The following is a 123,710-nucleotide window of genomic DNA, read 5'->3' on the forward strand; positions in this document are numbered from 1 at the left end:
AAAACACTCGAAAATCATTGCTTTTTCTACCTTAATTGCTAGGCGTTTAATACTTATGATGTGGAAGCAGGAGGCCTCTCCCACACATGTCCAATGGACCAGAGAGGTAATGGGGTTCCTGCACTTGGAAAAGATGAGATGCACCTTAGGAGGCTCTATGGATAGATTCTATAAGACATGGCAACCTTTCTTGACATATATGGAGAATGAAAGGATGTGTACACTTCCATAGTTGACTCTATGAGACTATGTTGAGACCTCGGGGCAAGTTGAAGATGTGAATGTGTTTTTGTTTTTGTTTTGTTACGTTTGCATTTGACTTATTTCTGTTAGTTTAGTGTTTGCCTAATGTGAGTCTGAGTTGAACCTGGGAGGGGGGGGGGGGGGTGAACTGGTGGGAGGGAACTGGTGAGAGGGAGTGGGGGTGAAAAAAAAAAAGAACCAAAGTGGATGTCTCTCTGTTTGACACTGACCATATCCTGTATGTATCCATGCTGGTTGAAATGAAAATAAAATTATAAAAAAAAAAAGGTATGGCAAGGAGGGAGGGTGGGCGGGTGAAGGGGGGGTTTCCCCCCTTGGTGGATATTTTTTGTCAAATCAGTTGTGCAATAGTCACTTTTGGTGAGTTGTTTCTATACAATTCACTTATATGACATTTAGGTATGACACAGGACTACAAAAGCATTTAGTATATAAATGTGTCAACAGACTAAAGCAGGGAACCACAACATTTTGCATACAAATTATGCTGAGCAGAATGTAATAGCATAGCTTGATAACTTGATAACTTTATTTTCTTGCAATTGAGCCAATTTTCCTTTGGTACGGTTATAGGTCATACTGGCCAATCGCGTCTCGCTCTGCCATTATGAGATGCCATCTCCACTCACCTATTGTGCGCGTGAAAAAGTTGCACATGCACGTCACTTGCACGTGATCACGCCTACTCCCGTGTGTGCCTACAAGACACAGGAAGTGGCCACGTCCACGCCCTTCCTTGTCTTTTTCCAGCGTGAGATTGTTCAAATGCATTTCAACCAGTGGAAACTATTGTGAAGCGAAAGGAGAAATTAAACAATGTTGGACTTTCGCCGGTGGTTCGCCAGCATGTTCACTACTGCTTGTTGTCCCGTGTGACGACCGGTCAGTGTGATGGCGCGGGGGGGGGGCTGTGTATTTGGATGAATGTGACACGTTGTTAAATGTTTTTCCATTTATCATGGCGCGCGCAGCTACTACTAATTCTGTTGCTTTTCGGGTCGCTGCTCCCATGTGTCCCGCCGGGGCTGTGTTCAGTTTCCCACCGTTTAACCATTACATTGCTGTAGGTCAAACGGTATCTAATGTTGCGGGTTTGGATGAGGCTTGTCTACCCTATGCATTTATGAATCTATGAATTGAAAATGGGGGACCCTGATGTAAACAAGACAAACGCCTTTCTCTGGTCTGCATCCCCTTAACAGTTGTGTGTATTGGGCCGTGGTAAGTGTGCCCATTCTGCAATCTGTTAATAAAGTTTTCATTCATTCATCCCTTACACGGGTGGATGGTCTGACGACGGGGCTCAGGACAGGTGTGCCGCAGTGGAGGTTATTGCATCACTACTAGTGAGGCAGTGCTTCACTAGTAATAGAATTTGGTCAGCAGCCGCCACTGGTGTGCCGTGCTTAGAGAAGCGGGTGGCATCGGTCCTTTGTCCTGACATGGTAGAGCGGTATCCCGACCGGTAGCCGACGCCAAGGGGCGAGTCGGCCCGGCAGGTGGCTGAGTGGGCTGTTGAAATTTATACCGCCGCAGTACAGAATTTAGCAGCAACTCAATTGGCTGTTTTTCTGCCTAAAATGGTGTCGGGTGATGGGGTCTTAGGGCTAGCCGACGTCAAAACCATCGCGCAAGGTTTTGAGGTTATTCAGCTTTTGACCCAGCCGCAGGCAATAACCGCAGGGAGGGCTAGGATGCTGTCGACTCTTGTTCACAGACATCTTTGGTTGGAGCAATCTCCCCTGGAGGAGGAGAGGAGAGTTCTCCTCAGGGCTCCCCTCTCCGTGGATGGACTTTTTGGTCTGTCCACGGAGGCGCGGGCAGTATTTGACCGGGGCCCCACGCGGCCCCACACGCACAGCCAGAGGTGAGAGCACGGTCTCGCCAGTGGCTGCGGCAAGACCCCAACCGGCGGCCATGTGTCCCCCGCCTGGGATAACCTGGACACAAGGAGAACAGGTTATCACGGCGCCGACAGCCTCGGCGGCCGAGGGATCGGCTGTATTAGATGGGCACGCCCTAAAAAACCATTGCCATCTAGCTGTGTCTAGCACGCTCTCCGTTCACTCCCCCCGCTACACTACGGGATTCAGGGCTCTGTTGTGTCCCCTCTGGCTGCGGGCCGCGTTCTTCCAGTGAAGCGCAAGCGGCCCCACATATCAATTCTCATGAAGACAGGGGCTGACACCCAGCTGCTGGCTAGGCCTGGGTCTGTCTATGAGAATGCTGTACTGTCAGGAGGCTCCCGCACCACACGTCCTGCGTGAACCCTAGGCCCAGGAGGTCGCAGCGCGGGTTCCCCCAGCCCCGCCCTCGCCAGGCCGGGTATTACGTTAGTGCCTCCCCCGTCCGGACTTCCGATCCTGCGGTGGTCAGTCAGGCACGCGTAATTTGGGTGGTAGTAATATCACTACAGGGCTACGGTGTCACACCATGCCTGTCCAGCCGCAGAGCAGGCTGTCCTCAGCAAGCTAAGCCGGGAAGATGCTCAGCGGGGGAACTACCTCATTCACCGGGGGTGATGAGCGCTCCCCCCATATCAGACTGCCCCTTTTTGTCAGGGTCCCCCTTGGGCGTGATTGCCTCGTTGGTAGAGTCAGGGTGCGATATCCCGACTCCGCGAGACACCTTGCTTGCGCGACTTTACTGTGACGCTTGCTGACATAGGCTATAGGTATGAGTAACGTTACAGAACCACACATAGTCCACAGTACACCACACAGGTCTGCATGCATGATGAAGACACACATATTGAAATACACATGCTCAGATTAACCCCTCTGATCCAACACTAAAATTCACACACAACAGTCCTATTTACACATAAACACACGGATGAACCAATACCGAACAACAAGTCCACGACCAAACACATCGAGTCTAACATTATTATAGTAGGCAAATGCTACATTATCACACCAGTCAGCAGTGGCACCCTGGTCAGTACTCAAAGAGTGACGCACCCACACACGAGACAAGCGCAGCTGCGCATGTAACCAACGCGTGCAATAATCATACCATAGACATTTTATAAATGAGCAATAATAATAATAATACAGTTACTGTAATTAGGAAAAGTAGGTCTTACCTTAACACAGAAGCGACCACAAAAGCCTGGGATCAGCTGCCTGCAAGATGCGTCCTCACTTGCTGTTTTAAAGTGGCGTGCTAAAGCAGGGTAGTTATTCCAGACTGCTTTTACAGTATTAAAATTACTCGCCACCCACCTGATGGTGAAGATCTGCCCAATTCTCAAAATCTGCATGTCACAGAAGTAGTCCCCACAGCAGGCTGCTTCGCCTTCTTTGTAAAACCAAAATTGGTTAGAAGGCTTACTGTGAGAACTGGGGTCTGGAGCACAGCCCAATTGCTGAACACACGAGAGGAGAAAGGAGCGGTTTCAAGGGTGTTTAATTGTAAAATGAGCAACACAGGAATTGGGGGGAATAGAACAGGGTTATGTTCTGTCTTGTGGCTGCCGCGGCGGCAGCGAGCGAGCAAGCGGTCCTTGTGCTTGTCTTGGAAGCTGCTGGGCTGCAGCGGGAGAACAAGTGTTCCTCTTCGGGGACAGGAGACGTCCAGGCAGGGACGGCGGTCCTTTGGGGCACAGGAGAGAACAGGTTAGAGTAGGCAAATACAAGGTTGGAATCCAGCAGAGCTTCAGGCAGAGACGTCGTACCTGGGTAGTGGTAATCAATACCACGACAGCTTCTGGTCAGCGTCGAGGGGTAGAAGTAGTCCCCCCATCAGGGTAGGATTGAGTGCAGCTATGGAGAGTGGGGTGCCTGACCGCGTGCGAATTAGGGGGATGGAGTACAGCTGGGCGTATGAGGGTAAAGGGAGGGGTGGATGGAGAAGGAGAGGATGAGGAGGAGTGTGCAGTGGATGGAGAGGGGGATGAAGAGGAGCGTGTGGAGGACGTGAGGGGAAAAGGAGGGGGAGTGAAATATGCCTGTGCTGTGATTATGACACTTACTTCTTTGATATTTCGTTTAACTTTCAACATTATCCTGTATTTTTTTTTCTTTTTATACAGCGGGTGAAGTTTGATTTGTGCCTGCAGGCTGCAGCGCCGCCACGCTCCGAATGGTAAACGCAAGAATAGCATGCATGTTGCCATCTATTACGAGTAGGGTATATCTGCAGTGCCGCAACCCCATAGATTTATGCTATTGTCTATTACGGTGAATTAGTGCGCAAAACATTAATCATACATCAAAATAGCCTAATTTTATTATTATACACGATGATGACGATACAGAAAATTACAGACATTTTTTAAATGCATGGCAAAAATAGCATTTATTGTCAGTATTTTAGAGACCCCCCAAAAATTCACAAATCATGTCTTCAGGGGAGCTGATGTCTCATATAGGGGAGCCATGGCTGCCCCAGCTCCCCATGGTTCGCACCCTGCCTGGCAACCCGGCAACCCGGCAACCCGGTCCCCAAGCGGGAATCGAAGCCAGGACCTTCTTGCTGTGAGGCAACAGTGTTTACCCTTTCACACTACCAAATGGTTAACCCTTTCACTGCGACAATATAGAAGGTTAACCCTTTCACTGCCACACGACAAAGTGTTAGCCCTTTCACTACCACACTACAGAAGGTTAACCCTTTCACTACCACACTACAGACGGTTAAAGGCCAACTTGCAGGTTGTATTTTTGTTCAATAAACAATGTGGACTAGGCCAACGGTGACTTTCATGAAGAGGGGGAAAAAAGTATCGAAATTGACCCAGTTTTAGCGTTTTTATCAAAAATGTTGTCCGCCCAACCACAACCACCACGCAAGTGCATATTTTAATCCATGTTTCATAGCGTGCGTGTGTCATCGTAATGATGATGTCACACCAGGTATCAGGGCAGCAGGGGGCGCTGAGAATCACACGCAGGTAGTAGCAGGAAGCAAAGAGCCTTCTTGTTACTACTAGCCGAGGAATCTGTGGCTAGTATCTGTTTCACCTAACACTAGTGATCCGTGATCATAGCCATTTATCTCTAAAGCTAACCACTATTTGTAAAAGCCACAACCACGTTACCATATTTGTAAATACTAATGTAAATCATTGTGTTGTTGTACATATTGTGTATATAACGTTAGTAGCTTGCTAGCCGGCATTCTCGAAACTCCTAACTCCTGTATACGTTTGTCCTCACAAACAAAGTATTCTGCCAGGGAACTTATGGACACGACAGTAGCAGTAGTTATAAGGTGTTTGAGCTTGTAACGTTAACGTTAGTTAGCTATCGTGGTAGCCCGTTTCGTGACTGTGATGCACCGAGTGCATCACAGTCACGAAAGGGGCTACTATCGTATCAACATGCCGTGACGTGTAGCTAGCTAGCTTGCTAGCCGGCATGATGCGTGCAGTGCTTTGCCCCACAGGTCTGAGAAGAGGACCTGCACATTTGACTCGTTCCCGAAACTCCTCTACATGCCCCGATTTAAAATGGTTCACGACAGTAGACATAATACTAACGTTAACGTTAGCTAGCTAGCTTGGTACTATGACCCGTGACGGGGATAAGGCAACAGTCAATAGTGCTGCGTATTGAACAACAGGCTGCCTATTGGTAAATGTAGTTCTTTTTTTACGACATTAAAACCCTTATAACTACCTTTGATTCAACCAAAAATGCAGTAGTAGCTGGTCCATCAAAGTCTCTCCGATGATTAAACCCATTTTCGTCTTGTAAGGCGTCCATTTGGATCAAGGAAATGGCTTTCCGCGCTCGTCAAACTCCATTGTAGTGTATGAGAGGTAGGGAAAAGTTACCTGCAGTGACGTCACGGCACTGATAGCGTCTGATAAGCTTTTTTCATTGGCTCCATACATGTTATTCGTGCATGGACATTTTTAACCCTTTCTGAGTGGAATTTCCGGCATCAATAATAATCAATAATAATAATCAAAATAAATAATGAAAATAGATACCAATGATGTAAACTACACATAATTGAAGACTATAGGGTTTAACCTGCAAGTGGCACTTTAACCCTTTCACTACCACACTACAGACGGTTAACCTTTCACTACCACACGGTTAACCTTCTGTAGTGTGGTAGTGAAAGGGCTAACCACTACACCACCGTGCCGCCTCTCTGTATATGAGAAATATATCAACAGCATAATCATTTGGTGTCTTATTACTGGATGGTGTAAACAAGTCAGCGAACAGTCCAGTGTTTACCTACTCTACCACAGAAACCTTTGTTACCATGGTTACAGGCAGCCATACTGGAAGGAAGAGAACTACACAACACAATAGGCCTCTGTTTGATAACAATGGTGCAAAGACATAAATGAGGAAGTTCCACAGTGCTATGGACATATATATATAATATATAATAACAAGAAGGAAACTATAAAAGAAGGAAGGGTCCTCACGTCACTGTGGAGCACATGAACACACATTGGTGCCAAGCTTTCAGTCTGGCATTGAGTTGAATGGGATCAGCCATCAGTCATTTAAACAGGTTATTACGAACGAATGATTGAATGTCAGGATTATTAGCAATCTGTTGCATTGTTAACTAACGTTTGATATATTGGTTGATGTATATTTCCTCAGATAGTTTGTATATTTTAATACAGGCTTCAATAGAACTAGCACCAAAGTCTGACACCAAGCAAAGCGTAGAACGCTGGCATTCTGACGTGACGACCCTTCCTTCTTTTATAGTTTCCTTGGTATTCTGACGTGATGATCCTTCCTTCTTTTATACAGTAGTTTCCTTCAACAACAGGAAGTTCGACTTCAAACTCACCTGACAACTTCACCTTTACACCTTGTTGTTTTTAGTTTTTTGTATTTGTCAACACCCCGTGACAAACACGCCCCCTACTTCCCACTAGGCTCACACCCCCACACACCCACACACCAACCGGTACGACAGGCTTATTCCTCACTAGCAGCAAGCAGGAGGACAGACGCTGAGACCAGCACTCACACAGAGAGAGAGAGATCTACCCTGAGGTGAGTGATGATGACTGTGGTGTGGACTGTTACGCGTTGTTCATACTGTTGCATTATGGAATCTTTTATAACATACTACAACAATAATAATAGCTTACAGTTAATTTATGATACATTTATTGGTATTGTTTTATTAAATATGGACTCTTAGTTGACACCTAGAGCTTGTGAGCCTGGTGGCAGCCATGTATTTATTTGAACCCTTTCACTACCACACTACATAAGGTTAACCCTTTCACTACCACACTACAGAAGGTAACCGCAGTGGAAGGGTTATTAACCTTCTGTATTGTCACAGTGAAAGGGTTAACCCCTTTGTCGTGTGGCAGTGAAAGGGTTAACCCCTTTTGTAGTGTGGTAGTGAAAGGGTTAAGGGTCCAGACGTTCGTTGCTCTTTAGGAATGAAGCTCTGAACCGGACGGCTACGTGGCGTAGTGGGCAAGGCGCTCGCCACGAAATCTGGAGACGCTGGGCTTGCCTGTTCGAGCCCAGCGCTCCACATTTGCTTTCAGTTTAGCTGGTCGTCCGTACTAATACACATTGGCCGTATTAGGGGGTGGGAAACTGATGGGTGGGGTTCGGGCGTTGTGGACAGCGACTCCTACAGGTCGGTTGGTGCGCCTGCGCAGTAGTTTCAAGTTTCAAGTTTCAAGTTTCTTTAATAGTTGTCATACAGAAGTACAGAATACTTTTATACAAAATGCTTCTTACTGTTGCGCTCCAGAGACTGTGCAATCAGGAAGTGTCGGGGGCAGCGTGAGCCTCCCACGCGTTACTCCTCGCCACTGAGAGATCGAGCTGCGCAGGTGAAAAGATGCGACTGCTGTTACCTCAAGTACCGGAGGGGACTTGTGCTATGTATGACTTAGTCCACATTGCAGCCGGCTTGTGGGAGGCAAGAAACAGCGTTCGTGACAGGGGAGGGTTGAATTGGATGATACGAAATTGGGATGGGAGAAAATATAGAAAATGGGAGAAAATGTGGATAAAAAAAAAAGGAATGAAGCTCTGAACGTTCACTCTCACAAAAACGTGGTCATAAATCGGGAATACTTTGGCAGCGTTCCATCATAATTTAACAACAACAGCAGCTCCACTCACTGCTTCTGTGTTAAAACTCACCATTTAACATGTATGATGACAGGAATTATTACGCTAATTCAACCGTGTTGATGGGAGATGTGTGTAACGTTATTCCAACAATAGTTACAATGTGTCAGTGTATCCTTCCGTATTAATAGTAATAATTATGATAACCCTTTCACTACCACACTACCAAATGGTTAACCCTTTCACTACCATACTACAGACGGTTAACCGGTTAAATGACTATTACCATAAATTACCATCCGCTGCACTGCAGCAGCTCTCTTCCACTAATGGAACAGCAGATTCCTTGGTACAGCCAGTTTGTCTGGAGTGTTTGTTTGGGTGCATGAGTCATGATCACCATGTAGCACTCGCTAGCTACGACTTGCGTGTCCGTCTGTATTAAAAGTCTATGAAGTAGGCGTGTGTTGTTGGCCCAATTGTCTGTTTTTACTTTTACTGCTGGATTGTGTATCACATGGAGTGTTTCTCTTTTTATTTGCCGTGCTGTGTGAGAACTGGAGTCTGGAGCACAGCCCAATTGCTGAATACACGAGAAGAGAAAGGAGCGGTTTCAAGGGTGTTTAATGGAAATTGAGCAACACAGGAATTGGGGGGGAAATAGAACGGGGTTAATGTTCTGTCCTGTGGCTGCCACGGCGGCAGTGAGCGAGCAAGCGGTCCTGGTGCTTGTCGGGGGAGCTGCTGGGTGGCAGCGGGAGAATAGGTGTTCCTCTAGTCGGAACAGGTGACGTCCAGACAGGGACGGCGGTCCTTTGGGGCACAGGAGAGAAACGGGTTAGAGTAAGCCAATACACGGAGGGTATCTAGCAGTAGAGCTTGTGGCAGAGACGTCGTACCTGGACAGTGGTAATTAATACCACGACAGCTTCTGGTCAGCGTCGAGGTGCAGATATAGTCCCCTCATCAGGGAAGGATTGAGTGCAGCTGGGGAGAGTGGGGTGCTCGCCCGTGTGTGAATCAGGGGGATGGAATACAGCTGGGCGAATGAGGGTGAAGGAAGGGGTGACTGAAGAAAGAGAGGATGATGAGGAGTGCGCAGTGGATAGAGAGGGGGATGAAGAGGAGCGTGTGGAGGACGTGAGGGGAAAAGGAGGGGGAGTGAAGTAGGCCCGTGCTGTGATTATGACATGCTGTCGTTGAGATGTTTTGTTGTTTGTTTGTCTTTGTTGCTTGTTGGTGAAGCTGCAAATATGAATTGCCCCACGCGGGATCAATAAAGTTGTCTGAATCTGAATCTGAAAAATTCTGAACCATTATTTGTATCTGATTAGGTGATTCCTACTTAACAAAGTTCAGTGGTTACATTTTGTTTGTTTTCCTGGCTCGTCACACACACACACACACACACACACACACACACACACACACACACACACACACACACACACACACACACACACACACACACACACACACACACACACACACACACACACACACACACACACACACACACACACACAGGTCAAGTTCAATGTCAAATATGAATTTATAATTAAAATGGATTATAATTTATTACTGTATCTACAAATCCTTCTGTTTAATCAGATTATTTGTACACTTGATCTCAAGAAGGTGCTGAATGAGCTCAGTGAGCGTAATCAAAAGAACCTCAATGTTTTCATCGTGTTATTCACCGGCACAGATGCAAAATAAAATCATAATGTATATTCTCCTTTTTTTATTACAATTCACACAAGCCTAGTAACAGACACAATATTACTGACACTGTGAATCCATACCCCCAGGTCCCTAGATGTTCCTAGATACCAAGAACATGCTAATTGACCTTGTAGAAGTGGAGCAATCTTCCATTTACTTAGGCATGTACCTTTAGGCAAAACTTCTGAAAATAGGTCTACAGCTTAACAGGAAAGGAATGGCGAGGATGTTAGATGCATTTGACCCGTTGTGGAAAAAAACAGCAGGCACTTATTTCTGGTCGCAAAATAGGCGGACTCTGGAGCTATGCTGTAACATCTACACACGCGGAGCTACTGTTGTTGTTGCAGATATGCTCCAGGGGATTTTCAAAATAAGAGTATCGCAATATGAACCGATCTTTTTACGTTGCATCGATCCTATTAGATCATTGACAATAGATCGATATATCGATCTGGATCGATGTATCGTCCCACCCCGTACCCAAGGCCGGCCATCACATTGAGCAGTGGTTGGTATTTTATATACTTGTCCCGGAAGGCCTGGTCCATGTACAGATCAAAGGCACAGCCTACTTCTATGATTAGCACCTCCTTGTTAGAAAAGATAATCGTTGGTAAGACCAAACCATTCTGGTAGCACTCTAGTATGTTTGTACATTGCTGCACTAGATGGTGAGATGTTTTGTATACCGCATCAGACACAATGTCCACAATACGGTCATGACGAGCTATGTAAAGGTGTTTGTAGTTTCAAGTTTCAAGTTTCTTTAATAGTTGTCATACAGAAGTACAGAATACTTTCATACAAAATGCTTCTTACTGTTACGCTCCAGAGACTGTGCTAGACAAGATAGTATCAAATAACATAGTATAGCATGTAATTTTAGAAGAAGAAAATGAGGTCACAGTGTTCGGTATAGACATATGTACAATGTTCTGAGTTACCATATAATATACAATACTATGCAGTGTACTAATGTACAGTACTATATAGTGCAAAGCAGAAATGGGATGAGGTACAATTTAGGTACAATTTACAGTAAGGTGTACGAGTTGTAGTGCAATCCTTCATCAATAAATATAAAGTGTGGGGAGTGGGTGCTACAGTGTGTTTGTTTAAAGTGGGTGTGTGCTATAAAGTGTGTGGAGTGGGTGCTACAGTGTGTTTGTTTAAAGTGAGTGTGTGCGTGTGGATGTGTGTGCTATGTGCGTTTGGTGGTTGTTGTTGTGTAGTGTTCATTCATTGTTCGTTTAGCAGCCTGATGGCCTGGGGATAGAAGCTTCTTCTGAGTCTTTCTGTGCTCGCCTTGAGACTCCGGTATCGCTTGCCTGACCGCAGCAGTTCAAAGAGGCAGTTGTTCGGGTGACTGGAGTCTTTAATGATTCTCTTCGCCTTGCCCTTGCAACGCTTGTTGTAAATGTTCTGGAGGGTGGGGAGCCCCCCTCCAATTGTGCGTTCGGCTGAACGTGTCACTCTTTGTAGTCTGCTTCGGTCTTGTGCAGTGCTATTCCCAAACCAGGAGGTGATGTTGCCGGTCAAGATGCTCTCTATTGTACATGAGTAGAAGTTCTTAAGGATCTTCTGACTGACTTGGAACTTCCTTAGGCGCCTGAGGAAGTAGAGGCGTTGTCGTGCCTTCTTCACAACACTGTCAATGTGTGTGGTCCATGTCAAATCCTCGGATATGTAGGCTCCGAGGTACTTAAAGCTGTTGACTCTCTCAACCGGTGCCCCGTCGATGCTGAGGGGGCTGTAGTCCTTGACCCTCGACCTCCTGAAGTCCACAATCATCTCCTTTGTTTTGCTGACGTTCAGGGAGAGGCTGTTTTCCTGGCACCATCCCGCCAGGACCTTGACCTCTTCCAGGTAGGCCCTCTCGTCGTTGGCAGAGATCAGGCCCACCACCACTGTGTCGTCAGCAAATTTGATGATTGTATTGCTACTCCGCTGAGCCACACAGTCGTGTGTGTACAGGGAGTAGAGGAGGGGACTCAGAACACAGCCCTGGGGGGCCCCTATGTTGAGGGTGATGGATGAGGAGGTGCAGTTGCCTGCTCTCACCACCTGGGGTCTGCCAGTCAGGAAGTCCAAGACCCACTGGCAGAGGTCATAGTTCAAGCCCAATGTATGCATTACATCCATTTGTTATGAGTGCAATGGATTCGACGTGTTGTTGTGAATCCTGATGGTTTACTTTAAACAGAATGGACTGTGAGGATACCAGGTGGACAGATTGTATTTATTGGGTAATACCTGCAGTCTTGCTTTGATGGTAAATTTAAAAAACATCCTCACCAACAGCGGCGTTCTTAACACACTGAGGGCTAGATCCACAAAGAATGGATTGCACGGAGCAAGTTGCACCCTTACTTAAAATTCATTATGAATTGAAAATGGGGGACCCTGATGTAAACAAGACGAAAGTCTTTCTCTGGTCTGCATCCCCTTAACACTTTGAGCGCCACGCCTGGTTTTCCTTTTTACCGGCTGAATGCCACCATCGGCGCCAATGTTAACGTTAATATCGCCTAATCTATGTTTTAAATTATGGCTATGTGTCTAATCTGCCCATCGCATTATCAAAGCCTATTTTCCAGTCAGTGCTGTCAAGGCAGATTGTTTTTTTATCGCGTCGTTTCCGTTTCAGAGCATTTAGAAAAGCACCCGTTTTCAGATAGAAAACAGCCCATTCTGGAGCATTCTATGAAAATCGTCTTTTAGTGGAATATTCCACAACGTTGATATTCGTCGGCCTTTTTATGAATCGTTTTCAAATAAACGCTAGATGATCAATATTATACGTGCACGCAAGCACATTACGGCCGCGCACGGATAATCGCCTCATTGATTTCCTCTCGGACTTTTACAGTGAAACCGAAAGAAGACATTTCACAAAACAGCCTATATCTTCATCAAACTTACTCTGATTATCCTACCACTGATAACATAGAGTCCTTACCTGACATCAGATGGTATCCAACTGGTATATTCCAATTCCTGATCACCATTCGAAAAAATCGATACGTGTATGGATCCAACGCGATACTGTAGAACTCCATGATCAGCGGGGATCTGAGGTTCCAGAATGAACTGTGGTAACCCCGGCTGGATCAGTGGACTGGAAAATGTGGAGTACCGGATTTTTTTCCCCATTCATTTTCATTGAGTCCATTCCAAAATCACTTATGTCATCTGGGAGACGACAGGGGGCGCTTTTTTCCACAATGATCGCCGGCGCCGCTCGGCTATACTCGGGTAGGCTCGGGTGATGCAATATGATTTCAGATCGCTAAAAAAAATAAATAATAATAATTCCGAGAAATCTCGTGAGTGGCTTTCAACCACCTATAAATAAACCCGAGATATCTCGTGAGTGGCACTGAAAGTGTTAACAATTGTGTGTATTGAGCCATACTGTATTGTACCCATTCTGCAATCTGTTAATAAAGTTTTCATTCAATGAATCAATCTGCACGGTGATTGATTGAATGAAAATTGTATTAACAGATTAACACACACACACACACACACACACACACACACACACACACACACACACACACACACACACACACATGGGTACAGTGGCTCACAATGAGCAAACTGTTCCCTTTCAAGCGTTTCTATCTTGCATCATTTATCCACACTGTGCACATAATATGCATTTCAATCCAGGGTGCGTTACCTTTGTCAACACAGGGCCCTGCTAGCAGGCCAGGCGGGGTGAAACGGGTGAAACGGGTGAAACGTAGCAAAGGCCGTCTATGCATGTACATTGGAGGTGGTTGGGTGGGTGGGGTGGGGTGGGGGGGATTGGGTAGGAGGGGTGGGTGGGGAACACTGTACAACTGTACAAGCAAAACTGTACATTGGAATATTGACAAAACCATAATTGGTCAATTACTGTACATTGGAGGGGGTTGGGTTAGGACATTTATATAGCCAATTGGATATCTGACATGGCTTAATCTAGAGATCAACGGGGCTTTAGTCATAATTTTTTACAACAACAACAATAACAACAACAGTTCTAACATTTGGGGTAATTTTACATTAACTCATTGACAGCCGGGAATTAGACGGGCCCCGCTCCAGCACTGCCACGCTTTAAAAGATAGGAGTGCATGTGCATCACCTTGTTTGTAGAGCTATAACTATATTCTATATTATAGCTATGGATACAATACTATGGCCCATTTAACATCACCTGTTTAATATGTGAACAAATACATTTTTCCATCCATATGTTCCCGTGTTATACCGTGGTGAATATAAGTATGGTTTTAGAGCGGTCTAGGGTCATTCCCGAAATGCTGAGTTATAGCCGTATACGTCAATTCCACTATAGACGTTGCCGTTACTTGCCTGTATACGCTATTATTCCGAAATCAAATCTATATCATAAGTATTATGTTCCATCATGAATGCATGAAAGGGTGGGGGGGGGGTCGTTTCTGATTATTTGATTGTCAGTAACGGCATTTGTATTGAACACTAAAACAAAAATCAGCCCGATCGGTATAAAAGCATTGCAGGATCAAGCAAAAATGTACGTCAAATCGTCCTTACCTGTGATCGGGAGTATTCCAAAAATAATATTCCAATTGTTTGATCGCCATCTGGTACATCCAATGTCCATTTGGTCCACGGCATAATCCACCACAACATATGGATCGGGGATATTTGACGCGCTTCAATGGAACCGGGAGAACCGTTCGCCTCGCCTGACAAATAAAAATGAAACCCGAGACATTTGGCCGTTCCACAGGCCACGATACAAGGTTACAAAGGCGGCTTGATACCGCCGTCTAGCTGGATGCGGCCAATATTGCACTTTGGAATTTTCAGGATGATTCCCCATGTTAACCCCGGGTCTGTGTGCCTGTAATGAATAGAAATATAGAATAAAAGAAATAACGATCAAATAACGTATATATACGTGGTTGGTGTTCAACGGTTGTCGGGCCAAACACGTATATAATCGTTGTTGGCGGCCATTGAGTTAACAACAATCAATTCCTCCATTCAGATGGTGCTTGTGTGGTTTAACAACTCAGTTTGATAGGCTCCTTTCGGTTGTTTGTGATTCTTGTAGGCAGCTCACATGTAAATGAACTTCATGCCGATGTTCCAGTTAACCCCTTCACTACCACACTACAGAAGGTTAAGCCCTTCACTACCACACTACAGAAGGTTAAGCCGTTCACTACCACACTACAGAAGGTTAACCCCTTCACTACCACACTACAGAAGGTTAACCCCTTCACTACCACCCTACAGAAGGTTAACCTTTCACTACCACACTACAGAAGGTTAAGCCCTTCACTACCACACTACAGAAGGTTAACCCTTCACTACCACGCTACAGAAGGTTAACCTTTCACTACCACACTACAGAAGGTTAACCTTTCACTACCACACTACAGAAGGTTAACCTTTCACTACCACACTACAGAAGGTCAACCCTTTCACTACCACACTACAGAAGGTTAACTGTCCCTCAGTGTTCTGTACCTCAGTGTTCTGTACCTCAGTGTTCTGTACCTCAGTGTTCTGTACCTCAGTGTTCTGTACCTCAGTGTTCTGTGCCTCAGTGTTCTGTAACTCAGTGATCTGTACCTAAGCAGTAGGAGGTGGTGATTGGTGTGTGTGTGTGTGTGTGTGACATCCTGTTCTGTTGTATTTCAATGCCTGCGACAGCCACATTGTTCAGCTCTCAGAGGTTGCGTGTGGGGAGACAGATTATCCCAGCGGTGGCGTCAGTTATGCGTGTGAGTTTGTTGTGAGAAGGTTGTAATAGTCTAAAAGTAAACTCAGAACAAGTGCTTTATCATTAGCAAATTAACCATGATTTTGTTTTTAATTGATTGTGATTGAAAATGGGTTGACCCCATATAGATATCAGATGATATTCATATCTATGTGGATGGGATTGTAGATTGACTGCAGTGTCATTGTTTCGTGGACCCTAGCAGGTGTAGGAAAGATGAACAGGGTGAACAGATGGAAAGTTCTGTCTGTAGAGGAGTCGAAAACATCCATGGCATCCTGTAATTTTTCAGGTGGACTTAAGTGTGTGTTTTGGAATGTTTTCTCAGAATTCTATTTTAGAATCCTAGAAGCTATAGCTTATCCCTTTCACTAACACACTACAGAAGGTTAACCCTTTCACTACCACACTACAGACGGTTAACCTTTCACTACCACACAGGTTAACTTTTCACTACCACACTACAGAAGGTTAACCCTTCCACTACCACACTACAGACGGTTAACCTTTCACTACCACACTACAGAAGGTTAACCCTTTCACTACCACACTACAGAAGGTTAACCTTTGATTGATTGATTGATTGATTGATTGAAAACATTATTAACAGATTGTAGAATGGATACAATACAGTACGACATCAGGGTCCCCCATTTTCAATTAATTCAATTCACTACAGAAAGTTAGCCCTTTCACTACCACACTACAGAAGGTTAACCTTTCACTACCACACTACAGAAGGTTAACCTTTCACTACCACACTACAGGAGGTTAACCTTTCACTACCACACTACAGAAGGTTAACCTTTCACTACCACACTACAGAAGGTTAACCTTTCACTACCACACTACAGACGGTTAACCTTTCACTACCACACTACAGAAGGTTAACCTTTCACTACCACACTACAGAAGGTTAACCTTTCACTACCACACTACAGAAGGTTAACCTTTCACTACCACACTACAGAAGGTTAACCTTTCACTACCCCACTACAGAAGGTTAACCTTTCACTACCACACTACAGACGGTTAACCTTTCACTACCACACTACAGAAGGTTAACCTTTCACTACCACACTATAGAAGGTTAACCTTTCACTACCCCACTACAGAAGGTTAACCTTTCACTACCACACTATAGAAGGTTAACCTTTCACTACCCCACTACAGAAGGTTAACCTTTCACTACCACACTACAGAAGGTTAACCTTTCACTACCACACTACAGAAGGTTAACCTTTCACTACCACACTACAGAAGGTTAACCTTTCACTACCACACTACATACGGTTAAGTGTGGTAGTGAAAGGGCTAACCTTCTGTAGTGTGGTAGTGAAAAGGCTAACCCTTTGTCGTGTGGCAATGAAAGGGTTAACTTTCTGTATTGTCGCAGTGAAAGGGTTAACCATTTGGTAGTGTGGTAGTGAAAGGGTGAGGTGCCGTCGGAGCAGCCTGGTGGGGGGGAGGGGCCGCTCCCAGGGTTGATATAAGATATGAGTTGGCATGAATCATGACATATCACTGGTAACATAAACATAAACAAACAAAGGAAGGAACGCTGAAGGGATGAGAACACAACCCTGTCAGCGTGGCTTCATGGTGCGGACAGATAGCAGCCTATTAGCAGAGCTGGTATCAACAAGGCATTGTATCCTATCATGATAATATTATTCTACCTCTTTATTTACAGTTATACAGCCCTGGCCTATATTTTATTTCATAATTATATTATATTCTATTGTGCTCAACTTAGTTCATTTTTTTTTTTTTTATCTTACTCCACCTCTTTATTGTATTATCTGTTAATGTCTGTCCGCTAACGTCGCACCGAAAATGACCAAAGCAAATTCCTTGTATGTGAAAACTACTTGGCAAATAAAGACCTTTCTGATTCAGATTCTGATTGTGATAATGTTGAGTGAGTGGTCCTCTCTGAGAGAGAGACGTGACATGCATTGGCATCTAAACAGACATTATTGATGATCTCCCACCCTACAGCACCCTACAGCACCCTACACCACCCTACACCATCCTACACCACCCTACACCACCCTACAGCACCCTACACCACCCTACACCATCCTACACCACCCTACACCACCCTACAACACCCTACACCACCCTACAGCACCCTACACCACCCTACACCACCCTACACCACCCTACATCACCCTACATCACCCTACACCACCCTACACCACCCTACACCACCCTACACCACCCTACATCACCCTACACCACCCTACACCACCCTACATCACCCTACACCACTCCTACACCACCCTACACCACCCTACATCACCCCTACACCACCCTACATCACCCTACACCACCCTACACCACCCTACACCACCCTACATCACCCTACACCATCCTACAACACCCGACACCACCCTACACCACCCTACACCACCCTACATCACCCTACATCACCCTACATCACCCTACACCACCTTACATCACCCTACATCACCCTACACCACCTTACATCACCCCTACACCACCCTACACCATCCTACAACACCCTACACCACCCTACACCATCCTACACCATCCTACAACACCCTACACCATCCTACAACACCCTACATCACCCTACACCATCCTACAACACCCTACACCACCCTACATCACCCTACACCACCCTACATCACCCTACATCACCCTACACCACCTTACATCACCCTACATCACCCTACACCACCTTACATCACCCTACATCACCCTACACCACCCTACAACACCCTACACCACCCTACACCACCCTACACCACCCTACATCACCCTACACCACCCTACACCACCCTACAACACCCTACAACACCCTACACCACCCTACACCACCCTACACCACCCTACAACACCCTACAACACCCTACATCAGCCTACATCACCCTACATCATCCTACACCACCCTACACCACCCTACAACACCCTACATCACCCTACATCATCCTACACCACCCTACACCACCCTACATCACCCTACACCACCCTACATCACCCTACAACACCCTACATCACCCTACACCACCCTACACCACCCTACACCACCCTACAACACCCTACACCACCCTACATCACCCTACATCATCCTACACCACCCTACTACACCCTACACCACCCTACAACACCCTACACCACGCTACACCACCCTACATCATCCTACACCACCCTACACCATCCTACACCACCCTACATCACCCTACAGCACCCTACACCACCCTACACCACCCTACATCATCCTACACCACCCTACACCACCCTACACCACCCTACACCACCCTACATCATCCTACACCACCCTACACCACCCTACACCACCCTACATCACGCTACACCACCCTACACCACCCTACACCACCCTACATCATCCTACACCACCCTACACCACCCTACACCACCCTACATCACGCTACACCACCCTACACCACCCTACATCACCCTACACCACCCTACACCACCCTACACCATCCTACACCACCCTACATCATCCTACACCACCCTACATCACCCTACATCACCCTACACCACCCTACACCACCCTACATCACCCTACACCACCCTACATCACCCTACATCACCCTACACCACCCTACACCATCCTACACCACCCTACACCACCCTACATCATCCTACACCACCCTACACCACCCTACACCATCCTACACCACCCTACATCACCCTACACCACCCTACACCACCCTACATCACCCTACATCACCCTACATCATCCTACACCACCCTACATCACCCTACACCACCCTACATCACCCTACACCACCCTACACCACCCTACACCATCCTACACCACCCTACATCACCCTACACCACCCTACACCACCCTACACCACCCTACATCACCCTACATCACCCTACACCACCCTACACCACCCTACACCACCCTACATCATCCTACACCACCCTACTACACCCTACACCACCCTACAACACCCTACACCACGCTACACCACCCTACATCATCCTACACCACCCTACACCATCCTACACCACCCTACATCACCCTACAGCACCCTACACCACCCTACACCACCCTACATCATCCTACACCACCCTACACCACCCTACACCACCCCTACACCACCCTACACCACCCTACACCACCCTACACCACCCTACATCATCCTACACCACCCTACACCACCCTACACCACCCTACATCACCCTACACCACCCTACACCACCCTACACCATCCTACACCACCCTACATCATCCTACACCACCCTACATCACCCTACATCACCCTACACCACCCTACACCACCCTACATCACCCTACACCACCCTACACCATCCTACACCACCCTACACCACCCTACATCATCCTACACCACCCTACACCACCCTACACCATCCTACACCACCCTACATCACCCTACACCACCCTACACCACCCTACATCACCCTACATCACCCTACATCACCCTACATCACCCTACACCACCCTACATCACCCTACATCACCCTACACCACCCTACACCACCCTACATCACCCTACACCACCCTACACCATCCTACACCACCCTACATCACCCTACACCACCCTACACCACCCTACATCACCCTACACCACCCTACATCACCCTACACCACCCTACACCACCCTACACCACCCTACACCATCCTACATCACCCTACATCACCCTACACCACCCTACACCACCCTACACCACCCTACATCACCCTACACCACCCTACACCACTCCTACACCATCCTACACCATCCTACACCACCCTACATCACCCTACATCACCCTACACCACCCTACACCACCCTACACCACCCTACACCACTCCTACACCACCCTACACCACCCTACACCACTCCTACACCATCCTACACCATCCTACACCACCCTACACCACCCTACACCACCCTACACCACCCTACAACACCCTACACCATCCTACATCACCCTACACCACCCTACACCACTCCTACACCATCCTACACCATCCTACAACACCCTACACCACCCTACACCACCCTACAACACCCTACACCATCCTACAACACCCTACACCACCCTACACCACTCCTACACCATCCTACACCATCCTACACCACCCTACACCACTCCTACACCATCCTACACCATCCTACGCCACCCTACACCACCCTACATCACCCTACACCACCCTACACCACCCCTACATCACCCTACACCATCCTACAACACCCCTACATCACCCTACACCATCCTACACCACTCCTACATCACCCTACATCACCCTACATCACTCTACATCACATTCATTACTGGACTGGAGCTCTGGATCTTATCATACTCCCTCTGGTGATTGGCTTTAACCCTTTCACTGCCACACGACAGAAGGTTAACCCTTACTGGTTACCGCCGGTAGTGTGATAGTAAAGGGTTAACCTTCTGTCGTGTGGCAGTGAAAGGGTTAACCTTCCGCATATTGTCGCAGTGAAAGGGTTAACCGTTTGGTAGTGCGGCAGTGAAAGGGTTAACACTTTAAGGTCCCCAGAGTTTGCACTGAATTAGAAAAATCTGCTTTTAGCTTCTGTGCCCCAGAAACATGGAACGTTTTGTACAGAAGCGTATTGCTGCCACACCAGAAACAGAACAAATAAATCCGTATCACGTTATAACGTGATAACTTCTTGTTTTAACATTAAAGTTTCACGTTATAACGTGATAACTTATTTTTTATTTTTTTTTATTATCTTTTTCCCCCTCCTTCTTTTTCCGATTTTTTCTCCCATCCCACTGTTAGTCGTTATGCCAATTCCCAACCCCCTTCCTGGTTGTTGCGCACTCCCCCCTACTGTTGGTCCGAGAGGCCGGAGACTGTCACATGCTTTTCTCCGACGCATGTGCAGCCAGCCGGCAGCCAGCCTGGCCGCGCAGATTCTCACTGGGAGAGTGTAACGTGTGGGAGGCCGCACTACCTCTCACCAGATCCTACCTTTGCTGAGCAGGCGCCCCGACCGAACTGTAGGGGTCGCTGTCCACAACGCCCAGGACCCACCCACGGCTCCCCTCCCCCTAACTCAGCCAAACGAGTTAGTATAGCAATCAGCCCGAGCCAAGGCAATGCTGACTCTCCGGGAGTCGAGACCGCAGCCTCTTGCATTGGTGACGAGCACAATCTCCGCTACGCCACCTGACCGCCAACTTCTTGTTTTAACATAAAACGTTTCACGTTATTCATTAGTATCTATTGGTCAGTTTAAATTATCGTTAATAGCAAACCACTTCATCACAGTCAGCAGTTGTTTTTAATTCTTTTAAATGTTTAATTGATTGACTTTCTGTTTCTATATTGTTTTCTTTTTTGTATTTATTATGTGTTGTATTTCTCAACGTCAGTGTAAATGAGAGCTTGCTCTCAATGATCCTTCAAGATTACATAAAGATTGAATGAATGAATGAATGAATGAATGAATGACTGAAAGGTGGATAGTACAACCTTTCATGCTAGACATTGCATAGAATTAACTAGAATTGAAAGTGAACTGATCCAATCCCAACCCTGCCTACTATCTGTCTATCTGTCTAGACTTCAGGTCTGTAGGTAGGGCCCATATGACTGAATACATCGTAATGCTAATTTATACAACCAAGGTATTTCAGTTGTTGTGATAATCATCTGCGTCACAGACAGTAGTGAGACTGGTCAGACCTGAACAGAGCAGAGCAGAGACCACAGGGGGGTAAAAGAAAGAGCTCACTGTGAGACAGCAGTAGGTATGGGAAGGCTACATTCACAATGTAATGTAATACAGAGTACACTTAGAAGGCTGGATGGCATCTAGCCTTGAGAGTAGAGCAACAAACATTTCTTTATATTATTATATTAGCTATCGACTGGGAAGCTTACCAACACACTTTTCTCTCTCACTCTAACACACACACTCTAACACACACACACACACACACACACACACACACACACACACACACACACACACACACACACACACACACACACACACACACACACACACACACACACACACACACGTCACACACACACACACACACACACACACACACACACACACACAATCTCTCCCTCTCTCTCTGTCTCTCTTACTATCCCACAGACACACACTACACACACGCACCCACACAATCTCTCCCTCTCTCTCTGTCTCTCTTACTATCCCACACACACACACACACACACACACACACACACACACACACACACACACACACACACACACACACACACACACACACACACACACACACACACACACACACACACACACAGCCTTCACTCACAGACATATTTATCAACACGCATGATATCTGCCCCCTCTCTCTCAGCGTGTACATATACACACACTCTCATAATGTACGTCATTATCCATCAAGAATCAAGAATCAAGAGGTTTATTTGTCACATACATACCAGGGCATACAGTGAAACGTGGGTGGTCATGCCCGCATTGATTGTGCAAAATACAATAATAAAAATAGGCATAGAAAAAATAAAATAGGTAAGACACAAGATATGCATGGTAAAAAAAGAAACTGGTTCCTATATACACTACTATACAATATACAATTTACAATTTTAACTCTTAATGTATCTAAAGTAAACTATACTATACAGTACCTCCTTCCTTTAAAGTGACTTTCTATTTTCTAAAGTGACATTTTGTTTAAAGTGATTGTTTTAGCGGTTGCCGCATGAGTGTTGTGTGTGTGTGTGTGTGTGTGTGTCTGTGTGTGCTCATGTGTATTTGTGAGTGGAGAGTTCAGTGTTCAGTGTTCTGATGGCCTGGGGGAAGAAGCTGAGCCGGAGTCTCTCTGTTCTTGCAGCGTGTGACCGTAGGTGCTTGCCTGACCACAGCAGCTTGAACAGGCTGTTGTTGGGGTGGTGGGGGTCTTTCATAATTCTGCAGGCTCGGGATTTGCACCTCCTGTTATATAAGTCCTGCAGGGGTGGTAGTGCAATACCCGTAGTACGCTCTGCTGAGCGCACCACTCTCTGGAGTGCCTTTCTGTCCTGTGCCGTGCTGTTTCCAAACCAGGCAGTGGTGTTTCCAGTCAGAATGCTCTCTACAGCCCCGGAATAGAAGGAGTGGAGTATCTTCCCCGATACTCGGAACTTCCTTAATTGTCTCAGGTGATAGAGGCGCTGTTTTGCCTTTTTCACCACAGAATCTATGTGTGTAGACCATGTCAGGTCCTCTGTGATGTGGACTCCCAGGTACTTGAAACTGCTCACCCTGTCCACGATAGCCCTGTTTATCCACAGGGGCATGTGTGTCCCCTCCTGTATTCTCCTAAAATCCACGATCAGCTCTTTGGTTTTACCAATGTTCAGGAGTAGGCTGTTATCCCGGCACCAGCGTTCCAGTACCTCAACCTCCTCCCGATAGGGCTTCTCGTCATTGTTAGAGATCAGCCCCACCACCACGTGTCGTCCGCAAACTTCACTATGGAGTTGGAGCTGAACCTGGCCACACAGTCATGTGTGTACAGTGAGTACAGCAGGGGGCTCAGAACGCAGCCCTGGGGGGACCCGATACTCAGGGTGATTTTGCTGGAGGTATGACCCCCCACCCCTTAGAAAGTCCAGGATCCAGGAGCTCATGGCGGAGCTCAGACCCAGATCGATCAGCTTGTCAACCAGTCTGGTGAGGACTATGGTGTTGAAAGCTGAACTATAGTCAATGAACAGCAATCTCACATAGCCCCCCTTCTGACTGTCAAGGTGAGATAGTGTGTTGTGTAGTACTTGGGAGACCGCATCGTCAGTGGACCTGTTTGTCCTGTATGCAAACTGCAATGGGTCCATGTTACTGGGGAGGGAGGCACAGATGTAATCCTTGACAAGCCTCTCAAAGCATTTCATGACCACAGAGGTGAGTGCCACCGGTCTGTAGTCATTAAGGAGGAGTTTTTTGGCACAGGTATTATAGTGGACATTTTGAAGCAGGCAGGGACCACGGACTCAGCCAGGGATAGATTGAATATGGATGTAAATCCTGGGGCCAGCTGATTTGCACAGCACTTAAGTATTCGTCCTGTTATCCCATCTGGGCCTGCTGCTTTCTGAGTATTTACACCCATGAACGCTAATCTCACGCTGTGTTCCGTCAATGAGTCATCCATCTGTATTCGGGTATTATGTCAGTAAACTCTATCCTTAATCAAAGACTGTGAATAATATCAAATTATCAGCTATATATGTAAAAAAAAAAAAAAAAAAATATATATATATATATATATATATATATATATATATATATATATATATATATATATATATATATAGTATATTAATAATAATAAAGTTGAATTCTGTTGCAACTCAAGTACCCTTTAGATTTCCATCAAGAATTATTATTACATGTGATTATTATTATTATATATATATTGGTTTTTTTTACAATTGAAAATGGATTGTTTCCTTGCAGAGCAGGCACATCCCTGTGGCTCAATGGATTATATCATGGCACTAATACAGCCAGGATTAGGGGTTCAATTCCCACAGGGGCCACCCATGTTGGCACTCATGGTTTCATTCAGGCTCTCACATCTTGAAGTGCAGGGTGCTGCATACTGCATACAGTACACACTATGACAGCCCTCTTGATGCCCAGTAAAACCACAGTCTTACACTGTTGACCATTAGGAGCTGCCCAGTACAACCACAGTCTGCCACTGTTGACCACTAGGAGCTGCTCAGTACAACCAGTCTGCCACTGTTGACCACTAGGAGCTGCCCAGTACAACCCCAGTCTGCCACTGTTGACCACTAGGAGCTGCCCAGTACAACCAGTCTGACACTGTTTACCACTAGGAACTGCCCAGTACAACCACAGTCTGCCACTGTTGACCACTAGGAGCTGCCCAGTACAACCACAGTCTGACACTGTTGACCACTAGGAGCTGCCCAGTACAACCACAGTCTGACACTGTTGACCACTAGGGGCTGCCCAGTACAACCACAGTCTGACACTGTTGACCACTAGGAGCTGCCCAGTACAACCACAGTCTGACACTGTTGACCACTAGGAGCTGCCCAGTACAACCAGTCTGACACTGTTGACCACTAGGAGCTGCCTGGGGTACATAAGAACTTTTTGAAAGATTGAAAATAGAATAGAGCTGATGATGGATCCATTTGAGGTATGGGGGGGGGGGGGGTGACGTAGAGAGGATCGTATCCTCTTGGCCATCATCACAGGACGTCCACCATTTTGGTCATCACCACGAGACATCCACTCACAGGGAGACAGGGAGACGGGGACAGGCGTTAGACAGTTTGCGTGTTTGTGATGGGCGGACATAGCAATAGATACATGTAGTAAGCATATATGTGAATTTAATAGATACATGTACAGTAGTAAGCATATATGTGAATAGAATCAGAGTATATAAGAGAATTGTGAAATTAAGTAATGAATAGAACTAAGAACAACTGCAAGCGTACACTGTAAAAAAGAAGACTGTAAAAAAACGGTAAATGTCTGCAGCAACGGTTGCCAAATACTTACTGTCAAAATTACAGTGAAATCAAATACATTTACATATTACAACCGTTATTTAATGGTTAATTTATTAGTAAGGTGAGACATGTACTCAATCCCAACTGATTGCACACTCTGTACTGTGCAATGATCTTGCCTTACCTGCATTACTGCACAGAGGTATGGGGTAACGCATACAAAACAACCATAAATACATTGACTATCCTACAAAAAAGAGCAATAAGAGTCATAAACAATGCAGGATATCGGGAACACATACACACACTGTTTCTACAATCACACATTTTGAAGTTCATTGATATGGTCAACTTTAAAACTCTGCAAGTTATGTACAAAGCAAGAAATAATCAATTACCGGTAAATGTAAGAAGCACATTTCTGGATAAACCTCAGAGGACCATTGAACTTCAAAAAACCTGTGATGAAAACCAACCTGAAAATAATGTGTATCTCCTCACTACCCACTGAGGTTCGACCCGTAGAGGAGGTGTTGTTGCTTTAACATCGCTACGCACCAGAGAGAGAGGGCAGGAAGCATCCCTGGCATCTCCAGAGACATTAACCCATGATCTTATCAAGAACATTACTGTCATATTTCACCCTTTACCTCCTATCCATCTCTTTGTTTATCTGGTGGGAGTGTGTGTGTGTGTGTGTGTGTGTGTGTGTGTGTGTGTGTGTGTGTGTGTGTGTGTGTGTGTTCTCTGATGACTGTGTAAACTGTAAAATATCACTGTGTGGACTGTGTAAACTGTAAAATGTCACCGTTGTCACAAACAGTACGGCTTTGTGATTTGTTTGAATGATTTTTGGACAACAATTTTGGTTCTATGACTTGTGGATATGAGCTATAATCTGGTATTGGTTGGATATGAGCTATAATCTGGCGTTGGCTAATAATCTTTATAAAATGGACCATTAGAGCCAATTAGATGGTTTCACCATTAGAGCCAATCAGATGGTTACACCATCAGAAGACCTTTGTCACAGTTTGACCACTGTTTGACCGTATATATATATATATAGAGAGAGAGAGAGAGAGAGAGAGAGAGAGAGAGAGAGAGAGAGAGAGAGCGAGAGAGAATATCTGATACACGATAGTTAGCTGCACACCTGAAACATTGGTTTTATACATACAAGTCTGTTACTATCTTATATATATATATATATATATATATATATATATATATATATATATATATATATATATATATATATATATATATATATATATATATATATATATAAACTAAAAGGAGAAAACCTTCAAAGGAAAGAAGGGACCGCACACTCCACAGGACTCGTTTTTGCTTATTTATTGTTTGCACAACGCGTTTCGCTGTCGCTTCCTCAGGTGCTATGCAGCAGGTGTCATCAATGATCATCATTATGTATAGCATGCTCCACCCCACATCGTAATACATCAAGCCCATTGGCTACTCAATTATCACATTTAATTTGATGATTTTGCAGGATGTAATGCATACAACTCTTAGTATAAAAATGATGCATAGAGACCACATATATACATACTCATTTTTGAAAATTATATAATACAAAATGAGAGAAGTGACAAATCTTAACATATCAAGCCCATTGGCTACTCAATTATCACATTAAATTTTATCATTTTGTAGGATACATATCACTTTTATGTATAGAAATGCCTAGATACCACATACATACACAGACTCATTTTTGAAAATTATATATAATAAAGCAATATGAGAGAAGTGACAAATACCTAGGTCATTAGACCTGATAAATAGTTTAAAACAGACTTAGAACCACACCCATATAGGTTACACAGAACGGATAGTGGTTACAAAAATGGATTCAGCTCGAGGGATTCATTTAGACCATGGGGTTCCACAGAATTCAAAGTAAAAATCCAGTACGCTTCCCTTTGTAAGAGAAGCTTTACTATATTACCGCCCCTCGGTGGTAGGGTGACTCTTTCGATTCCAATGAACCTTAGAGAGGCTGTGGAACCATGATCTCTCTCCTTATAGTGTCTCGCAATGGCATAATCCATATTGTTGTTCCTAATGGCTGCAATCAATCAAGCATCAAAATGTAACTGAGGTTGAAAGAAGAGCTCTAAACGAATTGAGAAAAAATGACAAAATTATTATCAAGCCGGCAGATAAGGGTGGCTCTATTGTAATACAAAATGTCAATGATTACATGTATGAAGCCACACGGCAACTTAGCAATACTGCATTTTATAAGTCTCTTCTTCACAACCCTGTTGAACAGTTAATGACAGACAGAGATAAAATACTAGATGATGCACTTAAAAGTAAGAACATCACAAAAAAACAATACGAGTTCCTAAAAGTTGAATTCCCTGTCACACCTGTTTTTTATCTATTACCTAAAATTCATAAAAAACTGACAAACCCGCCAGGACGCCCCATAGTCTCAGGAAACAATTCTTTATCAGAACCTCTAAGTCAATTTGTAGACTATTTTATCAAAGATATTGTAAAGACATTACCTTCATACCTTGCAGATACTAGGGATGTGTTGAAGTCGTTAAAGACTTCCATCCCACAGAATGCATATCTAGTATCCTTTGATGTAGAGAGTCTTTATACTAATATTCCACATGAGGACGGCCTGGCGGCTATGTCATTTTTTCTGGGTACAAATGATGAAGTCTCCTCTGATTTTTTACTCAGCTTGACGAATTTTATTTTGAAATCTAATTACTTCATGCTTGATGATAAATGGTACATTCAAATCCAGGGTACTGCCATGGGTTCTGCATTCGCACCTAATTACGCCAACCTATTTATGGGCCACTGGGAATCCCAGTTTATCCACAACCAAGATGCCTCGCCCCTCTTGAAAAATGTAATTTTTTGGAAAAGGTACATAGATGACATTCTCATGGTGTTTGTTGGCTCGGAAGATGAGTTATTCCAGTTCAGGGAGTATATCAATGGTACACATCACACTTTAAAATTCACGATGGTACACAGCAGAGAACATATTGATTTCCTAGACTTACGGATATCAGCTGACAATGAGGGAAACCTGAACACTACTATCTTCCGTAAACCAACAGACCGTAACACTATTTTACATGCACAGAGTCATCACCCGAGACGTATGGTAGAGAATATCCCATACGGACAATTCCTGCGCCTTAAACGTATCTGTAGTGATCCCACAGACCTAGAAAGGAAGGCAGATGAAATGAGTAACAGATTTGAACAGAGGGGATACAAGGCATCAGTGGTGCACACAGCCAGAAATAAGACAAAACATGTACAGAGGGAAACTATTTTGGAATCTGACAAAAGCGACACCCCTGGTAACAGAGTCACATTCGTTTCAGAATATAGTACTTCATCTCAAGTTGTTAAAAACATTATTGACAAACACTGGAACATACTCAAATGTGACCCTCTTTTAAAAAACATTTCTTCATTACCACCAAGATTTTGTTTTAAAAGGGGAAAAAACATAAGGGACGCTGTAGTCAATTCTATGTATAAATCCCCTGTAGTAAGTCACTCTAACTGGCTAACAGAGCTGTGTGGTAACCATCCATGTGGTCGATGTACCCATTGTTCAAACACTATGAAAACAAAAGTTTTCTACCACCCACAGTCTGGGCAGGAATATAAAATAAGGGACCTTATTAATTGCAACACCACTCATGTGATATACATGCTGAAATGCCCCTGTGGTAAGGTCTATGTTGGACAAACAAAACGAAATTTGAAGGTGCGAATAGCAGAACACAAGGCAGCCATTAGGAACAACAATATGGATTATGCCATTGCGAGACACTATAAGGAGAGAGATCATGGTTCCACAGCCTCTCTAAGGTTCATTGGAATCGAAAGAGTCACCCTACCACCGAGGGGCGGTAATATAGTAAAGCTTCTCTTACAAAGGGAAGCGTACTGGATTTTTACTTTGAATTCTGTAGAACCCCATGGTCTAAATGAATCCCTCGAGCTGAATCCATTTTTGTAACCACTATCCGTTCTGTGTAACCTATATGGGTGTGGTTCTAAGTCTGTTTTAAACTATTTATCAGGTCTAATGACCTAGGTATTTGTCACTTCTCTCATATTGCTTTATTATATATAATTTTCAAAAATGAGTCTGTGTATGTATGTGGTATCTAGGCATTTCTATACATAAAAGTGATATGTATCCTACAAAATGATAAAATTTAATGTGATAATTGAGTAGCCAATGGGCTTGATATGTTAAGATTTGTCACTTCTCTCATTTTGTATTATATAATTTTCAAAAATGAGTATGTATATATGTGGTCTCTATGCATCATTTTTATACTAAGAGTTGTATGCATTACATCCTGCAAAATCATCAAATTAAATGTGATAATTGAGTAGCCAATGGGCTTGATGTATTACGATGTGGGGTGGAGCATGCTATACATAATGATGATCATTGATGACACCTGCTGCATAGCACCTGAGGAAGCGACAGCGAAACGCGTTGTGCAAACAATAAATAAGCAAAAACGAGTCCTGTGGAGTGTGCGGTCCCTTCTTTCCTTTGAAGGTTTTCTCCTTTTAGTTTATTTATCTCTCTTGCGCTGACCTGCACCTCCAGTCGGGGTCCAACCAGATGTGCACGAGTCTTATCTAGTTTAATATATATATATATATATATATATATATATATATAAAATCCAGAAGTGTCCTTCTATGCATTCTATTTCTATGGGCCTGACTGATGAGCTTTGACGAGGGTCAGGTGTGTTAGCCACGCCCACTCCTTCACTCCAGAGTAGAACAGCTGTCAAACAAACTGCCAGTTTTTACCATCCATGAATTCCTCTTGTCAATTACTATTGAAAAACATCAACAACCCCCCCCCCCCCCCCCCCCCCCCCCCCCAAAAAGGCAACAGCTAAACTGGCTAAAATAGAGTTTGACCTCACTGGAGCAGAGGAGATTACAGACCCGGAGAGAATTCTCATCACTAACAACAACAAACGACAGCAAAGAGCGAAGTGGAGAAAGCTCTACCAGACTCCAGACAGGTAGAGCTAGCATCATCATCTGCTGAAATAAAACAGTATTAATAACTGCTAAACCCACAGTGGTGGGAAGTAACTAAGTATTTTAGTTAATTTTCAGGTACTTGCACTTTACTTTCAATTCAAATTTTAGGTTTAGAAAACAACGGTATACATTGATTGAAGATGGTGTACTTTTCCAATTTGAAGAGCTTCCAAGAGCATGTAATAAGAGCCAGCATAACCAGGCCATATGCCACATCAACATAACCTTTAGAGGCCAATGGGCCATGGATGAATGCTCCCCAGCAGGTATGCCCAACAGTAGTTAGCCCCTTTCGTGACTTTCGGTTTGCCCAGGCTTGCAAACCGAAAGTCACGAAAGGGGCTAAACAGTAGTATGAGGTTGGGAGAACATATCCTAGGCAAAAAAAAACATTGCTCGCCAACAATTTAATGTAAAAACGTGAAATAACTGTTGGTTTTGTCATTACAGTACCTTGGTCGCGCTGGAGGTGACACGATTAGTCTATTTGTAAAGTGCAATGTATATGATCCCAGCACTGTTTGCTTATGGCTTTTCCTCAAACGAAGCTATGCAGTCTTAACATGTGAATGAATGAATGAATGAATGAGAACTTTATTTAACAGATTGCAGAATGGGTACAATACAGTACGGCTCAATACACACAATTGTTAAGGGGATGCAGACCTGAGAAAGACGTTTGTCTTGTTTACATCAGGGTCCCCCATTTTCAATTCATATTGACATTTATGACATACACAACATACATGACATTTATGGCATAGGGACATACAGGTATTTAGTACTGATACATTTGTGACATAAACGGTATTCAAATATACAGTACTGTTACCCATAGATCCTGACAGAGTATATACATATGATGGGGAGGGGACTGTACATTAGGAGGGGGTGGGTGGGTGGGTGGGAGAGAAATATACATACGGTGGGGTGGATACTGTACATTTGGAGGGGGTGGGTGGGTGGGAGAGAAATATACATACGGCGGGGAGAGAATATATACATGTGGTGGGGAGGAGACTGTCTATTAGGAGGGGGTGGGGGGTTTGGACATTTACGGTGGCCAGTTTCTAATTGCAGCCTCCCGTAGGTGCTCTTTAAGAGCGGTTTTGAATGTGGGTAGGGATTCACATTCCTTTACAGCTGTGGGTAGGGTGTTCCACATTGATGTGGCATAATTGCGAAATGTGTTTAGTCCCTTGTTTGAGCCAAATCTGGGTTTAACATGATTTGTTGAGCTTCCTCTGGTGTTGTGGTCGTGGTATTCACTGACCTTTGGGAAGTATTTTGACATGTACATGGGTACCTTAGTCGTATAGTGTATCTTGTAGACCAGGCCCATTGCAAGTTGCTGTACTCTGTCGTCTACTCTAAGCCATCCTAGGTTGTCAAAGTGTGCAGGGGTGAGGTGGGTTCTAGGGGTAAGGTCAAGTAGTAGTCTGACCAGTGTTTTGTGATGTTTGTAATCTTGTTTTTAGTGCCTTTGAGGTGCTTTGGTACCATGAGGTGCAAGCATAGTCGTAGTACCCTTGAATGAGTGCTCCTGCCAGAGTCTTCAGGGTATTCTTGTTTACCAGAGAGGAGATCCGGTACAAGAATCTAGTTCGTTGGTTGACTTTTTTTTATTACATTGGATGCCATTTTGTCTGGATGGACCCCAGGTAGGCAATTTCATCTTTCCTTGTGACAATATTGCCACCCACTGTAACTGAGAAACCGTCGGTCTTGCTGAGTTTGTTATTTGAACCGAAAAGAATGGACTCTGTTTTGCCCATGTGTAATGATGGTTTGTTATCAGCGAGCCATATGCAGATTTTGCCTAGTTCCGAGCTGAGGATTTTTTCAACCTGCAACTTGTTCTCGTCAGAGACCAGCAGGGCTGAGTCGTCCGCAAACAGGAACAAGTTGCAGTCACAAGCAGACAACATGTCATTTGCATAAATTAGGAACAGTAGCGGTCCTAGTATGCTTCCTTGTGGAACACCATATAGTCATGTTTCCTCTCACACCATAATGCATGCTGGGTATATAGTCATGTTTCCCATAGATATCTATATATGATGTTTCCTCTCGCACCATAATGCATGCTGGGAACAGTCATGTTTCCCATAGATATCTATGATGTTTCCTCTCACACCATAATGTATGCTGGGTATATAGTCATGTTTCCTCTCACACCATAATGCATGCTGGGTATTAGTCCTGCCATTCCTCTTGACCAAGGCACTGGTATTAAAACTGAAGTTGGTCCCTGTGGGTGCTGGAATGTGGCTGCTCACTGTTCCTGAATAGTTTAGGAATGGTTCAATGCAGAGGAGACATTCCTGATATGTGTGAAAATTTACTCGGTAATGAAGAGTTTTTTTAATTTGTGGGACTGAATATTTCTGGCACAAGATCATGATGTGATGACACTGAAGTGAATGGTTATGTTGGAAATGTGACAAACACACACCTTCCGCTGTTTGTCTGTTTGCCAGTATGGTTGAGTGGTACTTAGCTGTTGTGCTGATTGTGTTCTGTTTGTCTGTTTGCCGGCAGGTTGAGTGGTACTCAGCTGTTGTGCTGATTGTGTTCTGTTTGTCTGTTTTCCAGTAGGTTGAGTGGTACTTAGCTGATTGTGTTCTGTTTGTCTGTTTTCCAGTAGGTTGAGTGGTACTTAGCTGATTGTGTTTGGTTTGTCTGTTTTCCAGTAGGCTGAGTGGTACTTAGCTGATTGTGTTCTGTTTGTCTGTTTTCCAGTAGGTTGAGTGGTACTTAGCTGTTTGTGTTCTGTTTGCCAGTAGGTTGAGTGGTACTTAGCTGTTCTGCTGATTGTGTGGGTGTTGGAATGTGCAGTAGCTAAACCTTTTCCGAGACAGTCAAAACAAACAGGATTCAAAGGTATGCATTGAGGAAATTAATGTTTAAAATGACTTATGAAAGCTTCCTGTGTTGATGTGATGCGTATAAAATAGATTACACAAACTACTTCTCTCAATTATCATAATTCTACAATAACAAGGCATGCCATTATGATATAATGCCAACAAATCACTGTGAAGTAGTGCTACATAATGATGATGGGAGAATTATTGTATTGAGACTGAATTAATTGATACCCAACTCATCTATTAACGGCCTAAGCTACTTGACAAACGTGGAACAAGTGACGCAAGAGAGGTTAGTTTAAAAAATCTCCAAGGAAAAATCAATTTTGTGTCCCTGTTTTATACAGAATGAGTTCTCAAGAAGGATCCTGTTTTTCCTCTATTTAAGTCGACACCATATGCAGGGGTGCGTTGGTGATTTCAAAGCTGGTTGCACTGTGTTTTAATGACGCTGCGCGCTCCCGCACATGCGCATAAATGTTCCCTTGCGTGCGCACAGACTAAAGACGATGCCTAATTGCCTCTAGGAATGGAATGTCCTCTCCGCGGACCTATATATTTTATGTATAGCGTGGGTGATGATGATGATGATAGAAACTGCTGTGGCACATAGAGTTGAATGCTGGTATTACACTCATTGAGGCACACGAAGAAGTCAAGTCCCATGGGATTTGGGAATCTCAAATACAAATCGGGATTGGAATAAAAAATGCATTTATATTAAACAATACAGAATATACAGCACTTCTTGGGGTCTGTAGGGTAAGCACTTATTCCCTCCCTCCTGAACATTTATGGAGATGTATGGGCCTTTTACGATGAGAAAAGTGTCTTTCAAGGATAAGTGAGCTCCTGCACTGATTATTATAGTTCAATATTCAATATTTGATCACCAAAACCCCCCCAAAAAGCATAAAAAGGGGCCCCCGCTCGAAAAGGGGCCTTAAAAACCGGGCACAGATAAAGTGCCCTTTTCAGCCTTTGAGCACCTGCCCCTCTAAAGTCCTGTGCACGTCCCTGACCTGAGCTATTGTTATGCAAAGTAGCCAGGTGGGTACTTGGTGAGTTGGCGCATCAGTAGAGTGCAGCACATTCTTCTGCTCACAGAGCCGGTTGCTCGGCGTGCAACCCCGTCCCATGAGCAACACACCCCTGACCATATGAGCGGATGTCCGCTGGACAAAGTGTCCTTTGACCTGAGGATCTACTCATTCCACCTCCACCTGGCCGTGACTCCCCCAATACTCGTATGGTCTTGTCCTTCTCCAGTGCTGATCTTAATATACTGGACTATGTTACTATATATAACAAGTAAAACGGCTATTATTTGACCATTTTAGAAGTGGAACCTTTAGATCTTAGTGCTGAGACCAGGGATTGACATTAACACACGCCGCCACCCACCAAATGTGGGTAGAATTCGGCAGTGGCGTGTAACTCTGTCACTCTTACCAGCCACTTTGGCGGGTAGACCGCGCACCGTCGCCGTTTTAGAGTCGTAGTGAAGAGTCTCTTTCTCTCTCTCAGAACGCAGTGCGCGCTTACTTGCGTCGCGCGTAATGAGTCTCTCTCTCTCTCTCTCGTGTAGCCAAAAAAGGTAATGTCAGACTAAGGGTAACATAACATAACTGTAATGTAACATAACTCGCCTGCTGTCTCCTATTAACCTAACATGAAGAGGTGAGAACACCCCAGGCCAGGTCAGAGGTCATCTAAGATGAACCGTCACTTAGGAATGTTTCAAGCTGACACTAGAGCAAGAGAGACATTTGACTCTAGTCATCTCTACAGGGAGGAAATTATCAGGCTACATTACTGATAGAAATATGGATAAAGATTCTCTAATTCTATGGCGATTCCGTTCGCCTCATGATGTAACACAGCCCACGCGCCACCAGCTCCTGGGATTGGAACAAATCAAGGCTATAATCTCACATGGATTGAATTTTTTTAGGTTAAAGTTAGTTTTTTGTTTTGTTGTTGTATTAATAGATTTTTGTTGTTGTGAATGTGAGTTAATGGGTGAATGTGAGGCATAAGTTGGATAAAGGCGGTATATAAATGCAGTCCATTTAGCATCTGTCCATCCATCCATCCATCTCTCCCTCTATTTATCATCATTATCATAAATTCCTCCATCCATGCTTAAGACGGATCACTGTCAGGTATACTGTACACGGTTCCTTCTCTGTTGTTTGGGTTCCCGTATCATTACATTCACATCACCGCGTCCCTTCTACCCCTCAGCACCATGATGGCGGAGGCATCGCCAGTCCCAGTCCCGGTCTCAGTCCCAGTCCCAGTCTTGGTCCCAGTCCCAGTCTCGGTCCCGGACGCGACGGAACAGGAGCTGACCTGCTCCATCTGCCTGGACCTGTTCAACGACCCTGTGTCTACGCCCTGTGGACATAACTTCTGTCAGGTATGGTTAAACATGTATAATTAATTATGTAAAACGCACGTAAAATAGTTTAACCTCCCCCCAAGCCAAATGGGTAGTTGTAGCCCGGTGAGAAGAATGCATTCTGCTGCTTTCACTCCTACAGTTCTCAAAATCCCCTTTTCCCATGTTTAAGTTGGGTTTTTGAACCTTTCTTAGTGATTTTCCCTATATAAAGCACCTATACATTGTAGCAATATCATTTGTCCTTTAAGAAGGGGGGTACTCCTTGTATAAAACTAAGCAACATCTAATATTCGTTAGGGATGTGGGTGTGTCTTATAAAGAACTATATCCAAAATTGCTTCCTTTTCTCGAATTATATATTTTCCCTTCCTCCCCCTATCTCAACTGTCCCCTACTCCCTATACCTATGTTGGGTCTTTGACCTCTCCCGTGGTTCGTCTGTATGTGTACAGCACTCCGCACATATACTGAACGGTAGAAATCGTCAGACCTTATAAATTACATATTTTCCCCTCTCTACTAGTTCCCCATAGCTAAACCAAAAATTGTAGTATCTTTATGAAATATATATTACCCTTCATCCACAATTCCCAGCTATCCACTCCTCCTTATGTCTATGTTGGGTCTTTGACCTCTCCATAATGTCCTTATATAACTACACAGCATACATATTGAAAAGTAGAAATTCTCAATTTCCATTGACCTCCCCGTGGTTCGTCTGTATGTGTACAGCACATATACTGAACGGTAGAAATCGCCAGACTTTATACCTTATATATTTTCCCCTCTCTACTCGTTCCCCATATCTAAACCAAAAATTGCATTACCTTTATGAAATATGTATTTTCCCTTCATCCACAATTCCCAGCTATCCACTCCTCCTTATGTCTATGTTGGGTCGTTGACCTCTCCAAAATGCCCCTACACAGCATACATAATGAAAAGTAGAAATGACCAATTTCCATAGAATATACCTTTCCCCTACTTCAACAGTTCTCAAAATCCCCCCCCTCCCACTTTTAAGTTGGGTCCTTGAACCTCTCTTAGTGATTCTTCCTATATAAAGCACATATTGTATCAATTATCCGTTAAGAAGGGGGGTATGCCCTACATATATCCAAGCCATGTCCATTACACTTTAAGAATGGGGGTATGTCTCCTAGAGAATTAAATCAAAAATTGCAATCCTTTTATGAATTATATATTTTCCCTTCTTTCATAGATCCCTATCCCCTTCTCCCCATGTCTATGTTGGGTCTTTGGCCTCCCCCTAGTGTCTCTGTACGTGTACAGCATATATATTTTTTCGGTTTCTTCTGACAAGAGCGAGCGCATGGCTTCCATTGTCTGTTGGCTTCTTCTTTCTGAATCTTCTTTCAAGAGCGAGCACATGTTTCCCATCGTCATAGCCGTCTCTCCTTCTCTCTCTGGTCACCGCACCCGCTGTTTCCTCCTCCTCGTGTATCTCTTGGCTAGTAGGGCTTAGCTCAGCCCTACTAGCCATCTGTAGCCTGGTGGTTACTACCGTTAGCTTCTTGCTTTCCGCTCCTAGGCCCAAAGCCTCCGGTATATGGCTCTGCCTCTGTGTAGTGGAGCGTCTGTTTATCTCCGACTCTCTATCGTCTTTTCCTTCTGATTCAGAGTTTTTCATTTCATGTTCTCATGTTCCCCTCATGTTCTCATGTTCCCCTCCCCATCATATGTATATACTCTGTCAGGATCTAGGGGTAACAGTACTGTATATTTGAATACCGCTTATGTCACAAATGTATCAGCACTAAATACCTATATGTCCCTATGCCATAAATGTCATGTATGTTGTGTATGTCATAAATGTCTATATGAAATGAAAATGGGGGACCCTGATGGAAACAAGACAAACGTCTTTCTCAGGTCTGCATCCCCTTAACAATTGTATGTATTGAGCCGTACTGTATTGTACCCATTCTGCAATCTGTTAAATAAAGTTTTCATTCATTCATTCACTCAATAGAGTAGTCTTAAAAATGTTTTCCCCTTTGCTTTTCTCGGGGGGTATTCGGATTTAAGCCGTGTTTTTAGATAGTTTAGTCATTTAGCACCGGGAGCATATGGTGCGAGTTGCCTACTGCACGGCCGCCATCTTGAAGTCCCATGAAACTGATGTTAATCTTATTGTCTGACTCTGGGAAAGATGACAATAAGTGAATTTCCAAAAGTGTTGCAAGAGTGTTCCTTTTCGATAACAAACATTTGTTATACAGTATATAGTGACCGCATGGCAATAAGACCCGTAATAAATTTTCACTGCATCTGTAGTACAGACAGTATTTGATGTAATGTGTAATAGTCCTTGCACGGAATATTTGTATAGTTCTTTCTTCCAACATGGCTGCCTGTAACCATTTTATAGGTAAACACTGGAAAGCCTTTTCACGACCTTTTCACGATCCAAGACATTACAAATTATAAAAATGTTGTGTTAATAATATATTTCTCAATGACATCAACGCACAGCAACACAGAGGGAAAAAACGGGGTGTTCTAAACATTCCACGAAAGTCCTCTATTGACAAGTGTCCTCCCTGTCCTCACCATTTCTACACTGTACTGTATATTGCTGTAACTCTATCTGCATTGTATATGTATGTATATATGTATATTGAATATTGAAAAATTGTTTTTACACTTGTTTTTTTTTTAAACTGTTTTTATTGTAAATTTTTTCTCTTACACAAACATACATATATACAAACAACAGTACATGACAAAAATAAAAAAGACACCCTTCAATCCCCTCCCTTCCCTAATTACAACACAATTGACCTTTCCGCAGACATATTACCATAGAAACAATTATTGTTAATGCTTAATTGTTAATCGTTAAAGTGGAACTATTTTATAAATGGCCTTCCTCAGTGTCCCGTACCGTCCCCCAGCTATGTGGATTCATATCTACAGGTTCCACGCCTCCGACTCTCAATGTCCAAGATTCCTCAACCACCTAATAATGTGGCTGTCGGTGTGGCATTTGGCCCCAGGCCACTCAGTGGTAGGAGCCCATCCTTAAAATGTCCCAAGATCCTGAGGTAGAACACTGCTGCTTTTCAGTACCTGATTAGAAATATAGAACTCTCAGAGGTGTTCCATAGACTCACAGGAACTGTGTAAAAGTTCCCACCCTGTGAAAGGAACAGCAAAATAGCTCTCCTTTAAATTACCTATAAGAAATCACGGAAATATCAGCACAAAAATAATAAAAAAAATAAACCAATATAAAATACAATACAAGATACACTAATAAAATAACATAAAATGAATAAAAAAAAAAAAAAATAATAATAATAATAAGATAAAAATAAACAACTGTCCTTCGGCTTCTCTACCTCCATCCACTTTTCTTCTCTATTCTTTTTCTTCCCCTAAACCTTTCTCCCATTTTCCCTTTCCTCTCCCTTACCTTTCATGTTTCCTATCCCTCTCCTTTAGATTCTTACATTTTCCAGGAAGTGTATAAACGATGTCCATGTCCTTTCAAACTGCTCTGTTTTTCCCTTCTGTATGTATGTTAGTTTCTCCATTGCTAAGTTTTCTGACACTTCCTTTAACCACTGTTTAGCTCCTGGTCTCTGTATCTCCTTCCAGTTCAAAGCTATCACTCTCTTGGCCTGTAACAAACAAAAATGTATCAATTTCCTCTTTCTAATATAAGCTGGGAACTTCTCCGGGTATAAGTGTAGTATACATAACTTAGGATCGGTCGGGATTTCTATCTCTGTCATCTCCGATATGAGTTCCAATATCTCCTTCCAATATTCCTGTATCTTCTCACATTCCCACATACAGTGGTATAGGGTCCCTATCTCTATCCCACACCTAGTACATTCATCCGGGATCACAGGATAAAACTTGTGTAATTTCTCTGGTGTCGTATATACTCTATGTATCCACTTATATTGTAGGAGTTTACATCTGGTATTGATTGAAAGTGTCTGTGACATCTCACATGCTTGTTCCCAGTCCTCTTCTGCTATTTCTACCCCCATGTCCCTCTCCCATGCCCGCAAACTGCTCAAAGAGCTCTCATCCGATCCTGATAACAACACATCATAAAACTTGGATAATTGTCCTCTTCCCACCATATTGTTCCTCGTAAGTCTTTCTATTATGGATGTGGGTGGTTCCTCTGTGCCCCTGTTCTTTGAGACTACGTAGCTCCTGATTTGAAAGTATTTAAATCTATGTGATCTTGGGATTTCAAATGTGCTCACTATCTGTTCGAAGGTCATCAATTCTCCCTCTATGTATACGTTTTTAATCTTACCCAAACCTCTTTCTGCCCAATTTTTGAATCCCCCATCATTCCTTCCCGGTTTAAATTCCTCATTCCCCCAGATTGGTGTATACCCCGACAACTTATCTCTTCTACCTAAGTGTAAGTGTGCCTTGTGCCAGATCCTTACTGTATTCTGGAGGAACGGGTTCTTTGTATTTTTTATCAACAAGTTACTCTGTCGTGAATATATATATGCGTCTAGTGTTATCTTTGTCTCTTCTTTTTCTATCTCCATCTAAGCCGGTATATCTGCATGTTGAAAGTAGAACATTGCTGTCCTGAGCTGTGCCGCCCAGTAATAAAGCCTCATATCTGGAAGTCTAAGCCCTCCTCTGTCATACGGGAGGTAAAGGAGTGTTTATTGTTCCATATGAAACGTGTGAACATCGTTTTCAATCTCCGAAAGAAAGTTTCCGGTAAGGGCATTGGGATTGACTGGAATAGGTAAAGGAATTTAGGCAATATAGTCATTTTAATAATATTCACTCTGCCTATCATTGATATTGGTAATTTGCTCCATCTTTCAAGGCTATTTTCTACATCTGTCATTATTGGATCGTAATTACTCTGTACTAAGTCTTTAATCTCCGGGGTTATCTTTATCCCCAAATATGTAAACCCCTTGGGGGAGCTCGCAAACTGCGTGTGCACCGGCGCTTTTCCCCTTTCTCTTTTATTAAGTAACATAAGTGCGCTTTTATTTTGATTTGTTTTATATCCTGAAAATACTCCAAATTTCTCTAGTATTTCGTTCGCATTTCTAATTGAGGTATCCAATTTTGTTAAGTATAGTATTATATCGTCCGCGAAAAGCGATAGGCGATGCTCCATTCCCCCTATTCTCATCCCTGTGATTGCCCGGGTGCGTTTTCCTTAATGATAAGCAAGCAGTGCAAAAATGCTTCCGCATTCGTCACCGCACGCCAGTGCGGTAAAGCGCCCTTCTTTTCAGGCCCCGCTTAGACAAATGCTACCGTGCGTGCACCGGCGGCGGCGTGCTCGCTCAGGTGCGTGCGTGCGCCGGCGTGCTCGCGCGAGGTGCCCGCGCATGCGCATGAGATCCACACGAGCGGAGCTCAATATATATAAGTCACCGCCCCTTATTCAGTATCTAGAAATAGCTCAATTGGCAAGGCCACATGGCTGTGGATCCTATGGCTCGTTTGCTGGCGAGTTCGAATCCCATCGAAAATATTTTTTAACGTGATTTTTTTTTAACGTGTATTCTTTCGCCGGTTAAGGTTAGGCATGGTTAAGGTTAAGGTTAAGGTTAGGCATTGTTTCGGAGTTGGTTAAGGTTAGAACGGTTAAGTTTAGGCGCTGTTAAGGAGCTGGTTAAGGTTAGAGTTTGTCAAAGAGAATGGCAATATAATTTCTATGGTTAAGGTTAGGCATGGTTAAGGTTAAGGTTAAGGTTAGGCATTGTTTCGGAGTTGGTTAAGGTTAGAACGGTTAAGTTTAGGCGCTGTTAAGGAGCTGGTTAAGGTTAGAGTTTGTCAAAGAGAATGGCAATAGACAGCCTATTTCCGCACGACCTGGGCGCTGGGCGGCGGAAAATGAAAGGCGCATTACTGCACGCCACTACGGTAAATTTTTGCACTGCTTGCTTGTCATAAAGCTACACGCTTCCCGGGTCCTGCCTAATCGTCATCGCTAATGGTTCGATTGCGAATAAAAATAGCAACGGTGTATAGAATCCTGATCCATTTTATATATCCTTCCCCAAACCCGAACCTTTTAAGTGTTTCAAACAGATATCCCCACTCAATCCTGTCAAATGCCTTTTCGGCGTCTATAATGACAGAACTGCGTGGTCTTTTTCGTTTTTCTTAGTGTGAAGAACATTTAGTAATCTCCTAATGTTATGAAATCCCTGTCTTCCCAATACAAATCCGTTCTGGTAATTTTTGATCAGATGTGGAATCGACTTCTCTATGCGTCTAGATAGCGCCTTACATAAAATCTTCGTATCACATCGCTTATGATGAATTGAAAATGGGGGACCCTGATGTAAACAAGACGAAAGTCTTTCTCTGGTCTGCATCCCCTTAACAATTGTATGTATTGAGCTGTACTGTACTGTACCCATTCTGCAATCTGTTAATAAACTTTTCAATCAATCAATCAAACAGAACGACACAGGACGATATGAAGTTGTGTCTGAGGGTGGCTTTCCCGGTTTCTTAAGTACCGAAATCATCACCGATCTTAAGGATGGAGGCAAAGTCCCCTCCTCATATGCTTCATTGAACATTTCCAGTAGGTGGGGTAGCAGTTTCCCTGAGAATCTCTTGTATATTTCTGTTGGTATCCCATCTGGGCCCGCCACCTTCCCGCTATTCATAACCGTAAGCGCCTCGTTTAATTCTTCTATTGTTAGCTCTTGGTCAAACTGTTTCTGTTCCTCCTCCGTTATTTTTGGGAATTCTAACTTGTCCAGGAATTCATTTTGTTGTTCTGTGTCCTTTGGGTATTCTGATTTATATAATTTTTCATAATATTCTTTAAAGGCGTTATTTATTTCTATTGGGTCATTAGTTTCCACCCCATTCCCCAATTTGATCGTATTTATCATCCTTTCCGTTTGTGCCTTTCTAATTATCCATGCCAGTATCTTGCCTGCTTTTTCCCCTTGGTCGTAGTACGATTGTTTTAGCCACTGTAAGTCCGATGTTATCTTTGTAGTGGATAGATGCTTGTACTGGGCCTTTAATACCCGTAGTTCTCTCTGTTTTGCTGGGTCTTCTCCCCTATATAGCTGTTCTTCCACTTCTTTTACCCGTCTTTCTATGTCCTCCATTTGCTTATAGTGTTCCTTAGATTTATGTTTAGTATAGCTTATCATCTCTCCCCTTATATACGCCTTAAATGCCTCCCATCTCATTGTTGCACTTGTCTGGTCTGTATTTATGGAGAAGTATATGTCTATTTTTTCATCTATAAAAGTCATACATTTCGGGTTGTTGAGCCACTTGGTTTGGAGTCTGAATCTAGGGGGTGCCTTCGCTATTCATAGTTAACGTCATTGGAGAATGCTCAGACAGTAATCTACTGTCATATTCACTTCCTGTAAATTTAGATACCAAGCTTGTCAATACTAAAAAATACTCTATTCTCGAGAACGATGGCCTACTTAGTAATTTTGAAGCGCACGAATATTCCCTCTTGTCTGGGTTTAGCTTTCTCCATACCTCAACCAAGTCGAGGTCTTTCATAAACGTATCTATCACTTTCCTTGTTCTTCCGTGGGAGGTATCTATTCCCCCTGACTTATCTATTTCCGGTCTCCTCACGCAGTTAAAGTCTCCCCCCATGATGAACTGGCCCGTGAGAGTTGCCATTTTCATAAACAGTTTTTGAAAAAACAGCCGGTCATCATTGTTTGGTCCATATATATTTACTAGGTTCACCTGCGTGGAGACTATAGTACCGCTTAATATTATAAATCTCCCTCCCGGGTCTACAATTTTATTTCTTAAAGTAAATGGTATCGACTTGTCTATTAGTATCATTACTCCTCTAGCTTGTGAGTTGAATGGCGCCGAGTATACCTGCCCCTTCCATCTATTCTCGACCCTCTTGAGATCTTCCCCAGTGCTGTGTGTTTCCTGTAAATAAACTATTTTTGCTCCTGATCGTTTTATCTTCCCTAGAATCTGTTTTAGCTTAATAATGTGGCTCATCCCCCTCACGTTCCAGCTCATATATTTTATTTCGTTCCTACTCATCCTTATGTCCTATGTTTCCCATTCTCTTCTTGCCCTCCTCCCCCCTCTCTCCTCTATGTTTTGTGATGTGGTGATCCAGCCGAAGTGTCCTGTAATAATAAATAAAAAAGAGAAAAAACACAAGTACCCCCAAACTCCACATATAAAGCTAACGTCCCCCCCTATTGGGCACGGACCTCTGACCCTCCTCTTTTCCGACTTCCTGCAGGTCCTTTCCTGCTTCCTTTTGACGGGATGCATCTTACCTGCCTTTCTCCCTTTCCTACCGCTCTTCCCTCCTAGTATGCTCTAACCACATGCTCCCTTTTTCTCATTTCTGCTATTTAAAGTCCAACTTGACTAAACTATCTTCAACTTGATCCTGTATCCCTACCCCCCCCCCTTCCTCCTCTCGTAACCATCTCGAGGAAACCCTCTATTTCAGCCTCTAAACTCCTGGATCTCTATCACCTTAAACATTGAAACATTGAAACAAAACCATTGAAACAAAACCAAATCCGCCACCAACCGGGCATCGACCATATCCAATACCTGTTAAGAAAGGGGATATGACCTACGAAAACCTCTAAGCTATACCCTTTACCCGTTAAGAAGGGGGGTATCTTTTGTAGAGTTAAATCAGAACTTGCTGTACCTTTATGTATTATACCCTTCCCCTTCCTCCCCAAATCCTAACCATCCACTCCTCCTCACGCCTATGTTGGGTCCTTGACCTCTCCGTAGTGTCCCTATATAACTATCCCGTTTACCTAGTACCTATACTGAACGGTAGAGGTCGCCAGACCTTATACCCTATACATTTTTCCCTCTCTATTAGTTTCCCCCATCTAAACCAAAAATTTTAGTGCCTTTATGAAATATACATTTTCCCTTCCTTCCCCATTCCTAGCTAACCACTCCTCCTTCTGTCTATGTTTGGCCCTCGGTCTCTCCATAGTTCCCTTAACTAACTATAACTACTTATGTAACTGAGGGGTACAATTCCCTGACTGTATTACTAGATATGATACTTACTACCACTACCTTTGTACTTAATATTCGGCCACCCAGTACTCGGCATAAATATATTATGATGAACACTGTCACGTAGATGAAACGGATCCAACACAAATGTACGAATTAGAAATAGGTCTTTATTTCTACACAGCGATGGTGTGTAGAGCAAGCACTTAATCAAATCAATCACATTTATGAATGGGAATTAGTATGCACTTTTATGGCAAGAGTATTCGTCGGTATATCAATAGAGAATGTCCAATCTCTGAAGGCGCAGGTGGTACATATACGACCTGGAATAGTTAAGGAATAACAGCAATGATACTTTAATGATTATAGACTGGATACACTAGGGGGGGTTAATCCGGTCGCTTGTAAGCCGACAGGAGTAGGAAAGGGGGGGGGGGGGGTAGAGTCCGGCCGCCTCATCCGGCCAAGGGTATCCCAGGTGAACCCACTGTAGTGCCGTTCAATGCGCCGGCGATCCTTGGACCACAGATGAAAGCAGGTGGACTCTTTGTGGGCCGGCGTCCTCCGGTCCACGGAGGAGAGACGTGAAGCGACCTCGTCTTGCAGAGCGTCTCCTCACCTTGCGTCCTCTCCAGGGGGGGGGGGTTCCAACACACGGCAGTGTCGGGGGTCTTTATCCATGGAATAATCAACGTATACAAAGCATAATCCGTGCCTGGGAAGGCGGGCTGTCGTCGGTAGAATAATCCGGTATACAGGTCCACTCGCTCGTCGGCTCTGGGGCTCCTCGGGTGCAATCTCACATGGGGTCGATCATCCTGGATAAGCAGCCAGTTTTCTGCCCGAAACGATGGGGTGCTGACTACGGTAGTATTCTCACCGCACGAAGCACTATATATTAACAGACTATTATTAGCTTAATAGACTACGTCCAACTCGACGATATAGTGCCAAATATGACTATTCAAATATTAATATACACGATGTCTCAATACCGATGGTAGGCCGAACTTGGCCTTACTCCCACACGTGGCGTCGCGGGGAGGCTTTACGTCTGTGACTCTATTGGAGGGTAAGAAACTGGACTGAAAAGGAAGTCCTACTTTAGTAGCGCAGTATATATACGCACTATGAACAAATAGTCCCATTAGTGGTGCGGTAGCCAGATTCCTACGCGGAACTAGGACTTGTTCGTACATGTTGAGCGGTACGTTTGAACTGGGTCTGGGGGGTATGGCAGCCTGGCACCAAGGTCTCGACCAATAGTAGAATGGAGACTATTATGGGATGTTCAGTAGGCTAGAATGGATATTCAATGCATATTGTACAAGGAATATACAAGGGATATCAAGGAATATTAGAGAATATACAAATACAATTAAATATATATATATAATAAATATATATATTCGGTTTAATCTGGCCCTTCACAACAGCCACCCCCTGATTGGTCCCAGACCTAATCAGTTAAGCAGAGACAGATTAATCGCGTTGTCTATTTACACCTAAGGGTTTGCTGTAGGGGTCAGTCAACTTCACAAAGTCATAGGGTTATAGGGTCATGGTCATCATCGATTGTGTCTGGGAGTCGAGGCAGTTCTATGAGCCTCGCCACGGGACGGGTGTAAGTGCGACCCTGGACAAGCACTTCAGCTGCTCGGACCTTGCCGTCGGCACCGGTGATCACTTTGCTTACGCGGCCGGCCGGCCACATAGCTCTGGGCAGTGATTGATCAATAATCATGACGACTGTTCCTTCTGTCAAATTGTCTCTCTCCTTTACCCACTTCTGGCGGGTCTGTAGAGACGGTAGGTAGTGCAGTAGGAAACTGCTCCAAAACTTGTCGGCTAATACTTGGCTGTACCTCCACATTCGTCGGCCGTTCGCTTCTTCAGGCCGGTACATTGTCTGGGGTAATGCAGGATCTAGCCGCCCCATCAGGAGTGTGTTGGGGGTAACTGGGTAGATAACAGTGCTCAATCCACAGAACACAGGCTTCTTATTCTCAGCCTCCTCCTGACTGGCTTCCCTCGGGATAGGCGTGGGCCACTGTCCTTCCGGGAGTCTTAGGAATGCGGGGCCGTCACTGTAAGCATTGCGACGGGTGAGGTCATCCAGGGGCATCCCCCGGGTGATGACGTCAGCTGGGTTCTGTTTTGTATCAACGTAGCGCCACTCTGTTTCTCCGGTTAACTCTTCGGTTAAGTCTTGAATCTCGGTGACTCTGACTCCCACGAAGACTTTGTACTTGCATGAGTCCGATTTGATCCAGGCGAGTACTGTCGTGGAATCTGACCACAGGATTGTTCTAGACACCGGTATGGTGAGCTCACGTTGGATGAGCGTGGCTAGGTGCGCTCCGGCTAGGGCTGCGCAGAGCTCTAGACGTGGGATAGATTGTTGCTTGCGTGGGGCTATTCTCGAGCGGGCGAGGACAAATGCTGTGTAGATCTCTCCCCCCTTTTCTTGGGCCCGCAAGTAGGCTACTGATCCGTATGCGACCTCTGAGGCGTCACTGAAGACGTGTAAGTCCATTTTACATGTCTCTGGCCTCACCGTGGGTGGGAAGTAGCTTCGGCGCATATTAACGCCTGGGAGTGAGTGGAGCTCCATCTCCCACTCTCTCCAGGTGGATGCAAGGTGTGCGGGAATGGGGTCGTCCCAGCCCTGGTCCCTGTCCCACAATGCTCGCACAATCACCCTTGCCCTGGTGGTGTACGGCAGAACACATCCCAGCGGGTCATATCGTCGGGCGAGTGCTGTGTACACACTCCGTCTGGTGGTCGGCGCCGCCGCCGGCCTTCCCTGCTCCGTAGTCAGGGGCCCGTGTCTGTAGTGAAGCGAATCCGCTTTGAATCGCCACACCAATCCCAGGGTCATCTCCTGGGCTTCTCCCGGGACTGTAGCCATCCAGGTCTCGCCGCTGGCTGCCCTGTCCTCGGAGGAGAGGCTGCGCAGTACCTGCGGATCGCTGCTGGCCCACTGCCTGAGATCAAAGCCGCCTTTGATCAATGAGGCGCGGAGTTTAATCAGGAGAGCCTCGGCTTCTTCCTGGGTTGAAAGGCTTTGTAGACAGTTGTCTACGTAGAAGCTGTTCTTTACGCTGTGTCGGACCTCTTCGTCCGCTGCTGGGTCCTCTGCTACATGTTTCTGTAGTGCAAATGTAGCACAGCAGGGGCTGCACGTCGTTCCGAAGGGGAGGACTTCCCATTGGTAGATGGCTGGGTGCTCATCTCCTGGCTTCTCTCTCCATAGGAACCGTAACAGGGGCTTGTCCTCCTCTACTAATCTCACCTGCAGGAACATTCCTTTAATGTCCCCGCTGATGGCCACCTTTTCCTGGCGGAAGCGGAGTAGAACGCCGAGTAGGGAGGGGCCGAGTGTGGGACCGGGCAGTAACTCTTTATTCAGATTTTGGGATCCGATCTGGTAGCTGCAGTTAAATACTATGCGGTCTTTACCGTTGTGATGGACCTTGTGGTGAGGCACGTACCACGCTTCAGTGGTCTGGTCAGCCTCTTTAATGTCCATCTTTGTGACGTGTCCCGCTGTGATGAGCTTCTCTATCTCAGCGCGGTATACACTCTCTTGGGCGGGGTTCTTGGCTAAGCGCCGCTCCGTGTTCAGCAGGTACCGTTCTGTGGCGTCTGTCTTGGCGTGGAAAGTAGGCATTCCTTCTCGCCGCAGGAGTGGCGTGGCGTATCTCAACACGCCGTTGACCGGGACTCTCTTGGTCCTGTCTCGAGGAGGTGAATGGCGTAAATGTCATCTTTAGAGCGAATGTCTTTCTTTCCGTTCTTAAAGGGCATTTGTTCCAAGGTCCATAACCGCTCTACGTGTTGCAGGAGTGCGGTTTCTCCCTCTGTGACTCGGGAGTGGAGACATCTAGTGGCTGTACTTCGGTTGAGAGATTTGGCGAGCGGGCCTTGGAGAGTCCATCCCAAACGGGTCTCGACTGCTGCAGGACGGCCTCGGGGTCCGGTATGAACCCGGTCTATCGGGACAATGAGGTCTGCATGGTCGGAGCCTATCAACAGGGTCGGCATAGCATTGTCTATGAGCGGGATCGGTAACTTGCGCAGATGTGCATATTTCTCCATCAGCTTGGCGACGGGGTATGTGTACCGCGACAGTCCTATTTCTTGGCTGGTGAAAGCGTCTGCAATCTGGTACCGTCGCTCAGGCTGGCCGCTTGCTGCGATAGAGAATGAGACATTCTCGCCCTTTATCGTCTTCAAATCTCGTCTTATTGTCCGAATTGTCATTTGGGTTTCGCTTCCCCGCAGCCCTAGCTGGGCCGCAGCGGAGGCGAGCAGAAGGGTCTTCTCTGACCCGTCATCGAGGACGGCGTAAGTGTCCAGGACTTTATTCTGGTAGCTTAGTGTCACACGCACTACTTTTAGGAGTACTCGGGCTCCACTGCTGCTGGCGGGATCGATGTACATGACGCTCGCTTTGCTGCTGGATGGTGCGGGTGAAGGGCGCCGTCTGTTACTGTCGTGAAGTATGTCCAGATGGGCTCCATCGCACTTGGTGCACCTTTTCTTTAAGCGGCATTCGGCTGCCATGTGTGAGCGCGCACAGCGAAAACAGCGCTTGTTGGACTTTATCCATTGACTTGCTTCCTCCGCGTTCAGCTTGGGGAAGGAGTCACATTGCGCTAGCCAGTGTTCTTTCTCACAGTAGGGGCACACTATCTTCCACTTCTCCGTTCTGGAGGGGGTACTGTGGCTCCTGCTGCTCGGTACTGACTCCGATTGGTGCATCACAGTCACCGATCTTCTTCCATCATTTAGTCGTCTGGTTCCTTCTCTGGAGCCAGGGGTGCTCCGTCCGAATGTATCTAGCCGTAGGCTGCTGACTTCTCTCGCCAGGAAGTCTGCTAGATCGAGGAGGTTCGGTTCGGGGCCATTCGGGTCTCGGTGGTCTCTCTGCCGCCTAAAACGCTCCTGTCGAGCGGGCGGCAGCTTCTCCAAGATCCTTTCCACATTTGAGTTGGCGTAAAGTTCATGCCTCCCCTTCTCTCTCTGCGCTCCCAACATCCCTACCAGGGACTGCACTCTGATGGACAGGTCGTCCAGTGCTCGATTGTCTATTGCCGGGGGTAAGCGGTCGATGTGTCGGATCTCCTGGATCACGTAATCCCATATGCGCCCATACCTCTGGTCCAATGCTACCAGCGCTGCTGTGTATGGGGTGGTGGAAGTCGCGTAGGCGAGCGCTATATTATGTGCGCGGGGTACCTTTAAGTGCTTCAGTAGGATGGCGTATTTATGGCGTTCATCCAATACATCCACCAACATGGTCTCCAGACACATGCGGAGTTCTGTATACTGGGCCCGGTTCTCTTGGGTGAAGTCGGGTACCATAGGCGTGCCAATGTATGACGCTGACTGTGGATACATCGGCGAGCGTTGGGGGAGAGGCCTCCTAGGCGAGTCTCCTCCCGCTCCTTGGTATGGGCTGGTACCGGCAGTGTACCATGGCCCGCTTGTCCAGGTGCTGTTCCTCGGTGCGGGTCGTGCGTCGTGCTCACCCGGGTATAGAGTCGGGGGTCTGTAGCGCAGCTCCGCGGGAGTATAGCCTGGGCTGTACCGGACCTCCTGGTCCGGTAGAGTACTGTGCTGTCGTCGGGCGTGGTTCTCCTCCTCTTCCTCTTCGTCTTCAGTTAGGTCATCCAGTGCTTGTAGTCTCTGGTTTAGCCTCTCCACAGGATATGCTGCTCCTTCCCGGTTGCTAGGTCTCGCTTGGACCGGTGGGGGGAGGTGGTCTGTGGGGGGTATAGACCTCGTCTGTTGGTCAAGTTCAGGGTTGTTTACTCGGCTAGGGGATGCCGCCCTGGAGGTGTGTCTAGACGAGTTCCTGGAGCCTCTGGCGGAGGGAGAGGGTGTTGTCCGTCTGATCAGCTGTTCTATTAGTTGCGCTTGCTGTCTGTCGCGCTCTGCGTCCCGTAGAGCACCAGCAGCTGCTCGCTGGCTGTCTGCTCGGTCTCGGGCCACATTCTCTTCCCTCTGAATGCGTCTTATTTCTAGACGTATATGCTCTTCTTCGCTCCGCTGCTGGATCTGCAGTCGGTCGCGTTCAGCAGCGGCGTTCAGGCTGATGAGGAAGGCCTGCTGTAGGGTCCTCTCTGCCTCGCTGGGAGAAGGCGGTTGTATAGGGGAGCCTTCCCTCGGGGTACTCCTTGCGGAGCCTTGGAGCTCTATCTCCACGGTGCTCTCCCCGTCTTCTTCCGTGCCGAGTTCTCTCTCGGTAGCGCTGTATTCCTCCCGGGACTCATCGGGGACTACTTCTTCAGTACTGGCGGGGTGTGAAGTCATGTCTGGTTCCCACTGGTCCCCACCGTGAACTTGGTCAGTTACATTAGAACCCGTAGGGGCCTCTATGGTCGGGGTAGTCTGGGCGTTGGGGTTAGACATACTTTTACTTTCTAGTTTTACCGCGTTTACTGTTAGTAGAAGACTAGGTTGTTGACTGACAGCGTAAGCCTCTAAGTACTGAGGGAGCCGTCGTTCGCGCTGCGGGCGTTGGTTAGGAGGATCGTTTCGTGGAGTGTTCATCATAGGCCATTTCAATATTAATAACACTATATTAATATTACACTGATTACCCTCCGGCTCGAAGGACCAATTGTAACTGAGGGGTACAATTCCCTGACTGTATTACTAGATATGATACTTACTACCACTACCTTTGTACTTAATATTCGGCCACCCAGTACTCGGCATAAATATATTATGATGAACACTGTCACGTAGATGAAACGGATCCAACACAAATGTACGAATTAGAAATAGGTCTTTATTTCTACACAGCGATGGTGTGTAGAGCAAGCACTTAATCAAATCAATCACATTTATGAATGGGAATTAGTATGCACTTTTATGGCAAGAGTATTCGTCGGTATATCAATAGAGAATGTCCAATCTCTGAAGGCGCAGGTGGTACATATACGACCTGGAATAGTTAAGGAATAACAGCAATGATACTTTAATGATTATAGACTGGATACACTAGGGGGGGTTAATCCGGTCGCTTGTAAGCCGACAGGAGTAGGAAAGGGGGGGGGGGTAGAGTCCGGCCGCCTCATCCGGCCAAGGGTATCCCAGGTGAACCCACTGTAGTGCCGTTCAATGCGCCGGCGATCCTTGGACCACAGATGAAAGCAGGTGGACTCTTTGTGGGCCGGCGTCCTCCGGTCCACGGAGGAGAGACGTGAAGCGACCTCGTCTTGCAGAGCGTCTCCTCACCTTGCGTCCTCTCCAGGGGGGGGGGGTTCCAACACACGGCAGTGTCGGGGGTCTTTATCCATGGAATAATCAACGTATACAAAGCATAATCTGTGCCTGGGAAGGCGGGCTGTCGTCGGTAGAATAATCCGGTATACAGGTCCACTCGCTCGTCGGCTCTGGGGCTCCTCGAGTGCAATCTCACATCGGGTCGATCATCCTGGATAAGCAGCCAGTTTTCTGCCCGAAACGATGGGGTGCTGACTACGGTAGTATTCTCACCGCACGAAGCACTATATATTAACAGACTATTATTAGCTTAATAGACTACGTCCAACTCGACGATATAGTGCCAAATATGACTATTCAAATATTAATATACACGATGTCTCAATACCGATGGTAGGCCGAACTTGGCCTTACTCCCACACGTGGCGTCGCGGGGAGGCTTTACGTCTGTGACTCTATTGGAGGGTAAGAAACTGGACTGAAAAGGAAGTCCTACTTTAGTAGCGCAGTATATATACGCACTATGAACAAATAGTCCCATTAGTGGTGCGGTAGCCAGATTCCTACGCGGAACTAGGACTTGTTCGTACATGTTGAGCGGTACGTTTGAACTGGGTCTGGGGGGTATGGCAGCCTGGCACCAAGGTCTCGACCAATAGTAGAATGGAGACTATTATGGGATGTTCAGTAGGCTAGAATGGATATTCAATGCATATTGTACAAGGAATATACAAGGGATATCAAGGAATATTAGAGAATATACAAATACAATTAAATATATATATATAATAAATATATATATTCGGTTTAATCTGGCCCTTCACAACAACTTAACTATAACTGCACATTCCACATATTGAAAAATAGAAATGTCCCCTTTTCCATAGTATATACCATTCTCCTCCCCCCCCCCCCCCCCCCCCCTTCCCACTTTTAAGTTGGGTCCTTGAACCTCTTAATCCTACGTAAAGCCCCTATATATATCTTATATTCATATCAATTATCCGGCAAGAAGGGGGGCCTGCCATATATATACAAGCCTTTTCCCTTGCATTTCAAGAATGGGGGTATTTCTCCTAGAGAATTCAATCAGAAATTACAATCCATAGTGTCTCCGTATCTGCACAGCCTATATATTGAACCATTGAAATTGCCCGATTTTATAGATTATTCCCCCCCCCCCCCCCTCCCCTCCCTTCTATATACCCTTCTTAGCTACCCGTGTCATCCACCTGTGGCGGTCTCTCCTGTTGCTCTTCTTCTGGTCCTTGCCCCGCAAGTGTCTGTCTCAGTCGCGTTGGGTCTGTCCCCACCGTCATACCACAGGCTTGTCGTGCTTGTTCCGGAGTATCACACAAAGTAGTTCTACCTTCCCACGTCACCTCCAGAATGGCTCCTCTCACAAAGCCTGTCTGTCCTTTCCCTTTTTACACCTGTTTTTACACCTGTTTTTACACCTGTTTTTTTTACACCTGTTTTTACACCTGTTTTTATACACTGTTTTTATACACCTGTTTTTATCTAATCACGCTCTTATTAATATTGATGGGTATGACTTAATTGAATTTTATCATGTACTTATTTTTAATTCATGATGCAGACATAACGTGTAATAACTGTATGGGAACGGTCAATGTCTGTATACTGTTGTGAGCTGCGAGATACCCTGAATTTCCCCAAGGGGATTAATAAAGTATCTATCTATCTATCTGAAAGCAGTAGTCTCTCACTTCCCTGTACTCCTCCCGTTTCTTGACCAGGGACGCGGCGAGGTCTTGGTATATCCTCACTTGTAATCCTTCGTGTGTCAAAAGTCGCTTCTTTTTTGCGATGTCTAGCATGGCTTCTTTGTCCCGTTGGTTGGTGAATACCACTATGAGTGGCCTCCTCCCGGTTCCGTTTTCGCCTCTCTTTTTCCTTCTCGCGGGAGCCCCTCTGTACGCCGCTTCCAGCCTGGGATTTTTAGTGAAGACTCCTGCCCCCGCTAGCCCCCAGAGTATCTTTGAATAGTATTCTGTCATTGTTCCTCTCGGTCCTTTCGGGTCTTGTTCCTCTGGTATGCCGATCACTCTCAGATTCTTCCGTTTAGCATAGTTGAACATATTTTCCATATTCTCTCCCATCTCCTTACTGTCAGATCGGAGCCTCTGGCACTCCCTCTCCCACCGATCCTGGTCCGTAGCTCTGCTATCCAACGAGGCCTCTCTTTCCGTGTATCGTCTCTCCTGTTCCTTCATCCTCGCTTCTAGGTTAGCCACGGTAGCTTCACATGCCTCCATCTTTCCATCCACCCCGTCTTTTATCTTTCTTTCCCAACTTGCCAATAAAGTTTTGTTTTGTTTCACCAGCTTTTCCTCCAACCGTGCAAATTCCCCCATTAACTGCTGGTCCCTCCTTTCCGCTTCTTCCTTCAACAGTGAGCACATGGCCTCCATTGTTTGTTGGTTTCTCTTCTCGGCTTCTTCTGACAAGAGCTCTCTCAATAGCGAGTGCATGTTTTCTATTGTCATAGCCGTCTTTCCTTCTCTCTCTCCAGTCTCCACACCCGCTGCTATCTCTTCCTTGCGTACCTCTTTGCCAGCGCTTATTTCAGCCCTACTAGCCATCTGTGTCCTGGTGTCTACCGCCGTTAGCTTCTTGCTAATCGCTCCTAGGCCCAAAGCCTCCGGTACATGGGTCTGTCTGTGCCTAGTGGAGCGTCTATTTATCTCCGACTCTCCATCGCCTTTTCCTTCCGAGTTTTCCATTTCATTTTCTCAATAGAGTAGTCTTGAAACTGTTTTCCCCTTCGCTTTTCTCGGGGGGTATTTGGATTTAAGCCGTGTTTTCAGATAGTTTAGTCAATTATCACCGGGAGCATGTGGTGCGAGTTGTCTACTGCACGGCCGCCATCTTGAAGTCCCTTGTTTACACTTGTTTACGTACTTTCAATTTTATACTTATATTATACTTATTTTATACTATCTTTTTTTTTTATCTAGCACACTCTCAGGAGCAAGACAGATAGAAGCGTTTCATGCAAAAGTGTTCTGTATTTCTGTATGATGACTAATAAAGAAACTTGAAACATGAACCTCGTCTCCGCCCCCAGGCCTGTATCGGAGGCTACTGGGCGTCTGCACCCGTCTGCACCTGTCCGCTGTGCAAAAGACAGTTTGCCGAGCGGCCGATGCTCAACATCAACAGAATCTTCGCTCACATCACGGAGCAGTACAAGATAAGCCTCTACGGCCCCGTGGCGGCCCCCAGGACGCTGCTGACGCCATCCATGTCGCCCATGAACCCCTTCTTGACGACGGCGGTGGCGCTGAGTGCGGAGCCGGGTGCGAAGCTGGTGATGTGCGACATCTGCTCGGGGATGAAGCAGCCCGCCGTTAGCTCCTGCCTCACGTGCACCGCCTCGTACTGCCAGGAGCACGTGAAGCCACACCACGCCACGGCCTTCTACGCCAGCCACCGCCTGCTGGACCCACAGGAGGCGCTGAAGGGACGCACCTGTACCATCCATCGCCGCCTGCTGGAGGTCAGTGGAGACGCAGCCACGCGAGAATGAACCGCAGTGTGTGTATATAGGGAGGTGTAGTCTGACGTCACTTAATTAGTTTCCCGCGCGGTCCACCCGTATTTAGGGATTTATCATTGGGAACATTTGTTATCGGCTATTGTAATAATTCTGCCTCATGAACATTGGCAAGCTTTCCATGTTTGCACAAAATGAGTTCCCTTCTATCACTAACATTATTGTTTAAGCATTTTTGGTTGAAATATACTTGGTTATAATAAGGTTGTTTAATTTGTCGTTAAAAAAAGAACTACACTTACCAGTAGAACGCCTGTCGATGAATACACACAGAAAGGTACACCATGGCCAATGTTCATGCTTTATATGTTTTAAACAAGACGATTTAGAAATGTTTCCATTGGAAATGCATTGCGATTTCAAGAGGGGTGGACCACGCGGGAAGCGGCAATGACGTAACCACTACACCTCCCTATAGGCCTCTGGTAGTGTGCTTCATCACAGGCACCAGTTACTGTATAAAGACTATAGTGAGTCACTATAGAAACAGCCATACTATAGTGATTCATCATACATTTCTATGATAATCCACTACAGAAATACCATGGTGAATCACTACAGTATTTCTATATGGTAAATTTATAGTGTATAGTAAAAAAAATACTACAAAAAACACAGGAATACTTCAGGTTTTTACTATATTTTCATACAGGGATACATAGTGTACACACACATCTGGTCACTTTTAACTAATCAGCTAATTTTATTCAACTAAAACGGTGTAAAATGCCATTAATAAATGGTTCAAATTAATTGAATTCAGCTCAATTCGATTTCAAATGGCACATAGTCTTTTTTATTATGTATAGGTTACTAATAATTATTTAATAAATATGAATTAACCCCAATCCCAGTTTTTACAGTGCAGATAGGTTTGGATATTTAAAACAGCGGATCAGTGGGATCAGTTCAGTTTTCTCTTGAGTCCTATGGAACATATTTATTAAGTATTTTCTAAGGGGAAAGTCTCAAGTCAAATGTAACCTGTATAGACTCTTGCTTAACATAATTTCCCCTTAAATATCTCCTTAGGCAGATTAAAAGTTGAGAACTATTTTCCTCTACATCCTAGGGCATTGCCGTGTACGGGTTATTTATCTGCCAGTTCCCAGCACATCTGTGATGAGCGACACTCGAAGCAGTCTGGATGCCTGAATACTTTTACCAACGGATTTCCAGTTCCGCGTTCGCGTTCTGCGCTCTGATTGGCCACTGACGTTTCTGGTTGCGCCAATCGTGTGACGGCAAGTTCTGCCACCGGTTAAGCTTAGGCACTCTTTCAAAGTTGGTTAAGGTTAGAGTTTGTCTTAGAGCAGGGCGATAGAACACCAGCCCTGATTCCAAACTCTAACCTTAACCAACTTCGAAAGAGTCGCCTAAGCTTAACCAGTGATAGAACTAGGCGTTAGGTAGTTTGCTGCTGTTCGAGGCGGAAATGGGCGCGTCGCGCGATTGGGCGCACATGTCACATGACCAGAAACGTCAGTGGCCAATCAGATCGCACCAGAAACGTCAGTGGCCAATCAGATCGCAGAACGCGGAACTGGAAATCCGTTGGCAAAAGAATAGACGCAGTCTGGATACCATGTGACCATGAACTAGGATGGCACACATCCCTTTACATCTCCCTGCTGTCTGGGATCAAATTTGATATAATAATAAACCTTTGCATCTCCTGAACAAACTAAATATCTTATAACATCCGTGTGTGTGTGTGTGTGTGTGTGTGTGTGTGTGTGTGTGTGTGTGTGTGTGTGTGTGTCCAGGTGTACTGTAGGACTTGCCAGCGGTGTATTTGTGCCATCTGTGTACTGGAGGAACATCGGAGACACACAACTGTCTCTGTCCAGACTGAGAGACTCTGCAAACAGGTGAGAGAGAGAGGGAGAGGGAAGGGAGGGAGAGATTCAGTGAGTGAGTTAGAACATGTGGATGAGTGATTGTGTTAATTCTAACTCACTGAAACACACTCACAATCACTCATCCACACATTCTAACTCACTGAAACACACTCACAATCACTCATCCACACATTCTAACTCACTGAAACACACTCACAATCACTCATCCACACATTCTAACTCACTGAAACACACTCTCAATCACTCATCCACACATTCTAACTCACTGAAACACGCTCTCAATCACTCATCCACACATTCTAACTCACTGAAACACACTCTCAATCACTCATCCACACATTCTAACTCACTGAAACACACTCTCAATCACTCATCCACACATTCTAACTCACTGAAACACACTCTCAATCACTCATCCACACGTTCTAACTCCACATCCCTCCCTCCCTCCCTCCCTCCCTCCCTCCCTCCCTCCCTCCCTCCCTCCCTCCCTCCTGCCATCCACCCTTCTCTCCAGAAACTGATAGGGAAGACTGAGCTTGAGATCCAGAATCGCATCGAGGGGAAGAACCGTCGTCTGACGGATCTGAAGGAGAGACTGGACGGCATCAGGGTAAACGCATGAATAATATAACGTCTATTGAATAATATAATGTCTATATAAAAATAATATACAATAATATAATGTCTATATAATAATATAATGTCTATAACACTGTGATGTATGTTTCAGGTGAGGCTAAATAACACTGATGTATGTTTCAGATGAGGCTGAATAACACTGTGATGTATGTTTCAGATAAGGTTGAATAACACTGTGATGTATGTTTCAGATAAGGTTGAATAACACTGTGATGTATGTTTCAGATAAGGTTGAATAACACTGTGATGTATGTTTCAGATAAGGTTGAATAACACTGTGATGTATGTTTCAGATAAGGTTGAATAACACTGTGATGTATGTTTCAGATAAGGTTGAATAACACTGTGATGTATGTTTCAGATAAGGTTGAATAACACTGTGATGTATGTTTCAGATAAGGTTGAATAACACTGTGATGTATGTTTCAGATAAGGTTGAATAACACTGTGATGTATGTTTCAGATAAGGTTGAATAACACTGTGATGTATGTTTCAGATAAGGTTGAATAACACTGTGATGTATGTTTCAGATAAGGTTGAATAACACTGTGATGTATGTTTCAGATAAGGTTGAATAACACTGTGATGTATGTTTCAGATAAGGTTGAATAACACTGTGATGTATGTTTCAGATAAGGCTGAATAACACTGTGATGTGTTTTTCCAGAACTATGCCAACGCCGAACAGGGTGAGCTGGAGAATCTGTTGGAGGAGGTGACCCGCGGGGTGGACAGGATACGCTCTGAGCTGATGGGCGGGATCCTGGACAAACGGACCAATGTGGAGTCAAAGGGGGAGGGGCTAGTGAGCCGCCTGGAGGCGGAGCTAAGCCAGATGTGGGAGAAGAGGAAAAAACTGGAGACCCAGGCCACCAGTCAGGATCACATATCATTTCTACAGGTGCGGGACTCAAACCCATGTTAGCTAGGATCACATAGACATTTAATCTACAGGGTGGAATGGAACGCCAGAAAATGACCACATTATGCTCTCTGTGAGTAAAACGCAGAGGCTAGGATCCCTGTCAGGTTTCTACAGGCTGAAACGAAACAACACAATTAGGCCACGTGGACTTTCTGCAGGTACAAAAAAAAAAAAAAAAAAAAACGGTACAATAACAAGACCACATAGGATTTCAGTAGATGAGATACAAACCAACCAAGAACACATGCAGACGAGTAGCAGGGTGAGCTTGAGAATCTGCTGGAGGAATCAGAATCAGAAAGGCCTTTATTGTAAGTAAACTTGCACATACAAGGAATTTGTCTTGGTCTTTTGGTGCATCAACATTAACAGACAATTAAAGTAAAATAAAATGGAATATATAAACTAAATTAGGATAAAAAATACAATAGAATATAATATAGGACAGGGCTGTATAATTGTGCAGGATTGTAGTGGAATATAGACACTAAATTAGAATAAAAATACAGTGCAATTGTGCAAAATAATACGTGGTCCAGGAAGGGTGAGTTAATGTAACACATTGTGACAGATGCTTGTGTTGGTATAAGATAAGATAAGATATTCCTTTATTGATCCCCTTGGGGAAATTCAGGCATCATAGCAGCATGGGGGAAGGGGGGGGGGGGGTACAGGTAGTAAAAACAACACAAGCGGTGTAAACAAATAGGTCAATATAGTGTGTAGTGTCTATGGGGAGAGGAGATGAGGTGTCAGTGGGTCCAGAGCCTTGTTGATGAGGTCGCTTTGTGGACAAGGAGCGTAAGTGGAGGAGATGTCACACTACCAACATCTTGCGTCATGTCCTGTATAATATAATGGTATAATAACACACGCTCAGTTACAATTTGTCTGCATTTCTCTTAAACCCTTTCACTACCACACTACCAAAATGGTTAACCCTTTTCACTGCGACAATCAATGTTAACCATTCCACTGTCACACGAAAAAAGGGTTGTAACACTTTCACAACCACACTACAGAAGGTTAACCCTTTCACTACCACGCGACAGACGGTTAACGGGTCTGTAGTGTGGTAGTGAAAGGGTTAACCTTCTGTAGTGTGGTAGTGAAAGGGTTAAATTTGGTCCCCAAAACACTCCACCAGTGCAATCTGAGCATGACGTCCCGAACCCCCATCTCCCATCGAGTGAGAATTCTCGTTTGCCTTCAAAGCCATTCTAAACAAAAAAGAAGTTCCTCTCACGGCGTTCTGAAAAAAATAAGTCTCAGAAAGGCAGCACCCCCTGCCGATTTAAAGTTCCAACGTGCCTGGTGCTACCAGTGTTGCGTTCCTCATATCAACACTGGTTGCACGCACGCTAATGACGCCACGTGCACGCGCGCTCCCGCGCATGCGCATAAATGTTCCCTCGCATAAGGACAGACTAAAGACGGTGCCTAATTGCCTCTACGAATGGAATGTAACACCTGACGACCGGCGCTATTGATATGCAAAGTAGCCAGGTGGGTACTGCGAGTTGGCGCATCAGTCGAGTGCAGCGCATTCCTGTGTGCACACGCGTGCACATCCGTGCGTGCACGCGCTTCTGCTCACAACTTTGGTTGCACGGCGTGCAACCCCGTCCCACGAGCAACGCATCACTGGGTGCTACCAGTGGTGGTGAAGGAGGCAATTTCCACCCTACGTTGCAAAGCACTTTGAGTCTGAGAAAAGCGCTATATAAATCTAATTTATTATAATGACGATACATTTTAATCTAATCGAAGACAATATAATGCAGCGCAATGCAATGTGACATGACTAGACCTGGTTAGAACCTGTCACTCAAGATTAAAAGCTGTGATTCACTTGTGTTCCTGTATAGACTGGAAGCTAACACATCCTTCCATCTTCTCTCCTTCTCTCTTCTCTCCTTGTCTCTTCTCTCCTTGTCTCCTCTCCTCTTCGTCTCTTCTCTCCTCTCTTCATCTCTTCTCTCCTTGTCTTTTCTCTCCTTGTCTCCTCTCCTCTTCGTCTCTTCTCTCCTCTCTTCGTCTCTCCCCTCTTCGTCTCTTCTCTCCTCTCTTCGTCTCTTCTCTCCTTGTCTCCTCTCCTCTTCGTCTCTTTTCTCCTTGTCTCTTCTCCTCTTCGTCTCTTTTCTCCTTGTCTCTTCTCCTCTTCGTCTCTTCTCTCCTTGTCTCTTCTCCTCTTCGTCTCTTCTCTCCTCTCCTCTTTGTCTCTTCTCTCCTTGTCTCCTCTCCTCTTCGTCTCTTCTCTCCTTGTCTCTTCTCCTCTCCTCTTCGTCTCTTCTCTCCTCTCTTCATCTCTTCTCTCCTTGTCTCTTCTCCTCTTCATCTCTTCTCTCCTCCTCTCTTCATATCTTCTCTCCTTGTCTCTTCTCCTCTTCGTCTCCTCTCTCCTCTCTTCATCTCTCATCTTTTGTCTCCTCTCTCCATCTCTCATCTTTTGTCTCCTCTCTTCATCTCTTCTCTCCTTGTCTCTTCTCCTCTTCTCGCCTTGTCTCTTCTCCTCTCATCTTCTCTCTTATCTCTTCTTGTCGCTTCTCTTCTCCTCTCTTCATCTCTCCTCTCTTCGTCTCTTCTGTCATCTCTTCTCTCCTTGTCTCTTCTCTCCTCTCTTTCAGGATTTCGCGGAGGCCAGTGCTCCTCTGGACGCGACCTCTGACCTTGGGGAGCTGGATGAGGAGGCAGGGCTCTCCCTCCACTTCCAGCTGGGGGAGGTGAAGAGCGCTCTGGTGGAGGCGAGGGAGAAGCTGGATGACATCAGGATGGGAGAGGTCCGGTCCAGAGGCTCCAGAGGCTCCAGTGAGTCCACTGTTGTTATTGTATACAGTATACACTATACGGTATACAGTATATAATCCACTCCAGTTAGTACATTGTTGTTATTGTACTACACTCCATTTAGTACACTGTTGTTATTGTACTACCTTATTGTATATAGTATACACTACAGTATACTATATACAGTATATAATCCACTCCAGTTAGTACACTGTTGTTATTGTACTACACTCCATTTAGTACACTGTTGTTATTGTACTACCTTATTGTATATAGTATACACTACAGTATACTATATACAGTATATAATCCACTCCAGTTAGTACACTGTTGTTATTGTACTACCTTATTATATATAGTATACACTATACAGTATACAGTATATAATCCTGGGCGGGGCGTAGAGGTAGAGCAGTCGTCTGGCAATCCGGAGGTTCCCGGTTCGATTCCTGCTCCTCCCGGGCAGCAAGTCGATGTGTCCTTGAGCAAGACACTTAACCCCTAATTGCTCCCAATGAGAAGGTTGGCACCTTGCATGGTTGCCTCCGCCGTCGGTGTGTGAGTGAATGGGTAAAATGTGAGTAACAAATTGTAAAGCGCTTTGGATAAAAGTGCTATATAAAAAAGCAGCCATTTACCATTTATATACAGTATATAATCCACTCCAGTTAGTACACTGTTGTTATTGTACTACCTTATTGGGTAACACTTTATAATAACACTCAGTTATAAGACCTTTATAAGGTATTTGTAGATAATGAACTAATCATGAACAAATCATTTATTTTTATATACATTCGTAAAATTATTATTAAATCATTTATAACTATATTTGTATAACATTTACAAATTAGTTCTACATTATTTATAACTCATTATCAACATTGTTTGTACTTGATTTGTTCATCATTAAATAATGTTGTTTAATGTGTAGTAACACATTTGTAGATGCTTTGAAAAATGGATATGAAAAAACGACTATACTGTACCTATTTGTTCATGTTCAACAAATGATTTGTTAAGACATTCATAAAACATCTATAAATCATTTGCAGATGCTATTGTGTGCCCTAATCTGAAGTGAAGCCTATTCATCATTAACAAATGTCTAATAGAGTTAATTATTTGTTTACTTTTTCATCACCTGTTACAAATGTTGTAGACAGCTTTCGGTTACACCCTTCTTTGTGTTACGAATGGAACGTTTGGTTGGCATGGTGGTGTGTGGAACCCAATTGCAGCAGATCCACATGGAGAGAATTGACAGGAGGCGGAATGCGTGGTTGGCTCTTTCAAAATAACGTGCACTTTAATTGTGAAACACGGAGCATAATATAAAAAGGAAACACTTAGAAACTAGAAAAGAAAAGAGAGACCGTGGTCTCAAAAATGAAATAAACACAACTACACAGAGTACTCACAACGGTGACAGCAAACAAAAGTAATGACCCAGCAAAGGACTGCTGGGCCAACCACACTTAAATACAGGGACTAATTAGAGACAAGAGGATGATTAGTGAATGACACACAGCTGGGGAGATGACTAAACAGAAAACAACACAAGGTACATATACAAAACATGACCAGACCAAACGCACATAGATACAACACAAGGGAGACGAAACTAAATTAGACAACGGTGCACAGCACCGACAACAGATGAACATGCAACAGATTAGCGATGACAGACAGGACATTAATAAGTAAAAGATAACAAAAATGAATACACTGAACTAGGCCACCTGGTGGTTGAGAGCCGTAGTTCAGGTGTGGGATATGTCCATGGACAAATGGGGGTTGTGGAGCAGGACCGGGGGGACCGTTACACTTTGTGACATCAAACAGTGACAGAATTAGGACTATAGATAAATGCAATGTTATTAACATATAAAACACATGTGCATTAGGACCCAGGAGTACGCTGGCCGCGTCTATATTAAAGCCAGCCCAAGAGTGCTTCCGCATTCGCCTGATTGGCCCCGGTAACGCAATGCAATGCGCATTTTCTCGCTCACTCATAACTCGCTCACTCATAACGCCATAACGTTATTTCGCAAGCCCAGCTGTCAGAAACTGTACATTGTAACGTTAACACAGCCCAGCTGTCAACTGTACTTTGTAATGTTATGTTATTTCGGGCGTTTTATTCATAACAAACATTGACGCGATTCCGCCAACACATATGTAATATTAATAGGTTTTGCTATGCATAGAATAACAGAACAGATTGACAGGGGGTGACAAAGCACTGGGCATTTATTTAAAAAGCTGTCAACTGTACTTTGTAACGTTATGTTATTTTGGGCATTCATAACGTTATTTCGCGTGACTGTACATTGTAATGTTAACACAGCCCAGCTGTCAACTGTACTTTGTAACGTTATGTTATTTCTGGGCTGTGTTAACGTTACAATGTACAATCGCGCGAAATAACGTTATGAATGCCCGAAATAACATAACGTTACAAAGTACAGTTGACAGCTTTTTAAATAAATGCCCAGTGCTTTGTCACCACCTGTCAATCTGTTCTGTTATTCTATGCATAGCAAAACCATTACATATGTGTTGGCGGAATCGCGTCAATGTTTGTTATGAATAAAATGCCCGAAATAACATAACATTACAAAGTACAGTTGACAGCTGGGCTGTGTTAACGTTACAATGTACAGTCGCGCGAAATAACGTTATGAATACCCGAAATAACATAACATAACGTTACAAAGTACAGTTGACAGCTGGGCTGTGTTAACGTTATGTAATGGGAATTATTAAAGGACAAACGATGAGCCGCTTACATTAATCATTCTGAGTCATTATTAATAATAATAGAAAGGTTTATTTAATAAAGAAAGTTCATGACAGCGTGGCCACGCTGCCAGGCCAGTCACCCGCCAGAGACAGACATGTTTACCCCCTAGCGTCTGACAGGGGACTGACCTAGAGGCCTGGTCAGACATACAATTGAATACATGAAATTACGTAGAAGAAAACAAAATGGCTGGTTAGAGAAATTAATAATACGACTATGTTATGGCTAAGCCTGGAAGGAAAAACAGCTCCATCTTACAGTTCCCATGACCTTGGGTTATGGCTCTATGGCTGGTAGAAACAGCAACTTCGTTACGACTGAGAGAATGATAGAGTAATCTTAAAGAGACATACACACATTAACCAGTAAATCTGGTTGGACTGAAACTCTAGCTGTATGACATGATAAAATAACAGAGACTCATAATGACATGATAATATATTCCACGACAGTTACAATGTACAGGCGCGCGAAATAACGTTATGAATAAAATGCCCGAAATAACATAACGTTACAATGTACAGTTGACAGCTGGGCTGTGTTAACGTTACAATGTACAGTTTCTGACAGCTGGGCTCGTGAAATAACGTTATGGCGTTATGAGTGAATCTGGTCCTCGTTTGGATAATATGTATTCCATTTCCGCGAGTGAGGGGCAAAAAAGAAAATGCGCATTGCATTGCGTTACCGGGGCCAATCAGGCGAATGCAAAAGCACCCTTGGGGCTGGCTTTAATATAGACGCACCCTGGCCAGGGTGTAGACGGAAGAAAGCTACAAATGAAAAAACACAAAGCTACAAATGTGTTACTACACATTAAACAACATTATTTAATGATGAACAAATCAAGTACAAACAATGTTGATAATGAGTTATAATGTAGAACTAATTTGTAAATGTTATACAAATATAGTTATAAATGATTTAATAATAATTTACGAATGTATATAAATGATTTGTTCATGATTAGTTCATTATCTACAAATACCTTTATAAAGGTCTTATAACTGAGTGTTATTATAAAGTGTTACCCCTTATTGTATATAGTATAAAATACAGTGTACTATATACAGTATACAATCCACTCTAGTAAGTACAGTTTTGTTATTGTACTACTTGTAAAACGCCTTGTACTTGTAAAACGCCTCTCCCGGAGTTTTAAGCTAGGCTAGTGGTACATAACCGCTTCCATTCATTTGTGCTAACCTAGGCTAGTTTACAGCTGGATAGCTTTCTACTGAACGCGCAGATTCGCTTTCTCCTTGTCTCGACGCTGGAGAAGACTGTTAGCGTATTTCCCATAATGTTGGCATTTTCCTTCTTAAAGTAGAGGCTCAGGCAGGCCAGGCAGGAGACTGTAGTGGAAGAATTGTCTCTGTAAGAAGACGTGTTAAGATAAGATCAGATAAGTTATTTCTTTATTGATCCCCTTGGGGGAAATCAGCACTTCAGACTTGCAGTGTGAACACAGCCCATGCAGCTTTGTCTGTTACTTGGTATTTGTGTGGGTAAAATAAATCTGCTGTTCTCTGTGTTCTAGTTACATCATATGATGGCATGATGAACAGTGAGAGCATGATGAGTATGAGAGGAAGTACTGCCAGCATCAAGAAGAGCCAGTGGTCTCTGAGAGGTGGGTCCAATCAAAGATACTCCAATACAAGCTGTGCCAATGGGGACGTCTTTGTGTAGCTCATGTGACATATTACAGGAAGTGAGAAGGCCTTGGTTAGTCTCCCTTTTAGCCTCCCTTTTATAAAGTATCTGGTACATTTAAAAGGTTCTTACCACTAAGTCATTATGTGGGAGGTTGCGACCCTCTCTGCGCCGCCCCCTGTCCCCCTGTCTCCGGCTGTCTCGGAGCGATGACCGGAGTGTTGAACGTCCCGTGATTAAGACGGGGAGGACGCGACCCTCTTTGTGCCGCCCCTGTGCCTCAAATAGATCCGCTATCAGCTCTATCTTTAATCTTTCAAAATGTTCAGTTGCTATCGCTATCAGCTCCATCTTAAATTTTTCAAAATGTTCAGTTGCTATTGCATGCACTCATCTGTGTTTCACTATACACATGAGTGCATGCTTACCAACTGTCCATCTGCAACACTACTATCACCGACATCTAAGAAGGGAGATCCCCCCTTGAATGGCCCTTCTAAGGTTTCGCTCCTCCACTCTGCCTGTGGTGCATTTTTTCCTATTGCTAGGTTTTAGTGAGTTTTTCCTTACCTTTGCGTGGGGTATGTCTGGGAGTGTTTGCATTCATTCATTTATTTTGCATTTATTTTAAATTTGTTGGACCTTATGGTGTTCTTGTTTTGTTCTAGACTTATTGTTATGTTTCTTCTTGACTTGTTTAAAGAAGACGTGTCCGGCCTTACAAATAAATTTGATTTGATTTATTATTATTATGAATAGGCTATCTTAATCTAAACATGTAGTGGATGTATTCATCTAAACATGTAGTGGATTTATTCATCTAAACATGTAGTGGATTTATTAATCTAAACATGTAGTGGATTTATTAATCTAAACATGTAGTGGATTTATTCATCTAAACATAATAATAATAATAATAATAATAATAATAATAATAATAATAATAATAATAATAATAATAATAATAATAATAATAATAATAATATCTTAAATTTATATAGCGCCTTTCAGGAGACCCAAGGCGCTTAACAGGGGGGGGGGCAGCTAAGGGAAGGGGACATGTAGTGGATTTATTCATCTAAATGTTTAGTGGATTTATTCATCTAAACATGCAGTGGATTTATTAATCCAAATATTTAGTGGATTTATTAAAGGTATCCAATGGAGGGGGAGCGCAAGGGCATGTTTACATCTATGTCACCCCTGTGCGTGATATAAAGTTTTCAGGAACCCCTTTCCTCCTCCCGTGCGCTATTGCAGCAGATTTCAACAACTATTGGTCAAGAACTCCATTGGATACATTTAATCTAAACGTGTAGTGGATTTATTCATCTTGTTCTGTAACATTTGCTCTGTTGTTCTCTTTGTGCTCCCTCAGATTCTGTAGCGCTGAAGAAGATCAAGCCTGGTTCAAGTACGAGTCAGTCTGTCCCTTTGTCTTGTGTGTCCCTCCCTCCCTCCCTCCCTCCCTCCCTCCCTCCCTCAGTGTGTCTGTCTCCAGCCCGATCTAGCTTAAAATAATGTAAATAAAGTACTTATCGACCACAGGAAAAAGGTACATATTGTACGTTATGTTATAGTACCTATAAGTAATATATTATTGACATATTTATGTATTTACAAATAAGGACATATATTACATATTCAGTCAATGTTAACTGTTTTCAGAAACCCCCAGGATGCTTGCTTGGGAGGCAAGTGCCTTTACCTCAAGACAACGGAGACACACTTTTCTGATGGCCTCGCCCAAACCCTAATCTTAACCCTAACCTTTGATATCTTAACCATGTTAAACATTAAAACAAATTGCCATCATAGTATTGCTGTGTTTGTAGGTTGGTGGTTTAGTCTAGTGGTCAGAGCTGTGTTTGTATCAGGGTGGGTGGTTTAGTTTGTCTGCGTTTAGTTGTCTGCGTTTAGTCTGCGTTTAGTCTGCGTTTAGTCTGGAGCGTAACAGTAAGAAGCATTTTGTATGAAAGTATTCTGTACTTCTGTATGACAACTATTAAAGAAACTTGAAACTTGTATAGTGGTCAGAGCTGTGTTTGTATCAGGGTGGGTGGGTGTCTTAGTCTAGTGGTGAGAGCTGTGTTTGTATCAGGGTGGGTGGGTGTCTTAGTCTAGTGGTGAGAGCTGTGTTTGTATCAGGGCGGGTGTCTTAGTCTAGTGGTGAGAGCTGTGTTTGTATCAGGGTGGGTGGTTTAGTCTAGTGGTGAGAGCTGTGTTTGTATCAGGGTGGGTGGGTGTCTTAGTCTAGTGGTGAGAGCTGTGTTTGTATCAGGGTGGGTGGTTTAGTCTAGTGGTGAGAGCTGTGTTTGTATCAGGGCGGGTGTCTTAGTCTAGTGGTGAGAGCTGTGTTTGTATCAGGGCGGGTGTCTTAGTCTAGTGGTGAGAGCTGTGTTTGTATCAGGGTGGGTGGTTTAGTCTAGAGGTGAGAGCTGTGTTTGTATCAGGATGGGTGGGTGTCTTAGTCTAGTGGTGAGAGCTGTGTTTGTATCAGGGTGGGTGGTTTAGTCTAGTGGTGAGAGCTGTGTTTGTATCAGGGTGGGTGGGTGTCTTAGTCTAGTGGTGAGAGCTGTGTTTGTATCAGGGTGGGTGTCTTAGTCTAGTGGTGAGAGCTGTGTTTGTATCAGGGTGGGTGGGTGTCTTAGTCTAGTGGTGAGACCTGTGTTTGTATCAGGGTGGGTGTCTTAGTCTAGTGGTGAGACCTGTGTTTGTATCAGGGTGGGTGTCTTAGTCTAGTGGTGAGAGCTGTGTTTGTATCAGGGTGGGTGGTTTAGTCTAGTGGTGAGAGCTGTGTTTGTATCAGGGTGGGTGGGTGTCTTAGTCTAGTGGTGGGAGCTGTGTTTGTATCAGGGTGGGTGGGTGTCTTAGTCTAGTGGTGAGAGCTGTGTTTGTATCAGGGTGGGTGGGTGTCTTAGTCTAGTGGTGAGAGCTGTGTTTGTATCAGGGTGGGTGTCTTAGTCTAGTGGTGAGAGCTGTGTTTGTATCAGGGTGGGTGGTTTAGTCTAGTGGTGAGAGCTGTGTTTGTATCAGGGTGGGTGTCTTAGTCTAGTGGTGAGAGCTGTGTTTGTATCAGGGTGGGTGGGTGGTTTAGTCTAGTGGTGAGAGCTGTGTTTGTATCAGGGTGGGTGGTTTAGTCTAGTGGTGAGAGCTGTGTTTGTATCAGGGTGGGTGTCTTAGTCTAGTGGTGAGAGCTGTGTTTGTATCAGGGTGGGTGTCTTAGTCTAGTGGTGAGAGCTGTGTTTGTATCAGGGTGGGTGGTTTAGTCTAGTGGTGGGAGCTGTGTTTGTATCAGGGTGGGTGGTTTAGTCTAGTGGTGAGAGCTGTGTTTGTATCAGGGTGGGTGGGTGTCTTAGTCTAGTGGTGAGAGCTGTGTTTGTATCAGGGTGGGTGGGTGTCTTAGTCTAGTGGTGAGAGCTGTGTTTGTATCAGGGTGGGTGACTTAGTCTAGAGGTGAGAGCTGTGTTTGTATCAGGGTGGGTGGGTGTCTTAGTCTAGTGGTGGGAGCTGTGTTTGTATCAGGGTAGGTGGGTAATTTAGTCTAGTGGTGAGCACTCGCCCACAATAATTTTCTGTTTGACAGTGAAGTTTTTCATCCCACATGCCATTGCTCTGATGAATTCCTATCTTTTCATTATTAACCTTGGTACTGGTTAGGTAGCTGAATCTCTGTCTGTGTTTGTGTTGTTGTTGTTTCTCTTTTGTCTATGTATTGGGCTGTTTTGGGCCAATGTCTTTGGTGCCTGTATGGTGTTTGTACTGTGTTGTCTTGTTGATTGCAACCATGGTGGAGCCAAAGATACATTTCCACGAAAGTGGACAAATAAAAATTATATATCCGTCTATCTATGAATATGCAAGTTGGCAACAAGCACCCTTTGATATTTACCAGGAATTCTGTGTATGCTGAAACTAAAGGTGTCGGGTTTCCACACATTGGTCCATGATAGGTTCAACACATGGTAATCGTATTTCAGGGAAGTACAGAGAAGCTCTCCCTCTCCAGGGGAAGAATGTGAATGTTCTACATAACATAGTCAAAGGCATTCTTCCAAGAGTTAACCACAAAAGACACGTATGTGAGTGGAGGGGATCTGTAATACAGGCAGATGAATGGTACAAAACTAAATCATATAGATTGGTGTGGACACTTGGCTCTGTGATGGGTTCAAGATTTATTTGTCACATGCATACACGAGACATGTAGTGAAATGAAGGTGGCCATGCCCGCCTTGATTGTGCAAAAAATACAATCAAATAGAATAATAAAATAGACATGCTAAAAGTAATAAGAATATAATACAATGCTAAGTGTTGTGAAGGATCAGATTAAACCGAATATGTATATTTATTTATATATATATATTTAATTGTATTTGTATATCGTTTGATATCCCCTGTATATTCCTTGTACAATATGCATTGAATATCCCCGTTTCTACTAAACAGCCCATAATAGTTTCATTCTACCATTGGACGAGAACCTGGCGCCAGGTTGCCATACCCCTAGGTCCAAGTTCAATCGTGCCGCCTAACATGTCGAGGCAACCCCCGGTTCCGCGCAGTAATATGCCGGGCGAAATACGAATGGTACTATTTGTTCATAGCGCATATATATATGGCGCTCGTAAAGTAGAACTTTCTTTTAGTCCAGTTCTTTACCCTCCAACAGAGTGACAGACGCAAAAGCCTCCCCACGACGCACGTGCGGTGTAGTAAGGCCTACTTGGCCCAGAATAGGCATTGAGATATCGTGTAGATTAATAGTTGAATGGTCATAGTTTGGCACCATACCGTCGAGTTGGACGTATTCTATTAAGCTAATAATAGTCTATTTATGTATGGTGCATCGTTCGGTTAGAGTTCTACAGTTATCAGTACCCCCATCGTTCCTGACGTTATCTGGACGCTTAACCAGGCTGGTCAGACCCCTAGTGGTGATTGCATCCGAGGAGCTCCGGGCCAAGAGCGACTGGACCTGTATATTGGATTACTCTACCCAGACGACGGCGAGCCTTCCACGGCTTGGATTATGCTTTGTGTGCTTTGATTATTCCATGGATAAAGGCCAACACTGCTGAGTGTTGGAATTACCCCCCGGAGAGGACTCCAGGTGAGACGGCGCTCTACACGTGAGGTCGCCTCACGTCTCTCCGTTGTGGACCGGCAGATACCGTTCCACAGAGGGTCCAGCTGTGTTCGTCTGCGGCCCGAGGTTCTGTGGGCACCGTGTCCAAGACTTTGGATTCTCCCAAGACACCGTCGGCCAGATGGGATACCGCCAGCGGCTTCTCTAACCCCCCCCCTCCTACTGTCTTACAACCAGCGGGACCCCCCCCCCCCCCCTTAGTGTATCCAGCTATAATCATTTAAGTACCTTCGCTATCGTTTCCTAAATATTCCAGGTTGTATACTTACTCCCTGCGCAACCAGAGATTGGACATTCAATGTTGATTTACCTACGAATACTCATTTGCCATAAAAGTGCATATTCCATATTTCAAATCATAAATGTAATTAAGTGATCGTTGTATACACCCTTTGCTGTATTAAACCTTCGATTTGGTACATTTGTGTTGGTTCGTTTCATCAGGTGGGAAAGTGTTCATCATACTTATATCTTGTACTGGGTGGCCAGAAGTTAAAGTACATGAGGTAGTGGTATTAAATATCATATCTAACAATACAGTCAGGGAATTGTACCCCTCAGTTACACTAAGCTTTAAGAATAAGGTAATGAGTACTATATACAATAATATACAGTTATGTTTTTTTAAAGTGACCTTTTTTGTAGTGCGTTTGTGTGTGAGAGAGTGCAAGTGAGGATGTGTGGTGTGTGCGCTTGTGTGTGGAGAGATCAGTGTTCTGATGGCCTGGGGGAAGAAGCTGAGTCCGAGTCTCTCTGGGTGGTTCTGCTGCCATGTCTTTCCACCCCAGGTCCTCTCAGTCATGTTCCAAAATGTACTGTTCATTTCCCTCATATTGGCAGCTTCCTAATCAGACCTTTTGTTTATCTGTTCCAGGCCTGAAGAAGGTTCGACCCTATCTAGGTGAGCTGACTCTATTAGAAGACAAGTCTCCTGGGAAGAACCTGGATAAGTTCCACGTGACATTTTTCAACAACACAATCACAGAATTAATCATAATTTTGCTTGAATGATGATTAATATGCCATTTGATGGGTGCTTTTATCCAAAATAATTATGACACTCATAATCTTCAGTGTGATTGCACTTCCTGAGTGTGATTGCACTTCCTGAGTGTGATTGTACTTCCTGTGTGTGATTGCACTTCCTGAGTGTGATTGTACTTCCTGAGTGTGATTGCACTTTCTGTGTGGTGTGATTTTTTTTTTTCCCCGAAGGGCTCTGGGATAGAAATGTCCGCCTTCGCCTTGTATATATATATTCTCTGCTTCGAAGTTGTTATGCTTTGGCCCGCTTTCGAAGTGGGTTATGCTTAGAGCTTGGAATCAGGGCTGGTGGTCCATCGCCCTGCTCTAAAGATAAACTCTAAGCATAACCCACTTCGAAAGAGGGCCAAAGCATAACCACTTCGAAGCGGAGAATATTATGTACAAGGCGGAAGAGCCCTTCGGAGCTAAACTAATCAGAGAGGGTCTTTGCTGTACGCGGGCTAGCCAATCGGAGAGCGTCTTCGCAAACTGCGGCTATGAAAAAAAATCACGCTTCTGTGTGTGATTGCACTTCCTGTGTAGAATTGCATTTCCTGTGTGTGATTGCACTCCCAAGTGTGATTGTACTTTCTGTATGTGATTGTACTTTCTCTATGTGATTACATTTCCTGTGTGTGATTGCACTTCCTAAATGTGATTGTACTTTCTGTATATGACAAGGAGGGTAAATGGAGGAGATGTCACTACCGTAATTTCTCATCATATCCTGTGAAAAACCAGGGTGTTGTAACGCATGCACAGTTACAATGTGTCCGCATTTGTAACCAGCGCAATCTGAGCATGTGCCAAACCCCCGTCTCCCATTGGGTGACTTACTGGCGTACTTAACCTTTAAGTGGTTGCACTCATATACATATAAAGGCTAGATGACTCACCGGTGCTGCTGGCCAATGGAAACAGATGTTGCCACATGGCGGCCATCTTGCCACAGGCAGCACGCCCACTCATAACATTAATGTCTATGATGCATGTACTATTGAAATAACCATAGTTTGATAAATTTTCAAACGATTTGGTTTATTATAAACGTCAGATGTAGTTATCATACTGCATACTTATAATGGACTTTCATATGAAAATAGTTTCAACATGTCCAAGCATCCTGAATCATAGCCACGTTAATAACGTTTGTAATAAACCAAACCGTTTGTAAATCGTTTGAAAATGTTGCAAGCTATGGTTATTTCAATAGTACCTGCACCATAGACATTCATGTTATGAGCATGCTGCCTGTGACAAGATGGCCGCCGGTGAACTACGCTGGAGACTCCGCCTTGCACCATCTAGAAAATATATATCTATGGTTGCACTCCCCAGTGTGTAATGTTACTTCCTGTGTGCAGAGGACGTCACACTGAACCCGGTGACCGCGTACCCCTTCCTGATCCTGTCTGAGGACAGGAAGCAGGTGAAGAGGGGAGAGAAGCTGCAGTTCTACAGGAACAGCCAACACCGCTACGATGTCTGGTCCTGTGTCGTCGCTAAGGAAGGGTACAACTCCGGACGACATTACTGGGAGGTGAGAGGGAAGAGAGAGTTAAAGGGGACATATTACTCTGTTGTTGACAACATTATGTAATATAGTGTTCATGTAAGACAATTCACCAAGGTAATAACATATTTAAAAAGGATTGATTGATTGAAAAGTTTATTAACAGATTGCAGAATGGGTACAGTACAGCTCAATACATACAATTGTTAAGGGGATGCAGACCAGAGAAAGACTTTCGTCTTGTTTACATCAGGGTCCCCCATTTTCAATTCATCATAACATATATGACACACATGACATACAGATAGACAGTACTGCTACATCTATACATTTATGACATATCAGATTTGCAAATACAGTACTGTTTGTGATACAAAAAGTGTCCAGAAAAGAGTGTATATACATTTGACGTAGAAACTGTACATTGGAGGAGGTTGGGTAGGTGGGGTGGGGTTGGGGGTGGGTGGGGGACACTGTACACTGTACATTGGAATACTGACAAAGCCATACTTGGTCATTTACTGTACAACTGGGTTAGGACATTTGTAGGGGCCAGTTTCGAATTGCAGTCTCCCGTAGGTGTTCTTTGAGAGTGTTTTTGAAAGTGGGTAGTGATTCACATTCCTTTACAGCTTTGGGTAAGGTGTTCCACATTGATGTGGCATAATTGCGAAATGTGTTTAGTCCCTTGTTTGAGCCGAATCTGGGTTTGTCATGATTTGTGGAGCTCCCTCTGGTGTTGTGATCGTGGTATTCACTGACCTTTGGGAAGTATTTTGACATGTACATGGGTTCCTTGGTCGTGTAGTGTATCTTGTAGACCAGGCCCATTGCAAGTTGCTGTACTCTGTCATCTACTCTAAGCCATCCTAGGTTGTCAAAGTGGGCAGGGGTGAGGTGGGTTCTAGGAGTCAGGTCAAGCAGTAGTCTGACTAGTTTGTTTTGAGATGTTTGTAATTTGGTTTTTAGTGCCTTTGAGGTGCTTTGGTACCATGAGGTGCAAGCATAGTCGTAGTACCCTTGAATGAGTGCTCCTGCCAGAGTCTTCAGGGTATTCTTGTTTACCAGAGAGCAGATCCGGTACAAGAATCGAGTTTGTTGGTTGACTTTTTTTTATTACATTGGATGCCATTTTGTCACAGGAAAGATTAGCCTCTAGACCCAGATTCGGCTCAAACAAGGGACTAAACACGTTTAGCAATTATGCAACATCAATGTGGAACGCCCTACCCAAAGCTGTAAAGGAATGTGAATCACTACCCACTTTCAAAACCACTCTCAAAGAACACCTACGGGAGACTGCAATTCGAAACTGGCCCCTGTAAATGTCCTAACCCAACCCCCTCCAATGTACAGTAATTTACCTAGTATGGTTTTGTCAATATTCCAATGTACAGTTTTGCTTGTTTGTACAGTGTTCCCCCCCCCCCCCAACCCCCTCCAATGTACAGTAAATTACCTAGTATGGTTGTCAATATTCCCTTGTACAGTTGTACAGTGTTTCCCCCCCAACCCCTCCTACCCACCCAACCTCCTCCAATGTACAGTTTTTATGTCAAATGTATATACTCCCTTTTCTGGACTCTTTTTGTATCACAAACAGTACTGTATTTGCAAATCTGGTATGTCATAAATGTATACGTTTATAAGTTTATTTGGATCCCCATTAGCCACAGCAGTGCTGGGGCTATTCTTCCTGGGGTCCATAACACATAAAATACAGTTACAGACTTATACACTCACAACATTTACATGTCATACAGACAATTAAAACAACAATAAAAACCCTAATCAAATTCATAATACAATACAACAATATATACGCCTTATGAATTCATAATACAATACAATAATACCTACTCATAATTAATTCATAATACAATACAGCATAATATACTATTTAGCTTTTACATACATTATCTATGTTCATATCAGCCAACAACATTTTAATAATATATCCCTATCAGACACATGCCTTTTCATCCATATATACCTATCTCTTTATCAGACACATACATTTTCATTTATGTACACACTATCTATTAGGGAATGTCAATTTCTTTGGTTGAAAATGTTGTTTTACCACGATTTTGAAACGACATTTACTATTCTCCTGCTTAACATGTCTGGGAAGAGAGTTCCATTCCTGCATACCACGGAACATGACAGTTCGCTTCATTGCATTCGACCTCACTTTTGGAAGTGTAAAACCTCGTGCAGAAGCATGTCTGGTGGAATGGTTGTCTGTCAAGACTTATAGATAAATTGTTATATAAAATTGAGGGGATCTTTGTAACAAGAATATTCCTAGTGAATACAAGGAGTGAGCAGAGTAATTTATGTTTGACAAGTAACCAAGTTAAACAACTGTGCATCGCTGCAACATTAGTTCTGTACTCACAGCGAAGCGCTATACATGCTGCTTTGTTTTGTACCATTTGTAATTTTTTCAGTTTATTCGTCGTTACATTCGACCATACTGCAGGACAATAGTCAAGATTTGACAAAACCAGAGCTTGAATTACCTGTTTGATAGAATTTAGTGGTAACAAATTAGCACATCTTTTAACAACAGAAATCCCTCTTCCCATTTTCACTACTATATTGTTTATATGGTGTGACCATGACAATTTACTGTCTAATGTTACCCCTAGGAGTTTAGTCTCCTGGACTTGATTAATTACCACATCACTTATCAAAAGTTTCAAGACTGGGTTCGTTCTTAGAGTATGGTTTGAACCGAAAATTATGCTACTCGTCTTTGATATGTTTAGAACTAGTTTGTTATTCTTTATCCATTCCATCACTGATTGCAACTCTGCCTTTAGGACCGTATTTAATTCATTGGCTGTTGAGGCTGATGTGTAAATCGTTGAATCATCCGCATACATAGAAATATATGACTTATTTAGGACAAGAGGCATGTCATTTGTAAATATGGTGTAGAGCAAAGGCCCAAGGCAACTTCCTTGGGGTACTCCACACCTTACCGTTTTAACTTCTGAGTAACTCCCATTAAAAAAAACTATTTGTTTCCGGTTTGCTAAATAAGTTTGCATCCAAGATAGTGCAGATGAGGAGAAACCGTAACATTCAAGTTTTTTAAGTAAGAATTTGTGATCTATGATGTCGAATGCTGCAGTAAAATCAAGCAAGACAGCTCCAACCATTTTCTTTTTATCTATCTCTTTCAGCCAATCATCCGTCATTTGGGTTAAAGCAGTCGCTGTTGAATGTCCTTCACGATATGCATGTTGAAAATCAGTGGTCAATGTGTTAAAAGAAAAGTAGCATTTAATCTGTTCACTTACTATTCTTTCCATCAGTTTACTTAAAACTGGCAGTAAACTTATGGGACGACTATTAGATCCTGAGAATGGCAATTTCAAATGTTTTGGCAGTGGTATTACTTTGGCAGTTTTCCACTGTTGCGGATACAGATGTAGCAGTACTGTCTTCTATCTGTATGTCATGTATGTCATATATGTCCTGATGAATTGAAAATGGGGGACCCTGATGTAAACAAGACGAAAGTCTTTCTCTGGTCTGCATCCCCTTAACAATTGTATGTATTGAGCTGTACTGTACCTATTCTGCAATCTGTTAATAAAGTTTTCAATCAATCAATCAATGGAACCCAGGTAGGTAATTTCATCTTTCCTTGTGACAATATTGTCACCCACTGTAACTGAGAAGCCGTCGGTCTTGCTGAGTTTGTTATTTGAACCGAAGAGAATGGACTCTGTTTTGCCCAGGAGTAATGATAGTTTGTTATCGGCGAGCCATATGCAGATTTTGCCTAGTTCCGAGCTGAGGGTTTTTTCAACCTGTAACTTGTTCTTGTCAGAGACCAGCAGGGCTGAGTCGTCCGCTAACAGGAACAAGTTGCAGTCACAAGCTGACGACATGTCATTTGCATAAATTAGGAACAGTAGCGGTCCTAGTATGCTTCCTTGTGGAACACCACAGCTCACTGGGAGGGGGGGGGGGGGGGGATAGGGTACCGTTTACCTCCACCATCTGTTCTCTCCTTCCAGGTAGGATTGTATCCAGCTCACTGATAGACTATCAATTAGGAGTGTAACTAGCCTTAACTGGGCACTAGCTAACATGTGCCTTGCTAGCATGAATTAAATTAAGAATTAAACTGTGTACTCCTTGCTATTCGGCCAGGGGCTTTGACGTCTTCAGATTAAATTAGTCTAAACAAGCTGTTTTTAGAATAGCTTCCCCTCACCGATATCATAACAAGCTATTATTTAGCTTTGATTAATCAAACACAAACACTGCCTACCTAATGTAAAGGTTTGTAAAAGTGTATGACATGGCGGCAGGTACACCTGGCCTGGAACATCTCCTTGACCTATTTAGGGATCAAAGACAGACTGTGCTTGTGACCTGATTGATAGATGGTTCATTTATAAACTTCATGAGTGTGTTTTATCCTACTCTTTAACTTGCTATAGTGTAAACCTATATGCACACTTTCTTGATTGAGAAAAAAAGGCTTATTAAATCTCTCTCTCTCTCTCTCTCTCTCCCACTTCTTTCCCGTCTCCCCTCTCTCTTTCTGTCTCCGTCTCTCTCTTTCTCTCTCTCTCTCTTCTCTGTCTCTTTGTCTCTCTGTCATTCTCTCTTTCTCTCTGTGTGTCGTTCTCTCTGTCTCTCTCTCTCTCTGTCTCTGTCTCGTTGTCTCTCAGGTGAGTGTGGCGGAGAACAAGGACTGGAAGGTGGGCATTGTTAGTGAGTCTGCCCAGAGGAAGGGTCTGTTTGACATGAGTCCTGCTAACGGCTACTATGCCATCTGGTTGAGCGGCTCCCACCTCCGCGCCCTCACCGCGCCTCCCCTCACCAAGGTTAATACACTTCAACTCTATTCAGTATAGAACGACTTTCTGACAGTATTTTTCACATTTTCAATACTTTTCATGACCACCTGCCACCAGAAGGGCTCATTAAAGTCATGGTGTCCTACTCAGTCAACCCTGTGCCACCAGCAGCCAGTGTGTTGTTATTCCATCGTGTATTTTCTTTTTCAAAACCTGCTTTAGCTCCATCTATTTTATAATCCCATTCCTTTAATAATTTCTTTAAGCAAATCTCTTAACACTTTGATCGCCATGGTTCAAATTCATAATTTACCATCCCTAGCCAGCTCTATTTGTCTATGGAGAAGTTCCCCTTCTTTGCAGGGCTATAACTTTTTTAATTCTATTGCTAAATTGCCATTATTATGGCCCATTCAATGTCCTATATCCATTGTTCAGGGTGTAGCAACGATATACTTTTTCATTCACATATTCATACTAAAATATGGTCTAAAGTATAAGTGTTTTTATCGTTTTCTGCAGCTTTCTTCAGAACGTTATTTATAGACCCAAATGCATATGCATGATGAAATACAGTTTGATAGCGATCTGTGCCAGATAATAAATTTCAACTGGAGGTACTTCTAGAAGTTACTACGTATCATCTGATGATGACCGGATGGGCGGGGGGTCGTTTATAATTCCGTGGGCAGCGTTAGATGATTCATCCAGTGTGGGTCATATGATCATCATAGCAGTTTATATGGAACACGTTAGAATATAACGCTGCAACTCACCGTGGCTTCCTCGCGCCGCTGGCAGATGAGCGTGGAACAGAATTTTTTCTATTATGGGATGGAGAAATGCCCAATCCATTTCCAGGTTGTATAATAGTATATACGTCCAAATCATGTTGTTTTTTCGAGTTATTTGCACCGATCGATGTTCACTGTGTCAAGACGGAGTCTCTCTAACGATAGCGAGTGCCCGGACGACATATGGATGAGCACTTCCGGTTCGACGAGTCATTTCCTGTTGGCGATCTGCCGATCGGCCACCAGATGGCGCTCTTGAACCGCTAGAGAGTTGAGTGGAGCTTTGCAGTATATCTCAGGGCCCCGGAGGGGAAATATGATTTCGATCACAGATTTTTGAAATATTGATATCAAAGACAAGTTACGGCGTCTTCGGCAGAATGAGCATGGGTCTAAACACGTCATCGGCGATTAAAGTGTTAATTACATAAATATTGTGCTGTCGGAACAGTATTGTGTTTTGTAGGTGAAGTATTTACCTTGTTTAACAACCAGGAAATACCCAAGAGAAAGTTGGATGTATTGTAGTTGAAATCTAGTAATCTGTAATACATCTATGCGATGTATTTACAACCATCACTTTGGCGAGACAAGATGAGGCTTTCGATTTTGGGAGAAGGAGAGAACATTGTTTATTTACAGTGGCTCATTGCCGCCCTCTTGTGGTCAGGAAATAATTATTGCAGCTTTAATGTTTTTAAAGTCGCAAGACGTTTATTAGAGGAGTTGAACCAACAATCATTGCAGTCGCGGGCGAGTGCTCTCACCACTATCTAATTATGATTATAGTTATAGTTGAGCTTAGTTCTAACATCTGCTTAACGGTTATTTAAGGTTAAAGTTATGGTTATGGTTTGATCCCCAGCAGGGTAACTTAAAAGTTTTCTGAACGCGTAAAAAGTAAAACATTTTGGAATATGTAATATATGTACTTATTTGTAATATGTACACATGTTACATGTATACAATATATGTAAATATATTACTATAACATAACGTACATTATGTACCTTTTTTCCTGTGGTCGATTAGTACTTTATTTACGTAAAATTTATATTATAAAAAATTCTATTGATCTCTTCATCGACAGATAAAGACGTCTGTGTCACACCTGCGGCGGTTGGGCGTGTTCCTGGACGTGGAGGAGGGTCAGTTGTCGTTCTACAACGCCAAGACGGGCGCCGACATCTACAGCTTCACAGGGTCAGAGTTCAGCGGAAGAATGTTCCCACTGCTGGGCACAGGAGACAAGGAGCAACCGCTGGTCCTGATGACCAGCCACCATTTTACCAGTCTGCCTGAGTGACCGGAGGGAGGGGGGGAGGGAGGGAGGGAGGGAGGGCCGCCCACCAGTTTACCAGTCTGCCTGAGTGACCGGGGGGAGGGGGGGAGGGAGGGAGGGAGGGCCACCCACCAGTTTACCAGTCTGCCTGAGTGACCGGAGGGAGGGGGGGAGGGAGGGAGGGCCGCCCACCAGTTTACCAGTCTGCCTGAGTGACCGGGGGGAGGGGGGGAGGGAGGGAGGGCCGCCCACCAGTTTACCAGTCTGCCTGAGTGACCGGAGGGAGGGGGGGAGGGAGGGAGGGCCGCCCACCAGTTTACCAGTCTGCCTGAGTGACCGGAGGGAGGGGGGGGAGGGAGGGCCGGACAGCGTGTCGAAGTGTCCTTGAGCAAGACACTTAACCCCTAATTGCTCCTGATGAGCAGGTTGGCACCTTGCATGGTCGCCTCTGCCGTCGGTGTGTGAATGTGTGAGTGAATGGTAAAATATGAGGAACAAATTGTAAAGAGCTTTGGATAAAAGCTCTATATAAATGTACCATTTACCATTTGAAGAGGATGAGATTCTGACGATGATGCAGTCTATCGATCTACCCGAGAGCAGGTCTACCGTTATCTTTCCTCATGACGACACAGGGTTTGCATGACTGAGGCTGTAGAGACGGGTTTTTTATTTGTATAGCACTGTACTGTTATGTGTTGGAGCTCATCCAACAGAAGCTTTTGACACAGATGAGATTGACCCTACAGCTACTGGGTGAGAACACGGACCCGTGGGTTTGAAACCAGCGAAGGTTCGTCATAGGGCCAGGGTGGTATGACATCACAATGTATCATTGCAATTACCTCGGTAATGATGTATATATATTTCTTTTTAAACGCCAGCGCACACATACCACGTACCAATATGCAGTTACCTACAGTATGGTAATGTACCAATATGCAGTTACCTACAGTATCGTAATAGATTCATAGTGTTGGTGTTTGTAAATGTTGTGAATATGAATATGATAAACAATGCACTCTCTCTCACACACGTGCACGCACACACACACTGGACTCTTTATCCATCATTCACAACATTTGGAGTTATGTATTATAATTAATGTTATGTTTCTGATATGGGGATACTGTATGTGCACTGAATCACCTAATGTTGGGGGGGGGGGGGGTGCAGTCTATATCCTAAATGTTCAAATGTTCATAATACTGTTGTTAAATAAGATAGATAAATCACGGTTACTTTTGTCTTCTCACTGGTGTATGCATAGTTGAGTCTGGTTTAGCTGGAAGTAAAATAAAATCCCATGATACAAATGAATAAGAATAATAAATGTGTACATTTGATTGCAAGTTAATTCCATTTCTAATCACTAGGTGGCAGGCAAGTATCTTGTCTCAAGTAGAGAAGCAAATTGGATGTAATGTTTATTTATATATTGTGTGCCTCTGTTCCGTAGCGTAATAAACCTTTTTAATAACATGCCGTTTGCACTGATTTTCAATATTGGAATAGAATTTTGAGACCAGAACATTCATTGAAAGCTACAGTCTTTGAATTCAAAGATGGAATTATTATGAGAGAACATTCCAAAAATGAATGACTAACTTGAAAGGGTTGAGAATGTATTCTTATTTATGACTATGGCCTCTAGCTGGCAAGAGGTAGGGGACCTCTTGAGGAATGTGTTTTATATGATTGACTGATCGCTTTTATTTAAAGGTAGAATCTGTAATGTTGTCGAACTGTGATGTCTAGGCAAAAGAGACACTTTGTTAAATTTTTTGTTTTGGTCTGATGTGTGGGATGTATTTCAGGGGGGATAGGGGGAGGGGTTGCTACTGCTGGCCACACATCAGGATCTGCCAAGAGAGGTCTGGAAATTCACACTATAATAAGTTACTAAACTCCAACCCACGTCAGACCAAAACAAACCGTAGTACCAAGTAAAGATAATTTTTTTGCATAGCAGTCACTGTTTGACGGCATTACAGACTACAGAAAATGGATCTACTGTTCAGACTACGACTAAGAATAGAATTAATGCATGTGTATCACCACTTTGCCTTAAAGGTGCTATAGATAACATTCAGCCACTAGAAGTCGCACTAGAGCACCAGCATGTCATTTGTGTTGTCCCAAAATAATTAAAAGCACTACCAATGGCAGTGAATAAATAAATAAGCACTAAACTCAATCGTGTGGATATAGCAGAGTGGACACATCCACATTCTGTAAATAAACATGTGAATATCCAACATTCCTTTCATTTTGTATTAATAGTCCATACTGTCTTGTTCTCTATTGTTTTTTATTGTTGGTTTTATTCTTTTTGGAGAAACCTTCCACTGCTCATCTTACTGGTATGATGTTGCATGTGACAAATAAAACCTTGGACTTGAACATCAATCATGTAAATTGAACCATGCCATCCAATAATCATTATCAATCGCGCTATTTTAAAGGGCCAAGTCTGCACCCTAGGCCTACACACACATTATGGCATATCTACTGCTGCTGGAAGATATTGCTGATCATGCACTGAGGAGGGTGGACCATGCGGACCAAATCGTAGAGAGCGATGAGACCTAGTGGGACGCTTCAGGCTACCACAAGACCTGTCCTAATGGAGCTGTGGAATACCATGGAGCCAACACTGAGGAGCCGGACCAACATGACTCCTACATCTTACAGAACAGCTCTGTGGGTGTGCACCTCGAGCAAGGAGACGCTGGAGAGACGCATGGCAAATTTTTAAGTATCTGCGTAATTAATTGTTCCAGCAACGGCAGGCTTCTATTCTTCTAATGACTTGTTTTATTAGAATATTGTGGATATGACCTGGCCCCCTGGTTGATTACCCCGCTCGTCGCCAACCCCCAGACGGCGCAGGAGGTGGCCCAGAACATTCCGCGTCGAGTGCAGCGTCGGACTGCTGAAAAGATGCTGGATGTGTTTGGAGCAGGCGCAGCTGACACACGTCAGACAACCCTGAGCCCGCTGTTCCTCCTCCAGTGGCCAGCATCTCTCTCCTGTGTTTTGAGATTCCTTTTTTCACATGAGCCCATTTCTGTGTGCTGCTCTCCTGACACCACCTCAACTGTTATCTCGTCTCACATGCTGCTTTTTTTTGGGTGGCCTTGTACCCCGTATTGACACTATTAACACTTTGATCGCCGGACCCGAGTATAGTCTGGTTAACTCGCCGAACGTTCGCCGCCAGACCCGAGTATAGTCGGGTTTTGGTCGTTATTTATTTTATTCGCTATTTCCATTGATTATCCATCCAGGGAGCCTGATGTTATCATTGGGAATGGGTCTGAGATCGCAAACGTCCAATACCGCCCCCCTGCCGCCTTGCGGCCAGTATTGCACATCCTTGGAAACTCTCTGGCTTGGGCTATGCGTCTATGTAAAAAGTCCTGTCCGGGTTTTCCTTGTCAGACAGGACAAGCGTTTATAATACATGGATTGAGGAGAATCAAGCACTCCCGGTTCATGTTCTTTGGTGGATTATGTTGGCAACACAATCGACATCAATACTTGGAATGGCATTCCCGGACCCGGCGCCATTTGCCGAATGTCTTCCCCCCCCACTCTGTCTACCGCTCTTCCTCTCTCTCTCTCTCTCTCTCTACTGGACTGCCCAGTAGAAAAAAGCGATAAACGCTAAAAAAGAAAATCTTTAAAAAAAATACTTGGAATGGCGATCAGATAATTGGAATATTCTTTTTGGAGTACATCGTCAAGGTAAGGGCTATATGGTATCAATCTTGCATTGATCCAAGAATCCATTCACAGCGATCCGACCATATGTGTGTAATGTGTGTGTGTAACGTATTCCGTTGGTGGCGATCAAAGCATGGAAAAACGACCCCCCCCCCCCACCCTTTCATGCATTCATGATGAAACATAATACCGAATATAGTGTTGATTTCAGATTGATTGTTGATACAGGCAAGAAACGGCACGGTTATGAGTGAAATGCACTAAACGCTGCATAGCGTCGTTTTCTGGGATTAGACAGGATTACTACGGTAGGATTCACCACGGTATAAAACGGGAATGTATGGATGAAAAAAATCATTCTTTTTCATAAATTGAACGATAGATACTCTATGTCAAATGGGCAATAGTATTATATCCATAGCTATGATATTTAATATAGTTTGAGCCCTGCAAACACCGCCATGTATCCGTATACTTTAAAGCGGTGGCCTTCTTACCACACGGTACACAGCGCCCTCTGGCGCTGAAAGTGTTAAATATTAAGTAAATAAATACATAAGATCTCACGCTTATGTTCTACTCCTTGCAACAGTAGGCGTAGCCTCTGCACAGGTGAATTAGGTCTGTGTTTACTGGCCGGTGCACCACCGGTGTTCTCTTTCCGCTTTTACAGGGTTTTCTGTATGGTAGCGTACAATAATGCTGTATATGTTACGGTTTCACCTCCACAACCCTCTGTACCACCATCGCACACCGCCGTGTCTGACCCACACAACACCCCCTGCACTTCGGCGCGCGCTCTACGGTGAAATGAATCACGCTGATGGATGGAGGCTCCGCACCTGTCCTCTAATCTAATCATTACTCTACACAAGATACCTGGGTCTCCGTTCATCAGTGTCAGATCTTCTTTAAGAATGGCCAGGCAAGTATCCTCTACATTATTTCCCATAATGATGTTTTTGCGTCTTTGTTGTGTGTATACTCTACCTGTTGTATTTCCATGTATACAACCCTCCCGTAATTATCGACGTTCTATTTATACCGTGTTTTTGTCGTGTTTTCCCCCGTGTGCTATTTTTTCCATGAAGACTTATCCTGTTTTTTTTCTTTCCGTCATCGACAGTTCTCTAATCCGAGTGCTCTCCACCGGCCATGGTCACCCGCCTGACAGGCTAAAAGACGCACACACACAGCACTTTTTTTCTCCTTTTCAACGTATTATTGTAGCCCTATGGGGTTGAACATTATCCTGTCTCCCATGTTGTGCATTTTAGCCCACCTGTTACCGAGTCCTAACAGAAGATCTGACCATGGAAACGGGCTCAGCCAACACAGGGGATCCGACGACGAGAGCTTTGCTTCAGGCCCAGGAGAGAGTCCTCGTTAACCACGAGCGCTTGCTTCGGGAAGCCTCCGCTGCAGTCCAAGCCCTGAACGATCGGCTCCAGGCCCAGGAGACTCTCCAGCAGGGGGGCACTAACCAGGTGGGGAATCTCCTGTCAGCGATCCAGGCTCTATCTGGACAGGTTGCCGCTCTCACGCTGTCACCCACTCTTCCTACAGCTCCAGCTCAGCCTCCAGTGTCACCACCCTCCACTACTTCATCTCCCGCTCCCCTAACTGGCCAGCTCCGGGAACCCAATCTGGCCAACTCCCGCCCCTTCGACGGTACATTCGCCCAGTTTTGTGACTTCCTCATTTTTGTTCACCAGCCCAATAAATTTTTTTCCCTGCGTCCCGTGTGGCCTTCATCACCAACCTCACTACTGGCTGCACTTTGAGCTGGGTCCAGGCCACTCTTACCTGTTGCGCTGTTTCTCACCGAATTCAAGCGGGTCTTCGACCACCTTACCGCCGGCCAGGATGTCGGTGGCGCGTTTCGCTGCGGAGTTCCGTACCCTTGCCGCTGGAAGTGGGTGGAACGATGCAGGGCTGAGGAGCGCTTTTCGTCAGGGTTTGAATGAGACCATCAAGGATGAGCTCGTCAGAGACAGACCGGCCATCCTGGATGACTTGATCGCTTTGACAATCGACGTCGATGAGCATATCCAGGAACATCGGAGGGAGAAGACCCGCCATCAGGCCAGCTCGCCACGTCTCCTGGACTCAACGCCTGCTCTCCCCGTGTCCAGAGCCAGTCTCCTCCCTGTATGGGAGTCAACCACCACCACAGTCAACTACCAACCCGGCCAGGTTCGATGTCACCCTTTCCTGGCCAGGACGAACCGTCTCTGTCATCATTGAATCGGGGAGCGGACGAGAGCTTCATGGACGCCCAGTTGGCCCGCTCTGCAGCCGTCCCTCTCACCAGTCTGGACTCTCCTCTCACTGTGTCAGCCCTAGATGGACATAGTCTGGGTCCCCTTACCCACCGCTCAAGACCCCTCGCCATGACCATCTCGGGGAAACTATGTGGAAGAGATCCGCTTCTACATGCTCAAGTCTCCCCAGGCCCCTCTCTTCCTGGGATGACCCTGGCTCAAGCTCCACATTCCCCATATCAGCTATGGTGTCTTCGCACGCCCCAGACCCCGCCCGTACCCCCACGACTGCCTCCAGCTCCTCCCAACCTCTCCTCTGTACCGGAGGTTTACCATGACCTGGGAGAGGCCTTCAGTAATGAGAGAGCCCGTACTCTCCCTCCCCACCCCACCTCACTCTACACTACAAGATACCTGGGTCTCCGTTCATCAGTGTCAGATCTTACCTCTTAGCATGCAACGGCCCACATGTGGGCCCTCTTGAGGACGATTTGCCCACCGGCACTTTGGCGACCTCTAGCGGCTCGGGTGTGCATATCTTTTGCCTGTCGATAGCCGTTTCAGGCGACAAAATCATTTCAGCAGTTCTCGAGTTACATGCCGATATGTGAGGCGTGTGCGCCGAAGTAGATGGCAGACTTTTAATTTTTTCAAATACCACTCCCGACTCTCGAGCCTCTACTTCCGTCAATCATTTGGCGATCTCGAAAATTATTGGACAGGGTTGTAACCAATGAGTAGGGCTTTCCAATATTATCCCAAGTGGGAATGAGCGAATCAGGCATCTAGGTGAAAAGTCACGAGCCAAAACAGGAAGAGAATTCTCTGTTGAATGCATTGAAGTCTGAGAAAATCGTTTTCTGAGCTCTCTCACCTTTTACCAAAACCGCTTCTAATCACTCATTTCTGAACGGATTTTTATGAAATTTGGACATGTACTACACAATTTATTTGGAAATACTACTTCTGGACTACTAACTACTACAGAAAAACGTGAGTAACAAGTTTTTATACAACTCAAGTTCAGACCTATGTTACTCTATTTCATTAGTACTAGAAGTGAATTTACTTTATTGTATCAGAAACTTCAGAATGTCATCTTTCAAAAGAAACCAGGCTCATGCATGTGCTATAAGTATAAAGTATAGTATTTTGGTTTGCAAAAAACATATGCAGTCCTCAAAAACGAAAACTAAAATGGCCACTTTTGGGGGTGATTGTTAACTGGTTTTAAGAATGCCTGGCAAGTATCCTTGGGGGTAAGGTCAAGTAGTAGTCTGACCAGTTTGTTTTGTGATGTTTGCAGTGGCGGCTCTACCACTAGGGGCGCTCGGGCGCCGCCCCCCCTCAGCTCCTACCCTGGTTATATGAGAGAACAAGACAAATACGTTTTTAGTTTTTTAGTTTTATAGCCCTATAAATAATATAAACATGTTTAAAATTAATAATATTTACTCATTTTAAGTATGTTTGTGTTTCCAATGCACAATATAACGTTATTATCGCAATTAAAAAACACTAGTTTTCCAAAGCAGGAAGTGACATCACGTTTTTTTTATTTTCTTTATTTTTTCGTATTTCTCGCCCGGGCTAGAAGCGATAGCGCTCTGAGTCCGCGTCACAGTTTGATCGCTGTCTCCGTCACAGCCAATCAGTGCATACGGCGTTGTGCGTTGAAATATGACTATTATGTTGGAATCCGAGCGCGATTTGAAGCGGTCTAGGCAGCCGCGTGAACTTCCGTGAAGTATTTTCCATAGCCGCATTTTCGTGGAGACGCTCTCTGATTGGCCGACGCGATGCCAGTTTTTTTCCATAGCCGCATTTCTCGGGTTGGCTTACAGAGAGAATGCAACACAGCAAGTTCAGCAACAGCAGTTCAGTCGACTCGTCAACAACAACAGCAACTACACTGAGCTTAGGCACTCTTTCAAAGTTGGTTAAGGTTAGAGTTTGTCTTAGAGCATGGCGATAGAACGCCAGGTAGTTTGCAGGCTGTTCGAGGCGGAAATGGACAAAGACACAGCTCTTCACTAGCTATATATGGATGCAGTGTGGAGGGACATGTATGGACAATGGATGGACATCAACACAGGCTGGATGGACAATGCCATGGAGTGGATATACTTTATCAACAAGCCAACAACAAGGTAGATTAGCGATCTTAACTCTAGTTTAATACATGATACGTTATCTACTGATGCCGCATAACGTTGTAACGTTACAGCTACTGCTAGCTGTTAGCTCCGTTAGCTTAGCTGGCCAATTTTATAATTACTGCATGGAAACGGAGTAACGTTAACGTTTAAACGTTATGTCGAGGTCATACAATACTACAGTCGACATAAGGTTAACGTTACCCCGTTTCCATGAAGTGTTTAAATAGCAGCAATCTTGTTGAAAATGTAACTTTACTAAAATGCTCTCTCTCTCTCGCTCTCTCTCTCTCTCTCTCTCGCTCTCGCTCTCTCTCTAATTTCGCGGCATGTGGGACATAACCACTCAGACAATGAATGGTAACTTGTTTAAAATAACGAGCTTTACAAATGTGTTTATTATTGAATGGATCTGACATCATCTGAGAGAGAGAGAGAGAGCGAGAGAGAGAGAGAGAGAGAGAGAGAGAGCTGTGCGTGTTTGTGTTGCTGCTGATGCATAATGAATGAATGATGAGTTGTTTAAAATGACAACATACATGTGTTAATTATTTGATTTGATTGATCCGAGAGACAGAGAGAGATTGCTCCAGAGCATCTCAGAGCATTACATTTTCAACTCGACCTATTAACGAGAACTGCGACCTACAAGGCACCAGCGGCAGCGGCCGCTACTGGATGTTTGTAATTTTGTTTTAAGCGCCTTTGAGGTGCTTTGGTACCATGAGGTGCACGCATAGTCGTAGTACCCTTGAATGAGTGCTCCTGCCAGAGTCTTCAGGGTATTCTTGTTTACCAGAGAGGAGATCCGGTACAAGAATCTAGTTTGTTGGTTTTACTTTTTTTATTACATTGGATGCCATTTTGTCACAGGAAAGATTTGCCTCTAGGATGGAACCCAGGTAGGTAATTTCGTCTTTCCTTGTGACAATATTGTCACCCACTGCAACTGAGAAGCCGTCGGTCTTGCTGAGTTTGTTATTTGAACCGAAGAGAATGGACTCTGTTTTGCCCATGTGTAATGATAGTTTGTTATCAGCGAGCCATATGCAGATTTTGCCTAGTTCCGAGCTGAGGGTTTTTTCAACCTGCAACTTGTTCTTGTCAGAGACCAGCAGGGCTGAGTCGTCCGCAAACAGGAACAAGTTGCAGTCACAGGCTGACGACATGTCATTTGCATAAATTAGGAAGAGTAGCGGTCCTAGTATGCTTCCTTGTGGAACACCACAGCTCACTGTGAGGGGGGGGGGGATAGAGTACCGTTTACCTCTACCATCTGTTCTCTCCCCTCCAGGTAGGATTGCATCCAGCTCACTGATAAGCTATCAAAAGTTTCAAAACCAATTGCTTTTAGCTTGTCAATCAGAATGGAGTGATTGACAGTGTCGAAGGCCTTTTGTAGGTCCAGCATGACCATGCCGCAGTATTTGCCCGCGTCCACCTCTTGTTTGATGTGGTCGTTCAAATAGAGGAGGCATGTGTCAGTGGAGTGGGACGTTCTGAAGCCAGATTGGAATTCGTAGATTAGATTTTTTCCCGCCAGGTACTTTTCGACCTGTTCGAAGACTATTTTCTCCATGACTTTCGAGATGGAGGTAAGAATAGAAACAGGGCGGTAGTTGCCTGGGTCTAATTTGCTGCCCTTTTTGTGCAGAGGGGTCACTCTCACAATTTTGAAGTCCTTGGGGACGTGTCCCTGTTTTATAGAGAGGTTTATTATGTGAGTGATGACTGGGGTGATGGCGGCTGCTGCGTCTCTGAGGAATTTGGAGGGGATGTTGTCATGGCCAGTGGCCTTGTTAGGTTGGAGGGCGCTCAATTTTTTGAGTACCTCATCGGTTGTTACCATTTCAAGTTTGAAGTCGTCTTTGTGGACCCCTAGGTTTTTGTAGTATGCTACTATGTGTTCTACCCCATAATGCCCTGAGTGGGAGGGTAGTTTGTTTACCAGTGTTGTGGCTATGTTTGTGAAGAAGATGTTTAAGTAATTGGCTACATCCAGCTTGTCTGTGATGAGCGTGTTGTCCGTCTTTATGTTTATGTTTGAGAATCTGGTTTTAAGTTTTTTACTGCAGCCTAGTTGGTTATTGAGTACTTTCCAAAGTTTGCGGGGTTTGTTTTTGTTTTCCTCAGTTTTGTCGTTGATGAAATTTCTCTTTGCGGTTTTGATCATGGTGTTTACGTCATTTCTTAGTCTGTTTCTTTGAATTTTTTGTTCAACCACGTGGGCTTGGAGTTCACTGTTTGAGCTTTTGGAAAGCTTTGTCTGACTTTTATGAAGTTCAGAGCATTTTTTGTCTCTGGTTTTCATAGCGGCCAGTATTTCAGTGTGCATCCATGGCTCAGCGCGATTTTTAACCCTGGTGGTTCTTATGGGTGCCATGTTGTTGAGTATTGCTGTGAATTTTGTTTTGAATCCAAGCCATGTTTCTTCAACCTGTGTACCACTGAGTTCATCTGACCAGTCCAAGCTCCCCAGTTCTATGTTAAAGGCCTCTCTAGAGTAAGTTTTGAGGTCTCTAGATGTGACTGTTTTGTGACAGCCGGCCTTCTGTTTTAGCTTTTTGCGGGTACAGAAAATCATATAATGATCACTTAACCCGCATGCTATCACCCCTTTATTGGAGATCATGGACTTGTCAGAGGTCAAAATGAGGTCAATGGTGGTTTGTGTCGAATCACATACCCTTGTGGGTTGGGTGATTAGCTGGCTGAAACCGTGCAGATCAGAAAATCTACTGAAGGCCTTGAAGACGGGTGCTGCTTTACGCAGCATATCCGTGTTCCAGTCCCCAATAAGAATTTTGTCTACCCCCTCCACCCCAGCTAAACACCCATCAACACACCTTTGACAACCTAGGATGGCTTAGAGTAGACGACAGAGTACAGCAACTTGCAATGGGCCTGGTCTACAAGATACACTATACGACTAAGGTACCCATGTACATGTCAAAATACTTCCCAAAGGTCAGTGAATACCACAACCACAACACCAGAGGAAGCTCAACAAATCATGTTAAACCCAGATTCGGCTCAAACAAGGGACTAAATACGTTTCGCAATTATGCCACATCAATGTGGAACGCCCTACCCAAAGCTGTAAAGGAATGTGAATCCCTACCCACATTCAAAACCGCTCTTAAAGAGCACCTACGGGAGGCTGCAATTTGAAACTGGCCACCGTAAATGCCCAAAACCCCCACCACCTCCTAATAGACAGTCTCCTCCCCACCGCATGTATATATTCCCTCCCCGCCGTATGTATATCTCTCTCCCACCCACCCCCTCCTAATGTACAGTCCCCTCCGCATCATATGTATATACTCTATCAGGATCTAGGGGTAACAGTACTGTATATTTGAATACCGTTTATGTCACAAATGTATCAGTACTAAATACCTATATGTCATATGTGTATGTCATAAATGTCTATATGAATTGAAAATGGGGGACCCTGATGGAAACAAGACAAACTGTGAGGTTCGCCTCTTCCCTGGACCTTTAATTCCTGTTCCCTGGACCTTTTATTCCCTGTCTCCTCAACTCACCAGCCCCCACCCTCGCGTTGTCGTTACTGTGAGGTTCGCCTCTTCCCTGGACCTTTAATGCCTGTTCCCTGGACCTTTAATTCCCTGTCTCCTCACCTCTCCAGCCCCCACCCTCGCGTTCGTTTACTCTCGTCTGCTCTTCAGCAGCCCACACCCTTGGACTACCTTTCATTATGCGTTTGATTGGTCCGTGCCGAACACACACTTCTAGTCAAGTATCAATTACCATCACGCACCTGATGTGTGTTCTAATTAGCGCCCCAGTGGGCTTTAAATACCTGGATCTCCCCCCCAGTCCTTGTCGGGTCGTTCTCTATCTGTAGGCTCCTACGGGAGATTCTCTATAACAGTATCTTATCTTATCTGTATGCTGGTTCATCTCCGGCGTGAGACGAGGTGCCAGCCTTCGCCACCTGTCGCCGTTTGCCTGGAGTGGGACACAGTACTGCGCTCTCTAATTCTCTACGGGAGGTATTCCAGTGTTCCACTCCAGACCCCGCGCCAGACGCGCTCCTACAGCCAGACGCGCTCCTACAGCAGACGCACCACTCCAGACTCTGCGCTGATGCGCTCCTACAGCAGACGCGCACCACTCCAGACTCCGCGCTGATGCGCTCCTACAGCAGACGCGCACCACTCCAGACTCCGCGCTGATGCGCTCCTACAGCAGATGCGCACCACTCCAGACTCCGCGCTGATGCGCTCCTACAGCAGACGCGCACCACTCCAGACTCCGCGCTGATGCGCTCCTACAGCAGACGCGCTCCTTCAGCAGACGCGCTCCACTCCAGACGCGCATCGCTCTCTAATTCTCTACGGGAGGATGTGTCTCTCCGAGCCGGCGCGCTCTCCGAACCGGCGCGTTCTCCAAGCCGACGCGCACCACTTCAGACGTTTAGCCGGCGCGCTACCACTCCAGACGCGCATCGCTCTCTAATCCTCTACGGGAGGATGCGTCTCTCCGAGCCGGCGCGCTCTCCGAACCGGCGCATTCTCCAAGCCGACGCGCACCACTTCAGACGTTTAGCCGGCGCGCTACTACTCCAGACGCGCATCGCTCTCTAATTCTCTACGGGAGGATGCGTCTCTCCGAGCCGGCGCGCTCTCCGAACCGGCGCGTTCTCCAAGCCGTCGCGCACCACTCCAGACTTCTAGCCGGCGCGCTACTTCTCCAGACGCGCATCGCTCTCTAATTCTCTACGGGAGGATGCGTCTCTCCGAGCCGGCGCGCTCTACAAGCCGACGCGCCCCACTCCAGACGTCTAGCCTGCACGCTCCTACTCCATCCCTGTAAGCAGCTCTGTCCCTCGCCCTGTCCAAGGCCTTAACCCTGTTCTCTCTGTCCCTGTCTCCAGCCCGCCTCCGCGGGCCTCTGTCCCTGTTCCCCTCTCCAGTGCCCCTGTCCCTCGCCCTGTCCAAGGCCTTAACCCTGTTTTCTCTGCCCCTGTCTCCAGCCCGCCTCCCCGGGCCTCTGTCCCTGTTCCCCTCTCCGTTGCCCCTGTTCCTGCCCTGTCCTTTGCCCTGGCCCTGTCCTTTAGCCTTAGCCCCTTAGCCTGCTCGCCTCTTAAAGGCACAGTGCCTATTTTCCCTAGTTCTTGTTTTCCAGTATTTTGTGTTCCCCCTTAAAGGCACAGTGCCTATTTTCCCTAGTTCTTGTTTTCCAGTATTTTGTGTTCCCCCTTAAAGGCACAGTGCCTATTTTCCCTAGTTCTTGTTTTCCAGTATTTTGTGTTCTCCCTTAAAGGGACAGTGCCGCTTTTCTGTTGTATTCAATAAATGCCCAGTTCTTGGCTTACTCTCATACCTGTCTTGTGTTGTGCGATTGGGGTCGGTTACAAACCATAACAGTACGACCCGACCAGTCGACGACCCCAGCCAGCACAGACAGTGTATGTTGAGTTTGTCCTTTGTAGCTTCCCTGTTAGCTCCCCTGTTAGCCTTTGTTAGTTCCCCTGTTGACTCTCCTGTTGGCTTCCCTGTTACATTTACATTTACATTTAGTCATTTAGCTGACGCTTTTATCCAAAGCGACTTACAAGTTCTGTGCGACAAGACAGCAAGAAGGGTATAACTCTATCAGCTGAGTAACAATGTTCATCAAAGTGTTGCGTGTTACAGTGTAGGTTAGTTTATTAGGACAAGTGCATAACATTAAGGTTAGTCGGGGTTAGATTTTTTTTTTTTTTTTTTTTTTTTTATCATTTCAGATAATGGTTGAAGAAGTGAGTCTTTAGTCGACGGCGAAAGATTGGATGGGATTCGGCTGTCCTAACTGGGATGGGTAGTTCATTCCACCATTGTGGGGCAAGGACTGAGAATAGGCGGCTTCTCTTTGATGACCCTCCGGGAGCTTGGATAGGAGTAGATCTGAGGCGGCCAGAAGATGCAGAGCGTAGGGGTCTTGAGGGTGAGTAGTTAGAGACCATTGACCGGAGGTAGGTGGGAGCGGTTCCCTTTGCCGCATGGTATGCTAGGTCGAGGGACTTGAAGCGGATACGTGCAGCAATGGGGAGCCAGTGCAGGTCCCTAAGAAGTGGGGTGACATGGGCCGACTTCGGTAGGTTTGAGATCAGGCGGGCCGCTGCGTTTTGAATGAGTTGAAGAGGCTTGGTGGCAGTGGCCGGGAGGCCAGCTAGCAGTGCGTTGCAGTAGTCGAGGCGGGAGATGACTGTTGATTGGACGAGGAGTTGGGTGGCTTCTTTTGTCAGGAAGGGGCGTATCCTTCTGACGTTGCTCAGGAGGAATCTGCAGGTTCTGGTTGTCGCTGCGATGTGAGCAGAGAAGTTCAGCTGGTCGTCGAGGACAACACCAAGGTTCTTGGCGGTCGGCGACGCGGTCACAGCTGCATTCTCGACTGTGATGGAGAGGTCGGTCAGGGGGGAGGATTTGGCCGGCAGGTGGAGCAATTCTGTTTTGCTTAGGTTCAGTTTGAGGTGGTTGGTCGTCATCCAGGCGGAGATGTCGGACAGACAGGCCGAGATCCGCTCAGAGACGTGGATATCTGAGGGAGGGAAGGAGAGGAAGAGTTGAGTATCATCGGCATAACAATGATATGAGAAGCCATGAGACGTGATAATGTTACCCAGTGATTTAGTGTAGAGGGAGAAGAGAAGGGGTCCTAGGACCGAGCCCTGGGGGACACCCGTCCGGAGGGGGCGGGTGGCCGACAGAGTCCCTCTCCATGACACTTGGTAGGAGCGGTCATTGAGGTATGATGTCAGCCATGTCAGCGCAGATCCAGCCACTCCCATTCCTGCGAGGGCCGCGAGGAGGATCTGATGGTTGACTGTGTCGAAGGCTGCAGATAGATCTAGGAGAATCAGGACAGAGGAGAGGCCTTTCGCTTTTGCTAAGTGAAGTGCCTCTGTGACCGCAATGAGGGCCGTTTCTGTGGAGTGGCCAGTCCGGAAGCCAGACTGATTGGGGTCTAGGAGGTCATTCTGTAAGAGATAAGCAGTAAGTTGGTTGGATACAGCACGTTCAAGTGTTTTAGAAAGGAAGGAGAGAAGAGAGACAGGACGATAGTTGGCTATGACGGTGGGGTTCAGGGTTGGTTTTTTTATGAGGGGCGTGACTCTGGCTTGTTTTAGGGAGGTGGGGACCACCCCCGAGTTGAGTGAGGAGTTGATGGTTGCAGTTAGGAATGGGAGGATGTCCGGTGCTATGGTCTGGAGGAGTGGGGAGGGTAGCTGGTCCAGCTGGCATGTAGTCGGACGGTTCGACGTTACCAGTGTCAGGGTCTCGGCTTCTGTAATGGGAGAGAAAGATGACAGAGTGAAGGATGAGGTTCTCGATTCAGCGTTTGGAATGGGTGGGGGTTGGGAGAAGGAGCTGCGGATGTTCTCCACTTTTTCCTCAAAGAAGATCGCAAAGTCTTCGGCAGAAAAAGATGAGGGAGGAGGAGGTGGGGGGGGAGTGAGGAGGGAGGACATGGTAGCATGCAGTTTGCGAAGATTCTTGGCAGAGGCCTCGATCCTATGGTGAAAGAAAGAAGCTTTGGCATTAGTAATGGTTTTGGAGAATGTTAACAAGATGTTGTGATATGTGTCGATGTCAGCAGTGAGGCGTGACTTTCTATACTTCCTCTCAGCCGCTCTCAGGACCTGTCTTTGTTCTCTCACTGCATCCGTCAGCCATGGACTGGGTGGGGAACGGCGGGCAGGTTTCTCAACGAGGGGACAGAGCTTGTCGAAGGAGGTTGCAAGGGCTGAGAGGAGGGTGGAGGTTGCCATCTCTGTGGGGAGAGCAGAGAAGGTGTCACTCAAAGGTAGAGCGGATATTATGTCAGAGGAGAGGGTGGAGGGGGATAGGGAGGGCAGGTTGCGTCTGAGTGAGACGGTTTGAGTTGGGGTGAAGACTTTTTGGTTAAGCATGAGAGTTAGTGAGAAGGATATGAAGGAATGGTCAGATACATGTAGGGGAGTTACCGTGGTGTTAATGATGCTGGAGTTACGGGAAAATATGAGATCCAAGGAGTTGCCTGCTTTGTGGGTGGGAGGCATGGCAGTGGGAGTCAGGTCAAATTGTTGTAGGAGGGAGACCACTGGGACCGACTGAGATGAGTCGGTCCCAGCTGTTAGCTCCCCTGTTAGCCTGTTAGCTTCCCCTGCAGCTTGCCAGGCCTCTACTACCGGCATGGCCCCAGTCTGCTAGCTTAGCCCCGGCTGCTAGCACAGCCTCTATGTTAATGCAGCCCTTGCAGCTAGCATAGGCCCTGTAGCTAGCCATGCCCAGGCAGCTAACCCGGTCCCTCTGCTTGGCCTCCACTTTTTGTGTAGTTTTCTCCCACTGCTAGGACTGCCCCTTCAGCTAGCAAGGTCAGTTTCCCCACTGCTAGGACTGCCCCTTCAGCTAGCAAGGTCAGTTTTCTCCCACTGCTAGGACTGCCCCTTCAGCTAGCAAGGTCAGTTTCCCCACTGCTAGGACTGCCCCTTCAGCTAGCAAGGTCAGTTTCCCCACTGCTAGGACTGCCCCTTCAGCTAGCAAGGTCAGTTTTCTCCCACTGCTAGGACTGCCCCTTCAGCTAGCAAGGTCAGTTTTCTCCCACTGCTAGGACTGCCCCTTCAGCTAGCAAGGTCAGTTTTCTCCCACTGCTAGGACTGCCCCTTCAGCTAGCAAGGTCAGTTTTCTCCCACTGCTAGGACTGCCCCTTCAGCTAGCAAGGTCAGTTCTCCCACTGCTAGGACTGCCCCTTCAGCTAGCAAGGTCAGTTTCCCCACAGCTAGGACTGTCCTTCCAGCTAGCTTGTTCTCTCATGCTGGTCCAGCCCTGTCTGCTAGCCTAGCTCCGGCAGCTAGCGCAGCCTCTATGTTAATGTAGCATCACAGCTAGCATAGGCCCTGTAGCTATCAGTGCCCTGGCAGTTACCCCTCAGCTACCCTAGTTACCCCTCAGCTCCTCTAGTTACCCCTCAGCTACCATAGTTACCCCTCAGCTACCCTAGTTACCCCTCAGCTACCATAGTTACCCCTCAGCTACCCTAGTTACCCCTCAGCTACCCTAGTTACCCCTCAGCTCCTCTTGTTACCCCTCAGCTACCCTAGTTACCCCTCAGCTACCATAGTTACCCCTCAGCTACCCTAGTTACCCCTCAGCTACCCTAGTTACCCCTCAGCTACCCTAGTTACCCTTCAGCTACCCTGTCCCTTTGCTAGCCCCACTTGGTGTAGCTTCCCCGCTAGCATGGCCCATTTTTTTTGGTTTGTTGCCTTGTTTATGTCCCCTGCCCCTCTGTCTGTATTTTTGGGTCGCCCGGTGGCTCCCGTGGAGGGGGGAGTACTGTGAGGTTCGCCTCTTCCCTGGACCTTTAATTCCTGTTCCCTGGACCTTTTATTCCCTGTCTCCTCACCTCACCAGCCCCCACCCTCGCGTTGTCGTTACTGTGAGGTTCGCCTCTTCCCTGGACCTTTAATTCCTGTTCCCTGGACCTTTAATTCCCTGTCTCCTCACCTCTCCAGCCCCCACCCTCGCGTTCGTTTACTCTCGTCTGCTCTTCAGCAGCCCACACCCTTGGACTACCTTTCATTATGTGTTTGATTGGTCCGTGCCGAACACACACTTCTAGTCAAGTATCAATTACCATCACGCACCTGATGTGTGTTCTAATTAGCGCCCCAGTAGGCTTTAAATACCTGGATCTCCCCCCCAGTCCTTGTCGGGTCGTTCTCTATCTACTAAGGCATGCTATGAATATGTCAAACAACCTGAAAACAAATGACTGTATTAAGTATATTATAATGAAAGACAAAATGTGTGAATTTGAATTTCATCAGGCTGAAGTCAGTGAGGTGGAGCGGTTACTCCGCTCTCTTCCTGATAGTAAGTTAGCAGGCCTAGATAACCTGGATAGTAAAGTGCTGAGAATGACTGCTGGTATTATAGCATCTCCTATATGTCATATTATGAATAGATGTTTAGATGTGGGTCTATTTCCAAAGATGTGGAAGGAGGCTAAGGTTTTTCCTTTACCTAAGGATGCCAAATCTGCTTTTAATGAGGGAAATTCTAGACCTATAAGTATTTTACCTGTCTTGAGCAAAATCATGGACAAGTTGGTGCATTCACAAATTCAAGAGTATTTTGTTTCAAACAAGCTTGCAACAGATTCTCAACATGCCTATAGAGCTGGTCACTCTACTTCTACTGCCTTGATACAGATGACTGATGACTGGCTTAAAGCTATAGATAACTCTATGTTGGTGGGAGCTGTGCTGTTAGATTTTAGTGCTGCATTTGATGTGCTGGACCATTCTCTACTGGTTGATGAATGAATGAATGAATGAATGAATGAATGAATGAAAACTTTATTAACAGATTGCAGAATGGGTACAGTACAGTACAGCTCAATACATACAATTGTTAAGGGGATGCAGACCAGAGAAAGACTTTCGTCTTGTTTACATCAGGGTCCCCCATTTTCAATTCATCGTAACATATATGACATACATGACATACAGATAGACAGTACTGCTCCATCTATACATTTATGACATACCAGATTTGCAATTACAGTACTGTTTGTGATACAAAAAGAGTCCAGAAAGAAAAGAGTATATACATTAAGCATGGAAACTGTACATTGGATTGGGTAGGTGGGGGTGGGGGGGACTGTACATTGGAGGTGGTTGGGTGGGTGGGGGGGGGTTGGTTAGGAGTGGGGGGGGGGGGGTTGGGTAGGAGTGGGGGGGGGGGGGGGGGTTGGGTAGGAGGGGTGGGTGGGGGACACTGTACAACTGTACAAACAACACTGTACATTGGATTATTGACAAGACCATACTTGGTAATTTACTGTACATTGGAGGGGGTTGTGTTCGGACATTTACAGGGGCCAGTTTCGGGTTGCAGTCTCCCTTAGGTGTTTTTTGAGAGTGTTTTTGAAAGTGGGTAGTGATTCACATTCCTTTACAGCTTTGGGTAGGGCGTTCCACATTGATGTGGCATAATTGCGAAACGTGTTTAGTCCCTTGTTTGAGCCGAATCTGGGTTTAACATGATTTGTGGAGCTCCCTCTGGTGTTGTGATCGTGGTATTCACTGACCTTTGGGAAGTATTTTGTCATGTACATGGGTACCTTGGTCGTGTAGTGTATCTTGTAGACCAGGCCCATTGCAAGTTGCTGTACTCTGTCGTCTACTCTAAGCCATCCTAGGTTGTCAAAGTGGGCAGGGGTGAGGTGGGTTCTAGGAGTAAGGTCAAGCAGTAGTCTGACCAGTTTGTTTTGAGATGTTTGTAATTTTGTTTTTAGCGCCTTTGAGGTGCTTTGGTACCATGAGGTGCAAGCATAGTCGTAGTACCCTTGAATGAGTGCTCCTGCTAGAGTCTTCAGGGTATTCTTGTTTACCAGTGAGGAGATCCGGTACAAGAATCGAGTTCGTTGGTTGACTTTTTTTATTACATTGGATGCCATTTTGTCACAGGAAAGATTTGCCTCTAGGATGGAACCCAGGTAGGTAATATCTTCTTTCCTTGTGACAATATTGTCACCCACTGTAACTGAGAAGCCGTCGGTCTTGCTGAGTTTGTTATTTGAACCGAAGAGAATGGACTCTGTTTTGCCCATGTGTAATGATAGTTTGTTATCAGCGAGCCATATGCAGATTTTGCCTAGTTCTGAGCTGAGGGTTTTTTCAACCTGTAACTTGTTCTTGTCAGAGACCAGCAGGGCTGAGTCGTCCGCAAACAGGAACAAGTTGCAGTCACAAGCTGACGACATGTCATTTGCATAAATTAGGAACAGTAGCGGACCTAGTATGCTTCCTTGTGGAACACCACAGTGATAAACTTAAATGTTATGGTTTTAACTCTTCTGCTTTAAAGTGGATACTAAGTTATTTGTCCTCTAGATCACAGAAGGTGTATCTAAATGGCAGCCTGTCCAGTAGCAGAGGTCTAGAGTGTGGCGTGCCGCAAGGAAGTTGCCTAGGACCTTTGCTCTTCTCTGTATTTACGAATGACCTATCTTGGGCTACCAAATGTGCTACAACAGTTCTTTATGCAGATGATTCAACATTGTATTACGCGGCACCATCATGCAATGTACTTAATGAAGTTTTGAGTAGAGAACTTAAAGTTGTGCATGACTGGGTAGTATGTAATAGACTTGTCCTTAATATCTCCAAGACTAAATGTATTGTGCTGGGAACAAGGCACAGGTTATCTACAAATCCAAAGCTTCATTTAAACTTGTGTAATTCAGCAGTTCAACAAGTTGAAAGTACTAAACTCCTTGGAGTGATGCTGGATTGCACTCTGTCTTGGTCTCAGCATATTAATTATATTGTTTTAAAAATGGGAAGAGCAATTGGTATTTCCAGGAAATGTGCTTCTTTTGTTGCCCGTCCCCTTTTATGTCAGATAGTGCAAAGTTTAGTTTTATGTCATCTTGACTATTGCTCTGCGATGTGGTCATCTGCTGCCAGTGGTGACCTCAGGAAGCTCCAGGTGGTCCAGAACAGGGCAGCACGGTTGGTACTGGGCTGCTCACTAAGGTCTAATGTGAGCCGTATGCATGCCCGCCTATCTTGGCTTAACGTTGAAAATAGATTGTCTTTTAATATACTTGTGCTGTTCAAGTTGGTCATGAGCAGTAAGACTCCTGTTTTTATACATAATCAGATTGTTTTTAGTAATACTGTGCACGAGCATTACACTAGAGGTTCCAGTAGTGGGCAGCTTGAATTGCCAGGTCCTAGAACCAGCGCTCTGGGGAGATCTTTTATTTTTAGAGCATTAACTCTGTGGAATGGCCTGCCTCGGAACCTCTGCTGCATTTACAGTAGATTCACTTTTAAAAAGAATCTTAAATTGTTTTTAAATTGTTTTTAACACTGTAAAGTGGTTTTTTGTTTTTGTTTTACACTAATGTAATTTTAGCTATTAATTGTTATAGTAGGTTCATTATGCATTGTGTGTACTGACTTTTAATAATTTAGTTTTTTTGCAATGGTGATTGTTTTTGTGTTTTTTTGTGCGTGGACCCCAGGAAGACTAGCTGGTTGCTATCGCACCAGCTAATGGGGATCCCTAATAAAATCAAATCAAATCAAAATCTATCTGTAGGCTCCTACGGGAGATTCTCTATAACAGTATCTTATCTTATCTGTATGCTGGTTCATCTCCGGCGTGAGACGAGGTGCCAGCCTTCGCCACCTGTCGCCGTTTGCCTGGAGTGGGACACAGTACTGCGCTCTCTAATTCTCTACGGGAGGTATTCCAGTGTTCCACTCCAGACCCCGCGCCAGACGCGCTCCTACAGCCAGACGCGCTCCTACAGCAGACGCGCACCACTCCAGACTCCGCGCTGATGCGCTCCTACAGCAGACGCGCACCACTCCAGACTCCGCGCTGATGCGCTCCTACAGCAGACGCGCAGCACTCCAGACTCCGCGCTGATGCGCTCCTACAGCAGACGCGCACCACTCCAGACTCCGCGCTGATGCGTTCCTACAGCAGACGCGCACCACTCCAGACTCTGCGCTGATGCGCTCCTACAGCAGACGTGCACCACTCCAGACTCCGCGCTGATGCGCTCCTACAGCAGACGCGCACCACTCCAGACTCCGCGCTGATGCGCTCCTACAGCAGACGCGCACCACTCCAGACTCCGCGCTGATGCGCTCCTACAGCAGACGCGCACCACTCCAGACTCCGCGCTGATGCGCTCCTACAGCAGACGCGCACCACTCCAGACTCCGCGCTGATGCGCTCCTACAGCAGACGCGCTCCTTCAGCAGACGCGCTCCACTCCAGACGCGCATCGCTCTCTAATTCTCTACGGGAGGATGTGTCTCTCCGAGCCGGCGCGCTCTCCGAACCGACGCGTTCTCCAAGCCGACGCGCACCACTTCAGACGTTTAGCCGGCGCGCTACCACTCCAGACGCGCATCGCTCTCTAATCCTCTACGGGAGGATGCGTCTCTCCGAGCCGGCGCGCTCTCAGAACCGGCGCGTTCTCCAAGCCGACGCGCACCACTTCAGACGTTTAGCCGGCGCGCTACTACTCCAGACGCGCATCGCTCTCTAATTCTCTACGGGAGGATGCGTCTCTCCGAGCCGGCGCGCTCTCCGAACCGGCGCGTTCTCCAAGCCGTCGCGCACCACTCCAGACTTCTAGCCGGCGCGCTACTTCTCCAGACGCGCATCGCTCTCTAATTCTCTACGGGAGGATGCGTCTCTCCGAGCCGGCGCGCTCTACAAGCCGACGCGCCCCACTCCAGATGTCTAGCCTGCGCGCTCCTACTCCATCCCTGTAAGCAGCTCTGTCCCTCGCCCTGTCCAAGGCCTTAACCCTGTTCTCTCTGTCCCTGTCTCCAGCCCGCCTCCGCGGGCCTCTGTCCCTGTTCCCCTCTCCAGTGCCCCTGTCCCTCGCCCTGTCCAAGGCCTTAACCCTGTTTTCTCTGCCCCTGTCTCCAGCCCGCCTCCCCGGGCCTCTGTCCCTGTTCCCCTCTCCGTTGCCCCTGTTCCTGCCCTGTCCTTTGCCCTGGCCCTGTCCTTTAGCCTTAGCCCCTTAGCCTGCTCGCCTCTTAAAGGCACAGTGCCTATTTTCCCTAGTTCTTGTTTTCCAGTATTTTGTGTTCCCCCTTAAAGGCACAGTGCCTATTTTCCCTAGTTCTTGTTTTCCAGTATTTTGTGTTCCCCCTTAAAGGCACAGTGCCTATTTTCCCTAGTTCTTGTTTTCCAGTATTTTGTGTTCTCCCTTAAAGGGACAGTGCCGCTTTTCTGTTGTATTCAATAAATGCCCAGTTCTTGGCTTACTCTCATACCTGTCTTGTGTTGTGCGATTGGGGTCGGTTACAAACCATAACACAAACGTCTTTCTCAGGTCTGCATCCCCTTAACAATTGTGTGTATTGAGCCGTACTGTATTGTACCCATTCTGCAATCTGTTAAATAAAGTTTTCATTCATTCATTCATTCATTCATTCATTCATTCATTCATTCATTCATTCATTCATTCATTCATTTATTCATTCATTCCTCTACATTATTTCCCATAATGATGTTTTTGCGTCTTTGTTATGTGAATACTCTACCTGTTGTATTTCTATGTATACAACCCTCCCGTAATTTTTGACGTTCTATTTCTACCGTGTTTTTATCGTCGTGTTTTCCCTTGTGTGCTATTTTTTTCATGAAGACTTATCCTGTTTTTCTTCTTTCTGTGTCACCCACAGTTCTCTAATCCCAGTGCTCTCCACCGGCCATGGTCATCCGCCCGCCAGGCTAAAAGACGCACACGCACTTCTCCTTTTCAACGTATTATTAAAGGAAAACTCCAACATTTTGGGAAATTAGCTTATTTAACATCTTCCCTGGAGTTAGACAAGAAGATACCTTTTTCGTCTCTCTGCATGCATTGGGCTTAGGGAACGCCTGGACCGTTAGCCTAGCTTAGCTTCATCACTGGAAGTGGGGCAGACATCTAGCCTAGTTCACTACAGTCAGGAAATATACTCCAAATACAATCAAAATACAACTCCCAAACGTTCCTGTAAACATGTTGTGACCTGTGTATTTACCACGTCTCCCAGTCACACAAGTCACACGAGTCTCCCAGTCACACAAGTCTCCCAGTCACACAAGTTTCCCAGTCACACAAGTCTCCCAGTCACACAAGTCTCCCAGTCACACAAGTCTCCAAGTCACACAAGTCACATGAGTCTCCCAGTCACACAAGTCTCCCAGACACACAAGTCTCCCAGTCACACGAGTCTCCCAGTCACACAAGTCTCCCAGTCACACAAATCTCCCAGTCACACAAGTCGCCAAGTCACTTGTGTGACTGGGAGACTTGTGTGACTTGTGTGACTGGGAGACTCATGTGACTTGGAGACTTGTGTGTCTGGGAGACTTGTGTGACTGGGAGACTTGTGTGACTTGGAGACTTGTGTGACTGGGAGACTTGTGTGACTTGGAGACTTGTGTGACTGGGAGACTCATGTGACTTGTGTGACTGGGAGACTTGTGTGACTGGGAGACTTGTGTGACTTGGAGACTTGTGTAACTTGGAGACTTGTGTGACTGGGAGACTTGTGTGACTTGGAGACTTGTGTGACTGGGAGACTTGTGTGACTTGGAGACTTGTGTGACTGGGAGACTTGTGTGGATTGTGTGACTTGGAGACTTGTGTGACTGGGAGACTTGTGTGACTGGGAGACTTGTGTGTCTGGGAGACTTGTGTGACTGGGAGACTCGTGTGACTTGTGTGACTGGGAGACTTGTGTGACTGGGAGACTCGTGTGACTTGTGTGACTGGGAGACTCGTGTGACTGGGAGACGTGGTAAATACACAGGTCACAACATGTTTACAGGAACGTTTGAGAGTTGTATTTTGATTGTATTTGGAGTGTATTTCCTGACTGTAGTGAACTAGGCTAGATGTCTGCCCCACTTCCAGTGATGAAGCTAAGCTAGGCTAACGGTCCAGGCGTTCCCTAAGCCCAATGCATGCAGAGAGACAAAAAAGGTATGTATCTTCTTGTCTAACTCCAGGGAAGATGTTAAATAAGCTAATTTCCCCAAATGTTGGAGTTTTCCTTTAAGTGCCCTCCTGTCTCCCGTGTTGTGCATTTGAGCCCACCTGTTACGGGTCCTAACAGTATACCATATATATGAATTTATTATTATTATTATTTTTTTTTATAAATTTCTTTATTACAGGAAAAGTAAGTTGTACATTTACAATTGGCAAAAACATCATTCATTTTCCATCTTTTTCTCTTTTCTTCCCCTTCCCCTCCCTCATACCCACCCCATCCCCCCCACACCGGAGTTGTTGAAAACACATCTGCAAAACATCCAAACATACAGCATAGATGCTATTGGGAAAGAAAAACAAAAAACAATAATAATATCAATCAGACCCATCTGTATTATGCACAAACATTTAGATAAAAAGAAGTAAAGAAGGAACTAAAAACACAGAAAGAAAACTCTCCAGCACGGCTGTGGCTGTGGAAGAAAGTCATCAATGAGATTATTTCGCTCTTTCCCTCACCCCTGTCCATAGTATTGTGGTAATTCTTGGGTAGTTTGACCTTCTGCAGCTGCGTCTCCCGTTCCCCTCTCCCTCCCCCAGTTACCCACCCAGCCCCCGGGGGTCTCATTCACACCCATACATACCAGGACAGGGAAGGGGGGGGGGGGGGGGGGGATTAGAAAACAGGAATAAAATAATAATAAAAAATAAGGAAGTGCAGTTAAAGGTGTAAAGCTCTATCCTTTCTAAGTCTCTTCATTTCTTCATTGATAGTCAGGGTATCGATGTGTTGCAGAAATGGTTGCCAGGTCACATGGAATGTTTCAAGGGAGCCCTTTAGGGAGAATCTGATTCGCTCAAGCTTAACACAATGTAGTATCTCATGTATCCATCTGTTGTGAGTAGGTGGGGAAGGGTGTATCGATTTAAAGAGAATACGTCTCCTAGCGAGGAGGGTAGTGAGCGCCACAACTCGTTTTGCAGCCCTAGATGCAATCGTAGGGGTATTCGGGATACCGAAAAAGGCAGTGAGTGGATCAGGGTCTAACGTCACGCCCAGGACCCTACTTAGTGTATCAAATATTGCAGTCCAAAACTCTGAGTTTGGGGCACGTCCAAAACATGTGCATACAATCGGCTGGAGATTGTTTACATCTATTACACACATCCGTTCTATCCGGGTATATCTTTGCTAACCTCGCATTGGTGTAGTGAACCCTATGCAGGATCCTACACTGCAGCAAACTGTATATTAATTTATTCTTACCGTATATATATATCCACATCGGTCTGTACATACCTGCATGCATATAGTCCTTTTTTACATATCAGATACTGTTCTGAAGGTCCAGATTAACACTGAAAGTCTGCGTTTATTAATTTGTATAACTTATATATTGTTTATATATATAAGATATATATCTTTATGTCATCTGTTTGCCTAACAGTACTTATCATTCGCCTTATTGTATATGTCCCATTCTTAACGCCGTAGGCGCCAGGCGCGCGCCCCCTCTAGACATGTTTCAGAACATGTTCAGACATGCCCGGACAATCGAGAGAGCGCATTGATCTGTACAGGTGAACAGGCTGAGTCCACAGGGAACTAATATAGAGTGTGTGGGGAGAAGACGTGCAGCAGCAGCATTAACAGGAAAACTAACAGAGCGAGAGAGAAGACGTCTGGTGCAGTTGTACACAGACCGAGAGCAGTGTATCATTATAGAGAGCCGTATGGCTAATTAGATACCACTATAATATTGTCGAGCCATTATTGGCACAGTATAGTGACTTGTGTAAGCGAAGTAACGTGGAGAGACTTATAGTTAAACCCAGCGACGTTCTGGACATAACTACTCATTGGAGACCGCCTGCGGGTTAGCTTCCAGTACAGACGGACCAGACGCACCAGAGTAAAGAGCACCGCACCCCCGAGATGGACCTCGGAGCGCGGGAGAAGACAAAGTACAGCGCCTCCGAGATGGACCTCGGAGCGTGTGAGGAGACCAGGTCACCGCCAAGCCCTGCCAACTCCACATCACCATCATCAGCGTCATCCCCAAGCGAGGCCGACCAGAGGCTAGCGCAAGTCCTGATCGCCACGATAACCGCTTCAGCGGAAAGAGATCGCCTCCAGGCGCAACGAGAAAGTGAGCGCGAACACCTCAGAGTGGAAGAGAGACGCCTCCAGGCGCAACGAGAGAGTGAGCGCGAACATCTCAGACTGGAAGAGAGACGCCTCCAGGCTGACGCCACGGCGCAACGAGAGAGTGAGCGCGAACATCTCAGACTGGAAGAGAGACGCCTCCAGGCTAAAGAAACCATGGAGCGAGACCGCGCCAATGCGCAGCGCGAGGTGGAGCGAGACCGTCTACAAGCACAAATGATGACGCAAGCGCTCCAGAATGGGACTCCCTACTCCTCCACCCGGAGCTCTCGGAGATCATCACGACAAGGGTCGAGGGCACCCTCCCCTCCCCGACAAAGCTACACGGGACCCCGCCTACGGGAAGAACCTGCTTACGTCGCAGAGCAGCTAGCCGAGCGACTACAAAGCCTGACGGAGGACGAGGGAGGACAGAAAGCCCACCCGCACTACCCCATCTCAGACCAGGAGGCTCAGCGCAGCCCCGGTCTCAGTCCTGACACGCTGCGTTATGAACCCCCAACACGCCCCAGTGGGGAGTTCGAGCACCAGACGGCACCAAAGAATAGTGCCTGGGAACCCAGCCCCTGGTTCCCGCCCAGCACGAACCAACGACCCAACGTACAGGGAGACTCGCCACGGATGCCTCTCCCCCCACGTGCGTCAGTGTCACAGCCATCCATGGCACCCTACATTGGGACACCCACATTCCCAGACTTCACAAAAGAAGACCGAGCGCAGTACACTGAGCTGCGTATGTGCCTAGAGACAATCATGTCAGGAGTACAAGACGAGTCATACAAGTACGCCATTCTCCTTAAGCATCTCAAGGTAACTAGAGCTCACAACATTGCGCTGGCATACTCCAATTCACGGACTCCCTACTCTGACGCCCTGGCGGCCCTCGACGCACGTTACGGACGCACATGGGACTATGTCATTCAGGAGATACGTGAGATCGAACGTCTCCCCCCGGCTAGAGACAACCGAGCCCTGGACGACCTATCCGTCAAGGTACAGTCCCTAGTAGGGATGCTCGGGTCCCAACGAGAACGGGGGATGTACGAGTTGTACGCCAACTCCAACGTGGAGCGCATATTGGAGAAGCTCCCCCCATTCTGCCAAGAACGCTTTCGGCGGCAACGAAACTACCGTGACCCGAATGGCCCAGAACAGTCACTGCTGGACCTTGCTGACTTCCTAGCCAGGGAGGTTAGCAGCCTAAGAATCGACACCTTCGCATGGGGTGGCTCGAACTCTAAAGAGGGACCGAGGAGGGCTAAAGACCACCAAAGCAGGCCCATCACAGTGATGCACCAGGCCGAGTCGGTGTCACGACAAAAGAGTCACAACCCCCCCGCCAAGGGAAAATGGAAGATCGTATGTCAATACTGCGACAACGAACACTGGCTGTCACAGTGCGATGCATTCAAGAAACTGACCACCGTCGAAGTAAGTCAGTGGATTAAAGCTAACCGCCGCTGCTTCCGCTGCGCGTGCGGCCACATGGCAGCAGAATGCCGCCTTAAGAAGGAGTGTGGCAAGTGTGACGGCGCTCACCTCGAAGCGCTGCACGAGAGCAACAAGCAAAACCCAGCTCCACAAAGCAACTCGAGAACAGAAGTACTCTACATTGACCCCGCGAAGAGTGGGAGCTCCAGAGTGCTCCTCAAGGTGGTACGAGTACTCCTCAGTCACGGGGACAAGGTACTCGAGACCTACGCCGTCCTCGACGACGGGTCGGAGAAGACACTCCTCCTCGCCTCCGCCGCGACCCAGTTGGACTTGCGGGGTCCAGAGGAGACCATGACCCTCCGTACCATTCGTCGAGACTTAAAGACAATCAAAGGTGAAAACGTCTCGTTCACCATTGCAGCGATCGACCAGCCTGAGAAGCGGTACAGCATCAGCAAGGCGTTCACGAGCTACGACATAGGTTTGTCACGCTACGATTACCCCATCCCACAGTTGAGGGAAAAGTACGACCACCTACGCCAACTGCCCATACCGCTCATCAGAGGCGCTACACCGACCCTACTCATTGGCTCCGACCACGCGGACCTCATTGTCCCAACTGATGCGGTCCACATCGGACCCAGAGGATGCCCAGCCGCGGTTAAGACCCGACTGGGATGGACGCTCCAGGGCCCCCTCTCCGGGCCTTCCAGCCGACCAACGTCCACACGCTGCCTTTACACCAAGGTGAGCGACACAGACAATACTCTCCTACAGCACGTTGAGAGGCTATGGACACTAGACTCGCTGCCATTCAAGAACGAACGCAAGATGGTTCGATCCAAAGAGGACAAGTATGCCATAGCTCTACTCGAGCAGAAGACTACGAGGGTCGAGGTCGACTGAGTGCTAAGATACGCAACCCCACTCTTGAGGCGGGAAGGGATGCCCACTCTGCATGTGCCTAAGGGAGCGACGCACCACTACCTACAGAGCACTGAGCGGCGCCTCGCCAAGGATCCCCCCCAAGCAACGATCTATCGCACCGAGATCGAGAAGCTGGTAACGGCCGGCCACATAAAGAAAATCGATGACCACGAGGCAGAAGAGACGACAGAGTCATGGTACGTGCCCCACCACAAGGTCACCCACAACGGAAAGAACCGCATCGTCTTCAATTGCAGTTATCAGATTGGACAGCAGAATCTGAATAACCTACTCCTGCCCGGCCCGACACTCGGACCCTCCCTCCTCGGCGTCCTGATACGCTTTCGTCAGGACAAAGTGGCCATCAGCGGCGACATCAAGGGGATGTTCCTACAAGTTCGACTGATGGAGGAAGACAAGCCTTTACTGAGGTTTCTGTGGAGGGAGAGGCTCGACGACGAACAACCCTCGATATACCAATGGGAGGTACTCCCATTCGGCACCACCTGCAGCCCGTGCTGCGCCACGAAAGATGTTCGTCAACGAAGGTTTTTTTCATGACGACAACAAGACGTGACGTCACGTTATTGAATACCATGTGACGCTAACAAGACTAAATAGTTTATTAAATATCGTTGACCACAACTGAGCACACAAAAATGTAATTTACAAAAACCAGGACGAAATTTCTCTTCATGTATGTTGATATTGTTGACTAAAACAAGACGAGACAAACTAATTATAACTTTTCTTAATGCCATCGTCCCGACAGAACAGTGTGACGGCTGACGGGAGCTCTGTGTTATTAGCATTAGCTGGAGCTATTTGAAAAGCTAGTTTTAGCTGAATGTTACCTTGGCTAAAGTTGGGACTATTCATAATCCAGCTGCAGACCTGCAAGCAAAGTACAGCAAGTTGGCAAAGGAGTATTCCAAGGTAAATCACTTATTCACCACATTGTTTGTATTTCCATCTAGCTCGCGTTAGCTAGTGGCTAACCTAGCTCACGCTAACGTGGCTAACTGATCGAACTCTCGCACACAATTAATGACATAATGCAGACAGCCATACCGGTGACAATGTTTAGCTTTTAGTGCCAAATGATAAGAGTCTGAGGCGGAGTCTCAAAAGAGAATGTTGAATATTTATTTTGCATTAAAAATCACAACAGATCCTCTGCTAGGAGCTAACTGAACCGGAGCCCTCTGGATAGGAAGTGCGCAACAACGTTTAACGTCCGTGTGGAACCAATGTACCAACAACCATTCCGTGGGTGAACTCATTGAGCTTAGTTGTCAATTAATGATACTAATCTATACAATCACCTGTTGTTGAATAAATACCATTACTTTCTAGTTATTACTAAAAAACAGTATATATAAAACAGTAGCTGTAAAAATGAAAAGAAAAAAAGTTTTATAATTTATATAATATAATATTTTTTTTGTATGTATGTATGCACTGGTATCGGATCAGTATAACCAGACCTAGACCACCTCTAACTCTAACCCCTAACCAGACCTAGACCACCTCTAACTTTAACCCCTAAGGTAGGGTTGTGACTTAGAGGTGGTCTAGGTCCGGATAGGGGTTAAGAGTTGGTCTAGGCCTTTACATCCATCCATCTATCTAAATAATAATAATAAATTATAATGAATGCTTAACTACCCCTAAGTTACCCTAACCAGACCTAGACCACCTCTAACTCTAACCACTAACCAGACCTCTTCCATGTGGCACTTTAACACTGACCTCAGAATGTGATTTTATATAATGTTTTTATGCAAGCAGATTGCAATCAGTGTGTACGACTACTAGTACTACTGTGTGTTCTGTTTACTTAGTTTACAGTATCCTGTTATAGAATAAACCGCTGCCAGACACAGCAGAGAGAGAGAGAGAGGACAGACATGACGGAGAGGACAGACACAGCAGAGAGAGGACAGACATGGCAGAGAGAAAGGAAAGACACAGCAAACAGAAGACGGACAGAGTTCAGCGTCGTCTCTCTGGTCAGAAACAACGTCACCACATCCGTAATGCTCTCTTTGATGCATACATTGGACCATGTCTACACCAACATATACTGTAGGAGCAACAATACATTGGACCATGTCTGCAGCAACATATACTGTAGGAGCAACAATACATTGGACCATGTCTACACCAACATATACTGTAGGAGCAACAATACATTGGACCATGTCTGCAGCAACATATACTGTAGGAGCAACAATACATTGGACCATGTCTACACCAACATATACTGTAGGAGCAACAATACATTGGACCATGTCTACACCAACATATACTGTAGGAGCAACAATACATTGGACCATGTCTACACCAACATATACTGTAGGAGCAACAATACATTGGACCATGTCTACACCAACATATACTGTAGGAGCAACAATACATTGGACCATGTCTACACCAACATATACTTCCTGTGTATCACTTGTGCCGCCGACTCAGATTCCCCTAGGTTAAAAAATAAATACGCAATTTAAATCAGAACATTTTCCATGTTGACTATTTCTGACTTTCTTAAGTTTTTTTCCATTAACTAAAAATAGACAAAAATGTCATCCGTTTTCGTCGACTAAATCTACACTAAAACAAAAAAGACAAAATTGAGACAAAAACTGACTAAGACTAAAATGCTCAGACATTTAGTTGACTAAAACTGACTAAACGAAAAATAAATGAAGATGACTAAATATGATGAAAACGAAAAAGGAGCACTTGACACATGACTAAGACTAAAACTAAAATGAAAATAGCTGCCAAAATGAACACTGGGAGCTGGTGGTGCTGGGGTACGTATTCAGGTGTATGAGAATTAAGAATCTGTGGCATTTCTCATTTGGTGGAGCGCAGCTGAGAACACTTTGGCTGAACACATTTTCACACATTCATGAATCCAGCAAGGATCTTTCTTAGGTTTGGTCTTACGATGATAAGAAGATATCTAAGAAGACACTTAAGGAAATGTTCGAGAATGAGGTCCAATGTTCCTGATCTGCCTCGTTTGTAGTCCAGCCTTTCTTGCTAGAATGCCTAATTTCTGTTTATTATTGTTCACTCTTGCAATGAAAAGAAAACCCTGATACTCTCTGGTCTGATGATCACTCATATCTGTTTGTCAAGATGGCGACTCGTTATTCTTTCTTTTGTCTCACCTAAACAGTTAGCTAAAACAGGTTTAATTTCATAACAACATTTGAGACAACAGGTGAGAAATAGGATATACTGTAGGCCTACAATTGCTGGATCTGATCTGCAGTGCCTAGTTTTACAGTTTGATCTGAATTTTGTGAACCAGGAAGTATCAGCCACACAGGGAAATTTAGCCAATTTTCATTTAAAGAGACAGAAGCCCACACTGCCAGCTGTTAGAGGCTGACTGTGAGCCTGACTGCTGACAGCTGTAACTTGGTATATAAGTCGAAATATTAGAACAAGGAAAAAGCCATAATATGGGCTGCTCATGTGATGCCCACTAGAAGTGGTATCATGTTAATATCTTTAGATTATGTGTCAAAACAGTGTGAACATATTGGTACAGGATTACCTCCATCAGAAACAAGGTAGAACAGTCATTTATATGTAATGGGAGACATTAACATAATCTGGTCAATAGGTGGCGGTATAGGACTGGTGTTTAGTGGCTTCGCCTTCCAGGGAACCGTACTGTGTGCTTAGGAACGCACGAGGCGATCTCAGCCTCACAACCGGGAGGACCCAGAGTCAGTAACATTTCAAATTAAGTAACTATTGTCGATGTTTGAGTCAAGTTTAAGAAGTTTAAGACGACAAGTAACGTGGTTGAGAAGCAGACCGTCTATTGATGGCGCCACGTTTCGGTGGTAAATTTAAATAGTGTTGGAACACAATTGTCCATTTAAGCACTAACATGTCGAAGTTAAGTATCTCCAAGGGGATTATAAAGGTTTATGTTTTGAAATACATACTGTTTTGGGTTGAATTGCTGTGTAGTAAATGTGTATATTGTGTACAAGATGGTTAGAGGGAAATTACTTTAGCTTACCCTACCTAGAAGGTAGCTAAACACCGGAGCTGTACCACATGCTCTCTCTCTCTCTCTCTCTCTCTCTCTCTCTCTCTCTCTCTCTCTCTCTCTCTCTCTCTCTCTCTCTCTCTATCCTGCTCTCCGTTAAATGTAAATATAAATCTATTCCCTTGAGTTACACCATGGTCACGATTTAGCAAATTCCTAGTAAGGCTGAGAACGGCCAGATACATATATATATAAATGTACTTGCAGTGCACATTTGAGTTTCAATAGAACTTGAGACCGGAACACAACTATGGATAACACTGAGGTGTGGAGGTATTTCGGTATACTAGAGAATAGTGGATATGACTGATGATAAGTGACTGATGATAAAGGTAACACTTATTGGTGATTTAAGGAATTGTTTGACAGACAATGAGAATGACAGTGTTGGTTAAAAGACATACGATGGTCCCTTCCAACATGCCTAGACATGTCTAGACAGAGGTTAACAGGATAATGTTTCTCTTCTCACGTGCTTATATTTAAGACGCCAAATATGTATAAAGACATAAGTAATCACAATGTACAGTATATAATACTGGATAACTACATTTAAAAGGAAAATGCTATTGAAGTGAACCAGGGTATCCTAAAAGGGTAGAATGTGTGTTGCAATGATGAATATGCTTTTGAATTAATAACAAGTATGGGATTATAATTGAATGTATTAAAGTAATGTAACTAATTGAACTGGATGATTATACAATGATGATACAATGATGATAAAATGATGATACAATGATGATACAATGATGATACAATGATTGATTGATTATTCTGTGGAATAAATAAACGTTGTTGAAAGACAACCGGGAGGACCCAGAGTCAGTAACATCGTGTCTGCACCTTCCTTTGTCAAATGATTAACTACAACCTGTTTCATAGGTTAAACATATATCTGCTATCAGGTGCCATATCCTGGTACCTGTAACAGTTTATTGGGGGCTCGTCCGGGATCAGCGCCACCTGCTGGATGGGAGCTGATCCAGAGATCTTGACACCTGGACCAACCGCGACCCGATGAACCAGGAACCAACGCCCGGTGTAAAGGTCGTCGAATGAGGGATTGATCTGCGCAGTATCGACAGCAGTGAAGTGCCTCATCTGATGCCAGACGACAACGAGAGCTGCGTCCACTACTCTACCTGACGAGAAGGAAGACCGGTGTCGTGTAGAGGAGATCCACCCACCACGGAAAGTCGTCACAGTGATCCTGAACTGAGAGCCAAGTGCGAGGAATCGGGAAGCAGCCATGGGAGACAGCGAGAGGAAAAGCTTGGTGTGGGACATCAAGAAGAGCCTGCTCACTCTACCTGCGGATGAACTGTTTCGCATTGCCGAGGCATTGGAACTGATACCAGGACTGGAGATGTCTGACCGAACCCACCTTACCGTAGACGACGTGGAGGGGTGCTTCAACTTTATCAACGACTACCTGTACAGTAAGGTTTTACTGGAGTTAGAGGATACAGGGTTGTCTTATTTATTACAGATAAAAGATGTGACTGATGGACTTATGCAGAGTGAGGTGGTGGGTCTAGCAGAGGGTAAAACCGAGGGCCTACGGTCCACCAGTCAAAGTGATGCAGTACCAGTCGACCCTATTAGCGTCTTTTATGATGTAAGTGAAACCATTGAGGGTGTGCCCACTCCAAAAGTAAGCAACCAGGTTTTACAGTGCCTGCCCAGTGTACTACCACCCACAGCTCAGGCTGTGCCATTGAATAAGAGTGTACCAGACACCGAAAGTAAACAGGAAACCCCTGGTGTGTCGCCAGATAAACTAATATCTTTAAGAGAACTGTCGTACCTTCACCGCAGGGAGTTTAAGCTCCAGGGAGGTCAGATAGGAGACCAGGGATCAGACATTAGTTACAACAGTGTCTGCAAACAGATCGACGAAGGTCTGAAGGAGCAATTCAGCGATGCAGAGGTTGTTAGAGCAGTCTTGAGAGTGATCAAAGCTGGCAGCTTTAAGGATATGTTAATGGTAAAAGACGATTTGACTATCGATGAGCTGAAGGGTTTTCTCCATTCTCACCTCGGTGAACAAAGTAATACCGAGTTGTTTCAAGAACTCATGTGTACAAAGCAAAAGGATAGTGAAACACCACAGCAGTTTTTGTATAGAGTCATAGGACTCAAGCAGAAGATTTTACTAGCATCAAAATATGCTGCTACTGACGTTAAGTACAACGAACGAACCGTTCAGGATGTCTTTCTCCACACTGTATATCAAGGTTTAGGACACAAACATGATGACATTCGTAGGGAACTCAAACCCTTACTTGAAGACAGAGTACCTGATGAGGCCATTCTCAGACAGATGAAAAAGGTCATGAGCGATGAGAGTGAAAGACAGCGACGGTTAGGGCCTACCAATCGCAATAGACCCCCCCCATGTACATAGTGCAGGTGCTGAGGTGAAGGGAGCACAGTGTCCCCCCCCCCACTAGGGAAGAAAATACAGGAAAGAAACTTAAACTAGACCCGATCCAGCAGTTAACAGAGAAAGTAGAGAAACTTACCAATCTAGTGGATCTCCTGCAACAACAGCCCCAGGTCAGAACAGGGAGGATAAATAGGCAGAGGGACAGGCCATATGGCTGTAGCAAATGTGTAGCACAGAATTTACCTAATTGCCCTCACTGTTTCCATTGTGGCGAAGAAGGCCATAGAGCGTTAGGCTGCCAAAAGAGACCACCACGTCAGGGAAACTGAGGCCGGTCACTGCAAGAGGACAACCATTGACCGGTTCCCCTTTACTGTCCCAAACTGACAACCGTCGTACTAGTGAGCCTGAGAAGGAAAGAGTAAGAGAGGAGAAGACTGCACCTAGAACAGGAACCAAGACGGTAAACCAGATACAGAAGCACACAGACTCCCCTAATTTACCAAACACTAAGAGTGAATGCCTCGCCAAGCTCGTAGGGAGAAGAGCTCTCACCCATTGTAACCTAAACGGTTTAGCAGTCCAAGCCCTGCTTGATACAGGGGCCCAAGTAAGCATGATTGACAGAACTTGGAAGAATAGATACTTACCTGACATGCCAGTCAGACCCCTTAGCGAAATCATCGAAGAAGAAGAGGAGTTGAAAGTCTACGCGGTAAACGGTGAGGTCCTCCCATTTGATGGTTGGGTGGCCCTTACAGTGAACTTAAAGGGGAATGAAGATCCTAACCTGTCAATCACTGTGCCTTTCCTTGTAAGAAGCCTTGTCCTTGAGAGACCCCTACTGGGTTTTAATGTGCTGGAAGTGATGATACAGGAACAACCTGGAAGACTGATCCCAACTCTCACCAGCCTGCTCTGTAACGCCATGGTGATACCAGCCGAGAAGGCAGAACTCCTGGTGAGTTATATCCAGACTGACAGACCCCCTGTCCAGGTTGGTCGCCTACGAACAGGTAAACAAGCCACTGTCATCCCCGCCGGTCAAGTGGCCTGGGTCAAGTGCCAAATCCCCCCCCACGTGGACCTGTCTGACCCCACCTTCCTGTTCGAACCAGATGACAGCAGTTTAGTGCTGGCAGAACTGGATGTTGGAGAAGGCCTGTTGCAAGCGCAAAACCCCAGGAAGCCGTATCTCACCGTGCCTGTGGGAAACAACACAAGGCATAACGTCACTCTCTCCAGGAAGACAGCTCTGGGCAGCATCCATTGTGTTGGGAAAGTCATCACGACAGACTCCCCACGGCAAACCCCCATCCCAACCTACTCACCTGAAATCTCCCAGCCTACGGTACCCCCCAACCGTGCTGCTACAATGTCAGCTGTGCCCAGCTCCATCCTGTTCAAACCCCCCGTCGATCTCAGTCACCTCGACGACGAACAACAGACAATAGTCAACCGGATGCTTTGTGAAGAGGCTGGGTCCTTTGCACAAGACAGTGGTGACATTGGGTGCATCCCGAGCCTGCAGATGACAATCGCTCTCCATGATACTGTCCCGGTCCAGAAGACGTACTCATCAGTACCAAAGCCACTGTTTAAAGAAGTAAAAGAGTACATACAGGAACTGTTAATGAAAGGTTGGATAGTCAAGTCAAAGTCTCCATATTCTGCCCCAGTAGTCTGCGTCAGAAAGAAGGACGGCAGCCTACGGCTATGCATCGACTACCGCCTCCTGAACAAAAAGACTGTGCCCGATCGTCATCCACTACCTAGAATACAAGACCTGACTGACACGCTTGGAGGCTATACCTGGTTTAGTATCCTAGACCAAGGGAAAGCCTACCACCAGGGCTTCGTCGCCGAGGGTTCACGACCCTTCACCGCCTTCATCACTCCATGGGGTCTTTACGAGTGGGTGCGCATCCCATTTGGACTCTCGAATGCCCCTGCAACGTTCCAACGGAGCATGGAGGAGATGCTAGGTCCCCTCAGGGACGAATGCTGTATCCCGTATCTTGACGACGTACTCTGTTACGCAAAGACATTTGAAGAACATGTAGAGACCCTCCGCAAGGTTCTCCAAGCCCTTCAACGTCACTGAGTGAAATTGAGACCTGAGAAGTGTGACCTCTTCAAGCAAGAAGTCAGATACGTGGGTCGCCTTGTGTCAGCAGAAGGGGTCAAGATAGACCCACGAGACATTGAAGCCGTGAAAGCCCTGTCAAGTAAGACACCCAGAACTGTCGGCGAAGTGAGGAAAATAACAGGATTCCTGGGATAGTTCCGTTCATACATTCAGGATTTTTCCCGAATTGCCAGACCCATCTACGAGCTACTCCAAATCAAGCCAGGGAAGACCCCAGCCCCAGCGCGGAGTAAGAACATCAAACGCCCCCAGTTGCCCTCCAGAGAGCCCATAGAGTGGACCACGGAACAGCAGAGAGCACTTGAACAACTGATTGACCTTCTCACAAACCCCCCTGTCTTGGCATATCCTGATTTCAACCTACCCTTCAGGTTGCACACGGATGCCTCTGACCAAGGCCTGGGAGCTGTTCTGTATCAACATCAAGATGGAAAACTGAGAGTCATCGGGTACGGGTCAAGAACATTGTCACCAGCCGAATGAAATTACCATATGCACAGTGGGAAACTGGAGTTCCTTGCATTGAAATGGGCTGTGTGTGTGAAATTCCGTGACTACCTGTATTATGCCCCACACTTTACTATCTACACTGACAACAACCCGTTGACCTATGTAATGAGTACTGCCAAGCTCAATGCAGTCGGTCATCGGTGGGTTGGAGAACTGGCAGACTTTTGGTTTGACATCAAATACAGACCCGGAAAGTCCAACATAGATGCAGACACACTTTCCCGCCTTCCCCTGGATATGGAGAGATATGAAAGGACCTGCACAGAAGAGCTCTCTAATGAAGCAGTACGAGCAACGTGGGAAGGAAGCCAAGCAGCTGAAAGGAAAGACGTGGCATGGGTTGCGGCGCTCAACATCGCGTCCCCAGACTCAAACCAGCAGTCTCACCCACACCTACAAACAATCAGTCACGATGAACTGGTGAAGGCCCAAAAAGAGGACCAAGCCATCAACACGATCAGGGAGTTGAAAGAGTCGAACACGAAATTGTCAGACGACGTACGAAGAACCGTAAGCGCAGCAACCCGAAAGCTACTTCATGAATGGAGCAGATTACATATTGAAAATGATCTCCTTTACAGAAAGACCAATCAATACCAACAGTTGGTCCTCCCTGTAAAGTATAGAACACGTGCCCTGAAACATCTACATAATGAGATGGGTCATGTTGGAACAGAAAGAGTGATCCACCTCGCAAGAGAAAGATTCTACTGGCCTTTCATGTCCAGAGAGATTGAAGAATATGTGACCCGAAGATGTCCTTGTATCAAGTCTAAGAAGCCGGTCACCCATGTCCGAGCTCCCATGGGCAGCATTACCTCCAACTTCCCATTAGAACTTGTGTGTATCGACTATCTACATCTGGAAACCAGTCGTGGAGGGTATGAATATATCCTAGTGGTGATCGACCATTTCACTAGGTTCGCCCAGGCATACCCCACCAAGAACAAGAGTGGGAAAACAGCTGCAGAGCGTATCTTTAATGACTTTATACCCAAATTCGGTTATCCCTCGAAATTACATCACGACCAGGGTCGAGAATTTGAGAATAAACTGTTCCAAGCACTGCAACGGCTGTCTGGGGTCGGCCACTCTAGAACATCACCCTACCATCCACAGAGCAACCCAGCGGAGCGGCTCAATCGGACCATACTACAGATGTTGAGGACTGAAAATGAGAAATTGCGGTGGAAGGACCACCTCCCGCATGTGTTACACGCGTACAACTGTACCAAACATGAATCAACGGGTTACTCACCCTTTTTCCTCCTCTACGGTCGTCATCCACACCTCCCCGTTGACCTGTTGTTTGGGTTAACGAAGAAAGAGGAACCGTACTCACCCAGAGGATACGCGGAGCAATGGGCTGAGAAGATGTCTGAAGCCTATCGGATTGCTTGTGAACATAGCAAAAAGTCCAGTGCAAGAGGAAAAGTAATTTATGACAAGAAAACAAAAGGAGTAGTACTGCAGTCAGGAGACAGAGTTCTGGTGAGAAACCTCAGTCAGCGTGGAGGACCAGGCAAGTTGAGATCGTACTGGGAGAAGGCGATCTACGTGGTAAAAAGCCAGCTCGCTGAGAGTCCAGTATACATTGTCTGCCCTGAACATGGAGACCAGAAAAAGACCAGAACACTACACCGAAATCTCTTACTGCTGGTAAATGATTTGCCCGTGGAAATGACTCCACCACCAGCCAGAACTGTCCCTGCGAAGAAAACGAATGACAGACCAAGACAAGGAAGAATGTCAGACACACAAAGACAAGTAGAGACAAGGGACAGCAATGACAGTGATTCGGATGATGACAGTGACAGAGGATACTGGCTAAGGATACCTGTTGAAAGGACAGAGGAAAGATCACTTGGACACCGTGAACGACGACCTGAAGTCATGCCAGGCCTGTGCCCTGAGAGTGAAGACGACAGGGGAGGAAACACGGATGGAAATTTGCCTGTCTTGGCCGGACCGGAGGGAGATGTTAGTGAATCAGGGGAAGAAGAAGAAAGGGAGACCCCCCGAGCTCACTCTCCAATACCCCAACCCCATCCCCAAGCTCACTCTCCAATACCCCAACCCCACTCCCAAGCTCACTCTCCAATACCCCAACCCCACTCCCAAGCTCACTCTCCAATAGCCCAACCCCAAGCTCACTCCCCCGTAGCCCAGCTCAATCTCCGAACCCCTCCACTCTCGCCGGTAGAACAAGTCCAGTCAGAGGTTAGGAGGTCTGCCCGTGACAGAAGGCCTAAACAATGTCTCACGTATGATATGCTAGGTGAACCGTCAGTGCAGAACAAGGTGACCGTGAATTCAGTAGTACAGTGGCCACCGATGGTGCCCGCACCACACCACAGTCCACTACCACATCAATTGATACCCTTCGTAATGCCATGGTTGCATTAAATTTTTTACAGCCTTCCACAACATGGCCGGTATGCTTACCGTCCAGCCGTCACCCACGGTCCACCCATGGGGAGTTTGTTAGGGGTTCACGCCTGAGGGTGATATTGGATGGGTGTATTTAGTGATTTTCGGAAATGTCAGGAGCCATTTTTTTAAGGTCAGGGAGTGTGTGATGCCCACTAGAAGTGGTATCATGTTAATATCTTTAGATTATGTGTCAAAACAGTGTGAACATATTGGTACAGGATTACCTCCATCAGAAACAAGGTAGAACAGTCATTTATATGTAATGGGAGACATTAACATAATCTGGTCAATAGGTGGCGGTATAGGACTGGTGTTTAGTGGCTTCGCCTTCCAGGGAACCGTACTGTGTGCTTAGGAACGCACGAGGCGATCTCAGCCTCACAACCGGGAGGACCCAGAGTCAGTAACATCGTGTCTGCACCTTCCTTTGTCAAATGATTAACTACAACCTGTTTCATAGGTGGGTAATATACTACAAAACACACATAAAGGTTAACAAGGATACATGCAATGTCGAGGGTTCAAATTAAGTAACTATTGTCGATGTTTGAGTCAAGTTTAAGAAGTTTAAGACGACAAGTAACGTGGTTGAGAAGCAGACCGTCTATTGATGGCGCCACGTTTCGGTGGTACATTTAAATAGTGTTGGAACACAATTGTCCATTTAAGCACTAACGTGTCGAAGTTAAGTATCTCCAAGGGGATTATAAAGGTTTATGTTTTGAAATACATACTGTTTTGGGTTGAATTGCTGTGTAGTAAATGTGTATATTGTGTACAAGATGGTTAGAGGGAAATTACTTTAGCTTACCCTACCTAGAAGGTAGCTAAACACCGGAGCTGTACCACATGCTCTCTCTCTCTCTCTATCCTGCTCTCCGTTAAATGTAAATATAAATCTATTCCCTTGAGTTACACCATGGTCACGATTTAGCAAATTCCTAGTAAGGCTGAGAACGGCCAGATACATATATACAGGGCCGCCTGGGAGAAATGCGAGGCCCTGTGCGAGATTTAAACGCGAGGCCCCCCCCTCCCCCCAAAAGGTAAAAAAAGAAAAAATATATATATAATTTTTTTTTTTTTTTTTTTCATACAGTCAACATATTCTTAAATAATAGCGCTGCCCGAGGCTGGGCATGAATCAGTCAACATATAGCAAGAGAGAGAGCGAGAGAGAGCTCCGTTCTACAGTCAA

At 45.4% G+C, this 123,710-nt stretch overlaps 1 protein-coding gene across 1 annotated transcript; it reads left to right on the forward strand.

Annotated features, from left to right (window-relative positions):
• Window positions 1-7,189: 7,189 nt before the first annotated feature.
• btr30 (bloodthirsty-related gene family, member 30) lies at window positions 7,190-81,767 on the forward strand (the record flags this gene model as incomplete). The annotated part of the gene is made up of 13 exons (XM_084328722.1): window positions 7,190-7,247; window positions 36,478-36,652; window positions 55,977-56,408; window positions 58,232-58,336; window positions 58,845-58,940; window positions 59,638-59,871; window positions 62,523-62,703; window positions 67,032-67,124; window positions 68,526-68,561; window positions 73,174-73,200; window positions 74,690-74,865; window positions 79,539-79,694; window positions 81,552-81,767. Exons 2-13 carry the CDS (start codon window positions 36,482-36,484, stop codon window positions 81,765-81,767), a joined length of 1,923 nt encoding a protein of 640 aa, XP_084184848.1. The 5' UTR covers window positions 7,190-7,247; window positions 36,478-36,481.
• Between the last annotated feature and the right edge of the window lie 41,943 nt (window positions 81,768-123,710).

This window comes from Notolepis coatsorum (genome assembly GCF_963971535.1).
Source record: "Notolepis coatsorum genome assembly, chromosome: 14".
Classification (NCBI taxonomy): domain Eukaryota; kingdom Metazoa; phylum Chordata; class Actinopteri; order Aulopiformes; family Paralepididae; genus Notolepis; species Notolepis coatsorum.